At 46.5% G+C, this 121,896-nt stretch overlaps 4 protein-coding genes, 1 non-coding gene and 1 pseudogene across 25 annotated transcripts; 2 read left to right on the top strand and 4 right to left on the bottom strand.

The window, feature by feature from the left end:
* Positions 1-1,990: 1,990 nt before the first annotated feature.
* Positions 1,991-19,049, bottom strand: ZNF8 (zinc finger protein 8). 3 transcript variants are annotated; one of them, XR_009050634.1, is made up of 5 exons: positions 18,888-19,049; positions 13,900-14,026; positions 13,513-13,608; positions 7,403-8,989; positions 1,991-5,762 (listed from the first exon to the last, which is right to left on the bottom strand). XR_009050634.1 is itself a non-coding variant. In XM_057719482.1 (5 exons), the coding sequence occupies exons 1-4, from the start codon at positions 18,951-18,953 to the stop codon at positions 7,593-7,595; spliced, it is 1,686 nt and encodes a 561-aa protein (XP_057575465.1). In that variant the 5' UTR covers positions 18,954-19,049; the 3' UTR covers positions 1,991-5,762; positions 7,546-7,592. The 3 variants fall into 3 exon arrangements, 2 of the variants coding, with proteins under 2 accessions (XP_057575465.1, XP_057575466.1); XM_057719482.1 differs by having other exon boundaries at positions 7,546-8,989; XM_057719483.1 differs by lacking the exon at positions 1,991-5,762 and having other exon boundaries at positions 5,792-8,989; positions 18,789-18,920.
* A 6,416-nt stretch (positions 19,050-25,465) lies between these two features.
* Positions 25,466-75,516, bottom strand: LOC130842893 (neurotrophin receptor-interacting factor homolog). 15 transcript variants are annotated; one of them, XM_057719448.1, is made up of 8 exons: positions 74,697-74,952; positions 73,855-73,981; positions 73,000-73,095; positions 58,100-58,582; positions 55,442-55,533; positions 54,252-54,378; positions 52,988-53,868; positions 25,466-31,181 (listed from the first exon to the last, which is right to left on the bottom strand). In XM_057719448.1, the coding sequence occupies exons 1-8, from the start codon at positions 74,745-74,747 to the stop codon at positions 28,476-28,478; spliced, it is 4,563 nt and encodes a 1,520-aa protein (XP_057575431.1). In that variant the 5' UTR covers positions 74,748-74,952; the 3' UTR covers positions 25,466-28,475. The 15 variants fall into 15 exon arrangements, with proteins under 15 accessions (XP_057575431.1, XP_057575417.1, XP_057575418.1 ...); XM_057719445.1 differs by lacking the exon at positions 25,466-31,181 and adding an exon at positions 75,321-75,516 and having other exon boundaries at positions 51,197-53,868; positions 74,697-74,790; XM_057719446.1 differs by lacking the exon at positions 25,466-31,181 and adding an exon at positions 75,321-75,516 and having other exon boundaries at positions 51,197-53,868; positions 74,715-74,790.
* On the top strand, positions 58,722-59,075 carry LOC130842926 (cytochrome c-like; annotated as a pseudogene). The gene has a single exon (XR_009050638.1). The product of XR_009050638.1 is annotated as a cytochrome c-like (transcript).
* On the bottom strand, positions 67,437-67,542 carry LOC130843069 (U6 spliceosomal RNA). The gene has a single exon (XR_009050698.1). It is a non-coding gene; the product is annotated as a U6 spliceosomal RNA (small nuclear RNA).
* A 19,752-nt stretch (positions 75,517-95,268) lies between the features above and the next one.
* Positions 95,269-96,183, bottom strand: LOC130843055 (short transmembrane mitochondrial protein 1-like). The gene is made up of 2 exons (XM_057719715.1): positions 96,173-96,183; positions 95,269-95,665 (listed from the first exon to the last, which is right to left on the bottom strand). Exons 1-2 carry the CDS (start codon positions 96,181-96,183, stop codon positions 95,476-95,478), a joined length of 201 nt encoding a protein of 66 aa, XP_057575698.1. The 3' UTR covers positions 95,269-95,475.
* A 737-nt stretch (positions 96,184-96,920) lies between these two features.
* ZNF329 (zinc finger protein 329) lies at positions 96,921-108,955 on the top strand. 4 transcript variants are annotated; one of them, XR_009050633.1, is made up of 4 exons: positions 96,921-97,025; positions 103,090-105,464; positions 106,341-107,096; positions 108,152-108,955. XR_009050633.1 is itself a non-coding variant. In XM_057719481.1 (3 exons), the coding sequence occupies exons 1-2, from the start codon at positions 96,968-96,970 to the stop codon at positions 104,724-104,726; spliced, it is 1,695 nt and encodes a 564-aa protein (XP_057575464.1). In that variant the 5' UTR covers positions 96,921-96,967; the 3' UTR covers positions 104,727-104,772; positions 106,341-107,287. The 4 variants fall into 4 exon arrangements, 2 of the variants coding, with proteins under 2 accessions (XP_057575464.1, XP_057575463.1); XR_009050632.1 differs by lacking the exon at positions 108,152-108,955 and having other exon boundaries at positions 106,341-107,287; XM_057719481.1 differs by lacking the exon at positions 108,152-108,955 and having other exon boundaries at positions 103,090-104,772; positions 106,341-107,287.
* The last annotated feature ends 12,941 nt before the right edge of the window (positions 108,956-121,896 follow it).

Below are 121,896 nucleotides of genomic sequence, written 5' to 3'. Positions count from 1 at the left end.
ATGAATGGACTTCGAAAGCATCATTTTCAATGAGAAAAGCACACAGAAAAAGCACATATTTTATGACCCCATTTATCGGAAATGTCCAGAACAGAGAGAGAAAGTAGATTCATGGTTGCCAGGGGCTGGCGAGCAGGTGAATGGGGAGTGATGGCGAAGAGGTCCCAGGCACAGGCACACACCTGAGGTCACGCCTGGTTACACAGGTGGTGTCACACATGCAGGGTCGCACTCGGATACACTCCTGAGGACGCACCTTCCGACACAGGTCGCTCCCCGACCCCCACTCCCACCCACCGGCACTTGCATCACTCCCTCCTGTCTCCCTTCCCCTACACCCCTGCGACCCGGGTCCGCGCCCCCTTGGGCCCCGCCGCGTGCACGGGCCTCCGCGTTCCTAACACTGCACCGCCACCCTGCTGGGACCGCGGATTCGCCACAGAGTCGGAGGGCTCCCGGGCTCGCGCGACCGCCGCCCTGTGCAGGCTCACCCATGCCACTGTCGCCAGCACTTTCGCCAGCGCCCGCCGGGGTGTCTGGGGACTTCATCTCCCAGCGGGCCCTGCGCGCTACCCGCCTGGAACGGGCCCGCATAAGGTGAATGGCCTTCTGGGAAGTGAAGTCCAAGGGCACCAGCAAGGCTAGAGCGTTGAGAACAGTCGTTTTGCACGGGGTTGGAGGACTGGACATACATTGACAGGCATAGTTTTCTGTGTCTTTGTACATATGCAGCGTATGTACTTTTTTCCTCTTCCAATTCGCACATATACATGTATAAGTATTAACAGAAGAAATTTTCATTTAGGGAGGGATGGGGAAGTCATTTTGGCTTGACGATTTAACTTGACTTTTATGCTAACTAAAACAGCCTGTTTGCAGCCTGTCACACACACGATGTATATCTGCTTTAATCGTTAAAGAAAAGGGTGCACTGACCAGAAGTAAAGAATGTCCATGTTAAAAATAAAGATTAGGGACTTCCCTGGTAGTCCAGTGGTTAAGACTCCACACTCCCAATGTAGGGGGCCTGGGTTCAGTCCCTGGTAGGGGAACTAAGATCCCACACACTGCATGGCAAGGCCAAAACATAACAAAAAATGAAACAAAAGGATTAAATGCCAGGACTTCCTAGGTGGTGCAGTGGTTAAGAATCCACCTGCCAATGCAGCAGACGCGGGTTCAATCCCTGGTCCAGGAAAATCCCACATGCCACAAGGCAACTAAGCCCGTGTACCACAACTACTGAGCCCAAGTGCCACAGCTACTGAAGCCCGCGCACCTAGAGCCCATGCTCTGTAACAAGAGAAGCCAACGCAATGAGAAGCCCAGGCACACCACAATGAAGAGTAGCCACCACTTGCCACAGCTAGAGAAAGCACGCTCGCAACGAGGATGACCCAATGCAGCCAAAAATAAAAATTTTTTTTAAAAAGCATTGCTGAGTCATAGCATCATCAATTTAAAAAAATTATTAAAAAAAAAGATTAAATACCTTCCTTCCTGGGATGCCAATGCTGGTCCTCTTTCAATAAGGCTCCCTTCCCAGGTGCCAAGGCTATACTGACTCACTTTTGATAGGGTTTTTTTTTTTTGTGGGGGGGGAACCTTGACGTGTTTGATGTTCTTTGTTCTGACAAGATACTAAACTGCACCAAAACCCATGCTTCAGTGGAGCAGTTCCTTAGACTTATCTGAGATGCTGTCTCCCAGGCTATAGTCCTCAGTTTGGCTCAAATAAAACTTTTCTATTCCTATCATAGATTGGTTTATTGATTGGAAATGTATGTACTACAACCAGCTTGCAGGAAACTTCATGGAGTCTAGGCTATTTTACACTCAATTGGTCCTGTCAGCTCAACACACACGTGTGCATATATATAGAACAGGTGTGGCCAAGACACAGTCATGTGGACATTTAAGTGGGGGGGGAGGGGAGACAGTGAACAATGAAATAAATTATCAAACTTAGTTTAATTTGAAAGAATTAAGGTTGTGTTTAAATTTATTTCTTGAACTGGTAATACTTTAACGTTTCAAAATTCCAAAAAATATCAAGATATATAATGAAAATTATCCCTCATCCTTTCCCCACTTCTCCTCCCCAAGAGCGACTAGTATGTACGGTCACTTTGTACTCTTCAGATGATCTGTGTGTGAGTGTGTGTGTGTGTGTGTGTGTGTGTGTGTGTAAGCAATGGCTTCCTCTTTACACAAATAAAAACATACCATACAAACTGTTTCATACCTTTTCACTTAACAATGTATCTTGGCATTCTTTTCCACATGTGTTCATAAAGACAGTCCCCATTTTAAGGCTGTGTAAAAGCCAGCCAGTCCACCATAAATCACTTAGCTAGCTCCATGTGGTGTTCACTGAGGTTGTTTCCAAATTTTCACTTTTCAATACCATAGTAAAAAATACAAAGTTTGCACAGGTACAAATATATCTGTAGGATTGATTACCAGCAACTGACTTGCTGAGACAGAGTTTGTTTGTTTGTAATTCAGATAGCAACCAACAAAGTGCCCTTCACAGAGGCCATATCAATTCATACTCCTTCAGAAATGTGTATGAATCCCTCTTCCTCCTCTTGGATAAAAGTCAAGGCTGGTAAGATGCTGGATGAAGGTCACATTGCTACAATCTTCCTGAAAGGTAATTCAAAAAGCTACACGAAATCCATTTTCAGAGGAAAATGTTCAAAATATAGTAAGAAGCACATGTTACAAGAGAAGTAGAAGGATTCCAATTTTCTAAACACAAGATAACTATACATATTTTTGTTGTGTGTATAAGATTGTGTTCACTCTATGTATACACACATGTATATTGCAAGAAAAAATTACAAGGAAAATTAACAAAATCTTAAGGTAATAACCATCTCTGGATGGTGGAAGTATGAGGAATTAAATTTTAAGTAAACCTTCATACTTCTGTGTATTTTACTTTTGTGCATTTTCCATGTTTTGCTACAAAGAATTTGCATTACTCTGATAAACTGATAAAACCATATATTTTCCCTAGTTTATAGTAATTTCCCCTGAGGAGTTTCCTATCTGACTTTGTTTCAAAGTATCTGTAAGGAATTAATAGGAATATGATGCCTGGAAAACACGACCTGAAAAGAAAAATGGAAAATTCCCAAAGACCTGCAGTGCACGCGAGAGGGCAGCAAATGGTGACAGTGACAAGCTTGTCCCCAGTTTACCCAGTGAATCCACTGTAGCCTCAGCCCACCCAGTGTCCATTCTGAGAACTGTGGAAACATGACCCTTTGGCAGCTGCCATTTTGGGGGCCAAGGTGGAGGGTACAGAACAATTGTAGGCCTGGTTTCCAACCTGTCCACAGAGGGGAAGTTACCACTGGGTCTCCCTCCCTAGAGCACACTGGCAGTGGGAGCCTTCTGAGTCTGCACCCCACGCCACTCATGGGGCAGTGAGGAGGTAAAGCGAAAAGCGGGGCGGGCTCTGGTGGCCAGGCCACTCGCTGTCGTGTTACTTGCCCTCTGGCGGCCGTCCTGCACCAGTGGTGGCAGTGGGATGTGAGACAGATGAAATGTGTAGATGGTAAAACCAACAGGATATCTGTCTTCTGGCTTGATGGGGTGGCGGGTGGCAACAAGCCCCGTCAAAGGGACCCGGGGAGGAGGAACAGGTCTGGATCGGAAAGTGGCCTTTCCCTTCAGGTAGGCTGTGTGCTCAGAGTGTGTGGGGCATCTACGTGGAGCTGGGAGTGAGCAGCACGAAGCCGTGGGTGTGGACGAAGACATCCTGGGAGCCTACAGAACACAAGATGTGCTGCTGGGACAATGCGCAGGGACTCCAACACTTAAGGGGGGGGGGGGGTGGCAAGAAGTCCCTCGAGAGGTGGGAGAGATCTGGAAGAGTGTGGAGTTCCAGAATGCCAGGGGACCGAGCACTGCAGGGAGGGGGACCGGCCGGCAGGCTGGACCATCCTGGGGATGAAGGGACGGTGCTGAGAGGTGGTGGCCCCGGTCAGGAAGTGGCACCTCCTCCAAGAAGAGCCTGGAGGAGAAAAGGTGCAGCGGCTGCCCGCTGCCTATCCAGTACCGCTTCCCAAAACCTTTTCTCTGGTACAGTCTCAGCCTCAGGGGTTAGAGAAGCTCATCACTAGGTTTCCAAGCCCCCTCGTCACGGGGCGGGGGAGGAGGGAGGGGCCTGTGACCCAGTCTTGGCCAGTGAGACCTAACGGGCATCGGCTGGAAGCTTCGGGGAGAGCCTTTCCTTTGCAGCCTCGCTGGAGAGATGAGCGTAGACCTGCCCCGCCCCCTCCTCCGGTCCTGACTGTGGACACAACAGCTGGGGCTGCAGGAGTCTCCCTGCGACAAGCAGGGACAGGCTGGGAGAGAAAACACTGTCTCTGATGTGGCTGAGCCACCGAAGACGCGGCCTTCGAACAAAGCCTGATTTGTTCAAGCCACTGTCAACAGGGCGGTGACCTCCAATTCTGCCTCCACCTCCCAGCTGTGTGACCTTGGGACGGCTACTTGTGTCCTGTGCCGTATTTTTCTTACATGTAAAATGGCACTGCCTCACAGAACTGTGAGGCACTGCCTGTCTGAAAACACACCTTTTCTGAGCCATGGAAATAGAAGGTTATTTGCTAAGAATGAAGTGGAAGGTGGCGCCGGCGTGAGGATGGAGGCGCTGTAACGGTGACAGCTGACAAGGGAAGTCCGTGAGGACAAGCCCAGAGGACAGGTGAGCGCAGAGAGGCAACCTCGAGGCTTTGAGGGGTCTTGCGGAACCTCTGGAAATGAGCTGTGAGGTGGCTCTGAGCGTCCTGGAGGCCAGCTCTGCCATGATGGAAACGCCATGGGCTGTGACACTCACAGCACCTAAAGAGAAACGGAGCCGAGAAAGTTCCGATGGGCTCTGGCACTTGAGCATCACGTCTTGGCAGCGGGAGTCCCGGCGTGCAGCCGCTCTGCCACAGCTCCTGGAACTGCCGTTGTGTCCTTCCAGGGTGATACTTCTTCCCTTCAACTCAACGCTCTGCCAATCCAACATTCCTTCTGTGGGATACTTTTAGGAACAATTTCTACAAGCTTCCTTCCTTCCATAATGATGTGTATGGCTTGTATTAAACATCACTAAAACGCAACTGCAGTGGGAACAGCAAGCAAACAAAAAAAGGCAACTGTGCTGTATAAATGGAGCACACGATGTAGTGTCCGGGTGGGACAGGCGTTTTGCTTCTCCATTCTAGGTTAGAAAGCAGGCAGGCTTAAATCCTTGGCTTTTGCATCCTTTCTGCTATGAGATACCAAGAATCACACCTCGAACACAATGTTCTACTTTACGTCAAGAACAGCATAGCTAAGGTCAGAAGGCTTTGCTTTCCTCAGAAATAAAGTTGGAGGAAAGGAAAAAGATGATCCAGACCAAGTTTCCAATTGTGGACGTGAAAATGGTCATGTTAGAATGTCCTGCATCATATACAAATAAATCATTTTCTCACACATCTCGCTTTCCTGGGCATTGACAGTTGGGAGAAAGGTCTTCCAAAGGTCTTCCAGCAGAGACGCCAGAAAGATGGGGAGCTGTGCTGGAGAAGGTGCTGATGAACTCTGAGAATAGAACAGTGGGTCACACCATTCACACGGCCGTTCCTCACAGCCTGGTGACTTGACGCCCAATCAGGTCACTCCACCAGGCCAAGGAGGGTCTGACGGGCAGGCTTGGGATGGGGACAAAATTTAGGTTATCCTGTTGATTGTTTCCCCCAACACATAAAAGACTAAAAAAGAAAAAGAAAGAAGGGTTAGGGTAAAAAGAGACCCGAGAAAGGCATTAAGCAAATGCACTGTGTGATTTTTGTTTAGATCATGATTAGAACAAACCAAAATAGAAAACAAAATTTATGAGGCAACCAGGAACATCTGAACACTAGATATTTGATGACATATTGAGGAATTTCTGTTACTTCAGTTTAGATGTGAAAATGGTAGTACAGTTTTACTCGAGACAATGAAATTAATAATTTTTCCTGCTTCATCACAGACATTCTTAAATGAAACCACAATTTTTTTTTTCCTTTACTGCATGCCAGGTAAGGAAGAATATGAACAACGACCTCGGAGCCACCTCCTTGATTCCCACTCAGGCTCCGGCAGTTTTACACACTGTTGCTTTTGTGCTATCCGTGCAAACATCAACTTGGTGAAAAAGGCAAGTCATGGCTCACAATGATTATGAAAATGGTTTTTGTCATCATGGGCCAATGTGATTTTATACATATATTTAAAAGTCCATGCTTTTTAGAGATATTCAGAAAAATGGATGAAATGACAAGATTTCTGGGGCTGATGTAAAAATAATTCAGTGGCAGGCAGGGGTGCCAGTGAAAATGTATTATCTATGTTTTACATGGAATGTCCAAAATAAAATGCTAAAATTTAGATTAACTTAGAAAAATAAGTGGATTCTCTTCCTTCACATCAACTATGAATGCTGCAAAAGAGTGAAAAAAAAAAAGACTAAAAAACATCTTGTGCATATGCTCATGATGTCATTTGTTAAAATCAAACGTACAGGATTGTTAACACAGCCCTGATCAATCACTGCAGAGTCTGGGGAAAGCCAGCTCTTGTGCTGGGCATGGCTTCTCCACCTTGGGGCCACGTGATTCTCCGCTGAGGGGCTGTCTGGGGCTTTACAGGATGTTCAGCAAACCCCTGGCCTCCCCCTGGATGTCAGTGGCACCCCCCCCCACCCCCAGTCATGACCACCACCATGCATCCAGAAGTCATCAAACGTCTCCTGGGGAACAAAACCACTCTGCGTGAGAACGTCCATCACAGGCAACGCTGGTGTTCTAAGACAACGCTTTCCAGCAGGAGTTGTGACCCCCCCTGGGAAGGCTGTGGGATTTCCTGGGGGCTCCTCTGTCATTTGATTTGGGCATGACTGCGGCTGCCATGCATGCTCTAATGACTCTGAAGTGCAGCACCGGCCCCCCCGGGACCGTGTATGTATGTGTGGAACCATCTGTCTGTAACGTATGAACGGAGACCCTGGCTTGACTCCATGTACAAATTACTTCCTGCACGTTTAGAATGTTACACAAAACCTCCCAGAAATGCACTGACGTTCTGTTTTGTTCAAACCTTTTCTAAGAGTGAGTCAGCACTTAGGAAAATCACACCCACACAGGAATGCCTCTAGTAATGTTTCTGTGGCCCACACCACACCCTGTAGACCAAACCGCAACAGGCAATACCCTATGTCTCTGGGCACGATGGCCACACAATCACAAGCAGAGATACCACCAACTCAGCACATGTGACCCTACTGTAAATTACTTCTGTTTTAATGATCCTTCACAAAATGGGGACACGTATGGATTTTTCGACATTACATGTGTGTGGGTTACATTACCTGTGAATTCATTTCAGGGTACTGGGCTTGATAGATTGGAGAACCTCTGATCTCAGCTGTTTGGGGAAGCATCATTTCCTGAGGAAATCAGAGAGCATTTCCATCCCCAGCCCCTCTTCTGTAAATACACTGTGTGGACTTACCCCACTTCTGTACCTGTGGTTCAAAAGTCACCCGCAGAGTCTCTCCCCTATGTGGATTCTCTGATGTCAAACACCACGGACGTGCCCACAGAAGGCTCTTCCACCCCAATAACGTGCACGGGGCTTTTCTCTTGCATGATTTCATGGATGTCAAACAGGGCCAGTGCCCTGCCGGCAGGCTGTCCCGCCTTCGTCCCAGCCCCAGGGCTCTCGCCCGCGGGACGGGGCTGGTGCCGGCCGAGGTGCGGGCTCCGGCCACAGGGCTGCGGGCGCCGTCGTCCCCGGCCCCGGCCCCGGCCCCCCTCCCTGGTGTGCGTTATCTGGTGCCGGATGAGGTGCGAGCTCTGCGTGAAGCACTTGCCGCACTGGCCGCACCTGAAGGGCCTGTCGCTGCGGGGAGCCCCGTCGCCGGGGGTCAGGGGCTCCGGCCATGCGGGCGTGGGCTCGAAGGCCAGCCGCTGGCGACAGTCGTAGGGCCCCTCGCCCGCGTGCTTGCGTTGGTGCTGCGCCAGGGAGGAGCTGTGCCGGAAGCCCTTGCCGCAGCGGCTGCACTCGTAGGGCCTCTCGGCCGTGTGCGTCCTCAGGTGCAGGAACAGGCACGTGGTGCGCGAGAAGGCCTTGCCGCACACGCTGCAGGCGAACGGCTTCTCCCCAGTGTGCGTGCGCCGGTGGCGGCCCAGGGACGAGTTCTGGTTGAAGGCCCGCCCGCAGTCCTGGCAGGCGTAGGGCTTCTCCCCGGTGTGGATGCGCCGGTGCACCGTGAGGTGCGTGCTGTGGCAGAAGGACTTGCCGCAGTCGGCGCACTTGTAGGGCTTGTGGCCCGTGTGGATGCGCTCGTGCTGCACCAGCGAGGAGTTCTGGCTGAAGGCCTTGCCGCACTCCTTGCACGCGTACGGCCGCTCGCCCGTGTGGATGCGCCGGTGCACCGTGAGGTGCGCGTTGTGGTTGAAGGACTTGCCGCAGTCCGCGCACTTGTAGGGTTTGTCGGGCACCTGGGGGCGCGCAGGCTCCGGCTCCGGCTCCGGCTCCGGCGCGGCCTGACCGGAAGAGCAGCTGCGGTCGCCGCTGTCAGGCGGCTGTCTGCCCGCGGAGCGCATCTGCTCACCCACAGCACCCGGGTTCCGCTCCCAGCTTGTATCCCGTGAGTCGGGGGCAAACAGACACTCGGTCCTGGAAACCTCCAGGAGCGGACTGAGGTCTGGACTCAGGACACAGTTTTCCCCAAGTCTGAGGCTTTCATGGGGTCCATCTTGAACCGGTGCTTCCTTGAGGCTGACATCCAAGCGCCTCCGATTGCCCTGGTCCTTCTCGGGCTTCTGTACCCGGCCCTCACGGTCCCAGTCTTCCCCCGGTGTGGCGAGACACAGCGCCTCCCCCAGGAAGCCTTCCCGCCCCTTCTCCTGCTCCTGGGGCGGCGCTCGGCCCTCAGGTCCAGGCTCCCGGCCTGAAAGAAAACCCAAGAGCTGTGAGGGCCCGGCTGAGAAAACCTGGCGCAGGAGGCACACCCTGGCCCTGTGTCGTACTTGCCCCGCCCTCCACTTCTGCTCGCACATCTGGAACCCAGAGCCCCGTCTGCAGACACAGCTTCACTCATTCATCCTTTCAACAAAAACTTCTTGGGCCAGACACTGGCCTAAATCAGCAGCCGGTCAACTACAGCACCCAAGCAAGCGATGCTTTTTACGTTTTTAAAGGGCTGTAGCAGAAACATGTGACAGAGATGGGAGGGATTCTGAAGCTGTCCAGTGGCTGTTCAGTCATCCAGGTACTGCTGTCAAAGGATTTTGCAGGTGACATGAAGTTCACTTATCAGCTGACCTTAAACCTCAAAATAGGGAGATGATGCTGGATTAGCTGGGTGAGCCCAAAGCAATCCCCTCAAGCTTTAAAAGCAGAAGGAGGCGGCAGAGGGAGAGGCTCGCTGGGCAGGGGCGTGGGCCAGGGAACGCGGGTGCCCCTCGAAGCTGAGAGCAGCTCTTGGGCGACAGTCTGCAAGGAAACAGGAACCTCAGTCCTACGACCGCATGGAACTGGATTCTGCCAACCAGCTGACTGCTCTAGACGTGCATTCTTCCTGAGGCTCCCGGGAAGCCTGCCACCCCCACCACCAGCCCGCTGACACCTTGACTTTGGCCTTTTGGGGCCCAGAGCAGATAAAGCAGTCCAGCCTGACAGACCTGGGAGATAATAAATAAATGTATGTAGTCTTAAGCCATGTTTGTGGCAGTCTGTTTCAGTCGTGATAGGAAACACACAGGGACTGCACATTGTCCACAAAGCCTAAAATATTCACTTTCTGGCCCTGGATGCTGGGGACAAAGCAGTGACCCCAGTGGATGGAAAGCCCTGCCCTCTTGGCGGGGGAGGGGGGGAGACACGGAGCCAAAGCACAGAAGGAGCAGCTTGGGGCGGGGGGAACATGTAGCTCCGTTTAGAAAACCCAGGTGTGACAGGCCAGATCCCCAAGTGCAGGTGCCCTCTCGTCTGGGGACACCCTGGGAGGAGCAGCCCCTGGTCCCAGGATCCTCCAGAGTAAGACCCGCCCCTCAGGCAGGCAAGGCTCTCCCCTGCTCGCAGCACAGGGAAGTGACGGTGTAACTTACCACACGCTCAGCCCCTACAACAGCACACGCCTACTCTCCGGAAGGCAGAGTCCTAGAACCCGTGTCCACAGGGCTGCACGGCTCTGCGTTCAGAGGCTGCAGGAATGGGCTTCCTCGCTGTTTCCAGCATCTCGAGGCGTCTGCCAGTCCTTCTCTGACGTCACCTGTCCTCGTCCTGACTCCCTCACCCAAGGACTGCTGTGGCTACCACAGGCTGGCCCAACAGTGTAGCGGACGGGTGCTGGGACCGGGGCGGGGACATCCCTGGGGGCCAGGCTGCCGTGCTCACCCCGGCCCCCTCGAACCTCCTCACCTGCTGCCATCCTGTCCACCGCACCCTCCACACGTTCACTCACTTAGGGTCCGTCTCGCCACCCCAGAATGTCCACGGCCAGGTCCCGGAGCTGACCGGGGGCAGGTTCTCAACGCTACGTGCCTCGGGTGCGAGGCAGTGAGGGAGCACTGGCCGGGGGCGAGGTGCTGGAGCAGCCAAGCCTGGCCAGGCAGCCGGTGTCTGTCTCGCTCACCACAGTCCCCACACTGGACTCCACGCACAGCACAAAGAGGGCACTCAAGAAAAGCACCCGTCAGTCCACACGAAAACTTTACAGGAATCTTCACAGCAGCACGATTCACAAGAGCCAAAAAGTGGAAACAACCCAAGTGTCCATACATGTGGTCCATCCATACAATGGGGTATGATTCAGACACAGAAAGCTACATGACTGAACCCTGAAAACGAGACGCTCCCTGAAAGAAGCTGGACACACACAGACTATTATACATAAAATAAGCCACAAAGGGGAGTTCCCTGGTGGCCTAGAGGTTAGGATTCTGGGCTTTCACTGCCGTGACCTGGGTTCAATCCCTGGTTGGAGAACTGAGATCCCACAAGCCGCATGGCATGGCCAAAAACAAAAACACCGACAAGGATATACAGTACAACACTGGGAATTTAGCCAATATTTTACAACAACTATAAGTGGAGTACTGCCTTTAAAAATTGTGAATCACTACATTGTCCACCTGTAGCTTATATGATATTGTACATCAACTATACTTCAATTAAAAAAAAAAGAACAAAAGAAAAAGCTAGACATCAAAGGCCATATGTTGTAAGATTCCGTTCAAATGGAACGTCCAGAATATGCAAGTCCACGGACAGAAAGCAGATTAGTGGTTGCCAGCGGGCGGCAGGGATGAAGTGATAAAGGGACTGCTTGTGATGTTGTCATCTACTGAGAAATATGTACAGGGTCTTCATCCCTGGTCCCTGGCACACAGCTCCTAAAACCCTTGGAATTTCCTTAGTGAGGGGTGTCTTCTGTTAACTGTAATAAATCCCCCTCAACCACATGAGTTTATGCTAACAAGGTGACTCCTGGTGGCCCCCAGACAGCTTCAGGATGCGGAGCTTCAGTGCCTCCCCTCGATCTGCCTGCTCATTTGTATCCTTTAATTACCATTTATAAACAACAGTAAATGTAAGCGGTGTTTCCCTGAGTTCTGTGAGCTGTTACAGAACATTACTAAACCTGAGGAGGGGGCTGTAGGACCCATGATTTACAGCCAGGCAGTGAGAAGTAATGGGAGGCCTTGACGTGTGAGCAGTGTCTGAAGTGGGGGCAGCCTTATGGGACTGAGTCCTTAAGCCGTGGGGTCTACACCAGCTCTGGAAGACAGCGTGAGAATTGGACTGAATCATTGGGACACGTGGCTAGTGTCTGGAGAAGTGGAGAGTTGGTTGCTGATGTGGAAAAAACCCATGCACTTGGTGTCAGGAGTGTTCTGTGGGTAGAAACAAACCACAGTACTGCTAGTGGGCGACTTCTGGGAGCTGACATGTTCTGGAACTAGACAGTGGTGCAGGATACACAGCCTGTGAATATGCTCAAAACCACGGGACCATGCACCTTATGTGGGTGAATTTTATGGCATGCTTGGGACCTGGCACCCGGAAAGATGCCAGCTGGCCCAATGGCAGCTAGCTCGGGGCCTGGGGAGGAAGGCCAGCACTTGAGGGTGGAAGATGTCAGACAGGCTCCACAGACTCAGAGGAGAATGGGGACTTGGCAGTCCTGGCCTGGGGTGATGGGCCACACCCTATCACAGAGGTACTGGGATTCCCTGCAGATGGTATCGGAGGCTTTCAGGTGGGAGGCGGGGCTGCAGGTACAGCTGGTCATGTGTCCTGTGGGCAGAGCCCTCTTCTTTCAGAAAGCAGTCAGGGTATAATGCACCAGCCCGAGCGAAGGGATGGAAAAGCCAGTGATGACAATCTAAGCCCCCCGCCCCTGGTCTTCCAGCCTCCCCAGCAGCTGGAGGGACCCCCAGCCCCCCACCGACCAAAGAGACCTCAATGGACAACATCTGAAGTTCTGATAAAAGCGGAAATATGTAATTGGTGCCATTCTTCCCAGCTCCCTCTGCCCCTGCCTGGAGCATGGATGTGACGGCCAAAGCTGAGCCCCAGGAAAGGCCAGGAGAATCAGAACCATCGGCCCCGGCACCCTGGAATGCCAAGCCATCACCAGCAACGGCCACCTCTGGGTTCCTGCTTTGTTTTGAGCTGCTCTATCCCAGTCGTCAGGTGTTTACGGCTGAACGTAATTCTGTTCCTGAGAGGACAGGAGGGTGTAGGGAATAGGCTTACAGGCTGTGGATGTGCAAGGATGAGATGGAGAGGATGAAGGGCAAGTTCACACATCAGAAACGATCCTAGGGGAAGGCTGCTGAAAGAGGGAGGAAACGGTGGATTCTGACCGCTCGAGAAGAGGCAGGCAGTGCCTGAGCTCAGAAAAAGGGGAGCACAGGTGAGGAGGCCTCGGAGCCCTGGAGCACTCCAGGGAGGGGGTGGAAGGACAGGGCCCAGACTGCTTGTGCAGAAAAGAGCTCCAGGTTGGCTCCAGGCTGGCATCCTAAGAGGGCCAGCTTTCAAGGGCGGCCTCTGGCTGGGTCTGGGAACTTGGATTTGGGAAGTGTTGCCACAAACCTAACTGGTAAGAAAGGCTCACTGTGCCCAAACTCCGTGACAACAATATGGTTTAGGGCGAACACCTGCTTCCTTCTGGGAGCCTGGAGTCTTAGTCTATGCCAGGCAGGGGGTGCCCACGTGACCAGCCCCTAGTAAAACCCCAGGCACAGAGCCTACAGCGAGCTTCCCCGGCAGCTAACACCTCTCACGTGTTGTCACAGCTCACTGCCGAGGGAACTGAGCACGTCCAGGGAGGGATTCTGAAACGGCCCCACTGACCTCTTCCCTTTGCTGACCTTCCTCTCCACCCCTTCTCGGGCCCCTGACACACCACCTCTTCCAAGCAGCACAACTGCTCCTATTGGGGGTCCCCACTCGGCGGGTTCTCACCTGGGCAGCAGCCCTGGACAATTCCTCTCTCTGCCACCCACAGCTCAGCCCCTTGCTCCAGCTGGGAGATGACTTCAGGTTTGGGAAGCTCAGGCCCTGGGAACAGAGAAAGACAAAGGAGGTGGGAGCCTGCTCTGGAGAAGAAGAATCAGCCCGGGCGCCAGCCCTCGATTCCTGACCGTCAGGACGTGGGGGCGCCTCGTAAGTTTTTGCATCAGGATAGAAAAGGGCAGACACCCTCCCACCCGCATGCCCCACAGGGAATGAGAATTCAGGGTCTCTGATCCCTAGCCCAGGTCAAGTCCTCGCACCACAGGCCCTACGACCCATAACCCATGAAGAAGTCACCGCAGGAATCTGATGGTCAGCTCGGGAAGCGGGCCTCACCCACAGAGAGCAGATGCCCGAAGGTCTCCAGCATCACGTCACGGTACAGGGTCCTCTGGGCAGGGCCCAGCTGTCCCCACTCCTCCTGGGTGAAGTCCACAGCTATGTCCCGGAAAGTCACCGGCTCCTGAAACAGCACATACACACTCAATCAGCTGGACTGTCCCCATCAATGTCCTTGGGAAGAGAAGGAGGAGTGGGGAAGCTGAGGAGAAGCAGGTCAGTGTCCAGACAACTCGCATTCTGAGCGATGCAAGTCAGGTCTCACTGGGCACCTACGTGGGCTGCCTCATGTGGGGGTGTGTTATGACGAGGACGTGAGAAAGTATCCAGAGAAGATCAAGGCCAACCACAGCTGAACTACAACTGATCTCAGATAGGTGCAGGTGCTCACAGAGACCAGTTTAGACTGCTGACTTGCAGATTTGTGGGCTAAAGAAATGGTTACTGTTCTAAGCCACTAAATTTTGGGATCGTCTGTTATGTAGCAACAGCTAACGGACACACTAAGAAATCCTCAGATCGGACTTCCTAGGTGGCGCAATGGTTAAGAATCCACCTGCCAATGCAGAGGTCATGAGTTCGATCCCAGCTCCAGGAAGATCCCACATGCCGCGGGGCAACTAAGCCCGTGTGCCAAAAAAAGAAATCCTCAGATGCATAGCAAGGCTTATCATCCTCCCTGAATAGAGGGATGTACCATGGAGGTCAGAAACTCCCTGGCTGTCAGGGACTGGGCAGGCTCACAAGTGACTGAAGTGAGCCCATTTAAGAGCTTATGAGGGTACCTGACCTATGCGAGGTGATGCAGGAAGTGATGGGTAATATGTGCTGTGTCTGAAGGGGCAGCTGGGACTCAGAACCACTTGACTGTGGGGGAAACACAGGTCCCATGATCAGAATTCCCAATCTCTGGTGAGAAGCTGAAAATTTGGTCACATTTTATAAAGTGAACACTTTCTTGTCTACTACGGATCACTCCTTGGGAGCTATGGCAGGGTTAAGTGGCTGTAACACACTTCTTACAGGACAACTGGATAGCCACATGCAAAAGAATAAAGTTGGTCCCCTACCTCACACCATATATAAAATTTAACTCAAAATGAATCAAAGACATAAATGTAAGAGCTGAAACTACTGAATTAGAAGAAAACACAGGGCTAAATCTTTATAATCTTGTATTTGGCAAAGGATTCTTAGATATAACAGCAAAAGCACAAGCAATAAAATAAAAAAATAAGTAAATTGGACGTCATCAACATTAAAAACCTTTGTGTTCCAAAGGACATTATTAAGAAAGTGAAAAGACAGCTATATGATGGGACATCATAACTTCAAAGCACATATGTGATAAGTGACTTGTATCCAGAAGATATAAAGAACTCTTAAAACTCAATAATAAAGACAATCCAACTGAAATAGGCATAGGACCTATATAGGTATTTCTTCAAGAAGATATATACAAATAGCTAATAAACACACGAAAAGATGCTCAACATCATTCACCATCAGGGAAATGCAAGTCAAAACCACACACCAAATGCTTCAACTTTAAAATGGCATTTTCTTTTAAGAAAAAGACAATTAGATTTAAAAATACTAAAGAAATTATAGTACAGGTGGCATGCGGCTCTGACAAAAATTGTGCAGCCAATATGCAGAACCTTTTGGTTGGGAATGAAGGTCTCTGCTCCTGTCCCCATATCCTCAGCTCCCCACTCAGAAGGTCCCCCAACCCTGACAACATGCTTCCTGTGCCTCCTTGCCCCCACCCACCACCACCTACTCTGCCTGGGGTCCCAGTGACAACCCAGCCGCCAGGTCTTCAGACCCCTGCAGCCCTCCTCCTCCTCTGCACTGTTGGGGCCTGGAGGGAAGGGCTCTGTCAGACCCCTTTCCTCCAGACTCTCTCCCACAGCTGACCAGGCCACTCTGGCATCAGCCAGCACCTGGTCACTGGACCTCATACCCTCCTCTCACCTCATGCCTTAGTTAGCTCTGTGTCTCTCCTACCCCCACCTCCCAGATGCCTGAATGTTTTTTCTCAATTGTTTTTTCCATGCCATTCCTGTTTTCCACCTCTGGATACAGGATAACCCCCTTTAGCCTGGCTATGGCTAGCTGAAAAATGGCCACCAAAGATATCTGGGTCCTAGTTCTTGGAACCTGTGAATGTTACCATAAGTGGCAAAAGGGACTTTGTGGACGTGATTAAGGATTTTAAAAATAGGGATTATCCAGGTGGTCCCTAAATACAATCACAAATGTCCTTCTGAAGGGAAGGCAGAGGGAGATTTAACTACAGAAGGCAGAAGACAACCTGACCACTAAAGCAAAATGCTCTGCTGCTGGCTTTGAAGATGGACAAAGAACCATGAGCCAAAAAATGCAAGGTCCACAGTTCTAACAGCTGGAAAAGGCCAGGAAACAGATTCTCCCCTAGAGCCTTGACAGGAAGGGCAGATCTGCCCACACCTTGATCACAGCCCAGTGAAGGTAATTTCAGACTTCTGACCTCCAGAACTCTAAGAATAAATGTATATATGAGAGTGAGTCAAAAATTATCCGCACTCTGGTTATATTAAATCTTCTGTTGGCTGCACTGTCTCATTAGCACGTTCTATTCAAGGCGACTGTCTCCCCAGTCACTGCTGTGCAGGTGTGAATATGTTACATCAGTTCATTTGTAACTGGGGTGTGAGCAAAAATGGATGCCGCATTTGCGATTTGCACGAAAGAAGAGCAGCATGCAGTGATTTGTTTTTTGTGGTCTGAGGGTGTACACGTCCACACACTTCTGCCCACTCTGTTGACACTCTGCAAAACTTCCTTTAGAGGTGTTAAAGCATCCTCCCTATAGTCCTGATCTTGCTCCATCGGACTTTCACCTGTTTGGTCCCCTGAAAGCAGCCCTATGAGGATGAAGATTCACTTCTGATGAAGAAGTGAAGACAGCAGTGCATTCGTGGCTCACAGCTCAGCCTAAAACATTTTTTAATAAGGGAATATGAAAGCTTATTCATAGATGGACAAAGTGTATTAAAAAGCAAGAAGATATCGAAAAATGATGTATTTGTCTTCTCTAAGCCACCACATTTGTAGTGATGTTATGGCAACCAAAGGATGCTAATACTGGACCTCAAAGGCCTCCACTTCTGGTCCTCGCCTCCTGTGGTGGCTGGCCTCCAAGATGGCCCCCAACGATCCCCAGCCCTTGTGCAGCCCCTCCTATGCTGAGCAGGTGTGACTTATGTAAGCAACAGGATATCGTGAATTCTGACCCCAAGCCACATTGTGACTTCCACACAGCTCCCTCCTGGGTCACCCACTCTGCGGGAAGCTAGGTGCCATGTTGTGAGGATGCCCAGGCGGCTCAACAGAGAGCCCCACGTGAGAAGGAACAGAGGCTGCTTGCCAAGTGAATGAGCCATCCTGGAGGTAGATCCGCCAGCCTCAGTCAAGCCTCAGGTGACAGCAGCCCAGGCTGACATCTTTACTGTTACGAGGCCAAGCCAAAACCACCAGCTAAGTCATTCCAGGATTCCTATTATCAGGATCTGAGATAATATTTATTGTTGTTTTAGCAGCCACTACGTTTTTTGTTATTTGTTACACAGCAACGGATAACAAACACGCTTCCTCTTAAGCCTCTCACTGCTGACAAAGACTCTCTCCTTGACCAAACTTTAGTCTGCCTCCTCACAACCGTCTTCCCAACTAAGCTTTGACTCCTGGGCTTCTGTGTCCATTTCTGCATCACTCAGTTTTACCAAAAATCCTGTCCCACTGATTCAGCCAGAATCCCACCCTCCGTATCTGATCATGCTTGATATCTTTTCAAAGTCCTCATCCCCCACAGTCCTCCGTATAACATCCCATCATTTGGCCTGCTTCAGCAAGAATCTTGTTTTACCTCAGTTTAGCAAGAGTTACTCCCCCTCACTATAAATACCCACTTTTCCTTGTTATATTCAGAATCAAGCCCAGTTCCATACTGAAGTCTCTTTCCTCCTATTGCAACAGTTCCATAATAAAATTTGTTTTTGCTGCTTTAACTACTGTCCAGCTCTGGTATTCTTTGACACTGCTCACTCCTTGCCCCTTCTCCCCCATCCACAGCAAAAGCCAACTAAAGCGTGGTTGCGTTTCCTGCCAATCTGCAACAACGCATTTCTGAACACATGTACACCTAGGGATTACCAAGGGTCTCACTTTGCATACCAAATCTGAAATAAATGCAAAGCCCGCAGTAGACAACAACAAAAAGACAGAAACTCCGTAATTTCAGAGACCCAGAACTTCAGGAATTATGAATTTCTTTTGGTTCCTGCCACGTGGAGTTAGCACTATATGGAGAACACAGGTGGCGGCCACTTTGTCTAGAAGGGCTGGAGCTTTGAATCAGGTGCCTTCCCAGATGGCCTTGCAAGCACACTGCCCTGTACTGCACTTCTCCGCAGCCCCGCAGGGGTCAAGACCCTGGTGGTCGCTCCCGCCCCATTAACGCGGTGTGTGGTCCTCACCCCAGAGGCAGTGCCCCGGCCGCGGGCCAGGGACTTCGGGGACCCGGGGGCCTGGGTGGGTGTCGGCTGACTCCGCACGTTGAAGCATCTCTGCTCCAGTCACTATTAGCCATCCTCACGGTGGTCGGCCTTCGGGGCGGGGGACAGGGTATCGGCGGGGGCGGGGCCCGCTCGGTCCTCGGGAATGACCCCAAGTCCTGTCCGCGACCGGAAAACCTGGAAGACCCGCGGAGCGTGCGCGCTCGGGGACTGGAAGGCCCCGGTTCGAATCCCGACGCCACCCCTCACCAGGGCGGCAAGTCAGCGCGCCCGACCTGCGCTTCAGTCTCTCCGTACGTCCAGGGGATGACGCCCGCCCCTGCTCACCGTGCGCTGCGAGGGCTAAAGGCTCAGCATCTGAGGGAGACGCCCGGCCCGGGGCCCGCTGCCGTCGTTGTGACTGTTACTATTATTGTTCCTCCGTACCTGGAACCGTTCCGCCGGCGGACCCGTAGCCACCGCCAGTGCCGCCGCTTCCTCCTCGGGGTCCATCCTGGGCCGACAGGTGGAGGACAGGCGCCCGAAGCGACCCTGAATCCCAGAGCCGCACCCGCAACAAGGACAGCGGGACTCGCTGCCCGCCGGACAATGGCGGCCGCGCCAGAGACGCTGCAACTACAGTTCCCAGAAGGCTGTGCAGGGCCCCGCAGCCCCGGCCAATGAAAGCCTTCGTTCTTCGAGCGTTCTCCCAATGGGCGCCTTCTGCTTTCGGGCCAATGGGAGCGTCCTCTCCCTTGCCCTTCGGCCAATGGGGGCCGTTCCGGCTGTCAGCCAATGGGAGCCTACGCTCGCCGGCCTCCCGCCAATGGGGGCCCTCAGGGCGCCGCGCTGCAGGCTTGCGCAGGCGGGGCTCCCCCGCCAGTCGCTAAAGTGTCGCTGACCTTGATTGTGGGGTGGTCGTCTCTCAGACCAGCCGTCGCCCAGCCTTGGCCCTCGCAGCCCCGCTTCCAAATGCCAGTCCGCGCCCCGCGGCCCCTGTTCCAAACGCTAGTCCGCGCCCCGCGGCCGCGCTTACAAATACCAGCCTACACCCTGCAACCCCGCTTCCAAATGCCAGTCCGCGCCCCGCGGCCCCGCTTCCAAATGCCAGGGCGCGCTCTGCAGCGCCTGTTCCAAATGCCAGGTTGCAACCTGCGACCCTGCTTCCAAATGCCAGTCTGCAACCCGGAATGCCACGGCCCGGGTTGAAATCCGGGCCTGCTCTTCTCAGCGGAAACCCGCAGGAGGAGGCTTGGGGCTTTGCTTGTTTCTCTCTGGATTGTATACTGCAGTTGTGCTTTAAATATTTCTATGCTTCAGAATTACATGAACGTTTAAAGACTTTGTTAATAGAATAGGTTTTGGGGGGCTAGTGGCCCAGAGCGGCCACGCTCGGGTTCTGAGAGCTGATCATGTTCTGTTTCTCCATTTGGGGTGTTCTCTTTGCGATGGGTCACATCTGTGGGTCTGTTAGAGTCCATTAAAAAGTTTGTTAGAAAAGAAGAGAGGAAAAGCAGAGATTCACCAGGATGCAGTCGAATCAGAACAAATATTTATTGACCACTTACTGTGTAGTAGAATGAGCCACAGCAAGGCAGAGAACAGACATACTGGCCCAACCCCAGGGGGCTGTTGGTGTAGTGGGGAGAGACAAACTGTAAACCACAAACATGAGAAAGGGGTGAAGGACTGTGGTCACTGTGGGGGTGGGGCAGCCGGCTTCCAACAGGCGAGCGGGTTCCTTACTCTCTCCCATCCCTGTCATCCCCTTTCTGCTCCTGCATCTCTCCACTTCAGCTCCCTCTCTGCTGGGCATCTCCCCTGCAGTCCCCCCAGGGCCCAACCCCACCAGGTCTGTGGTACCAGGAGGAGCATGTATTCAGGCATCTTCACTCACCACAGCAGGTGGCTGTGGGAACCACGGCTCAGGCAGCCTCCAGGAGACCAAATCTGCTCTACTGGGAGCCCAACAAAATTTCCTGCTGGTATCCCTTTCTGCGTGGTCAGAGAAGGTCCCAGGGAGGATCTATTGCGTTCTCTTTAGCAGCAGCCCCCAGAGGGTGGGGAAGGTGGTGGTGGGGTGTTGGGTCTATTATCTTCTCTGTATTTATTTTGAAATCAGTCACTGGGCTCAACTTTACTCCAGGTCCTGCTGAATCTTGGATGTTTCCCTATTATTTTAATTGTTTCTTTTCTATGACTTGTAGTTTTGCTTTCTCCTTAATTATATTGTAGGGTTTTATCTATTGCAGTAGTTCTCAAAGTATGGGCCAGGGACACTATTTCACCCACCTTTTTATATTGAAATGTTTCAGAGAAATTTAAACAGAGAAGTTAATAGTCCAGGGCTTCCCTGGTGGCACAGCAGTTAAGAATCCGTCTGCCAATGCAGGGGACATGGGTCCAATCCCTGGCCGGGAAGATCCCACATGCTGAGGAGTAACTAAGCCTATGTGCCACAACTACTGAGCCTGCACTCTAGAGCCCGTGAGCCACAACTACTGAGCCTGTGTGCCACAACTACTGAAGCCCATGCACCCAGAGCCCATGCTCCACAACAAGAGAAGCCACCCCACTGAGAAGCCTGTGTACTGCAGTGAAGAGTGGCCCCCGATCACCACAACTAGAGAAAGCCCGTGCACAGCAACAAAGACCCAAGGCAGCCAAAAATAAATAAATAAAAATAGAATAAAAAATAAAATCTTAAAAAAAAGTTAATAGTCCAATTAACTCCTATTTTTTCCATGTAGGTTTACCAACTGTTAACATTTTGCCACATTTCTTTCCCCCCCCTCTATATATATAAATATATAACATATATACAGTTTGTTCACTATTTATATATTTATATATATATAACTGAATTGCTGTGCTACATACCTGAAACTAACATGACATTATAAATCAACTATACGTCAATAAAAAATAAATTAACAAAATGAGGACACTGCTTTATGAGCCTGTGGCTATAAGTATTATGATGATTATGTCAAGCTTATTAAACACTGCTGCATGACGAATCAATTTTCTGCTTCATCAGCCATTTTTCTGAGAGAAATATGTTAGAAGTTTCCCTGAATCACTGCAGATTTATCCGTTTTCCTGGTAGTTCAGCTGGATTATTTCTAAAGGTATATGGCCATTGAAAATCTTTGTAGATTTTAACTTTTATCAACATAAATATCCTTCTGCAGGGGACTTCCTTGGTGGTCCAGTGGCTAAGACTCCAAACTCCCAATGCAGGGGGCCTGAGTTCGATCCCTGGTCAGGGAACTAGATGCCACATGCTACAACTAAGAGTTCATATGCCACAACAAAGATCCTGTGTGCTGCAACCAAGAAAAGATCCTACCTGCCGCAACTAAGACCTGGTGCAGCCAAGTAAATAAATAAATAAATATTAAAAAAATAATAATAAAAGCAATTCTGATTATGTCACGTAAAAAAACATCCCTCTGCAGAACAGAGGGTTATTGAGTGAACTGGTCTGAAACCCTGCAAAGCCTTCATATCCCAGACAAGTGCCTTTCTGGAAACTCTGCCCCTCTGCCCCTCAACACTTCTCCATCAGTGTATCCCCCTTACCAGCCCCTGACACGGGGCTTTACAATTTGAAAGGAATCCTTGCAAAGCCAACAGACAGGAGAAGTGACTTGCCCTTTGAATCTGTGTTTCCTTAATCCTCTAGGTTAGTTCTACTTTCAGGCCACACTTGAATCATTCCTTCTAAGGACTTTGGACTGTCTTTGTTGCATATTTGCCAGCTAATTTCAGACCCTTTGCTTACTGTGTGCTCACTCTGTCAGTTCATCCAGCATTTGTGGGGTACCTGCTCTGCTGAGGATTCTCTGGCCAGGCCCGGCAGCTAGGAATAGCTTCCTGCCCTCTCCTCTGAGCTGCTGAGATCACCTTCCTGGGGAGCCCAGCACAGAGGGAGGGGCCAAACACCAGGACCGCAGAGGAAGGCGACACTGCTGGAGTGGAGCGTTTCCAGGATAGACTGCAGGGTGACTGGGATCCCCAAACTACCCGGGAAAGGCTCCTGTGGAGAAGTGGTCAGATGTAGACTCTTCAAATGCGAATGCGGGTCAATGGACAGGCTGTTTGCCACTAGGGGTGGCTGGATGTGGGGCCTCAGTGTTCAGTAGGCACAGGAGGTCCCTCCTCACTGGCTCTAAGCCCAGCAATATAGGGAGGGTTTCCACCTGTGCAGGAGATACAGAAGCCACCCTTGAGCTATCTACATCTCCCCCAGCTCCAGTTGGAGGGCTTTTCCCCACATGTCCTGTGTCTAAGAGCAGAGCAGGGCAGGGTTCTGCAACTGGAGGGATACTTCATTTTCCCTCCAGAGATGAAGGGAAAATATCGTGATGCGACACGCCTGCACAGTAAATAAAAGTCCTGCTGGTGGGGCTTCTCTGGTGGTCCCGTGGGTAACAGCATGGGTGGTCCGAGCTCCCAACTGGGGGGAGGGGGGCTGGGTTCAATCCCTGGTCAGGGAACTAGATCCCACATGCTGCAACTGAGAATTTGCATGCCACAACCAAAAGTCCTGTGTGCCACAACTAAGACCTGGTGCAGTCAAATAAATAAATAAATACATAAATAAATACATATTTTTTAAAGTTCTGCTGGTAAACTTGACCTCGATGTTATTAAGACTGTTTAGCACATAAATTTGCATTTTATATTCAGGGTGTTTACATGAGGAAAAAACAGCAAAAAAATCATTTTTTGTTCTCTTATCAAGACACTGTCAGCTACGCCTGGAGCAGTGCAAATGGGATTCAAGTCTACAAGATGCGATCACGGAAAGAATGTCAGGACTGACGTGCCATGTTTCTGGAAACCAATCCCAAGCGGGAACTATATGAACCACGTGCTTCATCCACATGTGTAGACAGAGCTGTGGTTTAAACAGTTTAATGGAACTGGTACTGTAAATACTGCTAGTTGAATTCATGTTTAAGGAGATAGGAAAGCTTGTGCAAAAAGGATTAACACAGCAGGCCTGAGGCTGAGAGTTTTAGAAGATCCTGTGTGCAGGTTTGGCCCTTGGCTGGTATTTGGGAACTTGGCTTTTAGTGTTGTTTGTACCCTAACTGATAAGACTGTCTCACTGTGCCTCAATTGTGAAACACTGTGATTTATCCCAAGCGTCTGCTTTCCTCCTGGGAGTCTGCAGCGCGGTACCTGCTGGGCAGAAGGTGCCTTCTTCCTGGTCCCCGGGTGTGGTTTGCACGACTCCCCTCAGGGGAGGGAGAGTGGTGGAAGCCTGCACATGGATTCACCCAGACTTTGCCTGCCTTTTCCCTTGTGATCCAACTGTGTAGCCTTTATTTTTAATTTCAGCTGCGCCATGCAGCATGTTAGTTCCTCAATCAGGGATGGAACCTGCACCCCCTGAATTGGAAGTATGGAGTCTTACACAATGGACCACCAGGAAGTCCCTGAACATGATATACTGAGCACTTTTCTTTTTTTGTCTGCACCGTGTGGCATCCGGAACTTTCCCTGCCAGGAATTGAACCTGTGCCCCCTGAAGTGCAAGCATGGAGTCTTAACCACTGGACCACCAGGGAAGTCCTCCAACCTTGTACCCTTAATACACCACTGCCATAAATCTGAGCTGTGAGTATAGCTAGATGCTGAGTCCCATGGATTCTTCTAGAAAAATCTCTGGATGTGGGAGTGGTCTTGTGGGCCACCAATAGTTTCACTACTGGTTGTATCAAAAATATATCAGGATTATTTTGGTATCTGTATTTTAAAAAGGGGGGTGGGAATGGATTTCTTTTAAAAGGAGCCCCTGGGTCACATGTAACACAGATATGGTATCTGTTTAGGGTCCTTTAAAAAATAAGCCACAAATGTAAGTGAAACCAACAAAGATGAAATAGATATATGGATATGCAATTTTGAGACGACTCTTTACAACATGTTAAGATGGGCCCAGTAAGCTGTAATTCTAATACTGCCTTTCAGGTGGGTCTTATGCATGTTTCGATTTGGAACCACTAGCCTCTGGGCATGGGAATCATTTGGACGAAAAGGTCTCCGGTTCCAATTTCAAATAAGCTCACTTCTTGGGTCCTTAAGAGCCTCCGATTTATGAAAGGGTAAAACCCGTCTCAGAGCAGGGCCTAAAGCACTCACTGTGTACACAGCAGCTGCTGTCCTTCCGTTCCTCCCCGCCCACCCACACACATCCTTCTTGTGTGCTCCCACAAGGGCGTGGTCTCCAGGAATCACAACCCCTAAGCTCCTGTGTGGTGGCCCCATTTTGGGAAGGACTTGAGGGCACTGCAGCATCACACGCATCTTCTGTACCAAGTCTCTAAGTAGCGCCTTCACGGAAGAGGCTACTTTCGAGACCTGCTGAATGGAAATGTCTCTCAGATGTTCGTTCAACACTGTCAACACTCACTTTGCTAGATCTGCTGGGCAAGTCCTTCCTCCCAGGCCCCAGCATCCTCTGAAAGCTACACAAGGTTGGTCTCAGCAGCAGGACCAACTGCCTAACCAGGCAGTGAAGCCCTCTATGTTCTGCACAGGCCACTGCGGGAAGGCTTTTCCTGTCTCAACCTCCGGGTCTCATGTGAATCATGAGGGCTGTTACTTATTGGGTCTTACGGAAAGTAAATACCAGGTAACTGCCAGAGTGGCCTTGGGCAGGTACATTCAGTACTTGGTGGGTACACAAATTCACACTCCTATCTCATCCATGCAGCTGTCCCAGGATACCAGCACCTCTCCGAGCTCCCACTCTGGGACCCACGGACTTCCCAGCAATAAGGCTTCTGGGAAATCGTGTCTTAGAGCCTTAAAAGACTCAACCACCCCCGATGATTCCAAGGACATCTAAGAAGCCAAGGAGCCTTCCTGCTCTACTGGAATCGACTGGCAAAACAGAAGAGCCTGACATCTTTTCTTTAGGTTCTTGCTTCTTTAATCTTCAGTTTACAGCAACAATGAATTAAAGGAAACTTGTACACAATCCCGCAAAGCAACTGCAGTTTTGCTCACCTATAGGAACACATTTGAAATTTGTTACCCAAATAAGAAGTGTGCCACCAGGGAATGAAACACTACGGAGAGTTTAAAATGGAAAGCAGTCGTCTCCTGCCCCAGCTTATCCAACATCCACAGATCCTATCAACCACTCTCAGCCATTTCTCTCCTGACTCTTCCTGAGACTACCTCTGTAATTCTGCTCTCTCATGGTCTATAGACTTTACTGGTTTCCTGCTCTAAGGAATTTTGATTTGACTCATATCACTGCTCCTCTATTTGCTTCCAACTTCTGTCACATTACCATTTTGAGCTCAAATTCTGGTCTCCTAAGTAACCCAATGTATTACAGTTAAAAGCCTGCTTCCAAAGATGAGGATATGGGAGACTCTCCCTCCATTCTACTTCGCTTCCCCCTTCTACTTTGCAACAGCCACAGCCTGTGCCATTACTATTGGTGGCAAGACTGGGAACAATGGTGCATCGCTCTGTTGCCACTAAGAAATGCCTTATGTCATAGCTCTAGGTTTCTTCCTAAAATTAAAACAAAACAGTATCTACTGCTTATATCACAGCTACGCAAACTCTGTTCAATGAAGGGCCAATCAAAACAATAGGATTATATTTCCCCCTCTGTTTTTCCAACTTCCTGAGTCCTTTGCCTCTTCCAGGAAAAATTATTAACATCAGGGTCAAATGAATACTCCTTTCTAAAGTTTGCGTCACATTTGGACTACAATTGTCTTGTACGATCTGTACATTTTCCTCAATGTGTTTACTTTGAAGTCTGATTAACTTTTTTTTTTAATTAGAAGAAATATTCCTTTTCCTTAAAAAATATTCCTTTGTTTTAAAATTCTTTCCAGAAGCTTCTGTGATGTCTTAATTGTCTTCTCAATTTCTCATGCTGGGTGGATCTATCCATGATCTGAAGAGCTTTCAGCTCTGGAGAAGTTTCCCTCTTTCTTTTCTGTCTTTTGGTCTTTTCTTGTCTTTTTGGCCCAACAGTCTTAACATCATAAAGTCTATTCTCATTCTCATAACTCTTTTCAAAAGAGCATCTTGGGTTTGTTTTTCATTTGCAACTATTTTTTAATTAATTAATTAATTGGCTGCATTGGGTCTTCATCGCTGCACATGGGCTTTCTCTAGTTGCAGTGAGCAGGGGCTGCTCTTCATTGCGGTGCCCAGGCTCCTCATTGCAGTGGCCTCTCTTGTTGTGGAACACGGGCTCTAGGCGCATGGACTTCAGTAGTTGCAGCACACAGGCTCAACAGTTGTGGCTCACAGGCTCTAGAGCACAGGCTCAATTGCTCCTTGGCATGTGGGATCTTCCTGGAGCAGGGATTGAAGCTGTGTCCCCTGCATTGGCAGGTGGGGTCTTAACCACTGCGCCACCTAGAAAGTCCCTGCAATTATTTCTTGACTCACTCCTAGAATAAAACATTTAAAATATTTGGTTCCCCTGAACATCTGTTCTTTTTGGCATTGTTTTTTCTGTTTTATCTTAGATACTTTTTCTTTCATGTTGTGGGCTTTCTCCATCTTTCACTCCTGGGCTCTTGTCCATACTGAAGAAGCTCTCAGAAAGCACAGGGAACTCCACAGATGGGTGTTGCTGGTTTCATGGCACACTTTGCTTTGGGATGAAAAGCGTAGAAACCAGCTGTTAGGATCAAGGTCCCTGAAATGCCAAAATAAAGCAGCCCATGTTCTGGTGCATAATACACCAGATTCCCTAGTCCCTCAGACTTCTTTTTTAGCACATAACTCATTTTCTACTATATTTTTTGCTTACCCAGAGCCAGATACTTAATGCAAGAGAAGGGGGAACAAAGTAGGAGTTTCATGTACAGACCTTCAATGAACCCTACTTTCCTGTCCCACTCATCAATCTACAGCTCTACTGGGGCTGTGACCTCCACTGCTGCAACCCCCTCTTTACAAGTTCCTGGCTTCCTTCTTTCCCACTCTGCACCTCCAGGTGATGTTCTTTCACCTGCTTTCACCTTGCTCAAACCTGCAGTAATGGCCTCTCCCATTGCTTCACCATTGTTTACACTTCAGCCTTTCTTTGAACACGCTGCCGAGCTGACCTTCTTAACCAACTATCTGTGCACATGCTTTTATATGTTGTTACATTTTGTGAATATACTATTTTGGGTCCTGTTTTCACTTCACTTGACATCTTTTGATTACAGTCAACTGAACTGAGCAACAAAGTTAATTTAGAGCACGACAGAAGCCCCTGGAAAATTCAGTCTACTTTTAATTTCAATAAAAATCATTTTAGAAGACGTCCCATCATTAGTCCTCCTTCAGTTTGTGTTTTCTTCCTTCCTTCCTTTCTTTTTTTCCTTGCTGCACCATGCACTTTGCAGGATCTTAGTTCCCTAACTAGGGATCAAATCTGGGCCCCAGCAGTGAAAGCACCAAGTCCTAACCACTAGACTGCCAGGGAATTCCCCAATTTGCGTTTTTAATTGCTGGTTTATATCAAACATGGCTGACTTCAAATTTCATCTCTAAACACCAACTTCCTCATGCAATGGTTTCTTCTTAGGTTGAATGTTTGGGGCTCTAGTCAAGAATATCTTTCAGTTCCCCATCACTTGCAGGAATGTGTTACAGAGACAACGTCTGATTGAGTCTGGGTGGCTGTTTGCACTAAAAAGATTATCTGGTGGGTACAGATCCATTCTGAGTTTTCTAACTCCTGTTGGGAGCTCTGACTGAATGTTTTTCATCAGTGGTCATATTCAAAGCATCTCACCTAAATGCAGACTATTTTAGTATACATACAAATCACCTGTGCTGCTTTTGGAAACTGCAGCCTACTGGGCTTTACTGCTAGAGATTCTGATTTAGTAAGATGAGGGTAAGCTTGGTAATGTGCAGTTTCAACACACACACTCCAAGCAACTCTGATGCATGCAGTCATTAGACCACACTCTAAGTGTCATACCTTGGTCATCTGATGTCTAGTAAAGAAAGTTTGGCAGTAAGCTTTTCCATCTTGATTATTCACAGGGTTTCTCTCCTATGGGTTTTCTCATGTTGAATAAGGGATGTACTAAAAGTGAAAGCTTTCCCACACTCATTACATTCATAGGGTTTCTCTCCAGTATGGATTCTCTGATGCCTAGTAAGTTGACACCGCTGGCTAAAGGCCTTTTCACAATAATTACATTCATAGGGTTTTTCCCCAGTGTGTGTCCTCTTATGTTTTGTAAGGGTTGATCGATCATTGAAGGCTTTTCCACAGTCAGTGCATTCATAGGGCTTTTCTCCAGTATGTGTTCTCTGATGTTCAATAAGGCGTGACCTCTGACTGAAGGCTTTAACACACATGTTACACTGATAGGGCTTCTCTCCAATGTGTGTTCTCTGATGCACAATGAAGGGAGACCGCTGGCTGAAAGCTTTTCCACAGTGACTGCATTCATAAGGTTTCTCCCCAGTATGTGTTCGCTGATGCACGACAAGCTGAGATCGCTGCCGAAAAGCTTTCCCACAGTTGTTACACTCATAGGGTTTCTCTCCAGAATGAATTCTCTGATGTGAAAGAAGGTAAGAACTTCCAGTGAAGCCTTTCCCACACTGACTACATTCAAACGGTTTCTCTCCAGTGTGAGTTCTCTGATGTTCAATAAGGTGAGAGCTCTCATTGAAGGCTTTGTCACACTGACTGCATTTATACGGCTTCTCTCCAGTATGAATCCGCAGATGCCTAACAAGCTGAGTGCTTCGAATGAAGGATTTTCCACACTGGTTACATTCATAGGGTCTCTCTCCAGTGTGAGTCCTTTCATGTGCGACAAAGTCAGAGCTTTGACTGAAGGACTTTCCACAATGAGCACACTCATAAGGTTTCTCTCCAGTATGGATTCTCAGATGTCTAGTAAGTTGACACCGCTGGCTAAAGGCCTTTTCACAATAATTACATTCATAGGGTTTTTCCCCAGTGTGTGTCCTCTTATGTTTTGTAAGGGTTGATCGATCATTGAAGGCTTTTCCACAGTCAGTGCATTCATAGGGCTTTTCTCCAGTATGTGTTCTCTGATGTTCAATAAGGCGTGACCTCTGACTGAAGGCTTTAACACACATGTTACACTGATAGGGCTTCTCTCCAATGTGTGTTCTCTGATGCACAATGAAGGGAGACCGCTGGCTTAAAGCTTTTCCACAGTGACTGCATTCATAAGGTTTCTCTCCAGTATGCGTTCGCTGATGCACGACAAGCTGAGATCGCTGCCGCAAAGCTTTCCCACAGTTGTTACACTCATAGGGTTTCTCTCCAGAATGAATTCTCTGATGAGAAAGAAGGTGAGAGCTTCCAGTGAAGCCTTCCCCACACTGACTACATTCAAACGGTTTCTCTCCAGTGTGAGTTCTCTGATGTTCAATAAGGTGAGAGCTCTCATTGAAGGCTTTGTCACACTGACTGCATTTATACGGCTTCTCTCCAGTATGAATCCGCAGATGCCTAACAAGCTGAGTGCTTCGAATGAAGGATTTTCCACACTGGTTACATTCATAGGGTCTCTCTCCAGTGTGAGTCCTTTCATGTGCGACAAAGTCAGAGCTTTGACTGAAGGGCTTTCCACAATGACCACACTCATAAGGTTTCTCTCCAGTATGGATTCTCAGATGTCTAGTAAGTTGACACCGCTGGCTAAAGGCCTTTTCACAATAATTACATTCATAGGGTTTTTCCCCAGTGTGTGTCCTCTTATGTTTTGTAAGGGTTGATCGATCATTGAAGGCTTTTCCACAGTCAGTGCATTCATAGGGCTTTTCTCCAGTATGTGTTCTCTGATGTTCAATAAGGCGTGACCTCTGACTGAAGGCTTTAACACACATGTTACACTGATAGGGCTTCTCTCCAATGTGTGTTCTCTGATGCACAATGAAGGGAGACCGCTGGCTGAAAGCTTTTCCACAGTGACTGCATTCATAAGGTTTCTCCCCAGTATGTGTTCGCTGATGCACGACAAGCTGAGATCGCTGCCGAAAAGCTTTCCCACAGTTGTTACACTCATAGGGTTTCTCTCCAGAATGAATTCTCTGATGTGAATGAAGATAAGAGCTCCCAGTGAAGCCTTTCCCACACTGACTACATTCAAACGGTTTCTCTCCAGTGTGAGTTCTCTGATGTTCAATAAGGTGAGAGCTCCCAGTGAAGGCTTTGTCACACTGACTGCATTTATACGGCTTCTCTCCAGTATGAATCCGCAGATGCCTAACAAGCTGAGTGCTTCGAATGAAGGATTTTCCACACTGGTTACATTCATAGGGTCTCTCTCCAGTGTGAGTCCTTTCATGTGCGACAAAGTCAGAGCTTTGACTGAAGGACTTTCCACAATGAGCACACTCATAAGGTTTCTCTCCAGTATGAATTCTTTGATGTACAATAAGGTTAGAGTTCCACCTGAAAGATTTTTCACATTCGTGACATTTATATGGTTTTTCTCCAGTGTGAGTTCGTTGATGCCTAATAAGTTTGGAACTCTGGGTGAAGGATTTCCCACACTGGTTACATTCATAGGGCTTTTCTCCAGTGTGAATTCTTTGGTGTACAACAAGGTCGTAGCTCTGGCTGAAAGACTTCCCACACTGAGTACATTCATAGGGCTTTTCTCCAGTGTGTGTTCTCTGGTGTACAACAAGCTTAGAGCAACAGCTGAAAGATTTTGCACACTGATTACATGCATAGGGCTTCTTTCCAGTCTGAATAATGTCACAGTCAGTAAAAGACAAGGCCATGTGGAAGGCATCACAGTCCTCCTCACATCTGAATGGTGCCTCTCCAGGATCACTTATTTCAGTTTGTACAAGGCATTTGTCACACTCGTAGTGACTTTCTCCAAAACTCATTGGCTTGTGTTCATTCAGAGACATGCTATGATTAACAATGTTTCCATAGCCCTTACTATTCTCTGCCTTACTATTCTCTGCTGAAAAAATTCTACTAAGAAAATGAAGGGAGGTACCGCAGAAAGAGTCACTACTGACAGCATAATCATAAAGTTTTTTACTTTCCGTTTCAACATTTGCAAGTTTATTCAAGTAGATGCTCTGAGAGAAGGCTCTAGCACTTTGATAATCTTCACAGGGCTTCAGATCAGCGCAGTCTTTCTGATGATTAATGAAAATTGAGTTTTGTTTCAACTTTTTAACTTGCAAGTTGAGCTCATGGAAATGTGTTCTTGTGGGTAATGTTGGAGGTGGAAGGCTTAAACTCAGATAACTTCCCCTGAGGTCAGGCTCATAACTCCCCTCTTGAGCAAAAAGTCTCTCTGAGGTAAGTACTGTCCGACTCAGAGAGTCCTCATGGTGCTTCCCGAGCTGGTCCCTCCAATGCTGCACTTCTCCTAATGACACCAACCAGGGGCCTTCCTCCTGTACACAATGTTTCATTTTCATGTGGTGAGATGGCTCTTCCCTAGCAATATCCTCTTCAGAAGCTGACTCTTTCTTTTCAAGTGTAGTCTTCCAATCTGAAAGAAATCCAAATTGCCTGAATTACTGGAGAAGCATTAGAAGGGGACAATGGGATGAAGGAGACCACCAAGTATGAGAGGTATCTCTGGGTTCTAATCCATAGACTGTAATTTCATGCAGGGTGTGAAAGGGAGGGATGGCTCAGCAAATAGGAAATCAGTGGTAAAATAGAAAAAACCAAGCAAGAGATGACCCAGGAGGACTGGTCCCCAAATAGGGAGCAGAGCAATAAGATAAGCAGGAAAGGGTGAAGATTAAAGGAGAAACCCACACACAAAAATTGGGGTCTAAAGGTATAAAGCCCTCAACCACCACAACAGGTACCTACATCCTCTTTGCTGGGAGCTGTCAATATGGTACCTTATTTTGAAAACGTATTTTTGCAGATGCGTTAAGTATTTGAAGTGGGGAGATTATCTGTGTGGGCCCCAAATGTTATCACAAGTATCCTTATAAAAGGGAGGCAGAGGGAGATTTGATACACAGAGAGAACGCATTCTGAACACAGAGCAACAAAAGCTGAAGGTGTTGGCCTTAAAGACTGAAGTGATGCTGTGGGCACAGACCAAGGAAACCCACAGCCACCAGAACCTGGAAGAGACAAGGAATGAATTCCCTACTGGAGCCTCTGGAGGGAACATGGCCCTGCTGCACCTTGATTTGAACTCAATGACACTGATTTCGGGGTTCTAGCCTCCAGAACTGTGGGAAAATCAATTCGTGTTGTTTTAAGCCACCCAGTTGGTAATCTGTTACAGCAGTCACAGGAAACAGGATGCTAACATGTGCTCGACCTTACAATCCACAGTCTATTTCCTGCTGCTGGATACTGAAACGAGATCCCAATACCAACACTAACTTAATGTTCTCAATGCACCATTTCTACTACTGCTTCAGGCTGCCCACAGAGAAAAAAATGTCTCTTTAACCCCTCCAGAACTGATGTTACTGACTTCTCAGGAAAGTGCTATGGTCCCTGAAGCAGGGTGCTGGGCCAGATTGGGTCACAAGGGGACTCCAGCAGCTGGCGCCTTCTGAGGCTTGATTCCTTTGGCGGTAAGCCAGGAAAAAGAATGCTTAGCTAACAAGGGTTACTTTGAGGTGTAAACGAATCAGGATGTGAGCCTCACACAGTGTCTGGCACACGGTGCACTGTTATACATGGTACTGTTGATGTCATCAGCCTTGTTATGGTTCTGAAGGGGACTCCTCCGCCTGACGAAGACACTGGGCTTCTAACAAAGAGTGCTACAGGCTCCCTGCTTAGGACCTCGCCTGACTCCAGGATTCCCTTTTTACTTGTCACTTTGCCCACACAACTGTCCTTTTCAGCCAGGTGGCCACCCACATCCAGTAATATCAAAGCCTTTGCCCAGGGTCCCATGCTTCTCTCCCCATGACTGCCAAAGAGATGAAGATCCTCCATGTGGCAAAGTATGACAGACACTCTCTGGCTGTCCTTTGACTTCCAGGAGGACGTTTCCCTTGTGTCAAACAAAGACCTTCTTTCCCTCTTGGGGAAGCTCCTTATCTTTGCCCAACACCCCCCACAACCAATACTGTTCTCCTTCTCAAGACTCTGCTGTGTTCCTTTGGGGTGCTGCCTTGGAATCTCTAATGATGAGAAATTTACAAATGAAACAACAGCCCCATGAAGGAGAGTGAAAGGGTATTTGGGGATGAGGAGGAGGAAGAAAGGAAAGAAATCTTTGTGCAGCTAACATATGTCCAAGATGTGCCTGGCTGTTGGAAACGGGGCAAAGGAGGTTAAAATTCTAGAGCAGCATCTGCCTCAGGATCTTGAAACAAGGAAGACAGACTGTGCAGGCCAGCCAAAAAGTAATGTCTATGACAGAAGAGAAGAAAGACACTGCCACTAAACTGAATTCAGCATGATGTCATCTGAGGACCAAGGGTAAGTAAAAGTATGTCAGACTTCAGAGTAAGAAATAACAGAGGCTGCAAGCAAGAGAGTTACAGGGTAAGAAGGAGTAGGAACACATGAGATAAATTAAACCCTCCAGGCTGGGGGAAGGTGGTGTGAAGGACAAACATGTTGCTTATTGCTAAGTGAAAGCAGCCACTCCGAAAAGACCACATACTGCACGATTCCAACTATAGGACATTTTGGAAAAGGTAAAACTACAGAGACAGTAAAACAATCAGTGGTTTCCAGGAGTTAGGGTGGAGGCAGGGATGAATAGGTAGAGCACAGAGAATTTTTAGGGCAGTGGAATTACTCAGTATGATACTATAACTGTGGATATATAACATTATATATTTGTCCAAACACACAGAACATACAACACCAGAGTGAACCTAATGTAAACTACTGACCTCTGTTGATAATAATTTATCAATATAAGTGCATCAATTGTAAGAAATGTACCAAAGAATGCAAGATACTAATAATGCATGGGGAGGGGTGGCACACGGCAACTCTGTACTTTCTATAAACATGAAACTGCTCTAAAAAAGAAAGTCTATCAGTTAAAACAAAACAACGAAAGATCAGAAGCAGCCCAATTATTCAGCATGATGAACATGTTTTAAAATAGAGTGTGGTGACAGATACACATGCTGCCTTTACATATTTTAAACGAGTGAACTGTTTTGTATGTGAATTGTATTTCGATACAGCTCTAAAAGAAAAAAAGAAAAAGAAAAAATAATTCCAATTAGGCTGACAGACAGGGTAGCAGATAGGCCTATAGGATGAGGGAGGTGGAAAAGCAGGTCCAGGAATGGTGATTTAGTAGGAACCCTTCTGGAAGGCATGGATGCACAAGTTCTCACCACACCTCCTAGGAAGGTCCAACATGGAGGAGGGGTGGACAACCCGTGGCAGAGCAAAGTCGAGGCTGAAGGGGAGGCCCGAGGAGCTGCCATCCTGGATGGAAGTCAAGATGAGGGGTTGGAGGAAAAGAGGGGGCATGAGGACCTGGGAATAAGATGGGGCAGCTGAGGGGTGAAGACCAGAGGAAGACGGGGATGGAAGTGAACCCACGTGTGAGACACACCCTGACAGCATCAAGTGTTCTCCGTGGGTGGGCTAGGCATAGAGACAGGCTGATGTGGATGAGAACGCGGCTGCCTTGCTAGAGAGGAGGAGGCAGCAGAGAACACCTGAGCAAACTCCCTGAAACAGCCTCCCTGCTCCTTAGACCTTAACCGCCGCGCTGCTGGCCTGTTCTCACCTTGGGGAGGTCCCTGCTCCATCTTCCATGGGTCTTCCCCTTGCTCCAGTTGGACGATCACATCCGGTTTCGAGAGCAGAAGCCCTGGTCAATGGAAGAAAAACAGAGGGCTTGTTGGTCTTCTGCTTGGAGACAGGCCCAGCCCTCACCCCAGGGGTCAGATGGGGGTGGACTAGAAGGGCCCCGGCACCCTCCCGAGGAGGCTCCTTGCTCCCTGAACCAAAAGCCACAGCCCTGCCATGGAGGCAGAATCAGCTGCAATGCCCAGACCTGCATCTCAAGGGGACCCTCTTTCAACGCGTTCTGGCCCAGCCCGGGTACATCCTTGAGATGAGCTGCACTCTGGGTCCTGCGATGGGCAGTGCCCGCCTTACCCAGGGAGACCAGGTGACTGCAGGTCTCCAGAGTCACCTCACGGTACAGCATCCTCTGGGCCGGGTCCAGCTGTCCCCACTCCTCCCACGTGAAGGTCACAGCCACGTCCTTGAAGCTCACAGGTGGCTGAAACATCACTGGTGTTACCATGGGGCCCTGTTTTCTCAACAAGGAGGTTGGACGGACAGGACAGCACAGGGGAGGGAGAACCCCATGCTCAGATCAGATCCAGACCCCGGCCCATGGAGTTTTCATTTCTCTCTGGGTATCTCATCTACCGCTGGTCACACCAGTGATCTCGATTTTCTGTTTTGGGAAACAGGGACCCCTCTTGGAGATCCCTGCCCCCAGCTTCTGCACAAAATCACAGAATGGAAGCCAAAGGGATGGTCTAAATCAGGGGTCAGCACACCATGGCCCGTGGGACAAATCAGGGCTGTGGTGTGTTTTTAGAAGTCTAATGCCATGAGCTGAATCGCTTCCCCATGAATCCACATGTTGAAGTCCTACCCCACAATGTGACTTATTTGGAGACAGGGCCTTCACAGAATTAAGGTTAATGGAGGTCAGAGAGCAGGGCTCTCATGTGATGGGACTGGTGTCCTTAAGAGAGGAGGAGGAGACACCAGAAGCCTCTCTCTCTCTCTCCCCATCACGTGGAGACAGAGAGAAAGCACCATCTGAAAACCAGGAAGAGCCCTCACCACAAACCAACCCTGCTGGCACCCTGATCTTGGACTTCCTGCTTCCAGAACGGTGAGAAAACAAATGTCTGTGGTCCAAGCCACCCAGTGGGTGGCATTGTGTTACAGAAGCCAAAGTAGACTAATATAGCTGAGAATGGATTTTATGTTTTTAAAGGGCTGCATTAAAAAAAAAAAAAAAAAGAATATGAGGTAGAAGCTGTATGTGGCCTGAAAAGCCTAAAATAGTTGCCATATGACCCTTTACAGAAAACGCTGGTCAAGCCTGTGCTCAAGGGAGGCCAGCAGGCAAGGAGCCACGTGCTCTGGCCTTGGGGGCTAGGCCAAACTGGCATCTCAGCTTCACGACTTGCTAGCTGGACACCTGGACATGTCCTTGAACTTCTCGGCATGAGCTGCCCTGACATGACTATGAAGACAACCTCCTGCACCAGGGTGTCTCATAGGAAATGAGTGGATCTGACCCCTGGCACCCAGGAAGCATAGACAAGTGTATGGTGTTGGGACCCTGAAGGAGGTCAGGGACCCGCCCCTCACCCAACGTGTCTTGCACCGTGAGCCATCTAAGGGCGACTCTGGTGCTTGATGGGGACACTCTCAGCTGCCCTCCTGGGTGGTCCCATCGAGGGTCAATGGGCCCAGAGTGGCTGCCTGTTTATGGAGGCTCAGCTCTGCCTGCCCTCAAGAGACCACTGAGCAACCACCACAAAGAAAAAGTCTAAAGCAGAGACCTGGCCCAGGGAACCAGGTTTGGGGAGCTCCTAACTCGTCCACACAGGGAGCCCATAGGGCAGCATTACAGAACTTTAGTGTGTGCTGGCCTGAGGAGGTGGGTGTTATCCCTGGACCCATTTTATAGCCAAGGAGACTAAGGCAATGAGCAAAGGTCCCCAACTCACCTGGGACGGGATCTGCTGAGAATATGCCTCCATTTCCTCCTCACACCTGGAGAAGCTGTTGTTAAAATGGCAGAGGTCCTCAGAAGGCAGGGCTGGGGGTGAGGGGAACAATTAGGAACTCAGCCCCAGCTCAGTAGGTCCACGATTCCGAGTCCACCCCGATCCCCAAAGGAGAGGATGGCCAATTCCAGCAGAGGACCATCCCTTGGGGAGTAAGGGGCAGGGAGGCGGAGCTCTGACCACATGGTCCCTCTTCAAGGCTCTGAGGTCAGCTGAGGTGGCCAAGACAGCTTCCAGTTGTGGAGAGGGCCAGTCTGCCTGGGTCTGGGCCTGGGCTGCCCCAGGCTCAACATAAATGCCTTGAGGCATGTGCTGGGGTGTCTGACCCATGGCCCCAAAGATACACAGCAGTGCCTTGACACTCAAATAAAGGAGGGGCCAGTCTTTCCTCTTATCTCAAGACACTAAATAGGGAGCGGTGGAGGCAGTGTCAAATTAATTGTACCATTAAAAAATATCCCAATGAAACATCAGCTGGTTTCTAAAAATGGAGGTGGGGGATGGGGACAAGGAGGATATGGAAATCCCCAGGAGGACAGATAAGGGCACTCCGAGGTGGGTATCATCCTTCTGGAGCTGCTGGGATGCTGCCCCACTGCCTGGGGGCTACACCGATTATCCCGTTTTACTTAACGTTGTCATTGCTTCCCATACTCTACTCATGTAATAGCTTGGCTGTAGTCACGTGACAGTCCCACTAAGTGAGCCAGACAAAAATCCTCCCAAATCTTGCCCCAAACCATTCCCTATGTTTGACTCCCTCTCACCCTGCCTGTACCAAAACCACACCCACACCATGCACACATACAGATGTTCACCACACCTAAGAAAGGCCACTAAAGACTCTATATGATGCTTTTTCTGAGGTTCCTGAACAAGAAGTCAGAACAATCAATGGGCAGTCTCTTACTACCTAAGTCCATTTCCACCCTCTGCTCCTTTTCTTCCTGGTCTGGAGACACCCCAGGTGAGGGCTGGGAACACCTCCCCTTGGCAGCCAGACTGCCTGCTTTCAAAGTCCCAGCTCCACCACGTGCCTCTGCAGGACCCTGAATAGGCCTCCTTAACCTCTCTGGGCTTCATCTGTAGAAATCTGGCAGAAGAGCAGGCCCCGCCTTGTGGTGTTTCTCTGATTATTACGTGAGTTGCATTTACAACTGCTTAACACTTGTAGAGAACCACAGAAGACGCAGAGGACACTGACTTGGAGTAACAATCCTGAGAGTGCATGACCGGCTACCTGGCTGCAGGCAGTTCTGAAAGCAGAACTAGTCTCAAGGAAAACTGATTGAGCTAAAGCAGTCATATAGCCCGATGGCTCCAGGCTCCAGCTCTGAGTTAAAGATTAACTATCTCCCCTACTAGTCATAAAAAACAAGGTGTTCTGCTTTTTTCTCTATTTGAAGCATACACCTTGTGATGTCCATTATCGCGATTTATAATCCAGAATGCTTTTTCTCAATAAATACGCTATGGGAATCAGAGCTTGGGACTCTTGACTGGCTTGGTCTTGAGTCCCCTGACCCCATGCTTTCCTATACTCTTGTGTGAATTTTCTTAATTCCACCGTGCCACTCACATTCAGGTGCTTTCCTGTGGATGAGATCTCCACAAACACTGTGTTGACACAGAGTAGGGGCCCCACAGATTTAATCATATTGGTTATAGTTGGACGTAAAACTCCCCTTCTTTTCCTCTTGCTGGACTCAGGAGGGGGCTGGTCTGGCAGGGGTCCCTCTTTCTAGAGGCGTCTCTTTCTCCTTCCTTTTCTAGTTTTCTCTCTCCCTGCCTGTAAGAGGGTGGGGTTTTAAGTGCTTCCCCAGGCTTTATGTCCAGCCCAGACATCCCTCCCAGGCTCCCTGCCACTGCCATTCCCTCTTCCACATCCAGCCATGCCTCTAAAGACTTGATGAAATAAAATTCATCTTTTATGGCAAGACGAGAAAAATTTAAACATAAAGTTTTTGTCTGCTCGTTTGGGCCTCCTTCCTCCCATTTAGTGTGTATGGTACATCTGCATGAACCGTATCTCCTTAGGAGACAACCTTCCTTCTCTGTAAGGGGTCACAATGACCCACTACTGGCTTTGTACTGCAGCTCCGGATTATTTCAACTGTCAATTCATCATCTGATATATGGCCCTTTGTCTCAAAAATGTATATAACTGTGCTTTGACCTCTAGCGTGGAACAGTCCTCAGACCTTTCTGAAAGATTATTTCCTGTGTTACAATCCTCAGGTTGGTTCCAAAAAAATGTTCCATTTCTTTCTTAGATCAACTATTGATGAACTCTTTCACTGACAGACTCCTCGACTCAACACAGCTGCGAGTGACCACCGATGCCTCATCTCTTGCACTGTGGCCTCCATCCTGGCTCCTGACTAGGAACGGGAAATCAGTCTTCCTCACTCTTTCTACTCCCTTGGCACTGCCCCTTGCACTGCGTTATCCATCGCCTGATGCTTTTACTTAATGAGGCTCTGGAATCCAAACCCCAGCCCTCACGCGAAAGGGAACTTTGTGTCCCTCTCCGCACGCCTCCAGTCCTGCTAGCCAATAGAGCCCCTTCTCACACCGAGCCCTTAACTCGGGACATCATCAAATACAACCAACACATGCCCCCAACACCCCGGTCCCGAGTTTGCCGATGCCATTTGCTCTGCCAGGACTGTCCCTAATTCTCTGTTTATCTGAACAACATACACTTTCTTTTCAAGCTGAGTTCAAAGTCCACGTACCAGTGGAAGAAAACGTGTCCATGTTCTAGGGCTGGGGTGGCCTCTGGCATACAGCTGAGCCTCCGCTCGCGTTCCCCGGCCAGGCTTACCTGCGCGCGCGGGTTATGCCGGCACTTCCGGTGGGTGGCGGAAGTGCGCGCGCTCTGTGCGACGAACTACAAGCCCCAGAAGGCCGTGCGCCACCGGCGGTTTTTCTTGCTTCGGTGGCAGTTTCTCAAGTTGCAGTAGCTGCCGTTGCTCCCGGCGGCGGCGCTGGCGGCGAGGAGAGCCGAAGCCTTTGGCGTGTGGGCGTCGGCGACCCAGCTTTTTGTCTCTTACAACGGCTCGTGTTGTGGATGAGACCGTTGCTCCCCTCTAGCTCTGCCCCTCGGCCCCGAGTTAACGGACGACTCTGATTCTCCTCATGGGCGTTTGCTACGGAGGTCGAGGGCGCGACGTTCGTGTCAGAGCTGTGCACGGCTTCGTGCTTTCCTCGTGGGCCTTTGCAACGGCCAGACCTGCCGTGGAAGTAAAGGGAGACCCCCTGATGAGGACCACGGAAGATGTTTTTTCAGAGCCCGCTAGAGCAGGGGAGTCCACCACAGCCTGTGTGTTTGGCAGAGGCTCAAAGGCCGGCAGAAGAGAGGGAAAGCTTGACAGCGACAAACAGGAACGGCCTCAGGTGTGTCCTGAACGTGCAGTATGGAAGCTGGAGGCCGGCTGACTAGTAGTGGATCATCCTGTGTGATTGCTCAGGAGAGCTTATTTGTCTTTCTCCGGTTGGTCCTAAGTGGGACAAAGGCGAAAAGTAGGGAAGCTGTCAGTTAGTGACCAAGTCCTGACTGTTTTGGGCCTGTTGCTACAGAGATTGTGGGTCAGAGAGTTTTGTTAAATATGATCTGGCCGTTGTTTGTATATTTAGTCTCACTGCCTTGTGGGGCTGAGACCCACAGACCTGCTAACCTGCCCTGGCTCTTCACGGAAGGAGAGGCCACAGGAAACCTTCCCAGGCCGGCCTTCTGGCGGGAACCACTCTGGCTCTACTTGAACCTTAGGCATCGTTAAGCTTCTGCATTGTGCTCTTGTGTCTGGGTTGCTCCTGTGACCAGTCTTCCTTGCCTTGACTCTCCTGGAGTTGACCTTCTTGGTTGCTTTAGCCAACGGCCATCGCCTTCTTATTTGCATACTTCACACTTGCTCGGGTGACCCTGCAATTTGTATATTCTTCCAGAATAACTGGGACATAACTTCCAAAAGGAGAGTCTTGATAGAGTGCTCTCACACCTCTTGCCGTGCGATTGAATTAGGCAAGGGCATTCTGGCCAAGGAGAAATGACAAGTCTGCTAGGGGCTTCTGGGGAAGTTTCCCTCTCTCTTAAAAATGGACATAAGACACTAGTGTGTCCCCTTGTATTGCCTCTAGACAGTGTTGCCTGCATGTAATGTGTAGAACAGTACCGCCATGCCATCACCATGAGGAAACCAGCATAAGAGGCAAAGTCAACATGCTGAGAATGGCAGAGCAGAAAGATGGAAAGAACCAGAATTACTATGGAATCCTCCTTGAGTCAATGAATCAAGTAATATTGCCTGTGCCTACCTTGGGACTTTTCATTATGGTTAAATAGATGACCTTGTTTGTTTTCTTTGTAGAAATTACAAACATACAAGAGTAAAGAGAATAGTGTGATGAAACCCATGCTTCCTCTATACATTACTCTGCTGTATTTACTGTCAGCATTCTGCTTTTTAAATTTAATCTATCCCTACCTGCTCTCAGCCACCACTGGATTATTTTGAAGCAAATCCCTGATACATCATCTCATGCAGAAATGCCTAAGAACATACCTCTAAAAGATAATGATTTTTTCCATAATAGACAAATCCATAGAGAAAGTAAGTTAGTGGTTACTTAGAGCTGGAGTTTTAGAGGAAATGTGAGTGACTGCTAAATGGATATCTGTTTCTTTTGGAGGTGATGAAAATGTTCTAAAATTGATTGTAGAACTCTTGAGTATATTAAAAACCATTGAACTGTACAGTTTTTAAGTGGGTGAATGATGTCTCAATAAAGCTGTTAATCAATACAAAAGGTTACCAACACCTATTAGAAAAAAAAAAAAGATAGTACACCTGAAACTAATACAACATTGTAAATCAACTATACTCCAGGAAAATTTTTGAAAATAAATAAAAGTTTATAAAAAAGAAAAAAGATATCATGGGGAAAAATGAGTTTTGAATATATAACTACAAAATCATTAACACACCTAAAAATATTAGCAATAATTCCTTAATAGCAAATATCCAGTGTTTACCCCAAATTGCTTCTTTTTAAAAAAATTCTGTTAATTCATATTACATCTGAAAAAGATTCACACCTTGCATTTGGTTAATATGTGCTTAAGTCTTGTAGTTTATGGATTTCCTCCACAAATGCTTTTTCTTTTTCTTTCTATTTGTTGAAACCAGGTAAATTTTTCCTGTAAATTTTTGCTACATTTTGGATTTTGGTAGTGGTATCTTTATGGTGTCATTTTTCTTTCCCTTGTTTTTCCTGTAAACTAGTAGTTGGATCTAGAAGCTTAATTAGATTCAGATTTGTATGTATCTTTGACAGTCTTTCATAGGTGATGCATGTTTCCTTTTGCATCATATCAGAAGGTACATGATAGCTGGTGCAACTTCTTTGATGTTTATTTTGACCATTCAAGTGTTCACAGCCTGATCCATCTGTTACAAAGTTCTCCAATGTTTTTCACAGAAAAGATTATTATTTATTTTTGGCTGTGTTGGGTCTTCGTTGCTGCACATGGGCTTTCTGTAGTTGTGGCGAGCAGGGGCTACTCTTTGTTGTAGTGCGTGGGTTTCTAATTGCGGTGGCTTCTCTAGTGGAGCACAGGCTCTAGGCGCTCAGGCTTCAGGCTTCAGTAGTTGTGGCACACAGACTTTGTTGCTCCGTGGCATGTCAGATCTTCCGGGATCAGGGATCGAACCCATGTCCCCTGCATTGGTAGGCGGATTCTTAACCACTGTGCCATCAGGGAAGCCCCACAAGAATGGGTTTTAGCAGTCATTGATGATCATTGCCTTACACACAGTATTTCATTAGGAGTTACAAGATGGTGGTTTTCTAATTATATCATTCCTTCTGTGTCTATTTGCTGGATTTCTTCCATAAGGAAAAGTTTTCCCTTACCAACTTCTTTGGTTTCCCTAAGATGTTCAGGAGAGGGAGGATAAATGCTTTATTCTTCCCCTTTCCTTTCAAAAAACTAATGTGTTAGCATCCTTCAAAGGTGGCCAGTGACTGTGTTTTATATACATGGATTTTAAACATATTCTCTGTGTTTCTGTGTTTGTTAACCTATTGCAGTGAACAATCTGATGCTTCAACTGACCAAACTTTGGTCAAGATCAGCTCCTTCAGTGTCCTTTTGGTGACCTCAGGAACCTTTGATAGCTTATTTACTTTCCTGTCTGAGAAGATGTTACTCATTCTGTAAATTTCCAGCCCCAACCTTGGAATTGGCCATTTTGCTGAGGAACCCTAATTCTTTTTAATGGGAAAAGTGTTTTAGAGACCACAGTCTGGGTACTAGTAGTACTCACTGCTACTATGGTAGTTATTGTTAAAAACCTCTTCAGTAGACATTTAAAAAATTGGGATATATATAAGAAACGCATTTTGGATTTATCCTGATATTTCTAAATCAAATTTAGTGTGACAGGATTTTAATTTTTTATGCTTTGATCTTTCTTTTTTTTAAAGTTGAAAAACTTGGCTCCCAATTACGTCAGCAGAATTACTTAGTTGCTTTATGTTTCAAATTACCTCCAATCTTATTAACTGACTGTTCAAGATTTATTTGCAGCTCTTTTGACCTTAGGGTCTGTCTCCACAGTGAAATTGCTATGTTTTAAAGTTAATGGAAATAATTATCCATGTGATAAACTTTTCACTTAATACTTTCAATTTTTAGAGATCACTTAAAACTTACCTAATTTATAATTTTGCAAGGCACTCTTGTGGTTTCAAAGTGAAAACTCCAAAAACAAATTACACTCAGAGAAGCCAAGCCTCTTTGACTGCTCGCCCCTCTATCCCTGCCCTCTCCCACTGGTAATCACTTAGGTAAATTTTGGATTATCCTTCCATTTAAAAAAGTATATAAGCAAATACATTATGCATATGTATCCCACACTCTTCCTTGGGTAAAAGATTCCATACCACACATAGTGCTCTGATGTACTTCATTGTTTATGCCTAATGATTTGACGGGCGATCATTCTCTGGCAGCTGCCAGGGCACCATCGTGTGGCACGACAACAGTTCCTTCCACTAGCCCCCTATTGACGACGTGTAAGCTATATGAGCGCTTTACTATTACAGACAGAGCTGCAACGGACACTCCTGTACCTACGTCATTTTGCATTTTTGCCAGTGTATATTTGGAATAGATCTCTTAAAGTGGGATTACCAGATCAAAGGTAAATGTATTTTTAATTTTGCCCAATTCCTGTCCTTTGGGGTTATACCTTTTGCATCCCACTAACAATGTATGGGAGGACCTGTTCTCCAATAGTCTCATCAGCTGGGTGTGCCATCAAACTTTTGAGTCTTTGCCAATCTGATAGGTAAAAGATGGCATTTCAATATAGTTCTAATTTGCATTTCTCTAATGAGTGAGAATTTCATTATGAACATCTTTTAATATGTTTAAGAACAATTACATTTCTTGTTCTGTGAACTGTTAATATTTTAGCCATTTTTCAAGAGTTGTTGGTCTTTTTACTCTAGCTTTGGAAGTTCCTTATCAGCAAAAGTAACCTTGCAAATTGCAATTTTTCACAGTTCGTAATCTTCTTATGTTGCTAACAGTGTTGTTTTTTTTTTATGCAAATGTTTACTTTTACATCATCAAATTTATCAATATTTTCCTTTATTGCTTCTGGATTTTGATTCAGGAGTAGGAAATATTCTCAAGTTTTTTGGGGAAATTCACCCATGTTTCTGCTAGTACTTGTATAGCTTCATATTTTACATTTAAATCTTTGATCCACTTAGAATTTATCCTAGTGTAAGGTGTGAGGAATGAATTTCATTTTATCTTTTGCCACATGCTCTGCAGGTAGCCTAAATAGTTTAGCACAATAGTCTACTTTCTTCTCACTGTTTGAGGTGCCCCTTTTGTCATATACTAACTTTCCATACACAATTGAGTCTATTTCTGGATTTTCTTTTCTGTTGAACATGTCTATCTACTCAGGTGCCAACACTAAAACTTTAAAATTATAGATGCTTCATAATACGACTTACTGTCTAGTAGCGCTAGCCCTTCCTCATTGCCTTTCTTTTTCAGGGTGTTTCTGGTTTTTCTCCATTGTTTATTATTTGGCCCTAATAAACTGTCAAGTGTTGAAAGAGGAGCTAGTGATAATAGTAATAACAACAGTAATAGGTTAAGGGCTTACTGACTACCAGCCTGGTAAAGCACATGTATGTATTGACTCAGTACTCCTCTTAGTAACCCAATAAGATAGACACTATATGAATGTCCCACTTGAAACGGATAGGAAAACTGAGGCACAGAGAGGTTAAGCAACAAACTAGAGTGGCATAGCTGGTAAAATGCGAAGCCCAGATCTAAACTGAGTCCATCTTGCTGCAGAGCTTGTGGGGTTTTTTTTTTTTTTTTTTTTTGGTTGGTTTGGTTTGTTTTCAAATATCTGCCAGTTTTAGACAAGACTGACTTGGAAATCCCAGATTCCCCCAACTCCTGGTTAGGTCTTAGTCTTGTCTCCTCTTCTCTGGAAGATCAATTTCCTCATTGTTGCTGGGGGAGCCCTCAAAGTTGGGGTGTGAAAGCTGAGTGTTGGTGCCATTGGCAGGAACCACTCTGCCTCACATGAATGAGGGGAGATTGCAGGCAGAAGAAGTCCAGCACCCCACCCAAGACCAGATGGAACACTGCTGACCAGCTCTCCTTCAACCAACTGAGCCCCGCAGGCTTGAGTGTGCTCCTAGTTCCAGGAACAAAACATTGCCCCTCACACAACCCCAGGGGGTGCCACTCCCAGCAGAACACTGCTCACACATCCCTTTCCTCCCCATTTTGAGAGTTTTTAGCTTTTCAAAACAGCTTTACTTTCTCTGGTGTCATGAAAGGATTTCCTGTCTTTGGCTGTTCCCAATGAGAAGGCAGCAGGGAAATTCTCTGCCACTGGAGCTGCAGCAGATGACCTGGTGTATCAGTGATCACCTCGCCGAGGTAAGGAGACTTGTTAGACACCTGGACTTTAGAAGCCGTTGCTATACCCAGTGTTAGTAAACAGTAACCTCTAAGTACAGTCTCTAACTCTGATTGACTGTCTCATCACCAGTGTGGCCCTGATGATATACTTCTGTTAACATCTTTGCTTCCTCTGAGAATGTTCACCCTGCTACCCAGCCCTGCATTCCTGGGAAACAGCAGCAGCGGAAGAAGTCTCTCTACCCTTGTGCTCCTGGAAACTTACTGCAAAGAACCACCCTTCTGCACTTGACTTAGATAAGACCCCCTTGTTTATCTAGGATAAGACCAAACACTTTCCTATTCTTTGTCTCACACATCATTATCTAAACTGTTTGTCCCATTGGTCAGTTGGAACTTTTGTTGACCAAGTTTTAGTGAATCTTCTTTCCTTCCCACAGGACGCTGAACTTTGATGTACATCTGCCTGGGCCGGCATCAGAATGTAGATCAGCCCCTCCTTAACAACTCCTCTAGAAAATCAGCTGACAGAAAAAAAAAAAAAAGAAAAGAAGGCATTCCTTGATCAACTGCCCACTGCCCAATGCGTGTTCTTTCTAGCATCCTTGTAAAAGCAAAGCCTTTTTATGCCTGACCTTTGAGATGCAGATCTTGTGGTCAGAGCTATTTTCATCTGAAACCTTCAAGGTCCTTGGAGTTCCTTTGTTAAAGCCCCAGAAGAGGGTGGTTGCCACAAGCCCTATGCCTGGGGTGGAATTACAAGCTTCTGCTAGATGTTCTATTTAAACAGAGTTTGAAAGTCGGAGCCTCACACCAACTTAATATCTAAGATACACCTCTGGGTGGTTCAGAGTGAACCTGGCAGAGGTCTTCTAGTTGCAGAGGGCTTGATTTCAGCGAACAACAAGATCCTATGGGCTCAGTGTGTGGAAGGATCTTTTGGACCTCCTACAGAGCTGGGAATGAACGCCATTCTCTTAAGAAGTTACAGTGCCAGTGTCAGAAGAATGGTTGAGCAGGCACTCCCATCTCTGAGGAGCTGTGGTTAATGTGTAATGCAGATGCACACTGCACATTAGGGAGGGAGGGAAAGAGGAGGTGCAAACACAGAATTTTATGTTTAATTTTTTTTCTTGTCCTGCCTTAAAATATAAAATTTCTTTCATTAAGAAAAAGTAGCAAACACTGACCACCAGGAAAACTACAGCCAGCTCATGGAATTAATCTTACTCTGGTTTCATGTCAGACATTCTAGTGAGACAGACTCAGGAGATGGGGAATGGGTTGAAGATCTTCCCTGCTGAGACAGGCTGTGATCTGAAACCTGGGACCCCTTGCTGCAGTACTTGCACTGGGATAAACGTCTCCTCAAGCAACAAAATACAAAGAAACTATAAGGGATTGAAAATAACTGTGTGCATGTGCAGTTGGGGCAAATTACAAACAACAAGACACAAAAAGACCAAAACCCCAGCAAAAGCAGGGTGCTGCACATGCACCCTGCTCAGAACACCATCGAGCAGGTGGGCCAACCACCTAAACCACCCCTCTGGGACAACCCCTGGACCCACCCCTACCCTCACCCCATATAAGGAACCAGCTGGCTCCCCCTCAGGGAGCGAGAGGGGGAACCTGCTACTTGTTTTCACTCCCCTGTGCTGCAGCATGAGTCCTAATAAAGACTTGCCTGAATTTCTTATCTGGCCTCTTACCAATTTCTGTTGATTAAGGAGGCCAAGAACTCTGGTTAGTAACACTCCCATTTCTAGTTTCCCTGCATCACTGGTCACTCTCCCAAGGCAGAACACAGAAGAATGTAAGGACGTTCTGGGTAAATTGCACTAGTGCATACAATGATTTGAGGACACATACCTTCTGTGCTGCCCAGGCACTTTCACTTCTGTGATGAGATTCTCCAATGGAGTTCAAGTCCCCTCCTGAGAAACTACTGGGTCCTCAATGGTGAATCTCTGGGGAACCCAAGAATGATAGGAGGTGTGACTGTCATACATTTTTCTAGAAATACTTCACAGAAGCCAGGTAGCATTTAAATTCTTAGTTCCTTGTCCTCCTTCTTCCTAATATCCTCAGACAAAGAAGGTAAATAGTCCACAGGATTCTACTTTTGTCCTGGATTTTTAAAATTTGTCATTAAGTAATTATCACAGGAACATTTAAATATTTTTAAATGGGACAAATCAACTATTTATCCATTTCGCTTTTATTCTCGTCCATGTGCAAACATATTTTAATATGACAGCACAATCTTTCACATCATGCATTTTTCACTTCACATCATGTCTTACAGAATCTGCATAAAACAGATTAGAAACTAACAAATGTCCCCAAATGGTAAAATATCTAAATAAAAAGGAACATTTATATTATATTTCCATCAACTGTTTCAATCTCTGTACAAATAATGTAATCAACTGAGGAAATAATTTCCCCACATCAGTGCTTATATTATTCATTTTCGTGTCCTTGTGCTTTCTCAGATTTAGGCCTCTGTGCTATTAAGAACACTGCCTAGTTGATCAGCTTTCATAGGACTGTGGCATAAGAGCAGAGATTGACCGTATGTCATTACACTAAAAACTGTTACTTAACAGTTTTCTTCAAGAATGAGTTCTCTGATGTCTAACAAGGGAGAGCACCACCTGAAAGCCTTTCTGCACTGATTGTATGTGTAAGGTTTCCTTCACTATGAATTCTGCAGATGACTTTTTCATATTACCTTCCTGTGGTTTTTTCACCCTTATGATTCACAATAAGATAACATCTCCATCTAAAGATTTCCCACATTGATCACATTTATAGGTATTCTCTCCAATATGGATTCTTTGATGTCGAATAAGGTGACAATTCCGGTTGAAAGACTTTTCACACTTATGACATTCATGAGGTTTCTCTCCAGTGTGAGTTCTTCGAAAAGTAACAAAGTGAGAACTCCAGGTGAAGCATTTCCCACACTGATTACATTCATAAGGCTTCTTTCACTTCAATGGGAGTTCTTTCATGTGAAATAAAGCCAGAGCCCTGAAGAAAAGATTTCCTATACTAACTTCATTCATAAGGCTTTTCTCCATTATTCTTTCTTTGATGCACATTAAAATCAAGGATGCAGCTGAAAGACTTCCCACATGGACTACAACAGAACAGTTTTTCTAAAGTGTGAGTTTCTGATGCCTAATTAGTTGAGACCTCCTGCCGACAGCTCTCCCACATTCATAACATTCATGGGGTCTCTCTCTCTAGTGCAAGTTATTTAATGTCAACAAGTTGGGAGCACCAGGTAAAAGACTTCCCATGTTGATTACATTATACGGTTTTTCTTAGGTATGAGTTCTTTAATATGCAACCAGGTGAGAACTTCACTTAATAGACTTACTACACTAATTATGTCATACTCTCCAGTTTGAGTTAGGTCCTGTAATTCTAATTCTAGACATAAACAGCCCCCCCCCCCCCCCATTTTAAAAATGTCTCTTGAGGGATTGTCTCAAACTTGACACTAACCTCCAGTAGGTCTTGACATAACCAAATATCATGAACGATGTTGGAATTGGTGGCACTTGTGAATGATGCAAAGCTAGGAAAAGCAGAAAGACCATATAATTTGGTGGATGAAGATCCCAAGGAATTGGTCATCCACTAGGTCATTCCCTGCTCTGAAAAACTCCACTCTCATACACCAAAGTCCTTATTTGACCCTTATTAGAGCCCTGAAGAATTGCTTTAATCCTTTACACTTCAGCTTTACATTTTACGATCTTCCATTGGCAATATTTTTCCAACGACAATCTAAGCCCCTAGGGGCTGGTGGATGATTCTCATGTGGCCTTTGAATTCTTTTCTGCAGGCATTCAAGGACTGCTTGTTGAGCAAATGACTAAATACATGTAGATCTCCTGGCTCTGCTGCTCACCCATTCTGTTCCTTTGGACAAGTTACTCAGAGTTTCCTCCTGCTTGCCCGGAAATCAGGAAGAAGACTGACAACCTGGGAAGGTTATTGTGAGCACTAAGAAGATACTGAAACCACATGGGGGCTCTCATGGTTGTCCATCTTGTTGACTTTCATTAAATTCCAGCTCCAAAAGAACAACTGTAATGGTGGTTGTTTCTACATTCTCTGATCTAGGAATCTGAGGCAGCAGAAAGCCAGATCTTAGCTTGTGAATGGGACCCTTCTCCATTTTCTCCAGCCTTTAGCGAACTCAGTGTAATTTTCCCAGTTACTACCCTCATCCATTTCTACAAGTGCAGCTGCCTTTGCCCCAGAGGATACACGTGCACCCTCTTCCACCAGACAAAAGTCTAAGCACCAGACTCACCAAAAACTCTGAGCAGCCTACTCATCCAGACTGTTGGAATTTTCCTACCCAAACAATCTCCATGCTTCTGTGAGAACAGAGAACCATTCTACACAATCCCAAGCCCCTAGTTCCCTTTGGTTTGTCAACCTTAGGCAGAGTGCCTGCCCCCATCCCTTCCCCAGATCCAGTGCTTCCCTGCTGAGACCAGCTCAGCAACTCAGGGCGAATGATGGGTGCTGCAAAGCATAAAGAAACACAAAGACAGACTCAAGAGAAACATGGGACCGGGGCACTCAAGACCTCTAGAATTGAGAGCCCCGCTGGTTCACCTCACATAGTTTTTATTGAGCTCTCGACATCCAGGAAGTAAGATAGCATAAGGTTCCCATGCTCCCAGTCACGTCCCACAGTTAATGTTTTCTTTGAAGTAACCAATTTTCTCCTTGTACAAAGGGCATCACATGACCGGGGGTAGTAGTCCTTGCAAGAACAGCAGAAGAACAATCAGTGTGTGTGCAAGCAGCATTCTAACTTGCGCTGACCCAGCATTCCTAAGTCCTCACCCCTCGCTGCTCTGGCGCACAAGCAGGACGTCCTCACCCCAGTTAATCAGCCCAAGTACATTAACTATTTTTATTTTTTTTTATTTTTTTATTTTGTTATTTTTTTGGGGGTACACCAGGTTCAATCATCTGTTTCTACACACATATCCCCGACATTAACTACTTTTAGCCATATTTCCTGTTAGATTCTCAAGGCTTCAGAAAGACATCTGGATGTTTTCTCACACTTCCCACAGGCATACACCATCCCTTTGGGTACAGTATCCATTGGGGGACACTTTCAAATCACATATACTGCCTGCTATTACGGCCAAAGCAAATTACCACAAACTCAGTGGCTTGAACAATACTTATAATTTTAACCTTCTGGAGGTCAGAAGTCTATCACTGGGCTAAAATCAAGGTGTTGCCATTACTGCATTTCCTAAGGAATGAATCCATTTCCTTGCCTTTTCCAGCTTCTAGAGGCCACTCACACTCCTTGGTTGATGGTCCTGCATCACTCAAATCTCTGCTTCTGTCACCATATCCCCTTCTCTTACTCAGACCCTCCTGTCTCCCTCCTATAAGAACCCTTGTGATGATATTGGATCCACTGGGATAATCCTGGACAATCTCCCTGTTTTAAAATCCTAATGTAATCACATCTGCAAAGTCCCTTTGGCCATGTGAGGTACCACATTCACAGGTTCCAGGGATTAGCAATGAATGTCTTTGGGAGCCATTATTCTGCCTCTCCCCACCCAGGGTATTCAGATACAGCCTGAGCCCTGATGGCAAATTCATGACTGAAACGCTGGGTGGTACTGGTGTGAATTTATGTGGGGGTGGGGAAAGATTAGGATCCACCACGTTTATTTATTTATTTGGCCGCACAGGGTCTTAGTTGCAGCACACGGGAGCTTTAATTGCAGCATGTGGGATTTCGTTCCCTGACCAGGGATCAAACTTGGGACCCTGGAATTGGGAGTGCAGTCTTAAACTGAACCACTAGGGAAGTCCCTCGTATATTCAAATCCTATGTTAAGGAAAGTGGGAACTCTTCCATTCACCTCAAAGATGAGTTTCTCTGGTCCTCCAAAGCAGTCAACTTATGATATTAAGTTATTCACAGGCTTAAATCTTTCCTAACTCAGCATTTGTCATCTTCAGGTTTCCTTTAGCGAGAGTGGCAAGCAGAGGCTCCTGCCATGAGACTAGGGCACTGCTGGCCCTCTGGGTGGCATCGTCCACCACTCCCATGGTTGGCCATCCTGCAGCTCATCCTCCACGCTCCTCATACAACCCGGACAGATGTCCATCCATCTGAATGGGGTTCGTGCAGCCACTGCCCTCCCACATGGAGATCACACGTCTCCTTCACCTGCCTCAGCACCCGCTCCCCTATCCACCCCAGCACAGCTTCCCAGCTCTACCCAGGGTCCATTCTTTTTCTTTTAACACTGTTTCTTTTAATCAACTAAATAGGTGGGAAAAAAACAAAGATCCTACCACAGAAATATATAGTTTATTTATCCATTATCTCTTTCAATCCTTGTCCACATGCATAAATACTTTACCACAAATATCAGTGCACAGACTTTTTTTTTTTTGGTACCTGGCTTTTTAAACTTACATAATAAGCATTTTCAGGTTTCACTAATGTCACTTTTAACAACCAATGAACAAATTAGAACAGCAAATCAACTGAGCAAAATATTAATTGTTTTTCCAACTGATGTATTCATTAGCAATACTCCCCACTGGCTTTCTTATTGACTGATGTGCAGGGCGGTCTCCCTGGTCGTTCTTTGGTCTTGAGAACTTCATCACTCAGGGTTTTCACATTCAGTTCTGAGTCCCAACCAGGCTCGCTCATGTGACATTGCAGGATCACACTACAAAGGCCATGTCTCTTCAACAGGCTTGAGGGCTAGGAGGTAGGCAATTTCTTCTTGCATTTCACCCCGCTGTGCGTTTTCTGATGCCCTATCAGGTGGGAGCTCTGGGTGAAGGCCTTTCCGCACTTGTCACAGGTGTAGGGGCGCTCGCCAGTGTGAGTCCTCTGATGCCTGATGAGATGGGAGCTCTGGCGGAAGGCTTTTCCGCAGTCCTGACACGGGTAGGGCTTGGCCCCAGTGTGAGTTCGCAGGTGCTGGGAGATGGCCGAGCGGTCGTTGAAAGTCCTCCCACACTCGTGACACTCAAAGGGTCTCTCTCCAGTGTGAACCCTCTGATGCTGCGTGAGGGAGGAGCTCTGAACGAATGCTTTCCCGCAGTCCCGACACACGTAGGGCTTCTCTCCCGTGTGGATCTTTTTATGCACGGAGAAGTACCTGGGGTTCCGGAACGTTTTCCCGCATTCGCTGCAGCGGCACACCTGACTCCCTTTGTGAATTCGCGTGAATGTGATCTGCTGAGCGCTCCAGGGGGCAGTCCTTCCACAGCCACCATTCTCCTGGGCCTTTCCCCCGCTGCAGCTCTTCTGATGAGGTTTTGCACAGGGGTTGTGTGTCACCTTTTTGACCCTGAGGTCACGCTTGCGCAAGCGTCTTCTAGGAATACTCTTCTGAAGGGAGATGTGGCTTGTGCTGGAACCTGTGCTTGCCTGGGGTTTGGAGCTTTCACCGGGCAGCTTCTGAGGGAGGGTATTTTCCTGAGTGAGTGGCACTGGTTTCAATGCTGTGTCCATGACTTCCAGAGCCCCAGCCTGCAAGGTGTCACCTGAGGTAGAGGGCTGGGCGTCATCCCTTGAGAATTCCTCCACTTTCAGGTGGCAGGCTGCTTCTTCCTCGGGAACACTGGGCTTTGGAGTTAACTGTTTACTTTCCAGGGTAGTCTCCCACCCTGAAAGAAACCCAAAGGTGTGAATACCGTAGAGAGAAAGTGCTAAAACGGGTTGATAGTATGATGTAATTAAATATCCAGAAGCTGATTCCCCCCGCCAAGTACAGTCATGCAACATGGGGAAGGAGACTGAAAGCAGTGAAGCAGTCAAGAGCGGCACACTGAGCTCTGAGTCCCTGTTCTCATACACCCTCAGAGTGGACAGGAAATCAGTCCTTCACTGGACCTGAGGCTGCCTCTGTCCATACGAGGCCCGCCCCTCCAGGTCTACAGCATTAGCTAAAGGCCCTGAATGGTGCAGGGGACTCGGGGGCACGTCCAGGGCCCAGAGAAGGCATAAGCCCCCATGGCATCCCAGTCCTGGAAGGGTGGAGGGGACTTACCCACAGAGACCAGGTGTCCAAAGGTCTCCAGCATCACATCGTGGTACTCAGTCCTCTGTGTTGGGTCCAGCAGCCCCCACTCCTCCCTGCTGAAGTCCACAGCCACATCCAGGAAGGTCACCGGTTCCTGCAACGTCACACACCTTGTGTCTCAGCAGAAGGGTCAGGGAGTTCTTGGTGGGGACAGAAGAGAGTCCGGCAGGGACATTCCAACAGAGCTCACTGTGCTGGAGATGCCCCAAATTTGGGGGTTTGCTTGGAAACCATGACTAGGGCCCATAAGAAGTCCAATGGGTTTGTTGTCATGAAACCAGAGTCTGGGGCCCAGGCTGGAGGCAGACCCCTACTTCACAAGGAACTACAAGTGCCACAAAAAAACTGCCTCCACCCTTTCCCCATGATTTCCCACAGGAGACCACCCCTTGGGCCAGGCTTGCCCCTCCCTAGGCATACCCCATTCTGGGAACAATCTCTCCCCATGGGGACAGGGGTTGCCTGGTGGTGGGGCGGCTGCCTGGGCTGCACTGTGATCAGTCCTTTCTGAGGAGCTGACCAGGACTCTGGGAGGAAGAGGCTTCCCACTGCCCTTTGCCTGGATCTGGGAGGCATTTTGCCCAAAAGGGGCAGAGCCTGCTTGAGAAGGAAGAGGCCGGAGCCCCTGAATACAGCTGTGCCTGAAGCCCACTCCAGACCACTCATTACATGAAAGCTGATAAATTCATTCCTATGCTCAAGTCAGATGTAAGCCCCGACCAAGGCCACACACACACTATCACTGGCCGTTCTCTAAGCCTCAAAAGTTAGCAAGACAGGGCCAGTCCTATTTTGTCTACACCCCAGCTCTGATTATTTTGAAGCAAATCCCAGGCTTTGTTTCAGTTATAAACACCCAAGTCTGCGTTTCTGAAGGATGAAGGCTCTCTTGTTCTAACTGGGATCCAGCCATGGTTTGCACGCCCCAGCCAAAGGCTGCCCTGCCTCTCACGTGGCTGAGAACAGTTGGCCCCTCCACCTCTTCCCTCCAGACTTCCTGACTCCTGGTCACTGTGCCCTGTCGTGGTCTCCAATGACACCACGGTCGCTGGAGGGCAGGCCTGCCCTTCACGCTCAGCAACTCTGAAAGGCCTGGCCCTGGGATGCTTGCAGGGGTGCTGGGACCAGAGAAGGAAAGGCTGACACTCCTCACTCACCTCAGGCAGTGCCTTGGCCGGCCTGGTGGCCATGTCCTCCTGCTGCTGAGCTGCGGTCTGGAGAGAGCTGGTGGGGCCCTGGGTGGGCAGTGCTGGGAAGAGACGCCAGTGCAGGGTTAACAGGGCAAGGACCACCCATGTCTGTCTCCAGGACCCCTGGGGCGAGCGCACACCCACAGCTTATCCTGTCTGTGCCCTCCTTTCTTCTCTCACAGCCCGTGGCCAAATCTCCATGTACGTGACCACAGGGCACCAGTGTCCCCACTGCTAGTCCCACTCCAAGGACTGTTCCGGACCCAATCCCTCCACTGAGATAGCTGCCTCACCTCTGCACTCCCCTCAGCATCTGGCCTCACACCTTCCCCTCAGAGACAAAGACGCCATTTCTGGCCTCCATGTCCTCTACCCCTTCCTCCCTCCCTTCTGCTACCCCACGGAGGGTGGGACTTCCCCTGGCTCTCAGGACCAGGCCATTCCCCCAAACCTATCTTGATGCAAATTTCACCAAGTTTCGGGGAGGGTGGGGGGGACTCGAGGGTGGGGGGAGTCAAGGAAGGGAGGGAATACGGGGATATGTGTATAAAAACAGTTGATTGAACTTGGTGTACCCCCCCCCAAAAAAAAAATTTCACCAAGTTTCTTCTATCTTAGGAAACAGCTCTGCCTGGCTTCATGGGCCCTCTTGACCATGGGTCTTTGATATCTCACTTTCCTTATGTGTCCCCACAGGGTCCTCGGGCTTCTATAATGATGATGCCACCCCACTATCTAGGAGGACACATGATGTGACCCAGGCTGCCCACCAGGCCGCTGCTTCCTCCTGGCCACGAGTGGATCAGGGATGAACACGGGCCCCCCAGCCAGCCAATCAGAACCAAAGAAGCATCTGCTGGAACACTTAGGGAAGAGAAATTCCAGGCTGGGAGCTCCCACACGCAAACAGTGCCTTTGAGTGAAGCCATCAGAGGCCAGCAGAAGTACGATATAGCAAAGAGGATGAGTCCTAAAGACACACGGAACCCCTGGGTCTAGCCATGCCTGAAGCTGGAGCACCCTGGGACTTTTTCAATAAATTATCCTTTTCCCTTGGGCTACTCTGTGCAAGGCTTTGTGGCCATCACACCCCAAAGGTTCAACAGACATGCTGACCACAAACAAAGGATTCTCAGGGTTTCCTGGAAGGCCTCTTCCATCGTCCTCTGTAATACTAAGTGGCTTCATTCACTCCCAAGGTATGAAACGGACTCACTGACTTTCATCCCATGAACTCTACAACTGTGTCCTTGGCACCTGTATTAGTTTCCTGGTGCTGCTGTAGCAAGTTGCCATGATAGTGGCTCAACATCACACAGATTTCTCTTCTACAATTATGGAGGTCAGAGTCTGAAACAAACCTCATGGGGTGAAAATCAAAGTATGCGCGGAGCTATGTTCCCTCTGGAGGCTTAGGGGAGAATATATTCCGCTCTGTCCGGTTTCTAGAGGCCGTGTAAAATACGTTGCTCATGACACTTTCCTTGTATCACCCCTGCTGTAGCTGTCACATCTGTTCTGACTCTGACCCTCCTGCCTGCCTCTCATAAGGACCCTTGTGATGACACTGGCCCATCCAAATAATCCAGGATAATCTGTCCGTCTCAAGAGCCTTAACTTAATCACACGTGTGAAGTCTCTTTTGCCATACGAGGTTCAAGAAGTTCCAACCTGGATACCTTTGGGGCCTTCACCCTGCTGACAACAGCACCACAGACTCAGGACCACTCCCGCCGCTGCTCGCCCAGCTCCCTCCCCACACCTGCTGCTCCAGGAAGCCCTGATCTCTGAATTCTACCATCCAGCCTCAGATCCCCCCTCCCCCAAGCATCAAAGTCATTCATTCATTCATTCATTCATTCAAGAAACATCTTCTGGGTACCCATCACAGACATAGGAAGTGGTGTCCATGCTCCATGGAACTCAGCCTGATGGAAATCGAGTCTTATGGAGGCTGCTTCCCAAACACATCCTGGACCTGTGCCATCCCCCTTGGCCCACCACCACTGTCACCCTCTCTGCCTCAGCGCTGTCAAACGCACGTTCATTTGTCAGACTCCCGTCTTTCTAGCTAAATTAGAGACTTGTTGAGTTCCTAAGTCCACGAGTCCTATCTGTCTCGGTCACCACTTTATCCACAGCTCCCACCGAGTGTGTAATGGAGGCACGCCAGAAATACATACACCTGTGTGACTGAAACTGACACGGCGGGGAACCCAGAGGGATGAAAATGAAGCACATTATCTATTGGCTTCCATCAGAAATGTGTGGAGGACATTGAAGAATTGTGCACTCACTGTAGAATGCAGTGCCAGGCCCCACCCAATGGTTTCAGCAGCTCTGAGGTGGGGCCTGAGACCTTCCATTTCCACTAACAGGTCCAGAGATGAGGCCATTCTCAGAGCCCTTGACCCAGGAGTAGTGGCAGGTACGTCAGCAAGGCAGCATCTAAAGCTCTCATTCCCGAACTGGGTTCAGGGAGAGGGGAGAGCAGAGGCCCGTAGCCCAGGTGGAGTGGGTGCCACCCTTCCTCCACCCGTCCCAGGATGCCTGGGATTCCTCCACCCCCACCCTCCAAGATACCCTCACAGGAACAGCCATCTCGCCACCATCCACCACACTCACCTTCCTCCTCAGAGATCCAGGTCACATCCTCCACCAGGGCTACTGCCTCCTGGCAGTCCACCGGGTGCTGAGACTCCACCCATGTCCGGAGCTGCCCGGGCAGCGCGCCCAGGAACTGCTCCAGCACCAGCAGCTCCAGCATCTGCTCCCTGGAGTGTGCCTCGGGCTGCAGCCACTGCCGGCACAGCTCACGCAGCTGGGCCAGGGCTTCTCGGGGCCCTGCAACCTCCTCAAAGCGGAACCCCCGGAACCTCTGGCGAGCGGTCTCAGGGTCAGTTGGAAGCTTATCCAGATGTTGCGTGGGCTCCCTGAGGATGTCTGGGCTCAGGCCCTCATCTTCAGCATAGAGGGCCCGGATCTGTGCATTTCGGGGAAGAGCCACCTCCTGGTTCAGTGTGAGGACTTCAACAACCTCGATCTTCATCAGGGGATTCCCAGCAGGAAAAGGATCAAATTGAGGGTCCAACTGAGCCTCAGGACACTCTGTAAGTCAAAAGCATAGCAAGACAGATGGCCAAAAAGTGCACGGAAAGGTGTACAACATCATCAGCCACCAGGAAAATTCAAGTCAAAACTACTGAGAGGGCTTAGAAAGTGGGACGTTCGGCTTGCGAGGGGCCCCCACTTAGGCGTGCACTGGGAAAGAACGATTTGAAAATGGGTGATGTTGAGAAGGGCAAGAAGATTTTTGTTCAGAAGTGTGCCCAGTGCCATACTGTGGAAAAGGGAGGCAAGCACAAGACTGGGCCAAATCTCCATGGTCTTTTTGGGCGAAAGACGGGTCAGTCTCCTGGATTCTCTTACACAGATGCCAACAAGAACAAAGGCATCACCTGGGGAGAGGAGACGCTGATGGAGTATTTGGAGAATCCCAAGAAGTACATTCCTGTAACAAAAAATGATCTTCGCTGGCATTAAGAAGAAGGGAGAGAGGGCAGACTTGATAGCCTATCTCAAACAAGCTGCTAATGAGTAATAGTTGGCAACTGCCTTATTCATTACGAAACAGATGTCTCATGACTTTTTATGTGTACCATATTTAAATTGATCTCATACACTAGACTTCAGATCATGAATGGCTGATGTAATATATCTGTCCTGATTTAAATAAGATTGGCTTGTGGCTAAATGAATATGGTCAGCTTTTTTAATTTTGGTAGCAATTCCAGTTCAATAAGTGCTATCACTGTTTTCCTCTTCTAAAGAGATGATTAAACTTGAATATGAAGTGTTAAAAAAAAAAAAAACTACTGCGAGATATCACTTCATTCTCTCTAGGATGGCTATTATCATAGATGGGTGATACGGGGATATGTGTATAAAAACAGATGATTGAACTTGGTGTTCCCCCCTCAAAAATAATAAATAAATAAAATTATTAAAAAAAAAAAAAGATGGGTGATACCAACTGTTGGTAAGGATGTGGAAAAATTGGAATCCTGGTACACTGTTAGTAGGAATACAGAATGCCACACTACTTTGCGAAACAGTCTGGCAGCTCCTCAAAAAGTTAAACACAGAGTTATATCATGATCCAGGAATTTCAATCCAAGAGAACTGAAACCACATGTCAACACAAAAACTTGTATAAGAATATTCACAGCAGCATTATTCATAATTGCCAAAAAGGGAAAACAACTCAAATGCCCATCAAATGCTAAATGGACAAACAAAATATGGTTTATCCATACAGCATGGATGAACTTTGACTACACTATACTAAGTGAAAGAAGCCAGACACAAAAGGCCACATATTGTATGATTCCATTTATATGAAATACCCAAAATAGGCAAATATAGAGAGACAGAAAGTAGATGAGTGGTTTCCAGGAGATGGGAGAATTGAGAGGATTGGGGGATGATGGCTAATGCATACAGGGTTTCTTCTTTGGGATGCAGAAACTGTTTCGAAATTAGATCATACTGATAGTTGCACAACCTTGTGAACACAGTAAAAACCACGGAATTATATACTTTCAGAAGATGAATTTTATAGTATATAAATTATATCTCAACATAGAAGGAAAAAAACCAGGAGACAACAAGAACTGTTATATGACTGCAACCATGAGGGGAAAAGAACCTGATCCCACCTTCATGGGGGCCAAGAACAAGGAGGTCTGGCAAAAGCAGGGACACTGGGTCTTGGCACAGACCACAGAGCATTTGCTGAACAGAACTCCAGGATGGCCCTGAAGATGCTAAGGAAAGCACACAAAGCAATAGGAAACAAGAAAACTCTCTATAACTCCAAGAAGAAATACTAATTCTAAATGACTTAAAGGCTTAAAAAAATAAATTTAAAAAAGGTAAATAACAGATTATTATTTACTTTCGGTTAGATTTCTGTTTTATTAAGACAGAAATGGGTGCTTCCTAGGTGGCACAGTGGTTAAGAATCCGCCTGCCAATGCATGGGACATAGGTTCCATCCCTGCTCCAGGAAGATCCCACATGGCACGGAGCAACTAAGCCTGTGCGCCACCAAAAAAAAAAAGACTGAAATAGCTTGGCTGATGTCAACAGCAAACCTGTACTTTCACCCTTGCTGTCATGAGTATAAGTGGCAAGCACAGCTCTACCTGGAAAGGAATTCACAGCATGAACTCAAAGCCTTAACAATGAATGCCCAGGAACTTTTACCAGACTAATCCACTCATGATCAGGGAGCTATCAGGAGATGAAGACAGACGATTTCCGTGATACCCAGAGAATGAATGTTCAGAAAGACAACGGCCAGACCACATGCGGCAACAGAACTCTGAACCGCAACCTCTGTGGCAACAAGCCCAGCCAATTAGGACTTGGTTAATGACTTAGTGTTTTCTTTTTGACCCCAAGCCAATAATCTCCCAACAAAACCTTCTCTTTTTTCCCACTATGAATCTTCCCACTGCCAGCCTGCCTTAGTCTCTACCAAACATAAGGGATGGTGGCTGCCCCCTTGCTAAAGTGGGCTCCTAGTAAGCAGTCTCTGCATGTCCTCCCAGTGGTCTTTATTTCCACAACATTCAATTCCTGAGCCGTGTGGTACATGATGGAATAAAACTGGAACACACAAGTAGTGTTAAAACACAGATCAAGAGAATTGTGACAGATTCCCAAGTAAGCATTAAAAAATTAGTACACTGGTTTTACGGGGATTATGACAACATAGAAATGTACCTGTCACATGAAGTAAAAAGCAGAACAGGAAATTACTGCTGAATGACTCCCTCTAAAACAGATTTCCCTGCCGAGTTTATGATTAACTTCTCTTATTCAAAACTTTATCCTCTTTCTTCTCCCTTCTGACCTCAACCCTGTGCTAACTGCACATCAATCAACCAGTGTTAGATGACAAAACTGCTGATTGATAACATCGTTAAAGTACAAATTCAAGTTGTCTCTCCAGGGCAAGATGAGCTAACTGACCCTGGACCACCTGGCCAGAGAATCCTAAACCAGAGACATCATGACTCCTCACACAACGATTAAGAAATGTCATAAAACGATGATTAACCCCAGCCTCTCCGTTCCGCCCCTTTAAAACACTAAGTCAAGGACCCAGTAGGCGTGGACCTGAGACTTGTCTCCACACAATAAACCCTCACTTTGCTGCAAACTCCTGCTGTCAAGAGTTTGGCTTTCTACGCCTGGAGCACAGGAGCAACCCTGCTCAGTTACACTACTGTGGAGCAGCTGCAGTTGCGTTTAAAAAAAAAAAAAAAAAGATTCGGAAAGCGATTAGGACCGGCGCTGCCTGCACACGCCGCCTCTGTGCCTTTCTGCAGTCTGCGAAGCTCCTGCCACATCTGCCACCACGCGCACTTATCAGACAACGCTGGCGGCTGCGGAGCCGGCTTTGGCAGAGTCCGGGGCCACAGCGGACGTCTGCGCAAGCGTCGGAAGCACGCCCAGCCCCTCCTCCAAAGCGTGACTGGGTAAAAAGCCCCCGCCGAGAAAGCCGCGCTCACTCCTCTCAGCGCTCAGGGAGCGAGAGACGACTTCCGGCTCGGGCGGAAGTGCGTCACGCAGCCGCCGCACTACAACTCCCAGGAACCTCCACGTCACGGACTTCCGGCCCCGCCATGTTGAGCCTTCGGGTTCGCCTGAGGCCCTCGGCAGGATGGCAGCAACTCGGCTAGTTTCGGGGCTCTAGCCTCTGGCCTCCCCTCGCACTCTTCTCCCGGCCTCCCAGGCGACGGTGGACGCGTCCTGGGGCGACACCGGCGCAGCACACACACACCTTCTCAAGCTGCAAGTTCTTCCCGTTGAGCGACGCGGGGTGTGGGGAGCGCGGCCGCTCTCCCCGAGAGCAACGAGCGCCGGATTCCCGACCGCTTTACTACCTCCCCCCCTCCGCCCCCAATTCTTCCCCTGTCTCCTTACGGCTTTGTCTTCCCTTCTCCGAACTGCCTGATTACACACCTCGGTTCGGCGGCGGCCTCCACGGACCTCCGGGTGTCGCCCGCTGCTGGCGCGCGGTCCGGGGAGTGAGTCAGCTCGGGGTCAGGAGTCGCCCAGTGCCGGGTGGGGCCGCCCCGCCACCCCAGACTGGCCCGGGGCGTTCCAAGGTTGAAAAACAGGTCCTGGGCCATAACTGTCGCTCATCGGCCGCTGCCAGTCACTTCTTTCCTACGTTTAAAGCTACTTTTTCCTTGATAAACATTATGACAGGCGTTTGACCTCCCATTTCCAACCTCCTCCCCCCACTTCTTCCCAAATAAGGTTTTGAATTGGTTTCATCGCGGGGGCTTGCCCACCCAATTCATATGTGCGTTATCTTGAGCACTTAGTTCCCTCCCTTCTGAAGGCTCCACCCCCCCCCGCCCCCTTCTTGATTTGAAAGTATAGTTAACTTTTCTTTCACTTACGGCTCTGAAGGCTTGGTTGGAATTTCTCTCTCAGGATAACTGGGGAAACCAGGGAGGAATTTACCGGAATTCCAGCAGCACTGGCCTGACATGTAGCCCCGAGGGGGGTGCTCTCTAGCGCCTCCGTGCTGGGCCACAGGCACCATTTTGAACAATAGTCATGCAAGACACTTAAAAATAATCTTAATTATCCATATTGCGTCATAGCTTTTTAATTCCTGAAATTTCCGTTTTGTACTCCTTGGTTAATCAGAGGAATTTTTATTTAGTGCTTTCTCCCTTTAAAAAAAAAAAAGTTGGGTTCTTTTTATTCTACTCCATTCCCTCTACCCCCACCCCTTCTCCTTTAATCTTGATCATATATTTAGTTCCTCCTCTTATCCTTGGGGGCACCAGGGTGTTTTCTTAAAATCTTGCATTGAATGCTCACTCAAGAATGTTAACTGTTTTAAACTGTAGAGCCTGTCTGGGTTTGGATGTCAGGAACTCTGCTGATGCTTTTGGTGCCAAGAATCCAGAGCATCCGCACTCTCCCTGCTGTAGCAGCCCTTCAGGCGGTCACTGGTTCTGCAGCTATCATGAAGCACCTACCGGGTTCTATGCAGTACATCCGATAGCCATAAGCCTCTAAACCCGTGGCTAAGTGTCGCTCTAGGCACCTCAGTCCTCTAAACTCTCTTATCTCTAGAACCATTCCCCAAAACCTCTAAGGTGATCCTCAGGGCTGTCCGTTCCAGAAATGTATTCGCCCCACTTGACAGAAGATGAAAGCTATGTTTACCAGCTAACAAGGCTGAAATGGGATCCCCACCTCAGGAGGCAGGGCTGACTGACCCACCCACCTGCCTGGGGCTGCATAAAATTATTCCTATCAGCTGCAGCTCCAAATACTGACTTTCAACCCACCAGATGAATAACCCCGGGAGGCATTTGGGCAAGTTAGTCCCCTCACCTGCAACTCCTTATCTAGCTAGAGGGCTATTTTCACAAATTCACTGAGCCTTTGAGCAAGGGCTTAATCCTTCTGGGCCTCAGTTTCCCCACCCTAAGCAATTAGGGACCTAAAGCCAGGTACTACATGTACAATAGTGGAGGCTAATGGGAGCTGCTGTTTACTTCTAATCACCATTTTCTGATCTCCTGTTCTCTCCGCTGCCTACCTTCCAGGTAAGCTGTCTCCCACATAGTGCCTGCCCAGTTTCCTAGTGAACGCGGACTGATTAAACAAGTACACTTGGGCTACCAGTCCACAAATATAATAGTAACTTATTACAATGACCTTTTACCAGCTTGTTGTGGGGCAGGAGCGGGCTCGGCTCCCCTCATCCCTGTTGCACATTCCCCTGCCCCTCCTCCTCCTTGTCCAGGATGCCCCCAGCTCTCACCCTTTTCTGATCACTCAGCTCTGCTGGGCACCTGCTACATCGCCTTCTAAATGTGTCTCCCCCACTGCACTGCTAAGGCTGCTAACCGGGTCTCGTGCATGGGAAACTCCTAAGCAGACACAGAAGGATCTGCCAAAGCCAACCATGATCATCTTTACATCCGTTAAAGCAATAGCGTCCAACCTTTACACAAAAGAAATCCATGCTGGGAGAGGCTAGGAAACTGCCCAAGGCTACACACTGGGGAAGGGAGCAGCTGGGATCCAAACCCTATTCTTTTATGCCCTTTACACCAAAGAGGGCTTCACACAGCCACTTACTTTCCCTCAAACATGCCCAAGTGTGTCTTGTCTCATCCAGAAGTCATTGCACTTGCCACCTGCCTGCCTGACAGTCTCTCCCAGCATCTCCACCTGGTTCTCCTTCCCCATCCAGCTCTCAGCTCAGATGTCATCATCTCAGAGCTATCTCCCCGCCCAGTTCTAAACTAGTATTGCCCACCCATGCTTCCCCACTCCCCTACAGATATCCTGTTGTTTCATTTTTCTTCATAGCACTGATTGCCACCTCAGAGTATCTGGCTCACTAATTTATCTCTCCACCTTCTCTAGAACAGCACTGCCCAATGGAACTTTGGTGAAGGAAATGTTCTAGATCTCCACTGTCCAACATAGTAGCCGTTAGCTGCAGGTGACCAATGAACATTTGAAAGATGGCCAGTGCAACTAAGGAACTGAACTGGTAAGTTCATTTTAGTTGCTTTAAGTTTAATCAGCCACACGTGTTCGTGGCTACTCTGGAATGAATGTAAGCCGAGTGAGACCGGGGCCTTTCCATCCTGTTCATTGTGGTGACCCACTCCTATAATGGTACTTAGCATTCTGGCAGGTGCTTAAGCAACATTTGTTGACACAACACAGCTACTAAGTGCCTCGGTGAACGGCTCACTCAAGACATTTGGGCCTTTTAGCCTTATGTCTGGATTTACCCATATTACAAATTTCAGGAAATCTCTCTGGCACTGTAACTGTGTCCCATCTGTAAGTTATGGGAGGATGGCTGCTGCTACAAAGTTCCCATCTTTTACTTGGGAGCCTAAGCGGTTGCGGGGTAAGAGGACACTTGGTTTACACCCCCACCTGCTCCTTCCCAGACCAGCCAGGTCAGGGACTTGGATTCATGCTCCCATAGCAGCATTTCTCTGGAGGCTGCTGGCCGGGATGATTATAGGGCCAAGAAAGGGACTTCGTATATTTCTAGCTTTTGTAAGCCCTCAAAAGAAGTCAATGCTTCTACAATGCTTACTTAAGTCTTCCATGGCCTTTCTCCAAATAGAGCCTGCTCATTCCTTAACAATTTATTCTTAGCGTCCATTTCAAAAAACTGTCACTTACAAAATCTTTCCTCTATCTGTGTTAAATTGGTTATTCCTGGTATAAGCCAAAGCTATTGGTTTCAGTATTTTGTAATCTGTTGCAACTACTCAGGGGATTAGGTTTTTTTTTTTTCCCCCTAAAGGTTTTAACTGTTACAAGCTGCAAATATTTCCTCCTTTTCAATATTTTTCTCATTTTGTGCTTTGGCAAGAACAATGCTATGTATACACTGCAGAAAGAACCTGCTAACATAGCACCCTGTGTTCTGTCACTGAGTAGCTCATGTTCCATGGAAACTATCTTTTAACAGGAAGCAGGAAAATACTCACTGCCCAGGTCAATATAGAGATGCAACTAACTGACCACTTTGTTCGCAGAAAAAGTTGGTTTTAACATTTCTCCTGGGACCAATTTTGCCAACTTTACACTTTTCCAGCAATCTTTCCATTTTATTATTTGTTCATTCCTGTACTCAACAAATAATTACTGAGCACCTATGTTGTGTCAGGAACTGGTGACACAGCAGGAAAAAGACAGTTGTTTCCATTTTATGATCATAGTTACTGTCAGCACCTCTAAAATGGAAAGTCACCCTCCCACCCAGTTTCCTTCTTGGGAGACAATCACATTCTATCAGTTTCTATATCCTCCCAATGATAACCAATTGACACATTCATACTTGGTGTCTGTGTGTATATTTTTAAGGAAAAAAAATTATGTACATCTATATATCTTTATATATGTTAAGATATGTACGTTAAAAGATACATATTTTAAGAAACATGTTTCTTGGAGATTGTTTCATATCACTACATAGAGCTGGCTTATTCTTTATGACAGTTGTGTAAAGTACTATAATGAGAACTATATATATTGCTGAATATCTGTCTAGTTTCTTTTCCCTGTATAGGTTTTTAGTTTGCCTTTTATTCTGTTTATCCAGAAAATGGGCTCTTTTTTTCTTCTTCATTTCTGACTCATTTACTCCTGCTTTTATCTTATTTTTCCTCAGGACTTTTGGAAGTATTTTTTCTCCAAAAAAGGTTTGAGTCAAATGCTTAATTCATTTATTTTCCTTCTTATTCAATTAACAGTTAAAGCACTTCAGGCCTTGAAATTACTCCAGAGACCATATCTGGACACCAGGGAGAGTGGTCCCCAGATAAAAGGATTAAGGTTACATGGTCCTAGAGAACAAATAGATAGATGGTAACAGAGAACATAAAGTATTCTTGAATAAAGACTGCACAGTATGTGATGACACCCTGATGGGCTAGATTCCTGCCAAAACACGTTTGATGGTCATTCAAGAGTCTAGACTTTTGACCCTGTCCCCAAAGATGTGACCCTCTCAAAGTTCTTTGTAGTACTATCTTAAGATTTCCCTTTATCATCCCTTACCTACTCTTGTCTCAGAGCCTGGCCTAGTCTTCAGAGTCTCCTCTTTGAAGAGTCCCTCTTGTCTCTTGAAATTTTTTCACCCATTTATTCACTCAACAGTTTTCAGAGCCAGAAAGTCAGTCACTGTCCTAGCAACTGGGGACATACAAGGGAAACTGAAATAAGGATGCCTGCTCTCACCCATGCTACTTAACACCTGTTCTAGATGTTCAGCTCAGGTAGATAATAGAACCCAAATTGGAAAAACAGGACCTGTTTTACTATATATTTGTACAGTTGACCCTTCACGTCTGACTATACTACACCGTTTTATTTTTTTAAAAACATAGAATGCTTCATGAACTGCGTGTCATCCTTGTGAAGGGGCCATGCTAACCTTCTCTGTATCATTCCTATTTTAGTATATGTGCTGCTGAAATGAGCATTGTACTACACCATTTTATGTAAGGGACTTGAGCATCTACAGATTTTGGCATCCATAGGGGTCCTGAAACAGTCCCCCGTGGATACCAAGGAATGGCTATCCTTATGTGATCAAAGTTTTGCAGAGTTTGCCTTTCTTATGACCCATCTGGTATAAAAACAGAATGTGACATTTCATTTATTATTATTCAGTGAGGTTCTCTTCAGTGTAAGTTTTTCTCTTGTTCTGTCAGATAAGGTGAGAGCTAAGACTAATGATTTGCCTGCACATATTACATTGAGAGTCTACTCTCATATGAGTCCTCTGATGCTGAACACAATGAGGACTCCTACTGAAGAGCTTTTTGCCAGTGAATTCTTTGACTCCTGAAACCTTCCTAACACTGATTACATCCTCAGACACTCTCCAGTATGACTTCTATGATGCTGAAAAAGAGAGCTATTCATGAAACCTTTCCACAGCAATCATGTTCCCATGATTTCAGACTTCTCAGATATAATTATTTGGTATAAGAACTTTTCCAAATTGAATACAACTGGAATTTTTTGTCCAGTATGAATTCTCTCAAATCAGACTGTGTCAGGCCAGAAGCCTTTCCTGCTATGATTGTATTCCTGGGATTTCTTCCTTGTTTGAGTTCTCATGTTGGGAAACTCATGTGAGTCTCCAGTGTGAGCTTTCTCCTAAAGGTTGAGCTGAGCTGAAAATAGGCTTTCTCACACTAAACGTATTTTAGTCTTATTCTTGAAAGAATTATCCTTTATATTAAACAATTGATTTCCTATATCCCCCACACGTTGGCTTTTATAGCCCATGTGAGTTCTCTCAGGCTACACAAGGATGAAATCTTGAGAAGAATTTCCTTCTCTTCCTGCCAACAAAACAATCTTCTTGTACAAGTTATTTTTTTCTACTAATGTTGGTACTAATTTGAGAGTTGCCACATGCATATTCACAGGGCTCTTCTGTTTAAATTCTTGACCAGTCAAAAAAAAGTGAAATGTCCTATAGGCTTTCCTACAATCATGACCTTCAAAACAGTGTCTTTACTCTATTGCTTTCCTAATGTTTAAATCTAGATTATGTTTTCACCCAAGCCACATGTAGAGTAATACTTTCTTGAAACACACTTGAGTGTGAAGGCTGAAGATCTGAGTGCCATCAAGTATTTCTCCACAGTCCTCATCTTCACAGCATCTTTTCAAATTAGTGCCTTCCTGAAGATGAATACCATGTCTTAAGCATTTATCCAGCTTCCCTTCTACTTCAGTGCCTGTGCTGCCTTTTTTGCGGTCATGGAGAGCTGAATGAGCTGCATCAAAGAGGCCTAGATTTCATTCAGTTCCAGTTCTCTGCATTTGAGGAAAGGCACAGCTACACTAGTGCTGTGAGAAACAGACCACTGCAGGAGATGGTTCTGCTATCTTAACAGTAAAGCAGGCCATTCCACACACCTATGATTCCCATGTTTGTATGCACTGCCTGGACCTCAGGGATTCAACTGGCTTCACAAACCTCTACTTGGGTGTTTCTAAGTCCCCTCTCATTCATACTTCATTAACAGAACCAGTCAAGACATGGGATAGTTTCAAAAACATTTGAATCAAGGTTAATACTATTAGGTAGTTCTTTGTACTATTCATCTGTTTGCCTAAAATTATTTCAACATAAAAATACAAACAAAATAAAACCTCTATTTCCACTTTTCAAAAGTCTCTGCCTTTATCAGACTTCCCACGTCACTGACTAATGCCAAAAATTCCAGAGTAGTAATCTCTCTGTTACTGTATTTTTAAAATAAGATACTGATACGTTAAAAAAAAATGTATATAGTAAATACATACATTACAAAGAATAGTCACAGGAAATCCCTTGGAGTCTTCACCTATGAGCAATTTTTGGCAGCTTCCTTTCCTTTGCCCTCTGGGATCAGTTACTCAACTAGCCCCACTGAATCCACCTACGAATGAATGCGGAGGAGTCAGCTTATCCCCAACTGTGCTGCTGCTACTCAGGCCAGGTATTACCACCTCTTCCCTAGATGCTACCACAGCCCTCTGCCTGCTTCCATCTTTGCCCTTCCATCTTCACAGAGTGAGCTGTGAAAAACACAGCACACACCTACTCAATGAAAGTCAAACCCCCTTCACAGTGGAGGCCCTATGTGCTCTGCCGAACTTAACTTCCATGCCAGTACACCTCAGCTACCTCCTCCCAGCCCAGTGGGTGACTTTCCATTCCCAGAATATGCCAAGCTTGCTCCATTCTCACAGTAACCCCAAGCAGTGTTTGTGGCTGGAGGCTCTTCACCACCACTCTTACATGTCTGCAGACTTTCTTTTCTTCAGGAATTGGCTTAAAACTCACCCCTGCATTGTCACCTGACCAACTCCTCTAGAGAAGTTCCCCATTGCTCCCTGCTTTATACCATGTTCTTTTTCTTCTCAGTACTCACACTGTTTGTGTTTACACAGTTACATCTGTGTAGCTTGTATGTAGAAGGCTCTCATCTACAATGGCAGGAATTATGTTAGGTCTTTGGCTTACTACCAAAGTGCAGTTTTTTGGTTGTTTTTGGTTGTTTTTTATACTGCATAGGATACAAGAGGCCTTCCACAAATATTTGTGAAGTAAAGGGGAGGCAGTGGAGGAAAAAAATCACATTAAGGATTCTTTGTGACACACCTCAGACCTAGCCTGCAACAGTATCCTGGTAAGCCTCCCTGCACATGGTTTCTTGTTCTGGGGCACTACCCCTGTCACCTGTCAAGCCAGCTCTCCTGAGATGTGCAGAACCATAGGTGCCCAGTGCCCCCCACAGTAGCTAGATTTAGGAAACTACTAGATCATCCAGAAGTGCATGGCTGGGAAGTTTGCCCACATGGGACTTAAGTTCCAAAGAGGATGAGACACAGACCTGCCTAAGCCAGAGCCACACAGGTGGAAACAGACTTTAGGAGGCTGGATCAAGGGGAGCAGCCAGGCAGAACAGAGACCATGCTGGGTGGATACAAAGTGCTTGTGTTGCTGGGGACCTTCCAGGTAAGGTTTACTTTAGTGACGTGTGCTAATGGTTAGAAGGGAGGTTTTCAATGTAGAGAATGAAAGGAATGACTTTTGAATATGGAAAAGGAAAACAAAATACTAATGTTGAGCCACCAGGCTAACATAGGCATCCAGAAAAGGGGGACAAAGAGTCAATGGAGACTCTAGTCTGTATTGTGGCAAACAGACGGTCATCACCAAAGATGGGAGCCAGGTGCAGATTTCACAGCTGAGAAAGTAGTTCTAAAGCCACTTACATTAGAGCACAGAGAACAGAGGAGGGGAGAACACCCAAAGTTCTCCTTACAGGGCCAGTACACTCTGATACAGAAGTGTCCAAAAATAACAAACACAAAAAAACAAAACCACCCACTTCCCCAACCTAATTTATGAATATTGATGCAAAAATCCAAAAAAGATAAGTTAACACACACCAGCAGCACGTTACAACAAGGGCAATTCTATGATTATGTCACTGTTAACTGTTCAAATGAGAAAATCCCCACGGTCACCCTGGAGGGGGAAAATTGGGGCTATTACTAATTTTCATTTATTAAAAAGGGTGAGGTGACTATTTCTTTATCCAGATAAAAATTGATTTGACTCCAACCAGAATCCAGAGCATGCTTGTCGAAATCCACAAACTTTTAAGTCAGAGACCAGACACTCAAATCGTCACACTCTCAGCCCAGCGTTTTGGAAGCACCAGACATGATGAATGTAATTACATGACTGTGCAAATAAAATAATAATACAACTGCCTCTTCCTTTACACTTGCCAGTAAAATGACTTTGTACTGAGAAAATTAATACGATTTTAACAAAACGGTTACAAGTAATAAGAGTTTAGCAGTATGACAGGTTCAGCTGCAACAACTATGCAAGAATGCAAGGCAGGATTAACCTGAGCAGATTAACAGCAACTACAGTGAACGCCCAACAGCATGTGGAAGGCCTGACTAGCACAGTGAAGTAAGCAGATCCCTCTTTGTACACCTATGCCAAAACTCAAAGAGACCAGTTCTGCATCAAAGAATGTCTGAATCCAATCAAATGTAATATACATTCTAACAGGATTTTCTCAGTGAATCCTGACAAGCATGGTAAGTGTTCATCTGGTTGAGAACAGATAAGTGTGTTTTCTTTTTTTTTTAGATAATGAGAGGAACTACCATTTTCCCAAGTTTGTTATAAAGCTGCAGTAAGTACAGCAATATGGTGTTTACTCAGACACTGACAGAGATCAAGGGAGCATAAGGGGCCAAGAATGCCTGCAGTGATGACTATGGGAATTAAGTCTGTGATAAAGATGGTGTTTCCAATAATCAGAAGAACCAAGTCAGAAAACGGTGCTGGAAAAACCTGTGCCCCACATCGTATACACAAGGAAACCCAGTTACGTGAAACAACTAAAAAAACCCACAAAAATAATAGAACTGAAGAAAGTATTTGTACAACCTGCCCATGTTATGACATGAAACCTAGAATAGGAACAAAGACAGATTTGAAAGGAAAAATATCTGAAATCATGAAACTTCTTTATGGCGATTAAATAAAGGTAGAAGGTGAATGTTGGACTGTTATTTGTTAACGTCCATAATATATGGAGTCATTCCCACCACACACACAAAAGACAAACCAATAGGAAAAAAAATGGGAAAATACATAAACTCACAAAAGCAAAAAAGAAACGATCCGTACACTTATGCAAATATATGTAACTTCATGCGGGAAGAATGAACTAAACTGAACGTATATTTTCCCATCAGATATGTAAACCTTAAGAAGTCTATAAATCCCTGGTATCTTATGAAGAGGAAAAGGAGCTCTCATGTTCTTGAGCAGTATATGTATTTTAAAGGATCTCAGCAGTTTGTTGCTACCAGATTTTTTCACTTACATCTCGGCTGATTCTAAATTCCATTTTTAGAAATCCTACTTTAAAAAACCCAACTTGAATGTGCAAAAAAAAAAAAAGTATGCAAGGAAGTTTTTTGCAGCAACTTGAATGTGCATCAAAAGGAAAAAAATCAAATGTGGACTACACTGCATTTGTTAAAATGAGTGATGCAGACCTGTCTGCACCCCTGAAAACATAAACATATCCATAAAGGTAAACATATCTAAAGTAATCTGGCCAGACACTCCAGGAGGGAAAGGCAGTAAACAATGAGTGAAGCAGGGTGAGAGATCCCCTGTTGCTGACATGGCACCAGCAACAGATTCACATTCAACCAAGCAATACCCTCTAACTCTGAGGCCGGAGGAAAACGCAGGGCTTGATTCAGCATGTCTGCAGCTACTCATTACAACACCCCATAGGGGATTTTCCCCATCCACCTCTTTTTCTAAGACACTAGTTCCTGACTAACCAGGACTCCCGTGTCAGGACTCCCGTATGCCTGGTTCTCACCTGAAAAGGTGTCTTGAGGAACTCCTCTCTCCACCGACCAGAGCTCTTCCTCCTCCTCTAACTGAGATACCACATCTGGCTTGGAAAGCTGATGTTCTGCCCAAGGGAAAAGAGACAGTGCTTGGGGGTTTGGGTTCGGGAGAAAATACTTTTCTGCTGTAGCAATTCTGTCCCTGTGTTCTCCCCTGCTAGGGCATGACTTCTGGTCTAGGGCAGTGTTAACAACCCCACCCATCCCCTTTGCCAGCTGCTTGCTTTTCTGGACTCCCCTGACAGTAAAAGAGGCAGTGGGACCTGGTTCTGGCCAGCAGAACATAAAGGGAAGTTTGTCAGCTGGGGGCCTAAGGCATTTTTCTTTGTAAGTGTGACAGCCGTAGAAAGAGAACTAGCCAGGGTTGCCCCCTCCCCTTCTTTCTTTCTGCCTTGAACATGGATATGATACTTGGCATCACAGTCAGGCACAGACTAACCTAAGAATGGAAAACTTCACACTAACCACGGAGAGATGGAAAGGATCATGGTCTCTGATGATACTCCTGATACACAGACACCACGTCCTGGAACTCCTATTACAAAAACAGTCAACAGCCACTATGGCAGCTGGAAACACCCCTGATAGACCCATCTCCCTGGTATTCAACGCCTCAGAGGGATGGACTAGGTAAACCTTCAAAAGTTACATGTGAAGTTGCCCTTTTCCTATAGGTACAAAGTAAAGAGCTCTCCCTCAGGCTCCAGGGCCTTGACACTTGAACTCGGATCCCTGCAGGCTGAGCCGAAGCAGACACACACTTCAGAGGCACCACATTCGTGCTGCAAAGCACAGATCTTTATTGACACAGAGGCCATCCTTACCCACTGAGACCAGGTTCCTGTAGTTCTCCAGCATCACCTCCCTGTACAGGGACTTCTGTTCAAGGTCCAGCATTCCCCACTCATCCGGGGTAAAACCCAGGGTCACATCTTCAAAGATCACTGGTTCCTAAAACCCACAGGTGTGTGTTTAGCCAGGGCCTGTTGTCACCCATGCTGACAGAAGGGGGAGACTGAGCACATGTAGGCACAATTATCAAGGTGACCTGAGCATTCCAGGTGTCTCATGATTCCTGCATTTGCCTGAAACAGCAAACCCAAGCTTGACACTATCAGGTCACAGAAAGGAAGACAACCCAAGAGGCTGGAGAAGATTCTTCACTTTCTGAAAACCTCTCCATTATTAACCTCGGGATTCCACCACCGGTATCTGTATACCTCCTGTTAGGGAATTCCGTGAGCTGAATGATCACACCCCCAGCCTTCAGCCCCCGCCCACTGCCCATACTGCTTTTACTTCCTACACCTGTCGAGGATTCATACTCAGCCCTTTTTTTCCCCAGTGACTAAACTCTAATGCCAAAGTACTGTACAAATCTAAATGTAAGTCTGATTCCTGCTAAGATCTGTCAATGCCTCCCCCGCACCCCATCCCCAATTTAAAAGATAAATTAGAATCCCCCGTAATTCGACCTCTATTCTAACCACTCCCTTGGAAAGCAACTTGCTATCCCTCCACTCACTAGGGTCTCTCCTTCCCATCCAGTTCCCCCCCGCCCCGTTCCCGAGATGCTATGGGGCCGGGGGCATCTCAGGGAAGGTGGTATCCCACCACCATCCTGCCACCCCCGTTCCCAAATCCAGGGGTAGACTCAGAAACTCACGGAGAAGCCTCTACTCACACGGAACCAGGCCGTCGGAAGCCCGGAGGCCATACCTTCCTCTTCCTCAACGTGTCTCGTGGGAGTGGGCAGAGTCCTGAGAAAGTCGAATTTGGGAGGTGGGAGGGGCGTGAGGTCTACGCCAAAGCCCCCGCCCCCTCGGCCCAATCAACGGGAAACGACAGGTCCATCCCCCACCTCGGAAGACGCCCTAAAGGGATGTCTCCACCTGCTCTCCAACACCCAGAGTGACGGTTTCCCACCCTCAACCAGGAGAAGTCGGCCCCCCACCCCAACCCGCAAGCGCCCAGAGGGGGTGGGCCCGCTGGGCCCGCCCCGCGTCCTCTGGGCCCGGAGTCCCCGACTTCCACTGCCCCTAAAGGCCCGACGGCCGAAGGACGTCAGGCGAGGCTTGCTGTGAGCTCCTGCAATTGGCCGGGTAAAGACCGGGGCTGAGCGCTCCCCGCGGAACGGCCCTAGAACAGAGCCCCCAATGAGCACGAGTATCGCGCCGCACTCACCCCGCGCGCAGCGCACAATGGCGCCCGTCGCCCCGCGACGAAGTACGTCAGTGCGCCGGTCCGAACTACAACTCCCAGACACCCCCCGCGGCGCGACGCGCCCCACCTCGCGGGTGGCGGCCACCTTGGCCGGCCAATTCGGAGCGGCAGGCGAAGCACGGGCGGCGGAAGAGCGCCCTCGGAGGTCCCGCTGGGCAGGTGGAGGCCTTGGGAGGGCAAGTCAGTCCGTTGGGCCCCAGCAGCTGCATGGGCGCCGACGCAGGCGAGGAAGGACCCATACCCGTCCACGAGGGCTGCAACGCGTGAGGCGGCCCGGAAGTGGAGAAAGGGACGCTTGGGAGGGGCAGGGCTGGAAGTGCTGAGGGGCGGGGCTAAAGTCCTGCCAAGTTCTGGGAAGAGGGCGGTGCTAAAGGTGCGTGCAGATCTAATAGGCAAAAGGGGCGGATTAGGGTGGGAGGTGTTCTGGAGGCGGGACTGAAATCAGCAGGAGGTCCCGGAAGGAAAAGAGGGACGGGCCTACGGCGAAGTGTGCAGAGTGAAGCTAAATGTCCTCCAGGCTTAGGGAGGGGAGTGGGGGTCAGGACTAAGTGTCCACTCAAGTTGTGTGGTGAAGGGCAGGGTTAACTGGACCCAAGGCACAGGGGTGGGGGTTGTCCACGGTAAATCAGAGCTGTACAGAACTTAAAGCGATGAAAATAGATTTTATTCAATAAACTATTGCAACAGGGGAAGGGAGCCTCCAGTGTAGAACTGAGGTCAGTTCTGAAAACAACCAGAATAAGGGGATGTATGGCCTAGGACTGGGGGAGTGGGATATTGGTGGATACCAAATGAGGAAAAGGAGACATCAAGTCTGGGGGGATTCTGGCTGAACCAAGCTAATAGGATTTTTTACTGAAGGCAGGCCGGGGTGATGGGATATCACGTGGGAGAGGCAGCGGGGATGAGAAGTTTGATCAGATATCAAGAGTAAGGAATTCTTGATAGACTGACTTATGATTCTCGCTAAAATGGGATTTACAAGGCATTCTACGAGGAGTACACGTGTGGGCCTTACTGAGGAGAAGGTTCAGGGTAACCTGTCTAAGATTTGATTAAGCAAAGGATCGGGGAGTTGGAGTGGGCTGCACAGGATCCTCTGCCCCGTGTCCTCTTCTGTGAGCAAGGTGCCCATGTCTAGGAAATGGGAAACGTCTTGCACTGCCCAGGACCTGGTGTGTCCTCTTCTTCTTTGAACCCAGGCCGCTCTCATCTTCCTTGGGATTCCTGGACAAATTATCCTCATGTCTTCCTCAGAGTCCAGTATCTGGTGTCCTTTCGTCTTCCTCAGGTTCCAGGGCCCAGGCTCTGATGTCGTCTCTCCTTGGGTGCTTGGGGTTCTCCTGTCCTAGTCGGACCTAAGGCTCAGTGTACTCTTTCTCCCCTTCCCTGGGGTTTCCTAACAGGTTTCAGCAGTCCTTTGCCTTTGTTTGGGTCATCCTGTCCACTGCATGCTAAACTTGTTCCAGGATTTATAATTTCTGTGGCTACTGTGGGGAATATCCACGTGCAGGCTGCACATTGTTCATTTTATTTGTTGCAATTAAGACAGTATATCTGTTGACTTTTGCATGTTAGCATTTAGTCAGAGACCAGGCAGATGTCTTTTATTCTAACAGCATTTTCCTGGATTTTTCTTGGCTATTGTTGACAAAGCAACATCCCCATTCATTAAATAATTTAGGCCTCTTTTCCATATTTTGACTTTTAAAAAATTGATGTTCTATAGCCCTAGGTATGGGACTAGGCAATTAATTAGCCATATTATTGTTTTGTTTTGGATATGACTAAGGATACTTCGAGTGGTTCACCATCAAGTTTGATGGAGGCCTTAACATCTTAAGGAAGCAAGGCTTCTTGGAAGTTCTTTTATTTTTTTCTGTTTGTATGGTATAGAATAAAAACATGATTTTACATTAAAAGGTGATTTAAAATAAGTATGTTATTTAAGATTGATTCATGAAACCCACTTTAATACAACTTTTAATAATAAATTTCATGTTCTTTTTCTCATTTAGCAAATTAAGCATGCTGTTTAATTTACTGTAATTAGATTACATAAAAAAAATTTCTGAGTGAATGTAACTATTAAGCGTGTAAAATGTCAAAAATGTTGTGCATCCTGTTTGTATACAGGACCCTAATCCCTTGTTCAAAACCTTCAGGGCCAGAAGTATTTTGGAATTCACAAGCGTTTGGATTTTAGCAGTATAGTAAGGTGCATATACTGTACAATATGTAACATCCCCAACAGGTCTGGGGCAGCGTCTGGGTATATCTGTATCAAAATATATGAGGAGTCACACTAAGAGAAAAACAAAGTGTACATAACCATGTTAGTTCAGGTAAATTTTGCAGATACATAATACGGGAAGAAACTTTTCATTAGAAAATGTTCTAGACTTTGGAATTGCAGAAAAGGCATTGTGGATCATTTATGAAAAATGCTGAGTTAGCTGTAATAATTCTTTCATTCAATTGCAAAGTTTAATTTGCATTTTCCTCTTTTAGTATACTCTATATAGTCTGACAAACATGTTTATTGAGATACTGAATTGTTGAAATATATTAACATTCTTTCATATGTTTTTCAAAATCAGTAGTCCACTATTGGTTTAATTTAAACAATGTATGACTAAGAATAAGGGATATAAAACTATGTATTGACCAAATCACTGTGGCAGCTGGTGGCATTCAGTGGACTGAATCATGGACCTGCAATTTGATCTCCATTCACCATTATTTTTTCATCACACGTAGCATTGCACAGTGTTCTTTGTGAAGAGGAACAGGTTTAAAAGTCATTTAAAAAAAGAAGAAAAAGGGACTGGTCCAGTGGTTCAGACTTTGCCTTCCAATGCAGGGGGTATGGGTTCAACCCCTGGTCGGGGAGCTAAGATCCCACATGCCTGCTGGTCAAAAAACCAAAACATAAAAGAGAAGCAATATTGTAACAGATTCAATAAAGACTTTAAAAAAATGGTCCACATCAAAAAAATTTTTTAAAAAGAAAAAGAAAGATGTATATTTTTGTCCTTAAAACATGAGCCTCTTGGATACTTCTCAGAACTCCTCACAGCCTGAGAACTTCAGGCTGGGGAAGCAGGAATAAATTAACATTTTACCTGTAAATTATTAATATCATAACTATTTCCTGAAAATAGGCTTTGGGGTCTGTTTATTACTGCTACACATTTGTTTTCTGCTGCACATCGAGTATAAGTTCAAAATCACCATAATCTAGACTGGATGTAGCATGTGGGGGAAAAGTGAAGGATCTGAGCTCTGAGCAGAGACAGACCACATGCAGATTCTAGAAATTGACCTGTTTCAAAGAGGAGTGTAGGAAGTCCACAGAATACTGGACAAACCAGTAAGTTGGCTTTGGAATAATCCAGTTCATAGCTTTGTACCCTGTATCCTATAGGGTGTGTTTGGCTGTAAATAACTGAAAATCCACCTACCATAGATAAACACCATCTCCTCACTGAAATGAAGGTCTATAAGTAGGAGCTACCTGGTACTGGTGAAGCTGCCACCAGTGTCATCCAGGACCAGGCTCATACTTTCCCTCTTGTTATCATCAGTGTAGGAATGTCTCATCCTTCGGCTACTAGGATGTAGACAAGGGATAAGCCAGCAACCTACTTACTGCTGGTCCTGAATACAACCCATTTCAGTGTTTCTCTTTACCTTAGGAAATTGACCTTTTCCTTTCTGATGAAAATTGACCCCCATCTTTCTTCATTCTCTTGTTTATCCACTCCTCTGTTCAATAACCATGGATTGATACACACATCCAAAATAGAAGAAGGATGTCTGCTCTCAGCAATCTGAAGTTTAAGATTTCTGTATGTCCTTGTTACCACAAATAAGACAGGAAACAGACCTAAGAGCTGTAACTATTGGAAAAAGAAAATATAAAAATGCTTTTATTAATAGATAACAATACTTAAAAAATCCAATTGGAAATTTAAAAAATCAGTGAGATTGCAATAAACCAGACAATAAGAAATAAAGATATATGAGTCAACACACGGGTACACAAAATCTATAACCTTAACAAGTATATTGAAAAGGATATTCACAGTAGAAGCATAAAGACAAAAGGGATTAATTTGTTGGGAAATGCAAGGAACCTACAGGAAGATAAGTTTCTGGAAAGAGTTACAAGTTGAATTGCATAAATGAAGATGAGTATTGGGACTTCCCTGGTGGCACAGTGGTTAAGGATCCGCCTGCAGATGCAGGGCACATGGGTTCGTGCCCTGGTCTGGGAATATCCCACATGCCAAGGAGCAACTGAACCTGTGTGCCACAACTACTGAAGCCTGCACACCTAGAGCCTGTGCTCTGCAACAAGAGAAGCCACTGTGATGAGAAGGTCACGCACCTCAACAAAGAGTAGCCCCCACTTGCTGCAACTATGGAAACCGCCCCCCACAGCAACGAAGACCCAAGAAGCCATAAATAAATTAATTAATTAATTTTAAAAAAGAGTGGCATGTTCCAGGTTGGGAAGGCCAACTATAAATCCCAAATCATCACTACTAGGCTCAGTACAAGATCACATGGGATTACAGGATCCCAGTGGGGCTCTTTGGGAGCCTGGCCCTTGGACTTTGCTCTGTACTTCCTTCCTCTTCAAAGTGCGAGGGAAGGAACTGACTGCCGTCTTCACAAGAACAGTCAAGTTGGATTCAAACTCATCTTAAGGAGAAATGCCCCCAGAAAGTACTAGTTCAAAAAATTCTTTTTCTTTCCAATAACTTTAGACTTCAAAGCCATCAGTAGCATGCGGTAATACTCGTAGAACTGTGTGTGTGTGTGTGTGTGTGTGTGGTGGTGGTGGTAGTACTGGCAGGGGATTCATCTTGTTCAGCAGGTTGGCACAATTTTTTTTTTTAAATCGAGGTGTGGGGACTTCCCTGGCGGTCCAGTGGGTGAGACTCCGTGCTCTCAATGCAGAGGGCCCAGGTTCAAGCCCTGGTGGGAGAACTAGATCCCACATGTACACCACAAAAAGGTCCCACATGCCACAACTAAGGCCCAGCATAGCCTAAATAATAAATATTAAAAAAAAAAAAAAACAATTGAGGTGTGGTTTTTCTCAAGCACCTTTTTTTTCCCCACCCAAAGAGGACTCAGGTACTCATGTTACCCACTGTGAAGACTGAGGGGGAGACTGTACCCATGTCTGCATGTGTAATTTAATGAATCTACCATATGTCCCGTGTGTTTTCACATCCTATCCTTCGAACTCTGCAGGGTCTGTCTGCCTCCTCTGTAGCTCTTCGGCAGTGCGTGTGAGACTGCAGTGGAGGTAACCTGGCCCTTCTTGCTATCACAGTGGGTCTCTGCTCCTTGTGGGGTGTCCACCCCCCAAGGAGTGATTCTGAGTCAGGCAAGCAAGGGTCAGCCTGAGCCTGCAGGACCTGACTACCTGTGATGGCTGCTTCCAGGAGTGCATAAACGGTGGCTCTGCATGGCTACACGAGAGACTCGAGAGCAGAAGCTGGTTGGCAGCAAGATATGGTTATCGTGTGAGGTGTTTTTTTGGCCACAGGGAGCAGAGCGTGCTGCCATTTGTTATCTTACGCCACGTGAAATCCAGAGGCAGGGACTTCCAGGGTGGCCTCAGGCGCTCTCCGTTTTCTGCTCAGCTAGCCTCAGTATGTTGTCTCGCTTATTCCCAAGGCTCTTGGGCTCATGGTCTCAAGGTGATCGTCACAGTTCCACGCATCGCAGGAAGCCACACAACATTTGGCTGAAGATATTGGCATCGGGGAGTGTGTTTGTTTCCTTTGCCACGGTAACAAATGACCAAAAACTTTGTGGCTTAAAACAGCGCGAATTTATCATCTCAGCTCTCAAGGTCAGACTTCCAAAACGGGTCTTTCTGGCTAAAATCAACATATTGGCAGGGATGCCTGCCTTCTAGAGGCTCTCGGGGAGAATCAGCTTCCTCGCCTCACCCAGCTGCTAGAGACTTCCTGCACTCCTTGGTCATGCCCCCTCTCACCATCACCATCACCAGAGCCAGCAGTGTAGCATTTACAAGTCTCTCTCTGGCTCTGACCTCTGCTTCCTCATCACATTGCCTTCTCTGACTCTTACTCTCCTGCCTCTTCTCAAACAAGGACAGTTGCGATTACATTGGCCCCAGGATAATCTCATCTCAAGATCCTTACCGTAATTACATCTGCAAAGCCCCTTTTGCCTTGTAAGATAACGTGGTCACTGGTTCTGGGCATTAGGATGTGGGCAGCTTTGGGGAGCTGTTACTGCACCTACCACAACATTCTCTTCAGAAGCCCTCCTTCTTGTAGCCTTCCTCAGGCCCCATTGGCTAGAGTTGATACAAGTGTCTGTGTCTTGACTGTGACAAAAGCCAGTAAAGAGTGGCTCACATTTTGGCACCTGTAGCTGACCTCTCCACCGAGGCTGGCACAACAGTCAGCTTGGGTGAAGCTCATCTGCTCCAGAAGCCTCTCCTTGAGTTGTGAAGACATATGCCGCATCTGATAGCAGCGGGTGCTGAAAGTTTCTGGGCTTGCCACCAGCAGAGATCTGGAAACAGTCTCAACATCCAGGGAGCACAAAGGAGATGGGGATCTTGGTAGAGGGTTTGATGGCCGTGCTGGGAAAGAAAAGGGGTATTCCATGGAGTACAGGCGAAGAGCAGGAGCTCTCCCTTGGGTCTAGGAGGAAAACCAAATTTTCAAAGGGTTCTCATAAAGGGAGAGGGAGCAGAAGGTCTTCAGAGTTCATGTGTGGGACAGTGCCCTTCATCCCTTCCCCAGAACACACCACATACACTTTTTTTTGTTTGTTTGTTTTTGTTTTTTTTTGTTTTTTGGCACACGGGCTTAGTTGCTCCGCGGCATGTGGGATCTTCCTGGAGCTGGGATCGAACCCGTGACCTCTGCATTGGCAGGCGGATTCTTAACCACTGCGCCACCTAGGAAGCCCCCCACATACACTTTTGAGCAGCTGGGGTGAGGTCGCTCCCAATCCCAGTATCTCCCTTGGAGTATGGACACTTCACCAGGCTGTGGTATGCTTTTTTTTTTTTTAATAAACATTTTATTGTTTTCCTTCCAGTTTTATTGAGATATAATTGTCATACAGCACTGTATGTTTAAGGTGTACAACATAATGATTTGACTTACATACATCATGGAATGATTATCACAATAAGTTTAGTGAACATCCATCATCTCATATAGATAAAATGAAAGAAATAGAAAATTTGTTTTTTTTTTTTTTTTACTTGTGATGAGAACTCAGGATTTATCCTCTTAACAACTTTCATATGTAACATACAGCAGCATTAAATATATTTATCATGTTGTACCTTTTGAGAGCCTTCATCCAATCCCTGTTCCCCCCATTCCCCACCTCTGGTAATCACAAATCTGATCTCTTTTTCTATAAGTTTATTTGGTTGTTTATAATTGACCTACAATACAATACTACGCTAGTTCTTGATATACAGCATAGGGACTTGATATTTCTGTACATTTCAAAATGGTCACCATAGGTCTAGTTACCATCTGTCACCATACAAAGATATTACATATTACATATTACATAATTATTGACTATATTCTCCACACTGTACATTTTATACCTATGACTGATTTATTTGGCAACTGGAAGTTTGTACCTCTTAATCTCCCTCACCTATTCCTCTCCTCCTCCCATCCTCCTCCCCTTTGGCAATCACTTGTTCTTTGAGTCTATGACTCTTGTTTCTCTTTTGTTAGGTTTGTTGTTTTTTGTTGTTGTTGTTTTTTAGATTCCAAATGTAAGTGAAATCACCTTATATTTGTCTTTCTCTGTCTGACTTATTTCACTTAGCATAATATCCTCTAGGTCCATCCGTGTTGTTGCAAATGGCAAGATTTCATTCTTTCATGGCTGAGTAATATTCCATTGTGTATATATACCACATCTTCTTTATCCATTGGTCTATTGATGGGCACTATTTTTTCTTCCACATCTTCTCTATTGTAAATAATGCTACAATGAACATAGGGGTGCATATACCTTTTCTAATTAGCGTTTTTATTTCCTTTGGATAAATATCCAGGAGTAGAATTGCTGGGTCATATGGTAGTTCGATTTAATGTTTTTTTTTTTTTTTTTGCCATGCTGTGCAGCTTGTGGGATATTAGTTCCCTGACCAGGGATTGAAAACGGACAATGGCAGTGAAAGCGCCGAGTCCTAAGCACTGGACCGCCAGGGAATTCCCTGATTTAATTTTTTGAGGCACCTCCTTACAGTTTTCCACGTGCTTGCATCAATTTACATTCCCACCAACAGTGGACAAGAGTTCCTTTTTCTCCACACTTTCTCCTTGCCAACACTTGTTATTTGTTGTCGTTTTTATAATAGTCATTCTGACAGGTGTGGGGTTACATCTCATTATGGTGTTGATTTGCATTTCCCTGGTAATTAGTGATATTGAGCATCTTTTCAGGTGCCAGTTGACCATCTGTATGTCTTATTTGGAAAAATGTCTACTCAGATCCTTTGCCCTTTTTAAAATTGGGTTTCTTTTTGATTTTGAGTTGTATGAGTTCTTTTTATATTTTGAATATTAACCCCTTATCAGATATATCACTTATAAATATCTTCTCTCATTCAGTTGGCAGCCTTTTTGTTTTGTTGATAGTTTCCTTTGCTATGCCAAAGCTTTTTAGTTTGATGAAATCCCATTTGTTTATTTTTGCATTTGTTTCCCTTGCATGAGGAGAAATAGCAACAACAACAAAAATTACTAAGACCAGTGTCAAAGAGTGTACTGCTTATATTTTCTTCTATAAGTTTTATGGTTTCAGGTCTTATGTTTAAATCTTTAACCTACTATAAATATATATATATATTTTCATGCATGGTGTGAGAAAGTAGTCCAATTTGATTCTTTTGCATGTAGCTGTCCAGTTTTCCCAACACCATTCATTGAAGAGGCCATCTTTTCCCTATTGTATATTCTTGCCTCCTTTGTTGTAGAGCAATTGCCCATATAAGTGTGTTCATTTCTGGTCTTTCTATTCTATTCCATTGATGTATATCTCTGGTTTCACGCCAGTGACATACTGTTTTGATTATTGTAGCTTTGTAGTATAGTTTTAATTTAGGAAGCCTGTTACCTCCAGCTTTCTTCTTATTTCTCAAGATTATTTTGGCCATTTGGGGTCTTTTGTATACATACATATTTTATAATTATTTGTTCTAGTTCTGTGAAAAATGTCATTGGTATTTTGATAGGGATCACATTGAATCTGTAGACTGCCTTCAGTAATATCATCATTTTATCAGTATAATTTCTTCCAGTTAATGAGCACAGTATATCTTTTCATCTGTTTGTGTCATTTTCAGTTTCTTTCATCAGTATCTTATAGTTTTCCCACCTTGGTCTTTTGTCTCCTTAGTTAGATTTATTCCTAGGTATTTTATTCTTTTTGATTCAATTGTAAATGTGATTATTTTCTTAACTTCTTGTTCTGAAAGGTTGTTAGTGTATAGAAACACAACATGTATTTATGTTGTATGTATGTATATTAATTTTGTGTCCTGCAACTTTACAGAATTCATTGATGAGTTCTTGTCGTTTTGGGTGTGGTGTGTGTTTTTAGTCCTGCCTGAACACTGGCTATGACCCTGGAAACATGAAGATGCAGGCAACTCTTTATGATACTGCTCTTAAAGTTAGTAGTGGAATGCCATTAGTGAAACATTTGTGAGTTAGTATAAAACTCTGTAATTTGTTTGATGTGACAGGACTATGCAAGAAAGAAATGGTTGGCATATTTTTCAGCTCCCTTCTGTGACTACTATAAAAGTATACATATATTGATCCCTATGATACTAAAAGATAAATGATTTCTGCATGACACTTCAAATTTGGTAGTTCTCTGATTTTTATATGATGTAAAAATATGCTGTTGTCATTGATAACATTTACATTATCTATGGCAGTCATTCCTATGAGACATTGTCCACTGGGCCTAGACCCCGAGTGCCATTAAATGATGTTCCTATGGCAAATCAAGAGCACATGTAAAGCATAACTGCTCATACCTCATATCTGGTGACTGCAGGGAGCTACATGTGCAAAGTCTTACTACATTCAGGTACCTGTTCATGGGTCAGAAATAACATGTGGATTCTGCCTCCTTTATGGTTTATTTCTGATATCAAATCAAATGGAATTCCAACCAACAGCTTTTCCATATTGATTATGTTCAGTGACTTTCTCTAATCTGTATGAATTTCCTGGTGTCAGATAATGTGAAAGCCATAGTCGAAAGCCTGCCAACATTGCTTCTATTTGTAATGTTTTATAGTATGAGTCCTCTTGTGTTGGATAAAGTGAGAACACCTCCTGAAGCTCTTCCACACTGTTTACATGTATAGGGTTTTCCAGTATGAGTTCTCTGATGTAGCATCATAAATGCTGAGATATGTTTAAAGCCTTTCCCACAATGAATATATAAATATATAAAAAACTCCAGTATGTGTGCTGTGATGTTGAGTAAAGGAGAAAAGCATGAAACTTTTCCCTGAATGATTACACTGTAGGGTTTATTTCCTCTATAGATCCTTGGATGTAGCATAAAGCAGTCACTCCTTGAAAATAATCTCCTGAATTCATTGCATATATGAAGTGTCTCATATGTGTAAATGTTCTCATACTGAGTAAGGGATAATTTGTGCCTATGAGTTTACAGGATTTTTCTCCTGTATGACTTCTAAAATGTACTGAAAGGCAATCTTTCTCAGTAGAGACTCTCCCACATTCAACACCTTTGTAAGATTTGTCTCCTGAGTGAATTTGCTCATGGTTTTAAGGGTTGAGCTCTGTTCAGACTTCTGTACACTCAACACATTTGTATGATCTCTCTTGAGTGTGACTTCTCTGACTTGGTGTACAGTGAAGAAGGAAGGACTTAGTCTAATTAACTCTAATGTATTGTTCTTCTTGCCTCTGTCCTGAATCAGTGTTTCCTCAAGGGCCATGTGTTCCACCCCCTCTCCTCGTTCTCCTGCTGCTTTTCTTTTTTTAAATAAATGTATTTATTTATTTATTGGCTGCATCAGGTCTTCATTGCTGCACATGGGCTTTCTCTAGTTGTGGTGAGCAGGGTTGGGGGCTACTCTTCATTGTGGTGTGCAGGCTTCTCATTGTGGTGGCTTCTCTTGTTGCAGAGCACAGGCTCTAGGCACATAGGCTTCAGTAGTTGCAGCACATGGGCTCAATAGTTGTGGCACATGGGCTTAGTTGTTCTGTGGCATGTGGGATCTTCCCGGACCAGGGCTCAAACCCCTGTGCCCTGCACTGGCAGGCAGATTCTTAACCACTGCGCCACCAGGGAAGTCCCTCCTACTGCTTCTTTAAGCGAGCCTCACATTCCTGGTCTCGTCCAAATGTGGAGGGACATAGTTTATCCTTTGTGAATCTTTCTATTTTCAGGACAGCATATGATTCTAAGAGAAATGTCCTGCTTTCTGCTTAAGTCTTTGTTTTTGAATCCATTTCCAAACCTGGAAAAAAAAATATATACAAATACAGACGTGTGTGTATACATACACATGTATATCACATATATATGCTTCCTTTCCACTTGCACAGGGAGGCTTTGCAAGTCACCAGCAATATGTGAGGACATGTAATCCTTCTTCAGGGAGGGCGGCCACAAATTGGGACCAACAATTCAACTGACTGGTTTTCAGTCAGTGACTATCCATGACATACCTAGTGTGTGCCAGGTATGAATAAAGACTTAAAGAGGGGAGAGCATAAGCCGGGCAAGGGGGGGACAGTGTGTGCAAAGGCCCTGAGGTGGGAGCATATCATGCATGTGAGGGCCGGTGTGGCTGGAGCTGAGTGAGGCAGAGAAAGAAAGGTGTGGACAGTGAGCTCAGGAAGGCAACTGTGGGGAAACTGAGTTGGGACAAGGATAGAAGCAGGGAGGCTGTGACAGGATCATTGTAGGAGATGCTGGCAGCTAGGAGGGCAGTGAGAGTCTGCTGCATTCTGTGTAGGTTTGAGCATGATGCTGGCAGGACCTGCTGTCCAATCACAGGCACAATATGCATTAGGAGAGTCCAGACACCAGTAAAGATCTGGCCTGCAGCAGGGCAAGAATGGGGATGCTGGTGACCAAGACAGGCAGGGCTGTGAGAGGAGCTGGGATTGAGGGTAGCACTGGCATCTGGTGTGGGGCATGTAAGCTGCTCATTAGGCCTTCAAGTGGAGCGTCAAGGAGGCAGAGACGGTTTTAGTCTGGAGTACGAGGAGGAGTCTGGGCTGGAATTATGTACTTGGGAATCATCAGCAATAGAAAATCTGAAAAAATGAGGCACTGATCGGAAGAAGGAGTACAGAGGAGCGTGCTGCAGACAGCAGAGGAGTCTGGCAGTGGAGAACCTAGTGTGAGGAGGGGCAAGACGGGGCAGATCCCGACCTTCCTTCTCAAGCCTGAGGCATTTTGGCCTTCGTGGGCTCCTTCCTCCATCAAAAAATAGAAAAAAAAAAATACATTTCATGACCACATTGTTATAAAGATGAACATAAGTCAGATTGGATTACATTCACTTTTCTCTTCTAATTTTAAAAGAAATGATATCATTTAGGCAGACCCTTAAGGAATCTTGTGCACTATGGCTTCTGGTCCTGGTGGAGAAGTCTAGGGAATGGAAGAGGATCAGAGGCCACTGACGCTTAGGGGCTAGAACCTGATGCAGCTGGGGGGCAGGACTCGACCAGACAAGGCTGTGTAACCAGAGCGAAGGGTCTTTTTCTTTAAGGGCAATATGTGCACCAACAGGGAAAAAGGCACCAAGGATAGACTCCCGGTGGGCTGCCACCCGACTCCCCTTCAAAGAGGGACCCGCTGTCAGCTGTGAGGTCCTCAGGAGCCAGGTCACACTCTCTTCCCAGCAGCCCCTGGCCACCAGGCAAGCAAGGCCAGGGTCCCCTGGCCTGCACGTTTACCCCCACACAAGACTCCTCTCACTGGCAGTCTGCTCTGGAGCTTATTGCTGAGAAGCTTGGTGGTCTGACAGTGCCTGTTGGCCAATCCCGCTTTCTCCCCTTTTCACTTCTTTCTTTTACTAGTGTTGTCCCCCAATAGCCTTTTGTGCTTCTGACTCCGTCTCAGTGTATGCTGACCTTGACTACAACACCTGGAGAAGCCAGACAGGAAAATCAGAGGAAAAGGAGACAGGGGAGCTGCGACATAAAAGTTCATACACGGTCGTGAGATAGACACCAGCATAGACACAGATAAACAGTATAAAGGGACCAGTCCCAAAAAAGATCATGTAGCTAATGAATAGACATATAGGAAATGTGCAGACTTGCTGGTTGTCAGGGGCCTGCAAGTTAAACTCAGGCATTTCAACTTCTAGACTGGATATTGTGGTAGGCAGAATTCTAAGATGCTGCCCATGGTTTCTACCTCCTGGTATCACACCATGATTAGTTTAGGCTCTAAGCAAAAATGAAGGGATTTCAAAGACGTAATTTAGGTTTTAAATCAGTTGACCTTAACCTAATCAAAAGGGAGATTATTGGCAATAGATCAAGATAGTGGGGAAAGAGGACATGGAGCTCACTTCCCTCCACGGACACATGAAAAATACATCTACATGTGGAACAATTCCCACTGAAAACTAACTGGGACTTCCCTGGTGGTGCAATGGTTAAGAATCTGCCTGCCAATGTAGGGGACACGCGTTCAATCCTTGCTCTGGGAAGATCCCACATGCCGTGGAGCAACTAAGCCCGTGAGCCACAACTACTACAGCCTGTGTGCCACAACTGCTGAAGCCTGTGCACCTAGAGCCCATGCTGTGCAACAAGCGAAGCCACCACACTGAGAAGACTGTGCACTACAACGAAGAGCAGCCCTGCTCGCCACAGCTAGAGAAAGCCTGCACACAGCAACAAAGACCCAGTGCAGCCAAAAATATAAATAAGTAAATAAATAAATAAAATGTCTAAAAAAAGGAAAAAACTAACTGCAAGTTGGCAGGACTCCTGTACATCCAAGGCTATAAGACAGATCCACACATAATCAGGTAAAAAGGGAAGAAAAGTGACTGTGTTGGGACCTTTGCCCCTGGGTTGGAACTAAGAGGAAAAGCCTAACAACCCAGGTGCCCATCAGCAGGTGATTGGTTTAAGACGTGGTATGTATATATTATATATATACACATGATATATATGTATGTATATATAATGGAATATTACTCATTTATAAAAAATAATGAAATATTGCCATTTGTAGCAACATGGATGGACCTAGAGAATATCATACTAAGTGAAGTAAGTCATACACAGAATGACAAATATTATGTAATATCACTTATATATAGAATCTAAAAAATAATACAAATGAAGCTATATATAAAACAGAAACAGACTCACAGAGAAAACAAACTTAGGGTTACCAAAGGGGCAAGAGAGGGAGAGAGGGAGGTAGGGAAAAATTAGGAGTATGGGGGCTTCCTAGGTGGCGCAGTGGTTAAGAATCCGCCTGCCAATGCAGAGGTCATGGGTTCAATCCCAGCTCCAGGAAGATCCCACATGCCGCGGAGCAACTAAGCCCGTGTGCCCAAAAAAAAAAAAAAAAAAAAAAAAAATTAGGAGTATGGGATCAACAGATACAAACTATGATACATAAAATAGATAAACAATAAGGATTCCTATAGCGCACAAGGAACTATATTCAATATCTTATAATAATCTAGAGTGGAAAAGAATCTGAAAAAAAAACTGAATCACTTTGCTGTACACCTGAAACTAACACAGTATTGTATATCAACCATACCTCAATTAAAAAAAACTATAACCACCAATATGAAAACAAAAAAGTATATATATTGGGCGATATTCTTTGAGAATTGTTTCCTTAACCTTGACTTGGGCTGCGAAGGGACTGCACCTGGTACCCTAGGCCTCACACATACCCTGCCTGGGCTGCCCTGGGGGTTCCCCGTGCCCCTATTCATGCTGGATGGTGGCAGTATGGGTATTTATTAGTTTTTGTACATATACGAATTATTTTTTTGGATTTGTTTTATTTTATACATATACATAAAACTTAGAACATTTATTTCTTTTCAAAGCACATTTTCTAACTGCTTGTTGCTAATTTTTATATACTGATTTTTCCACAACACATGCATTGATTTGCATTCCTAGTTGCCCATCTAAAATCCTTATTTAACTGTCCCATTAATTCCAAAAACGTGTAGCTTGTGTTCTGATTTCTAAGGAAATAACTATACTGTCAATGGATAATGAGTTTCCCTTATCTGAATTTTAACATATTTTTCTCAAAAACAAAAACAAAAAAACGAAAAACAAGGATGCTATAGAATTATTTCGGCAAACTATGCAGTACATAAAAACAAGGCTGCACAATAATGACGTCCTTGGATGAAAGCTGCAGGCGAAAATAAATGTCGGCGAATCCACATTGATATCAATTAATAACTAAGTCAATGCGGCGAAGGGACAGCTCTTCCCGACAGCGCTTCTCTTAAGCCCTCGGGCTGGAGGCGAAGGCTGGGCCAGGGCGGGCGGAGGGAGCCTGGAACCCTGGGGCCGACGCCCGCCCACGGCGAGAGGTCTGGACCCCAGTGCAGCACCCAGCAATAGCGAGGGCGGGCACTAGGGTCTCTGTACCGCGCGGGTCCAGCGGAGGCCGCGGAGCCTCTTGGGACGCGCACATCCGGGTCCCGGCGCGCACGCGCACTTGCGCCGAACATGGCGGCCGCCGGCGGCGGTAGTGCCGCTGCTGCCGGTTCCGCCAGCTCCCCTGAGGTGAGTCCGCCGGGCCCCTCGCCCTTTCCGTGCCCCGGTTTCCCCTGAGGGCGGTGTGTGTGTCACGGGGGGCGGTGTCCGTTGGGTCCGAGTGGCGCAGGAGTGGAGCGTCTGCCGGCGGGTTTCCCGCGGGCAGTGGGCGCGTCCGACTCGGAGGGCCTGGGGTCCGTCCGGGGCGCAGCGGCCCTCGCGAGCGGGGACGCCTCCGGCGGGTGTAGACGCCCCCCTTCTGTGGGTGGGGATGCTCTCCTTCTGCTGTGTGGACGTTCCCTGCAGTTGAGGACGCCCCCTGGCGAGTGTGGACAACCCCCTTCGGGTGTGGACGCTCCCTTTTCGGGTGAGGACACGCCAGCGGTTTTCTCCGTGTTGCTCGGCGGTTCCGCGCTAGTATCAAGCTCGTCGCTTAGGGACCGTTTTGCCCCTGTCTGCCGCGTGTCCTGGCCCGGCCGCTGGGGCCACCGCCGGTCTGCAGCCCTTCTGCTGCCAGGTGGTGGCTGCTGCCAGGTGGTGGGAGGGCCGGTGTGGGCGTCGGTGGATCTCGGGCCCAGGTGGCCACATTGCGCTCGCAGACTGTGCGGTTTCCCACCACCCGGCAGACCCGCAGGTGTCAGATCACCTTTCCCCACCCATCTAATAGCTGCTAAATCAGGCTTTGCTGCCGCCTTTTTCCACCTGTTAGTGGCCACTTCGCTTTTCTCTTCCTTGATTTAGTGCTTCATTTCCTTAGCTCCTCCTTGCCCAGTAGCTTATGGTAAAAGTTTTGCTACTAATAGAAAAGTTGAGATACTTGTGCGTCCTTATACCAACCCATTAACACCCGCTGAACTTGCTGTGTACCCTGTGTTTGTTCTCCAATGGCAGATATCGCTCCAGTTCCCCCTCAAACACCTCGGTATGCTTAACACCAATTAGGGTTCAATATTGCTTTTTAAATTTTTGAGGGAAAAACGCCTGACAGTGAAATGCACAGATCTTCATTTTATCACTGGATGAGTTTTGACAAATGCAGTCCAAACCTTTTTCAAAATTACCATCACCCGAGAAAGATCCTTTATGCTTTGCCAGTTAAAAAATTTTTTTTGCTTGTTAAGAACTTGGGCTTGTAAAAACATGTTTTGAACACCAAGCCTTTATTTTTTCCACTCACAGGAAGTAACTTTTCTCCCTTCTATTGCTTGTTTCTCTCCCTTTGCACCCGACTTTTTATTTTGAAAAGTTTTATACCTACAGAAATGGTGCAGGAATAGTTCAATGAATACTTGTAAAACCATCCAGATTATCAAGTTATTAACACTTTGCCTCATTAGCTTTACCTTTCTTTTCTCCCTGACTCAAACACATCTTTTTATATTTTACACACACATCCCCAAGAAGATAAAAGGTTTATTACTCACGTAATGAGACTGTCATGGAGAGCAGGGCAGGCTTCCCAAGGTCATGCAAAAAAAGCGTGAGTGGGACTTCCAGTGGTTAAGACGCGCTTCCACTGCAGTGTGAGGGTTCGATCCCTGGTCGGGGGAACTAAGATCCCGCATGTCACGTGGCTCGGCCAGAAAGCAAACAAAGCTTGAGAGAGTAGGAAAAGGAGGACTGCTGGGCTTTTATAGTGATTAATGGGGTTGGGGTGAGGATGGCCTTGCATTTGTTGGGTCTCACATGGTTTGAACTTCCTGCCAACACCAAGGAGAAAGCACTGAAGCTTTCTTGTTAGTTTGCCTAGATTTTAGAAGGAGAAGGGGCAGTAGGTGGTGGTGAGGGCTGGGGTTGAATGCTGTTAGCAGTCAGTCATCAAAAATGAAGTCAGATTCGTATCCCATCCTCGTCGGCAAAAGAAAAAAGAAAAAAAAAATGAAGTCAGGCTGTTAACCACAGTTGGTAATCAGGTGGGTAACTTTATTAGCACAGGGCTAAAGTTAGTGGCAAACAATTTATTTTTGTTAAAGGATGTATCATTTGAACAAGTAAACATTATCATGTGTGGTCCACAGAGATGGCAAGAACGACGCAGATGGGGTCAGACAGCTGAGGTCTGGCAACCATTGATGTCAAACATCCAGTCATCAGGCTTAAGTGGATCCCTCTGAAGGGTCACAGAGACTGGGTATAAAGCCCTTCAGAGGCGAGTGCCTGGGAATGGAATTCCCCACAAGCTTTAAATCTCAAGATACCAGAGACATGCCAAGTGGAGTCTAGGCCAGTAGTTCTGACTGCAGTAGATCCAACACCTGCTTATCTTTTTAAATAGCTGCGTTGAGGTATAATTCACATACCATATAATTCATCCTCTTAAGGTACACAGTTCAGTGCTTTTTAGTATATTCACTAGGTTGTGTATCCATCACCAATATCAGTTTTAGAATATTTTCATCATCCCCCTCAAAGAAAACCTCTGCCCATTAGCATTCACTTCCCATTTCCTCCATCCCTCTCAGCCCCAGGCAGTTATTAGTCTACTTTCTATCTCTGCATTTGCCTGTTCTAGACATTTCATGTAAATGGGCATACAATATGTAGTCCTTTGCTTTGGCTTCTTTCATTTAACAGTGTTTTCAGGGTTCATCCACATTGTAGCATGTATTGGTGCTTGGTTCATTTTTATGGATGAATGATATTCCATTGTATGAATATATTACATTTTGTTTATCCATTCATCAGTTGATAGCCATTTGAGTTACTTCCCTTTTGGGAGTATTATGAATAATGCTTCTATGAACCTTCACACACAAGTTTTGTGGGGTTTTTTGTGTTTTTTGTTTTGTTTTGGTGGACATATGTCTTCCTTTCTCTTGGATAACCTAGAAGTGGAACTGATTGTAACCATCCTAGTGGGTGCGAAATGGTATCTCGTTGTGTTTTTTTTTTTTTTTTCCTCAATGAAATGGGACTTTATTTATATTTAGTGCAAATTACACTTCCAGGACTTCAGCTTGGAGCTATCCCCCTGTGTACATAGGAATAATAACATTAGGTTTAAGGTTATCACTGTAATAGCAACAGATAGGAAACAACCTAAATGTTCCTCTGGAGCAGATTAAATAAATTACCATATATTCATTCAGTAGAACCTTATGTAGCCAAAAAAGGAAGGAGTTTCTTTGTTCCTTACATACTGATGTGGAATGATCTCCACTGAGGAAAACACTGTATATAGTTTGTTATCATTTGTATAAAAACCCCCATGTACATGTGTTCCTTTAGGCACAAAATCTTTCTCAAAATGATATAGGAAACTAGTGACAGTGCCAGACTCCAGGAAGAGGAACTAGAAGCTGGAGGACAACAGAAACCACTTTTGTATTGACCCAGGAGGAAAGTTATGTATTTAACCTTTTTTTCCATTAAAAAAAAAATTACAGACTGATTATACATCTGAAAAATTACGAGAGTAATTTATGGCTGCAGAAAAAAACACAAAAGTCTTCTTATGAGAATCACTATAAAGTTATAATGTAAATACATTTTTTTTTTTTTTTTTTTTTTTTGGCACACGGGCTTAGTTGCTCCGCGGCATGTGGGATCTTCCAGGAGCTGGGATTGAACCCGTGACCTCTGCATTGTCAGGCGGATTCTTAACCACTGCACCACCTAGGAAGCCCTGTAAATACATTTTTTAAATGTAAAAAGACACAAAATCTCCTTTATAGACAATTTCTCTTTTATCTACCATGTAATGTCAAATGTGCCTGTAATCCCATAAGATCAAATGCATCATTACGAAAAAACATGCATGCTAGACTGAATTCCACTGAGGACAAAGGCCATTATTTTAAATACTTTTAAATTCCCCAGTTCCTGATAGGGTTCTCGGAACACAGTTTCTTGATTAATGAATAGCAAATTGATTTATTGCTTAAATTAGCAACTATGAAGCTTCCTGACAACAAGATAAAATTAGTGGATAATTCACCAGAAACTGGCTTCTAGATTTTCACTTTAATTACTACTTTGAAACAACATAATTTAGTACCAGCTGTTTAAACACCCAATATAATTGTTAGACTATGAAATCAGCATTATTTATATCTCATCAGCTATAAAAAAACTCATGAATTTTTCTTTTGAAAATGGTAGTAGAAATCCTGAAGAATAAGGGAGAGACTACTAATTAAAGGTCATGTTTACTAATCTAGCACCATAATTCCGTTCTCAGGACCTCCCAAGTGGCTGGAAGGAGGAAGGGAAGAAGTGAGGATGTTGGAAAAGTAAGGTCTGTTCTTTACTTGTGGCTCCATTTGTGCTGTAAGGCAATGCAGGGTCTAGCAAAGAAGAAAACTGCTGAGGCTGGAGATTAAAACAAAAGCTTTTGGTTCAGATGGTAAAGGAGGCCCTCAAGAACAGGAGAATCAGTTTATCCAGGAGGCAGTGCTGGAGTCAGCCTCACGAACTAGGGGGTTTCTTCTTGGTGTCCACATCCTTTTTAATTTCTTCAAGCTTTTTAGCCAGGTTTGGTATGTCATGGTTTTGAGCCAGATATATTCCCACCACGTTGCCAAGAGTAAATCCAAGCAGAAACTGGAGTATGGCGTCGGCAAGGAGGGCTCTCGATGTGGTTTTGATTTGCAGTTCCCTGATGGTTAATGATATTGAGCTTCTTTTCATTGTGCTTATTGGCCATTTGTATATCTTCTTTGGAGAACTGTCTATTTGGATCCTTTGCCCATTTATGAAATGGATTATTGGTCTTTTTACTATTGGATTGTAAATGTTGTTTATTCTGGATACCAGTGCCTTATCAGATATATGATTTGCAGATATTTTATCCTGCCCCGTAGATTGTCTTTTTACTTTCTTACTGACATTCTTTGAAGCACAAAAGGTTTTAATTTTGATTAGTCCAGTTTATCTACTATGTCACTTGTGCTTTTGGTGTTGTATCCAGGTTTCTGAAGACTTATGCCTATGCTCACTCTTTATGATCAGTAGTTGCAATGTGCCTTTTACTGTCTTGAAAAGAATTTTATAGATAATATTAAATATCCATATAATTTTAAAAATTAAATGTGAAGAATTAGTAAAAGGAAAGACATTTGTATTAAAAAAATTATTTCTATATTTAAATGTTTGGCACAGCTACCTAGAAGACATAGGAAGCAGTCTGGTGCTGGAGACTGTAGGTTTGGATTAAGAGATATAGGACAGTCAATTCATTGTCTTCAGTGAAATTGAATGAGGTGAGGTATGGCTGGATGCTGCTGAAACAGTGAGTGTTGTATTAAATAGGAACGGAAGAAAGTACCTTGGTGGAAGCAGGTTCTAAGCACTTATTCAGGTAAGGCAGCCCAGGCTGTCTGGATGATCTGGGGTGACAGGTGAAGGATCAGTCACCCCCTCTGCTATGACCTGAAACAACATCAGGACGATTTATCACAGAAAACAGTTCTCCAGACAGACCTGAAGTCTCAGCATATGAGGCAACATTCAATGTGTAGAAAGCCTTAGAGACCACGTTCTTTGGTGGCCATGGGGAAGAGAAGGACAGGCTGGGGAAAATTAGTCATACTGGGGCTCGAGAGAAGTGGTATTGTGAATATCTGAGGTCAGGTTCACAGGAAGAGTTGGGGGGGCAGAGAACGCCCCATATTTGTGAACAGCATCAAGATGAATTTTTTACAACATAGTTTTGTATCATTGTACTGCCAGAAATAGCAATACACAGATATATATGAGGGCAAATGAGGGCAGTAATATGAGATTTAAAAAACTACCTTAATTAATGTAGTGCAGTGCAGTTCCTGCATTAAATACCCTAATTTAATACTGTTTTCCCGAAGGCTGTCTTCATGTCCTCGTGTGTGCTTGTGATTGTTTGGTTTTTTTTGCAGTAACCACTGTGGCACTCAGGGCCTCATCAATTGAGCGTAGAGTTGGAATGGCCAGTTTTCATCAAGGAGAGAGATGCGGGATAGGGAATGAGCTCATGAATTCAGGCCTGTATCTCGATTTCCTCTCAACTTCCTTCTCCTAAACAAAGGTGCCTTTCCCCTGATGTCTTGTAGCACATGTAGGACACGTCCTGTACTGCAGTACCACAGGTTGATACCTGCAGGGACTTTGGTCCACAAGATGGTCAAGCATTGGCGGGGGTGGGGGGCAGTCCCAGCTGTGTTGGCATATATGCATCCTGGTCCAGGCCCATCAGATGCTCGCAGTTCCCCCTGCTTCCATCTTTGTGACAGCCTGACACCTCCACAGATTTCTGGATGCCCCAGAGAAGTACTGCCAAGGTCAAGAGCCTGCAGGTCAGGCTGGGGAAAGCTTGTCCCCTCATAGGTGTAAATTTACTTATCACAGCTTTATTGAGATGTAATTCATATACCATATGATTCATTTATTCAAAGTGCACAAGTCAGTGGTTTTTAATATATTCACAGAGTTGTGCAACCATAACCACTATGTATTTCCAAAACGTTTTCATCAGCCCAAGAAGAAACAGCATACACATAAGCATTCACTCCCCATACACCCTTCTCCCGGCTGCTGGCAGCCACTAATTGACTTTCAGTCTGTATGGAATAGCTTCTTCTGGATGTTTCATTTAATTGGGATCATACAATAGTGAGTCTTTTGTGTCAGAGTTCTTTTACTGAGTATAATGTTTTTAAGATTCATCTGTGTCATTGAAGCATTTATCAGTACTTCACTTCTTAAGGCTGAAGAATATTCCCTTGTGTGTATTTCCACATTTTGTTTGTCCATTCATTGGTTGATAGACATTTATTTGGGTTGTTTCCACTTCTGTTTATCATGAATTGTGCTGCTCTGCACTCATGATTCATGTAGAAGTTTATGTGTAGACATATGTTTACATTTTTCTTGAGTAGATACTTATGAGTGCGATTGCAGGGTCTTATGATACCTTGATGTTTAACTTTTCGAGGAACTGTCAGACTGTCTTCCAAAGCAGCTGCACCATTTTACATTCCCCACAATAGTGTGTAAGGGTTCCAGTTTCTCCACATCCTCACAACACTTGTTATTGTCTTTTTTTGGGAGGGGAGGCGAGTTGCACAGCTTACGGGATCTTAGTTCCCTGACCAGGAATTGATTAGCATTTCCCTAATGACTCATGATGTTGATAATCTTTTCATGTGCTCTTTGGCCATCTGTATGTCTTCATTTCTTTCTTACTTTTTTTTAAATAAATGTATATATGTATGTATGTATGTATTGGCTGTGTTGGGTCTTCATTGCTGCACACTGGCTTTCTCTAGTTGTGGAGATCGGGGGCTACTCTTCGTTGTGGTGTGTGGGCTCCTCATTGCAGCAGCTTCTCTTGTGGAGCATGGGCTCTAGATGAGTGGGCTTCAGTAGTTGTGGCATGTGGGCTCAGTAGTTGTGGCTCATGGGATCTAGAGCACAGGCTCAGTAGTTGTGGCTCACGGGCTTAGTTGCTCTGTGGCAATCCCTGACCAGGGATGCAACCTATGTGCCCTGCACTGGCAGGCAGATTCTTAACCACTGCGCCACCAGGGAAGTCCCCTGTGTGTCTTCTTTGGAGAAATGTCTATTCAGATCCTTTGCCTATTTTTAAAATTTGGGTTGTCCTGTATTTATTGGGCTATAAGAATTTTTTATATCTTCTACAAGTCCTTTATCAGATACATGCTTTGTAAATATTTTCTCCCATTTGGTAGGTTGAATTTTTGCTCTCTTAGTGGTATGTTAAGTCCTATTTCAATAAAGGAAGTATCTTTTAGGGATGAAATGGACATTCCCTTTGCTCCTCAAGGCGTGTTCCCTTCCATATCTCCAAGATAGTTGTGATCACAGCTTTGGTGGGTGTGTTGCCGGGGCATTTAATGTTTTTACTTCGAGAATATTTTGTGTGTCTGAAAATTTTCACTAAGTGGTATCACCCTATATGTGTTGGACCTACCTCATTTCTTTTAAGTGCACACATGCATCCTCCCCTTACAGGCCTGCAGGGAGGTGCTCTTTGTCTCTTGTTTCCACAAGACAACTGTAGGCCACCCAGCCCCAAGTCTACTCAGAAGGCCCAATGGAGGAAACATGCAGCATGGTAACAAGGCAGCCTCAAGAGGTCTGAAAAGTAGGAGCAGCCAGGAGTCATAGCTGGGGATATGGTCCTACTGACCAGCTGACCCCTCTGCATCACTGTTGAATGCTGTGGACCTAGCAGGCATCTGGGGTCTTGGCTTCAGAGTGAACAGTTCTGATATTTACTCATGTATGATGTTTGCCTTAATTCCCCATGTTCGTAGTTGATAAGAATTTTTATCATGAGTTGGAGCTTTCCTTAAAATACTTTATCAGTTTATCGATGTAGGGTAAAGGGGTTTACTACTTTAATCTGAGAACATTTTGATCATGAGTCTGGGTGAGATGTGTTCAAATTACTTTCTGAATTTATTGAGATAGGATATAGGGGGCTGTCTCCTACTGTAATCTGCAAATGTCAGGAATCCTATCAGTAGATGTTGTAATGTTTCATAGTCTTTGCTTTTCTAGGATAAATCCAGTGTTGCCATTTTGATAACTTTCTTCTGTTTCTTAATTAAATCCCCTTTTTATCACCTATGTATGCCTTTTTGTTCATTTTTTTATGATTACTCTTGCCAAAGGTAATTTCATTAGTCTTTTCAAATAACAGACTTTTGGTTTTCTTCTTAGCCGTTTCCTTATTTTTGGTTTCTGTAATTTTTGCTCTTACCTTTATTATCACCTTCCTTCTACCTCCTGTTGGTTTTCTCTGTGACTCTTTCTCTTACTTCTTAAGTTGAACAGTGATGTCACTAATTTTCAGTCTTCTCTTTAAAATACAAGCATTAGAGAGTTCCCTGGTGGTCCAGTGGTTAGGACTCTGTGCTTTCACTGCTGAGGGCTCAGGTTCAGTCCCTGGTCAGGGAACTAAGATCCCACGAGGTTTGACCCCCCCCCCAAAAAAAAAAAAAACAAAAAAGGAAACAAACAAAAAACCCCAAACAAACAAAATCCCCATACATTAAAGACCAACATTTTCTGCCTAGGAACTACGTTAGCTGCATCCTCCTTTGCCATACATTTTGAGATGTGCCATCATCATCAGTTGTTCAATTCTCCGTGTTTTCTAAGTAGGGGCTTTCTAATTTTCATCAAGATTTCTCTTTGATCTGTGACTTACTGAGAAACAGGTTTTCATTTTTCCAAATAAATAGGCTTTCCTTTTAAACTTACTGTTATTTTTTGTATTTGGTGTTCTTTGTTACTGTTTTTTTTTTTTTTTAAGAACTATTATTAAGATATAATTGACATACAATAAATTGCATGTATTTAAAGTGTATTCTGTTACTGGTTTTTAACTTGACCACATTTGTAGTCAAGAGACTGTGGTCTGGCCTTTGTTGAACTTACTCTTTGGCCTGATTTATGGCCAGTGTTAGCAAAGTTGCAGTTGAGCTTGGAAAGCCTTTGGCTCTCCTTGCTAGTGGCCCTTCATTCAGCTGTGTGACCAGGCTGCCTAATTACATTCTCTCATGCTTATCTCTGTTCAGTCTTTCTGCATTTGCATTTCTGAAAGAGGTTCATTAACCTTCCCAGTGTGGTTGGATTTGCTGACTTGGCTCAGTATTTGGAGGCATGCTGTTAATGTAGACATCTTTGCCATTGTTGTATTGCCCTGTTATCATCCTTGAAGTTTATTCTTGGTTAGCAAAGAAGCATTCAACCTTTGTTTGCTTAGCATTTGTCTGGTCCAGACTTTTGCATTTGTCTTCTGTGTCCTTTTGCTTCTGGTGTCTGTTACAAACACATTTTTTAATGCTGTCTGACACAGTGTCTTTATCTTGCCAATCAAAACCACTTATAGTTATTGTTATTGGTGATGTCCTATTTTATACTTTATATCTTAACCTGTCCTTTCTGAGCTTTACCCTCTTACCACCTTCTTCTGGATTGATCTGACTCCCCTCCCCCCCCTTTTCTTTATGATTCTTTTCTCCTATAACAAGGTTTTCCCCCTTGAGCACTATCGACGTTTAGGGCTGGCCATTCTATGTTATGAGCATCTTTCTTGTGTTTTAAAGGTGTTTAGCAGCATCCCTAAATTTCAGTAGCATCTGCTCCCTATTTATGACAACCAAAAGTGTTGAAAACTGTCTCTGGTTGAGAACCACTGCTCTGTGGGCTGGGAATTTTTATATGACATTCTTTTATTCTTGACCTGACCAGGTCTGACAGGAATCATGAACAATATAAGAATGTCAGGATACTTAATTTTTCCACTCTTTTTTCATCTCACAGGCCACGACCATTCAGTATGTTAGTCTCTCCCGTTGTTAACCCCCGAGTCATTGTTACTGCTGCATTTTGTATAGTCAGTGCTGAACTTTATTTAAATACATGTTCTCTCTGTTCTGGATTTTTCTAATTCTTTTGGCAGGTGTCCTTGGAGATAAACTCTTGCTTTTGCTTTTCTGAAGCTGTCTTTATCTTACTTTCACTCTTGAACAATTATGTATCTGACAGTTTTTTCCCTCAGCGCTTTGACAGTAACCATCCATTACTATCAGGTTTCTGGTTTTGTTACTAAGTTATCACAGTACTCTTCATTCCTTCACTGGTGATCTGCCTTTTTCCTGCTGGCCTTTAAGACCATATCCATATGTATAGCTTGATGTCCACTTATGCTTGGGACTTGGGCTTTCTGAGTCTCAGATGCCACCAAGTGGAATTATACGGTGGTGGAATGTGCCCGTTTTATGTTTTGGTGGCTGCTACCAAATTCTACTGCTGAGCCGACTGACCATTTTATGTGCATGCCAACTCTCTTCTTGTATGACCTGCTTGAGGTTTATATTATTATGCCTTGTTTTACTTTTACTCATATGAAATGTGCATATTTTGTATTCTTAAAATTGCAGTTTGTAATTGCCTTTAGGTGAGAATGAGCAAGAATTCATGTATTCAGGACATTTCTATTTTCTCTCCATGAACTTCCTCTTTGTATCCTTTACCCATTTTTTTTTCCCTTTTATGTGCTGTTTTGTAAGAATTTTTTTATAGCTCTCAGGCACTATTCCTTTCTCTCTTTTATACTTTATAGTATTGTCTCTCCACCTACCACCTGTGTTTTGACTCTTACTGTGTTTTTTGTTGTTTGGAGAATTTTAATGTTGGTATCAAAGTTGTTAATCCTTGTCTATATGGTTTTTGCTTATTAAGCCTTTTTGATCAAAGAATGCCCCATTCACAAAGGTACCCTACATAATTTAACCTTTGATTTTATGTTGAGGTCTTTATCCATTTGAAGTTTTTTAAAAATATATTTTCTGAGATAAGGGTCTAATTTCATTTTACCTAAAAAAAATATTATTGGGAGCCAGTTTTTCTGATATCTTCAAATCAAAGGGCGAGAGGATGGTTAGAGAAGGGGCCATGACAGAGAAGACACCAGCAGCCATTTATAGAACTGTCCATCCCTAATTCAGAGCCAGCCTCACACATGACGTAGTTCTCCTGATAACCCTGCAGGGAGGTTGTTGACAGATCTAGGAATTTCAGAACTTTCAGGTCACCAGGCATGTGTTTTGTCCCATCCATGAAAGCAGAACTCTGACCACAAAGGTGGGGTGAGAACTGCCCATTCACTGCTGTCATAAGCCTGCTGTGAAGTGGAGGCTCTGGCCTGTGTACTGATTGTTGGTAGGGGAAGTGGGTGGCGGGGACCAGCACACGGTGGCTGAGATGTGTTCTTGTGTGAGCAGTGGCACCTGGCCTCTGGTCTCCCACGCCTCAGGCTAACCTTTTGGTGATATCTACCCCCAACGCCATTCCTCCTGCCTGTTCTCTAGGAGGATGAAAATGCCATGCAGCTCTTCCTGAACCTGTTCTTGGCTCGATCCCTCAACTCTTCCTGTATTTCCCCCAGTATCGATCTGAATTTCAAAAAGAAAACAAAAACACACACACACCTGGCCTGTCATCATTTTTCACTCCTCTTCCAGACGCAGCTTCATGTACTTAAGTCTGTCTTTTTCATTCTTTGCTTTCCAGCCTGGGACACAAGATTGAAAAGGACAGCTAAGAACATTCCTGAGCAAGAACTGTGCTGTGACATGGAGATGGAAGGGTTTACGAGAGAGGGTTCTCATCTCCCCATTCTAGGTAACAGTCGGGATGGTGAGAGCCAGCAGGGACCTTTGAGCCCATCAGCCTTAACCCAGGAGAAACCAGGAGCTGAGGAAGCCATTCGTGAATATCCTGTATTTGTGGAGCATTTGCGGGTGAGCCCAGACCTTCCGCAGCGTCAGAGAGTTCCGGCAACAAATGGTTTCCATGCACGTGGCTCAGATGTTAAAAGTCTGGATTGTGACCCAGCTTTGCATAATTGTCGGAAAAGTTATATAGCTAAGAGATCGGGTGACAGTGACACCTGTGGGAAGGCCTTCAGCCATTCTGTGGAAGTTATTCAATTTGGAAGAACTCAAACTAGAGAGAAACCCTATAAATACCCTGAAAGTGTTAAGTCTTTCAACCATCTTACCCCTCTTGGTGAACAAAAAATGATGAAAAGAGGGAAGAAACTGTATGAAGGTAAGCACTTTGGGGACATCTTCACCTTGAGTTCATCTCTTAATGAAAACAGGAGGAGCAGCCCTGGAGAGAAATTGTATAAATGTACTGAATGTGGCAAGTGCTTCAAACGGAACTCTTCTCTTGTTTTGCATCACCGAACTCATACTGGAGAGAAACCTTATACCTGTAATGAGTGTGGAAAATCCTTCTCCAAGAACTATAACCTGATTGTGCATCAAAGAATCCATACAGGAGAGAAGCCCTATAAATGCAGTAAATGCGGGAAAGCCTTCAGCGATGGGTCGGCTCTGACGCAACACCAGAGGATTCACACGGGGGAGAAACCTTACGAATGTCTAGAATGTGGGAAAACCTTCAACCGAAATTCGTCCCTGATTCTGCATCAAAGAACTCACACAGGGGAAAAACCATATAGATGTAATGAGTGTGGGAAGCCTTTCACGGACATCTCCCACCTCACTGTGCATCTCAGAATCCACACTGGGGAGAAGCCCTATGAGTGTAGCAAATGTGGAAAGGCCTTCCGAGATGGCTCGTACCTCACCCAGCACGAGAGGACTCACACTGGAGAGAAGCCCTTTGAATGTGTGGAGTGCGGGAAATCCTTCAACCGTAACTCTCACCTCATCGTGCATCAGAAGATCCATTCTGGGGAGAAACCCTACGCGTGTAAAGAATGTGGGAAAACGTTCATTGAGAGTGCCTACCTCATCAGGCACCAGAGGATCCACACCGGTGAGAAGCCCTACGGCTGTGACCAGTGTCAGAAACTTTTCAGGAACATAGCTGGCCTCATCCGTCACCAGAGGACTCATACTGGTGAGAAGCCCTACGAGTGCAATCAGTGTGGCAAAGCTTTCAGGGACAGCTCCTGTCTGACAAAGCACCAGAGGATTCACACTAAGGAGACCCCATACCAGTGTCCGGAATGTGGGAAGTCCTTCAAGCAGAACTCTCACCTGGCTGTACATCAGAGACTCCACAGCAGGGAGGGTCCCAGCCATTGTCCTCAGTGTGGGAAAACATTCAGAAGGACCTCTTCCCTCATCCGACACCAAAGGTCACACCCCGGAGAACAGCCTGTGGACGTTTAATGAACGTGGGCCACACTCATCTCCCGACTGGCTCTCGGAAACCTAGGTGAAGGAGAAGTGTCTTCTGGGTGGCTTCTCCCTGTCAGTGGAAGAGACAGCTTTGGGCTATCCAGTGAATTGAGGAATGTGAGACATTTCTTAGCCATACTGTTAAGTCTGTACATTAGGGAACTCTTGGAGAGGATACAGGATGGTAATAAATGTGGCAAAGGCTTCAGGGGTGATTCAGCCTGTACCAAACATGGTAGTGCATACACTGGAATAAAGCCTTTGAAAATCAGGTAGATACTTCCCTGGAGGACCCACCTACCCATATGTCAGAGCCCTTAAGCTGGAAAGAGCCTGTGTAATTGGATGAGGAATCCTTTAGCAGAGAGTGTCTGCCTTACTGTATGTAAGCAAACTCTTACTGGATTCCAGCGAGGGAAGCTTCCGGCAGGAGCCCTGACTGTCTTGCCTGTGTCAGCAAAGGCGTGCTTGTGCTGGTGAGAAAGCCCACCCAGTGTTCCACCCACAGCAACCACAGAATCACAGAGGATTGCTGTTTGAACATATTTTCTGCTAGATGCCGAGGGCTTGTGTCAGCGGGGCAGCTGGGTGAGGAAGTCGCTTGTGAGTGAACAATGATGTTATCCCTCTTAAGTGGAGACTGAAGCAGGTTCCTCCAGGAAGGAAAAGGCTGCTGCTGAGAAATGTGATGTGTTGCTTTAGTCGTTGAGACAAGCAGAAAAACACCAGGTGGTTATGTTTACGTTGTCACCCTCATTGTTCATTTGGACACTTGTGATTTGTTTCGTGCAGCCACGCCAAACCATAATGATAAAGGTTTTGTAGTCATATTGAAAACACTTATAATGTGGCCCGCAACCGAAAGCATAAAATAGGAGATTTTCGGTTGCTACAGCCATATAAAGGCGTGCACACATATAGGTGTCGGCTGGAAGTTGATTGTGGAGAAATAAACGTGGTTTTCCTAAGGGACTGTTAATTGTGTATGATTTTTCCTCTACCACGAATCATACATTGTTGTTGCAATCATTTGATGAGGAATAAAAAGGTGGAGGTAAAAGGAGGTGAGTTTGGGGTTTCTTTGGACCTTTTTAAAACCAGAAGTGGCTAGGTCAGGGTCCCAGGGTGTCTGTAAACGTGGATGGGGGCATCCAGGCAGAAGTTTCCCTGGAATCAGCATCCCACAGCTCAGGGCCTAAGAATAATTTCCTTCTTTGGGTCTTGGATGCTGAGAGGGTGTTACTGTGGAGGAACAGGTGAATGTCCAGGAGTGGAGAGCAGGAGGCTACAGAGAGGCCTGGGAGGAGCTGGGAGCATCCCTCTTGCGGCCGTGCAGTGCTGGCTGGGTGAGAGCTGCTTGCACAGGTTGGTGTAGCCTCAGAGCCCTGGGGTGGCTCCCCGTGCACTTGTGACTTGTTCCTGTGGAGGCAGAGTCAGAGGGAAGGCCACTGAGGTAATTAAAGCTGTGAGATAATAAACCTGCCTTGTTTTAAGCTGCTAGGTTTGTGGTACTTTGTTACGGCAACAATAGAAAACTAACACGAGCATTAAAGAAAACTGCCTGCCCTTTCTCTCTTTTTTCTGATCCTCCTTGTGCTCTTTCAGCCTGCTCCTGACTGAGACTGCAGGGCCACTGATGATCTGCACCTCACCTTCATACAAGTGAGGAAAAGCATCCCTGTCCCGGGACAACGCAAGAGGAAAACTCTCCCCTCGCAGCAGTGTTCACTTTGGAGGCAGTACTGCTGGGTGCCGGGCGAGTCTACACCAGTGCTAACAGCTGAGGCTGAGAAAGCTGGGGCAGCCCCTGACAAGCCTTGCCTGACCGGTGACCAGTACAACTGGTTTTAACCATTCCTCTGGTGGCCAGTACGGCTGGTTTCAACCATTCCCTTCCAGACCCAGGCCCTCCTCTGTTCTCCCACAGGCTAGGTTGCAGAACTTCATTAACAGCAGTCAGGAGGCTTTGATCCCTGGTCAGGGAACTAAGATCCCATATACCGTGTGGTGGGGTGGCCAAAAAATAAAAAAACAAGCAAACATAGCGGTTAGGAACCCTCGTTGGTAGGCTGAATAATGTCCTCCCACATATGTCTACATCCTAATCCGTGGAAGGAACGATTCAGTCAAAGCTTTTCCTGGATTACCTGGGTGGGCCCAGTGTCAAGTCATCGCAGGGGTCTCATAAGAGGAAGGCAGGAGGATCCGAGTCAGAAGAGGGGATGTGACAATGGAGCCGCTTCTAGCAGCCGTAAAAGGCAGGCACACTGGTGTCCTCCCTGGAGCCTCCAGAAGGAACCAGGCCTGGTGACACCTTGATTTTAGCCCCACGTGACTCATTTCTGATTTCTGGTCTCCAGGGTACGTTTGTGGAGTTCTAAGCCACAAGGTCTGTGGTGGTCTGTCGCAGCAGCCATAGGAAATGAATATGTTGCCCTTTCTAGTTCTTTTAGGACTTTAACCTTCCCTGCTTCTGCCCGGAGAAGTATTTAGTGTGCATACCCTTGCCCAGCAAGTTAATAAACTCAGCTTGGGAGAAAAAAAAAAAAGGAATTCCCTGGCAGTCCAGTGCTTAGGACTCTGTGCTTCCATGGCGGGGGGTGGCGGGAAATGGGGGTGGGCTGGGATTGAATCCCTGGTCGAGGAACTAAGATCCCCGAAAGGTGCGGGAAAACAACAACAAACCCCTCTGGTGGTGTCTGTCTGCTGCTTTAAGAGTCGGCGTGGCCTGTTCAGCCAGGTGCCCTTTGGGGAATTTCAGAACTAGCCTGGAAAATTAAGTCCTATTAATGAACAGCCATTAGTGAAAAGAGAGCTAAGAAAAGTTAAGGAAGAGATGCCCTGAACCGAAACTCCCAGCTCCGTCCCCTTCGCTGGCTGAGGGGAAGGCACCTTTCAGCATCCGAACAGAAGTCCATCTCCTAACAAAGTGTGGAAGTTCATAGATGGCCATCCTCTCGCTGTGTCCTCAAGTGGTGGAAGGGGCAAGAGAGCTCTCTGGGATCTTATGAGGGCACTGGTTCCATTCAAGAGGACTGCATCCTCAGAGCTAATCACCTCCCAGAGGCCCCAGTCGAACATACCAGCATGTTGGAGAGAAGGAGCTCAACACAAAAGGGATGGGGTGGCGGGAAGACAAACGTTCAGTCTGTGACAGTATGTAGGTTTTCACTCCTCTTGGTTAAATACCTAGGAGTGCGATTGTGGGTCATTACAGTAAGTCTATGTTGAACTTTGTAAGAAACTGCAAAGCTCCTGTCCAAAGTGGTTGTACCATCTTGTTTTCCCACCAGCAACAAATGAGATGTTCTGAGGCTTTGCATCCTGGCCAGCCTTTGAAATTTCAGTTTTGCTTTGCAGTCGTTCAGATAGGTGTAGAGAGGCTGTGAAAGTAATTTTCACCTTCTGGTATTAAGGTAAACTGTGCAGCAGTAACAAATGACAGCAAGCATCTCAACACCAAGGCTCCGTGTCTACTGCAGCTCAGCTGCTGCTCTCCTCCATGCTGCCATCACTCTGGGGCCAGCGCTCTCGGAGCTGCCTCTCTGCCTGGGGCATTGCTGGCCTCACCACAGAGTAAGAGAAGACAGGTGGACCCATGCAGGGGCTCTGAAAGCTCACCTCTCACCGCCAAGGCAAGTCCGTGACCCAGCCTGACGGCACTGGCACAGGAACCTGTAATCTGCCAGAGACAGCAAATATTCTCAACCATCATACCGGTTTCCTCTGTTTCTTTGTTTTTTTTCTGGCCTGGTCATAATGTTTTAGTTGATAGCACCTGTCACTTCCCTGTCCCGTCTTCTCCCAGCCCCCCCTTGGTCATTGTTTGTGATTCAGTGGCCTCCCTGCCCTTCCTCAAACAAGCTAGGGCCTCTGCAATCCCTGTTCTCTCCGTGGGGAACGTCTTCCCCCAAGAGCTGGGCTCACCTCACCTCCTGCAGTCCATCACCCACACATCACCTTCTCAGTGAGGCCTTCCCCTACTACCTGCTCCACAGTCACACTCTGTCCTCTTTCCCTGCACTGCGTTGTCTCCACAGCGTCAACCGCCATCCAACGGATGCGTGATCCGTGATGCATTGTGCTTGTTTACCTTCCCTGCTGGACTGTAAACACCTTGGCCTGTTTTCTGCTTTATCCCCAGCTGCTAGAATACCACAGCAAGTACTCAATAAATGTTTGTTGAGCTAAAAGAGTTAGATGGTGGTAAACCGCCGTGACTGAACAATGGGCCACCGCACCTGGGGTGCATGTCTTTGTTGTTTTCTGATTCTGAAGTAATCCTTGCTCACTGAAAGTCAAGAGTTGCAACGTCCAGAAGAATATGAAAATAAGAAATTGCGTCCAGAGTCTCATCTTTCATCAGCAATCACTGTTCATGTTTTGGAAAACGTCTTCCAGTTCATTCAATCAGCAAACACTTGATGAGCGTCTCATATGTATGTCAGGACGTTGGTCCTCGTAGAGTCTAACTGGGAGCACGACAGACTGTGTCATTTCGGGACAAAGGAACGTACATCAAAATGACACACTGATATTTTACATAAAGTTCACCAAAGACACATCGTCCAGGTAAGCACATACAGCGTGAGCAGTAAGTCACGATGACCCCCTACAGATTTGGAAAAGCACCCGGGCCCCGCCCCCGGCGCCCGGCCCCGCCCCCGGCGCCCGGCCCCGCCCCCGGCGCCCGGCCCCGCCCCCGGCGCCCGGCCCCGCCCCCGGCGCCCGGCGTCTCTTGAAAAGCCTCGTCCCGAAACAGCGCGTGCGCACAGCCAGGCGGTTCGCTGACTTCGTGTCCGGCGGCCCGGCGCTGGGAGTTCCCTTGAAGGGCTTCTCGGGCCCCGGTTTTCACCCCCAGGGCGGGGAGCGAGGCCTGGGCCTGGCTGTGGGGAGCGTCGGGGAGTCTAAGGCGGCTGGGCGCTGCGCGGCGGCCACCTCCGGGCGGGGCGCCTTTGCCCGAGTGTCACGGCCCCCTCCTCTCCCCTTCTCGCCGTGGGGTGCAGACCCCTTGTTCCCTCCTCCAGTGGCGCGCAGACCCCCCCAGTCTTGCTAACTCCCCGTGCGGTACGGACCCCCTCTTCCCTCCTACGCCGAGGGCGCGGACCCCCTATTCTCTCCTCGCCGTGAGGTGCAGACCCCCGTTCTCCTCCTCCCGTGTCACACAGACCCCCCAATCGTCACTCCTCCCCGTGAGGTACGGACCCCCTGTTCCCTCCTACCCTTAAGGCCTGGACCCCCTATTCTCTCCTCCCCGCGAGGTGCAGACCCCCGTTCTCCTCTTCCCGTGGGGCGCGGACCCCTATATCCCTCTCCTCTTCCTTTTCTCTTCCTTTCTCCTCCCTTGTCTTCTCCCCTTGGGCGCGACTCCCCAGCCTCCACCTGGTCCTTGCCTCGCCCTCTCACTCCCTCACCCCTTAAGGGGCGCGGCCCCCCCCCCCCCGCGCCCCCCTGCCCAGGTTCAAACGCTACCCCCCCAAGGTTTGGGCTTGCACAACCTGTTGTCTCCTGTGTCCCACTCCCAAGGGTGCTTTCGCCTCTTTGTGTCTTCCTCACCCAACAGCCCTGTTCCTGTCCGTCCCTCGTTCCTCTTCCAAAGACCCGTTCATCCCTGCCCACTGTGAACTCTCCCTCACCCCCAAACCCCAAACGGACTTGCCCTTCCCCACAGGCCCCTAATGCCCTGAAGCTGCCCTCCACTCTCACCCCCCATCCCCCGCACAGATACCTCAGACTTTGGGGTCCCCAGCAGAACCTCAGGGCCCCAAAGCCAGTCCTTCCACTCTCTGTAAATAGCGTCTCCTCCTTCTGCGCACATTCCTCAGCGTCCACCTTGATGTTCCTCTTTCACCAACCCCACATCATCTCTGCCTGAAAATCCCATGCCTGTAAGTCCAGTATATTTCCAGAATTCAACCACTTCACCAGCCCTTCTCCTTGTTAGGGGACTCCTCCCTGCTCCCCTGCCTCTGCCCTCCCCGCTGTCCGTTCCCCATGAGGAGCCAGCTAGGAGCCTGTCACGTTATGTGTCACATCTTGTCCCATCTCTGCTCCAAGTCCCCCGTGGCCCCCCTTGCTGGGTAACAGCCAGAATCCTTCAGGGGCTGGGCTGCTGGCCAGGAGCTCTTTGCTGCTGGACTGTGGGTGGTAAGGCGCTTGCATCTCAGTGAACGTCAGAGCCCCGCCTCCTTGCTTGAGCAGCGTGTTCCCTGGATCTGGTTGGTTTCTGAGGTGTGGATAGTGCTGGAGATGGGAGGGCCACCAGCCCTACCTCCAGAAACTGACCCAGGTGTGTGTGCTTCCTGAGTTTGCAGTGAGTGAGTGATAGCGGCAGATTTCGCATTCTATCCGTTGTCTGCGTCTCCCCACTAGAATGCCAGCTCCACCAGGTGGAGGTCTTCATCTGTCTCATCCGTTGATGAATCATCCCTGCCTAAACAGGGCCTGGCACACAGCAGGTGTTCCGTAAACATCGCCGAGTGAGTGGGAAAGGACCGTTTCTTTGCGACCAGGGGAGGAGCTGGTTCCTGTCCAAGAGCCTCGAGATTGTAGAGAGGGTGTGGGATACATGTAGCAAACACGCACCTGGTGTCTCCAGGCTGTTGTTGCAGCTTTTCCCTTTATGATATCAGTAGCCTCGAGCACTATGGTGTGGGGTTGGGGGGCGGTGTTTGGAATTGATATGTTCAGTGTGTGAACCTCTGCAGCCTGCTTCTCTCACCAGCCTATTGTGTACTAAGTGGAGCTTTCTGCACACACTGCTTTCACTACTGTATAGTATTCCACCTTGTGGGGGTGTCACAATTTATTCCCCCTCCTTTTGGTTGATGGCATCTTGGAAATTTGCCATTTTCAACAATCCCAAGAGTGCCCCAGGGGGCATCTTGAACATGTGTCCTTGTGAAATGGGTAGGGACTTCTTCAGCCTGGTGGTTTTCAAGGTGTTTTGACCCAGGCATTGTAAGAAACACATTTATATCACCACCCCATACATAGGTAACTAAGCAAAAGTTTGATAAAACAACACTATGTGTGAGGTCCTCTTATGTTAGTTTTGTTTTTTAAGATTTATTTTATTATTTATTATTTACTTATTTATTGGCTGCGTTGGGTCTTCGTTGCTGCTCAGGCCTTCTCTGGTTGTGGCGAGGGGGAGGGGCTACTCTTCGTTGCGGTGCTCGGGCTTCTCATTGAGGTGGCTTCTCTTGTTTCGGGGCATGGGCTCTAGGTGTGCGGGCCTCAGTAGTCGCGGCATGTGGGCTCAGTAGTTGTGGCTTGTAGGCTCTAGAGCACAGGCTCAGTAGTTGTGGTGCATGGGCTTAGTTGCCCCGAGGCATGTGGAATCTTCCCACCCCAGGGATCGAATCTGTGTCCCCTGCATTGGCAGGTGGATTCTTAACCCTTGCAGCACCAGGGAAGCCCCCTCTTATGTTAGTTTTGAATTTTAATTTCTATCATTTTAAAAAGAATGACAGTGTTGATTCACCACAAAGCTGTGTGGTTTACTTCTTGAACCTGGGCCACAGCAGTGAAAGCACCAAGTCCTAACTGCTGGACCGCCAGGGAATTCCCTGCTGTGTGGTTTAAATTTTGATTTAAACTCAAAATTATAGTCCAAAGAGGCTGTGCCGTCTTTTCCAATAAAGACACAGTAATGATATGGACACTACCAATAATATAATATTAACTGGGAAAAACAAAAAAAAAGAAGACCCAGAATTGTCTGTACAGTTTGACTTTGTGTGAAAAAGATTCTGCAGGAAGAAAACAGGAAGTAAATGCACCGAAGACTTAATTTTCTTTGTATTTTGTTTTCCAAGTTTTCTATAATGAGTGTGTGTTATATTAATTTTATAGTGACTTTTTAAAAAAAGATTTATTTATATATTGGCTGTGTTGGGTCTTTGTTGCTGCGCATGAGCTTTCTCTAGATGCTGCAGGCGGGGGCTATCCTTGATTGTGGTGCTCAGGCTTCTCTTGTTGTGGAGCATGGGCGTCAGTAGCTGTGGCACTCGGCGTCAGTAGTTGTGGCTCGCAGGCTGTAGACCACAGGCTCAGTAGTTGTGGTGCACGGGCTTAGTTATTCCTCGGCATGTGGGATCTTGCCAGACTAGAGATCGAACCCGTGTCCCCTGCATTGTCCACTGCATTGGCAGGCGGATTCTTAACCACTGGGCCACCAGGGAAGTCCCTGTAGTGACATTTTTAATAATAAAATATTTAAACAGAATTTGATAACAGGTTTTATTTAAATAGGATGCTCCCCTATTGAATCTAAAATAGAATTGTTTGCCCTACTTCATTTACTTGCAACTTCTCAGAAACATACTTAACTCATAGCACAAAGAGATAAAATAGCTTTCACTTTGGATCAGCTGCCAGCTGTGGGAAGCAGCTGGAGGGCCAGGCAATTCTGGAGCTGGCTGGAGGGAACTGAGTGGCTCGGATGGCTCTGCCTTGCCTCAGCCAACCCCAGTTCTTCGAGGCAGAGTGGAGATGTCCAAACCACCCCAGCCTTCCTGTTTTCTCCTGCATCAAGATCTACTGTGTAGCAAGGATTTTACAAGTCAGCGTTTTCCCGGGGTGGTAAGTTGGTGGTTTTTGTACAGGTCCCAGCTAGTATCATATTTTCCCCACTAGAATGCCTGTAACCATCTCTCTCTCTTTTTTAAAGAACACAGAAGAAGTTCATTGTTTCCCAAGATCACATTTCCAATGACAGAGCAAAGATTCAAATTCAAGTCTATACTGTAAACATCTCTTGAACATGTTTTGAGAAAACTGTTATAAATTTATTCTCACCTGGGTGTTAATGGATGCTGATCCCTGACGTAGTTCCTCTCCCTTAGGAGTGTTAACGTCCCTTAGGAGTGTTAACGTTTCGCCTGCCTAGTTTCTATTTTAAGTTTCCAAAATGGTAACGGAAAAGTTGAAAAAAACATAATGAACACCCATCACCCACCATCTAGATTTATATGCGTGCAATATGTAACAGTTATGTAGTATGTATTTGTAATATGTATATTTGTGAATGCATATTTATGCATATTTGTGTATACATATTTTAACCTGCATATTTGTGTGTGTGTGTGTGTGTATACACGTTTATATGTGCATATGTGTATTGGGTTGGCCAAAAAGTTCATTTGAGTTTCCAATCCAAATGAACTTTTTGGCCAACCCAATGTATTTGGTATATGTGTATGTATATTATGAGTGTATGTGTGTCTGTGTATATTTATGTGTATGTGCATGTATATTTACTTCTGTGTATAATATGTATATTTCTTTGTGTGTGCGTATAACCATTTGAATGTAGGTGCAGGTATGACACTTTACCCTTAAATATGTCAGGACATAAATTCTGAGAATAAAGGCATTCTTCTGCACTGCCAAAATTCTATTATTGCTAAGAAAACTAGCAATAATTCCCTGTATCATCTGATAGTCTATTCCTATTCAAATTTTCCCAGTTGTCCCTATTGCCTTTTTCTTAAATTTATTTTTTTATTGAACCATAATTGATTTACAATGTTGTGTTAATTTTTGCTCTACAGCAAAGTGAGTCAGTTATGCACATATATACATTCTTTTTATGTTCTTTTCCATTATGCTTTATCCCAGGATATTGAATATAGTTCATTGTGCTTTACAGTAGGACCTTGTTGTTTATCTAGTCTATATGTAATAGTTTGTGTCTACTAACCCTGAACTCAGTCTATCCCTCCCTCACCCCCTAGGCCCTTGATAACCCCAAGTCTGTTCTCTATGGCTGTGAGTCTGTTTCTGTTCCATAGATATGTTCATTTGTGTCATATTTTAGATTCTACCTATACATATAGGAAAATTCATACTGGAGAGGAATCCTCTCCATTATGTGTATGGGTCATGGAAAATCCTTCAGCCTCAATGGTCATTTCATTGTGCGTCAAAAAAACTGTTCTGGGGAGAAACCGTATAATATACTTTGAGAGTGTTTACTTCATCAGGCACAGAGGACTCATACTGGTGAGGAGCCCTACGAGTATAGTCAGTGTGGCAAAGCTTTCAGGACAGCTTCTGTCTGACCAAGCATGAGAAGATGCATGATCAGGAGCCCCTGTACCTGTGTGTCAAATGTGGGACAGGGTTCCAGAGCAGCAGTGCTCTTATTAGACACCAGAGTTGGCACAATGAGACACTTCTGGAAAGTCAGTGGATGTGACAATGGCTCTCTCTGATTCTCTTTACTTATGCAGTGTCAGAAACTTCATACTGAAGGACAGGTCTTTACTTCCTTTTTTTTTTTTTTTTTTTGGGCACACGGGCTTAGTTGTTCCGCGGCATGTGGGATCTTCCTGGAGCTGGGATCGAACCCGTGACCTCTGCATTGGCAGGTGGATTCTTAACCACTGCGCCACCTAGGAAGCCCAGGGCAGGTCTTTAAAAATAATGAAGTTCATCCTTTACTTCTCAGAACAGAAACCCTTGAGACATTGTGTTTGTGTAAGAAACTGGGAGAATTCTTCTGCCACATTGCTGAACTTACTGGAAGGAAACTCTAGAAATGTAACAAATGTGTTAAAACCTTCAGGGACTGTGCTAATAAACATGCATAAGACTGTGACATATCACAGTGAAACCTGAAGGAAGGTGATACAGTTGAGAAAGGGGACCAGGGTGGCAAGGGGAACTTACTTCTTGTGGCATTTCTGTTGTTACATGATGTGCAAATAAAAATCTAGGAATGGAATTAATGTGGGAAACATTTAAACTGGGACTCCTGCTGTACGTTGCGTTAGAAAATTTAATGTGATGATTTTGAGGTTTCAGTGAGAGCTCTGGTTGAAACTCTTTGGTAAAAGGAATGTTTTTTTTTTTTAATTTTTATTTATTTTTTTAGGAATGTATTTTTGAATTAGCCAATATGGTGTGATAATACAGGAAGGTCCCTTAAGGTGACGCTAACCCTAGTATGACAGAAAGCTCATACTAGAGATGTACAGAAAACGTGCACTTCATGTGGGAAAGCTTCCACCTGGAGATCTGATCTTCCAGAGTGATGCTGTCTGATGGAAATATAATGTGAGCCACATGTATAATTTCAAATTCTTTAGTGGCCACATTTTTTTTTAAAGTAATAAGGAGGGGCTTCCTAGGTGGCGCAGTGGTTGAGAATCTGCCTGCCAATGCAGGGGACACGGGTTCGATCCCTGCTCCAGGAAGATCCCACATGCCGTGGAACGACTAAGCCTGTGCGCCGCAACTATTGAGCCTACGCTTTAGAGCCCGTGAGCCACAACTATTGAGCCCATGTACTGCAACTACTGAAGCCCACGCACCTAGAGCCTGTGCTCGGCAACAAGAGAAGCCACAGCAGTGAGGAGCCCATGCACCGCAACTAAAAAGAAAGCCCACTCACAGCAGAAAAGACCCAACACAGCCAACAAAATAAATAAATAAATTTATTTAAAAAAAAGTAATAAGAAAAGAGGTGAAATTAATGTCAGTAACATTTTATTTTACCACCTATATTCCAAATACTAATAATTTAAACATATAACACTCACTACATTTCAGATCCTCTGTAACTGTGCATCTAGTGGCTACTTCATCGGACAGCATGGCTCCAGTGTCTCAGCGAATGAGTTCTGGAGGGGAGCCACTTACAGAGCAACTGTCTGATGACAAGCCCACAGTCAGGTTTTTAACACATTTCTAGAAAAAGTGTGTGCCTGGAAGTTAGTCCTGACATAGAACCCTAAGGACTCAACTGTATTCCATTTATTCTAATATGCACGTTCTTTTCACATTTTAACATCTCAGAAATCAGGTTAAATGATGGCATCCTGTAGTTTAATCGGTGGCCTTTTGTCTTCTCATTTGCATTTTGTCTTCACAAAATGTGCATCTTACCATCAGTTGTGTCTTAGGTCTGATGAAATCACTAATATCAGGAGGAGGAATTAAATGACTAGTGAGATTCATTCATTTAAGGAAACTAGAGCTTTCAAGGAAGAGACCACTGCTGGGATGATGATGAACGGCCTGTCTGTTGAAACAGAAGGTGGCTATGTAGTCCCTGTCATGTTGCTGCATATTAAGTGTTGTCTGATTCCTTTCTTGTAGCTTGTATCGCCTGTAATTGTTATCATTTATTGCAAGACTGAAAATTCTTCTGAGGTGGAGGAAGCGAAACACAGAAGTATGCATAGGCTCCTAACAAGCTGGTTAAACGGGAAAGAGTTCCTGACGTCATGGGCTTCTGTTCTAGCTCATATATTGAAATATCTTTATGTTTAGTATTGTGTGTATATAGGTGTGTGCATGCTTTGGGCCTTTTCGTTACAAAATGCTGTGCCTGACAATCAGTAGATGCTCCTTTAAGTGGCAATTCATTGGCTGCTCAGAGGGCCTATACAAGAAATGTAATCCCAATTAAACAAAAATTGTATGAAATTGCCTGAAAACACTGGGCCAGACCACGTGAGTGTTAGCATCATGGTTAGGAGTACATCTCTTGACTTCAGTCAGACTTGGGTTTCTCATGGAGTTACATCTCGATAGCTGTGTGATCTTAGGTGAATGACTGAATGTCTCTGTGCCTTGGTTCCTCACCTATAAAATGCGGATAAGCGCTCCCTCGTTAGGAGTGAGGAGTGAGGTTTGCAGAGGGCCCAGTGTGCACTAGCTGCCTGCTCCCACGCCTGTTGCGGCTACTGCCGCTCCTCGTTTTTGTGACTGATGGTGATGATGGGGGTGCTACTCCTCTCTGACTCAGGGGGCTGAAAGAGGAGGGACACCAGCAGCCTTCTCAACCTCTGTGGACTCGGGGCCCCTGTCACCAGCAGCTCACAGCTGGCCCTGCGTCCCAAACCCTGGCACACGTGGTTGGCTGGAGGCCTCCTGAAGGAGCTGCCTGGCAGAGGGCTAGAATCTCCAGGATGTGGGTGATGCAGCTGGGCTGTGTGTGGCTGCATGACAGGGGTGGAGGTGGGGCTCCAGGTGCTGAGAAGGTGAGCTCTCGGGCACGCGTGCCCCAGAGCGACAGCGTGTGCTGGGATGAGAAGGGAGGTGTTGCCCCGTGCTCATTCCGCTGTGGTACACGTCCGTCCCACAGCATTCAGAAGAGCCTGGTGCTGTTTGGGCCTCAAGCTCCTGGACTCAGGATCACAGGGACTTCTGTCCCAAGCCACAGCTTCTCCCGCTCACCCAAGACTCCGCCTCACAGGCCCTGCGGTAGCAGCTGAAGCACAGTCAGGTGATCGCTGCTGCTCCCGGGGAAACTGAGCCGCACGTGTCCAGTCCAGTCTAGAGCAAGACTTCTTGTGAGACGTGGCCTCCCTGGGGGTCACGTGAAGACCGAGTCGTGCTCCACTGGAACAGGGTCGGCCTTGTGTGCCCCTGGGCCGCGTCAGGACCGGGGCCTCCGCTGGATTCTTGTGCCGGAGGAGCAGCAAGCTTTGTGTCCCAGCTTCCTTCCAGTGGAGCTGGAGGCCCCAGCGTGGGCACTTGCCTTGTCGATGTGTGATTGGACGCAAGGATTCCGAGGCGTCAGCCGTGGCTGCTGGACGGTTGCGAGCAGGTCGTCCTGGGCTGAGGCTGCCACTCCCTGGTGCCACTTCCTGCTGTGGGCAGGGGTGAGACCAGGGCAGGGGGTGTGGGGCAGAGGCCAGGGCAGGGGGCCTCACAGGGAGGAGTGGCTGAGACAGACCTGCTGGAGAGCTGGCCTTTCTCCACTCCCAGGGTCAGGCCGGTGGATCCCGAAGCTCATCCAGGTGTGTTCTTGCCACTTGTCGTTGGAGACAGCCTTAACTGTCCCTGTGTCTGGGTTTTGTAGGTCTCTGTTTGGAATCAAGTATTTTTACTGTAGTTGAGAAAGCAATCCATGCATGTGGTAAAGAATGAAAAAGCAGGGACGCAAATCCCACTGCTGGGCACGTGCCCAGAGGACACCATCATTCAAAAAGACACATGCACTCCAATGTTCACGGCAGCCCTATTTACAATAGCCAGGACATGGAAGCCACCTAAATGTCCGTCCACAGATGAATGGATAAAAAAGAAGTGGTACATGTATACAATGGAATATTACTTAGCTGTAAAAAGCAATGAAACTGGGACGTTTGTAGAGGCATGGATGGACCTGGAGACTGTCATACAGAGTGAAGTGAGTCAGAAAGAGAACAACAAATACCATGTATTAACACATATATGTGGACTATAGAAAAATGGTACACATCAACCGGTTTGCAAGGCAGAAATAGAGACACAGATGTAGAGAGCAAACATATGGACACCAAGTGGGGAACGTGGGGAGGGTTGGGGGACAATGAATTGGGAGATTGAGATACCAAATTGTACGCTCAAAATATATGCAGTTTATTGTCTGTTCACTGTATCTCAATAAAAGTTCTTAAAAAGAAAAAAAAAAAAAGGGAAGCAGATGAATGAAAAATGAGCCTCTTTCACACCTGAGGCCCCTCCTTGGAGACCACAGTTGTTGATGTGTTTTGTGTATCCTTCTAGAGACATGTAATGGGGGTGGGGGAAGGGGCAATTTCTGGACACACAGGTACAGTGTTTTGTGTTCTACCTTGGTTGTTCTCTTCACCAGGTGCTCTGGAGGCCATTCCAGGTGTGCATGTGTGTCTGCCTCAGTGTTTTTTAACGGCTGAGAGAGAGATTCTGGGCTGTTGAACACATCGTCGTGCGGAGAGGGTGTCATGCCGGGGAGAGGCATGGGAGCTGTGTGCACACTGCCCTCCTCCCAAACACTGCCCTGCTTTCGTTTGGTTGTTCCTGAGTTATAGCCTTTACACAAAACTGGTAAACATTGGGACTTCCCGGTGGTCCAGTGGTTAAGACTCCGTGCTTCTGATGCAGGGGCCACAGGTTCAATCCCTGGTTGGGGTACAAAGATCCCACATGCCTCGTGGCCAAAAAATTAAAAAGAAAAAAAAAAAAAAAAAAAACCCTGGCAAACATTAAGTAAAGTGTTTTCCTGAATTCTAGTCAATTTCAGCCTGAGGGGCTGGGATGTTGTGGGAACCATGGAATTTGCATTTGGCTGAGCAGAAATTTGCGTAGCCCTTGGCAGGCGTCTGAAGTACAGACAGTCTTGGGGGACTGAGCCCTTGACCTGTGAGTCTGCGCTGATTCTAAGTAGTTAGTCTCAGAATTGAAGTGTTGAGCATCTTTTGGGTTGGAGAATTGGTTGGTGTTGAAAAAACTACACATATGGTGTCAGAATTAGTGTCAGAAAACAGATGCCCAACATCCATGGGGGAAAAAATGAACCTCAACATAAACCTCACATCTTATACAAATATTTACTCAAAATTGATGGTTGACTTACATGTAAAAAGTAAAACAGGAAGTCCTTGGGACTTCCAAACAAAGAGTTCTTAAACTTGACACAAAAAGCATGATCCATAAAAGAGAAACTGAAAAATTGGACATCATCTGAATTAAAACCCCTTGTTCTGCTAAAGGCTCTGTTAAGGGAATACAGCTACAGACTGGGAGAAATGATTTGCAAACCGTATATCTGACAAAGTACTTATATTTAGAATATATAAAGATCTCTCCAGACTCAGCAGTTTTTAAAAACTAGCATGTGGGCAAAAGACATGAACAGACATGTCACTGAAAATATGCTCAACATCATTAACTGTTAGAGAACAGACTTGTGGTTGCCAAGGGGGAGGGGGAGACGGGAGGGAAGGATTGGGACTTTGGGATTAGCAGATGCAAACTACTATATATAGGATGGATAAACAACAGGTCCTACTGTATAGAACAGGGAACTATATTCAGTATCCTGTGATAGACCATAATGGAAAAGAATATGAAAAGGGAAAAATATATATGTATAACTGAGTCCTGTCATCCCTGGTCTATCTCCCTCGGAGCCGCAGTCCTGTGAACTCACCCTCCACAATAGCCGCCCTGCGTGTTTGGAAAGATGCTGCCTTTGGAGAAGGCGTTTGCCACCCCAGGAACTCCCCAGCTCCCCCGAATTGCCCAGACTGGGGTCAACAGCTGGGGACCAGCAGGAAGGGCCCAAGACCAACCCTGGAAGGGCTCCTGCTGACCTCGCGTTCTCCTGCCTGCACTTCCGGAACTTTGTCTAGCAGGAGGTCTCCCCTGGCCCTAGAGCTCCCAGCCCTGGCCTGGCTCTGGAAGCTGTGTTGAGTGGCTGCAGCCTGAGGTGCAGTCCAGATAGCTGCTGGTGATGGGGCAGTTCTAGGGCATCCTGCTCAACAAGGTCCAGCCCCGGGTGGTGGCGGAGCATCCCAAGAGCTGCAAGAAGGCAGCCTCCCTGGTGGAGGACCTCACCAAAGCCCTGGTGGAGCCAGGTGAGACCACCTCCTGAGAGGAGAGCAAATGGGAGGGGGTCAGCCCTGGAAGGAGTGACACTGACAGCATGGAGCCCAGACCCCAGCCAGCAGGTTACCTGAGAGAGTTCAGTTCTCTCATGTATAAGAGGCAGAGGCGTGAACCACTCTGAGCTGGTGGGGCAGCTCCTCAGTCAGCAGGGATTTGGCCCCCACCACCCTGCTGAGGGGCATCACCCTCATGTTTGCCTCATGGGCCAGGAAGGCTACTTGGATTCCTGCCCTCACATCTACCTTCTAGATGTAAGGAAGCAGGGGGGAAGCAGCCCCTTAAAAAATTAAGTAATTGTTCTGGGCCCGTTTCTGCCTCCTCAGTATGGGAAGAAGGGGTGCACTGGGGCTGGGTGGGTAGTCTCCACCACACCTGAGGGCAGTAGTGGTGATGGGGACCTGGAGCTTTGGGCTCAGGATCAGAAGCCTGCTTCCACATTTGTGCCCACCCCCCCTTTCCCCCGTAGGCTTACTCACCCCTTGGGTGTAAACAGGGATGCTGTCAAGTTCTCCCTAAGGGTCTGCCCACAGCTTTGAGCAAGGATGTGTGTCACAGGGAAGTATGCTGAGCCTTTCCTGTCTGCCATTACCAGGTAGGCTGTCAGGGGCCAGCGAAGACCCAGAAACCAGCGAGACCCAGGTGCCCCCGAGACCTTTAAGTGATCAGCCAGCCCTTGGGTACATGTGGTAGACTGGGGTCTGTGGTTGGGAGAGGCCAGGAGGGAGGTGCCGTGCGGATCCTCGAGGGAGCCCAAGGCAGGCCAGGTCGCTGAGGCCTGGAAGTCCGTGCT

Source organism: Hippopotamus amphibius, unplaced genomic scaffold, assembly GCF_030028045.1.
Source record: "Hippopotamus amphibius kiboko isolate mHipAmp2 unplaced genomic scaffold, mHipAmp2.hap2 H_1, whole genome shotgun sequence".
Lineage (NCBI taxonomy): Eukaryota > Metazoa > Chordata > Mammalia > Artiodactyla > Hippopotamidae > Hippopotamus > Hippopotamus amphibius.
The sequence above is the reverse complement of the archived record's forward strand: the minus strand, read 5'-3'. Positions and strand labels throughout refer to the sequence as shown.

Coding starts and splice junctions, on each gene's coding strand:
- ZNF329 (XM_057719481.1), top strand. CDS start 96,968: ATGGCCAGTTTTCATCAAGGAGAGAGATGCGGGATAGGGAATGAGCTC. Junction 97,026..103,089: donor GAATGAGCTCATGAATTCAG/GCCTGTATCTCG, acceptor TTTGCTTTCCAG/CCTGGGACACAAGATTGAAA.
- LOC130842893 (XM_057719448.1), bottom strand. CDS start 74,747: ATGGCCTCCGGGCTTCCGACGGCCTGGTTCCGTGTGAGTAGAGGCTTC. Junction 55,534..58,099: donor CTGGATCTCTGAGGAGGAAG/GTGAGTGTGGTG, acceptor GTCTCTTCCCAG/CACTGCCCACCCAGGGCCCC. Junction 54,379..55,441: donor CGGCCAAGGCACTGCCTGAG/GTGAGTGAGGAG, acceptor GTGACGTTGCAG/GAACCGGTGACCTTCCTGGA.
- ZNF8 (XM_057719482.1), bottom strand. CDS start 18,953: ATGGACCCCGAGGAGGAAGCGGCGGCACTGGCGGTGGCTACGGGTCCG. Junction 13,609..13,899: donor CGGGCATCTGCTCTCTGTGG/GTGAGGCCCGCT, acceptor CTCTGTTCCCAG/GGCCTGAGCTTCCCAAACCT. Junction 8,990..13,512: donor TGTCCAGGGCTGCTGCCCAG/GTGAGAACCCGC, acceptor GTTTTCTTTCAG/GCCGGGAGCCTGGACCTGAG.